At 36.8% G+C, this 107201-nt stretch overlaps 8 protein-coding genes across 12 annotated transcripts; 3 read left to right on the top strand and 5 right to left on the bottom strand.

The window, feature by feature from the left end:
* Window positions 1–7668: 7668 nt before the first annotated feature.
* LOC128213777 (hematopoietic prostaglandin D synthase-like) lies at window positions 7669–11323 on the bottom strand. Its single transcript, XM_052919826.1, has 8 exons — window positions 11252–11323; window positions 10897–10965; window positions 10244–10376; window positions 9358–9492; window positions 9018–9113; window positions 8675–8790; window positions 8112–8219; window positions 7669–7850 (listed from the first exon to the last, which is right to left on the bottom strand). Exons 1-8 carry the CDS (start codon window positions 11321–11323, stop codon window positions 7674–7676), a joined length of 906 nt encoding a protein of 301 aa, XP_052775786.1. The 3' UTR covers window positions 7669–7673.
* A 2556-nt stretch (window positions 11324–13879) lies between these two features.
* LOC128214115 (lipoamide acyltransferase component of branched-chain alpha-keto acid dehydrogenase complex, mitochondrial-like) lies at window positions 13880–29800 on the top strand. The gene is made up of 11 exons (XM_052920384.1): window positions 13880–13965; window positions 16670–16781; window positions 21398–21473; window positions 21909–22108; window positions 22445–22572; window positions 24428–24524; window positions 25135–25454; window positions 25682–25759; window positions 25890–26081; window positions 26448–26519; window positions 26830–29800. Exons 1-11 carry the CDS (start codon window positions 13912–13914, stop codon window positions 26995–26997), a joined length of 1497 nt encoding a protein of 498 aa, XP_052776344.1. The 5' UTR covers window positions 13880–13911; the 3' UTR covers window positions 26998–29800.
* A 140-nt stretch (window positions 29801–29940) lies between these two features.
* Window positions 29941–36539, bottom strand: LOC128214120 (uncharacterized). Of its 2 annotated transcripts, XM_052920391.1 has the most exons (6): window positions 35886–36539; window positions 35138–35511; window positions 34810–34989; window positions 34506–34598; window positions 33908–34117; window positions 29941–33776 (listed from the first exon to the last, which is right to left on the bottom strand). In XM_052920391.1, exons 2-6 carry the CDS (start codon window positions 35498–35500, stop codon window positions 33621–33623), a joined length of 1002 nt encoding a protein of 333 aa, XP_052776351.1. In that variant the 5' UTR covers window positions 35501–35511; window positions 35886–36539; the 3' UTR covers window positions 29941–33620. The 2 variants fall into 2 exon arrangements, with proteins under 2 accessions (XP_052776351.1, XP_052776349.1); XM_052920389.1 differs by having other exon boundaries at window positions 35138–36538.
* Window positions 36540–40611: 4072 nt separating this feature from the next.
* Window positions 40612–71884, bottom strand: LOC128214110 (valine--tRNA ligase-like). Its single transcript, XM_052920379.1, has 25 exons — window positions 71540–71884; window positions 67174–67252; window positions 66865–66965; window positions 66473–66597; window positions 66121–66285; window positions 65508–65589; window positions 64377–64605; window positions 62332–62511; window positions 61597–61721; window positions 60825–60928; window positions 57689–57770; window positions 56372–56448; window positions 53597–53793; window positions 53301–53371; window positions 52933–53058; window positions 50529–50633; window positions 50227–50295; window positions 49934–50012; window positions 49562–49689; window positions 46562–46717; window positions 45998–46204; window positions 45694–45808; window positions 43562–43734; window positions 43137–43286; window positions 40612–41265 (listed from the first exon to the last, which is right to left on the bottom strand). The coding sequence occupies exons 1-25, from the start codon at window positions 71750–71752 to the stop codon at window positions 41197–41199; spliced, it is 3207 nt and encodes a 1068-aa protein (XP_052776339.1). The 5' UTR covers window positions 71753–71884; the 3' UTR covers window positions 40612–41196.
* A 191-nt stretch (window positions 71885–72075) lies between these two features.
* LOC128213202 (prostaglandin E synthase 2-like) lies at window positions 72076–79335 on the top strand. The gene is made up of 6 exons (XM_052918760.1): window positions 72076–72360; window positions 73767–73988; window positions 74489–74688; window positions 75359–75571; window positions 78127–78241; window positions 78871–79335. Exons 1-6 carry the CDS (start codon window positions 72100–72102, stop codon window positions 79054–79056), a joined length of 1197 nt encoding a protein of 398 aa, XP_052774720.1. The 5' UTR covers window positions 72076–72099; the 3' UTR covers window positions 79057–79335.
* A 1048-nt stretch (window positions 79336–80383) lies between these two features.
* On the bottom strand, window positions 80384–83511 carry LOC128213854 (NADH dehydrogenase [ubiquinone] iron-sulfur protein 5-like). Its single transcript, XM_052919922.1, has 3 exons — window positions 83376–83511; window positions 81182–81474; window positions 80384–80578 (listed from the first exon to the last, which is right to left on the bottom strand). Exons 2-3 carry the CDS (start codon window positions 81449–81451, stop codon window positions 80486–80488), a joined length of 363 nt encoding a protein of 120 aa, XP_052775882.1. The 5' UTR covers window positions 81452–81474; window positions 83376–83511; the 3' UTR covers window positions 80384–80485.
* A 95-nt stretch (window positions 83512–83606) lies between these two features.
* LOC128213852 (cysteine-rich protein 2-binding protein-like) lies at window positions 83607–102933 on the top strand. 4 transcript variants are annotated; one of them, XM_052919919.1, is made up of 19 exons: window positions 83607–83692; window positions 89210–89316; window positions 89581–89692; window positions 91429–91560; window positions 94037–94182; window positions 94377–94519; window positions 94799–95174; window positions 95399–95557; window positions 95813–96028; window positions 96255–96417; window positions 96690–96810; window positions 97024–97116; window positions 97428–97493; window positions 98297–98412; window positions 98770–98856; window positions 99193–99311; window positions 101714–101762; window positions 102021–102153; window positions 102687–102933. In XM_052919919.1, exons 2-19 carry the CDS (start codon window positions 89217–89219, stop codon window positions 102858–102860), a joined length of 2505 nt encoding a protein of 834 aa, XP_052775879.1. In that variant the 5' UTR covers window positions 83607–83692; window positions 89210–89216; the 3' UTR covers window positions 102861–102933. The 4 variants fall into 4 exon arrangements, with proteins under 4 accessions (XP_052775879.1, XP_052775880.1, XP_052775876.1 ...); XM_052919920.1 differs by lacking the exon at window positions 83607–83692 and adding an exon at window positions 87932–88048; XM_052919916.1 differs by lacking the exon at window positions 83607–83692 and adding an exon at window positions 87942–88009.
* A 123-nt stretch (window positions 102934–103056) lies between these two features.
* Window positions 103057–106307, bottom strand: LOC128213853 (uncharacterized). The gene is made up of 2 exons (XM_052919921.1): window positions 105910–106307; window positions 103057–104784 (listed from the first exon to the last, which is right to left on the bottom strand). The coding sequence occupies exons 1-2, from the start codon at window positions 106002–106004 to the stop codon at window positions 103881–103883; spliced, it is 999 nt and encodes a 332-aa protein (XP_052775881.1). The 5' UTR covers window positions 106005–106307; the 3' UTR covers window positions 103057–103880.
* Between the last annotated feature and the right edge of the window lie 894 nt (window positions 106308–107201).

Below are 107201 nucleotides of genomic sequence, written 5' to 3'. Positions count from 1 at the left end.
CAAATTAATCCATAAAATAAATTGGTTGCGTAATGATCCGTTGTTGAAATTGTTCTGGTTACGATACCAGTTATACAATTGTTATGTTTCACACATATTGGTTTAGCGTTAGATGTCATTCTCGCCAAATATATGAGCACAAATGGGACAGGTTGTTTTAAAAACCGTACATTCACTGCTTTTTTAGAAATAAGCAACTTGGGACACCGACTTTTGATATTTTTGGGGTGTTCTTAACATGGGAAGGCGAGACACCTTTTTCTAATGTAGAGGCTCGCCACTGTGATAAAAACCTGGAATCAACATACATTGTAGTTTATCATTTTAATTGAGTTTTAGCTCAAGTATTTTGTAACCACACAAAATCAACTGAGTCCAAGTGGAGTTCAACATCATACTCGAAAGATCAGATTTCAATGAAAATCAGACTGTACAACATACCTGGAATAATGTTTGTTTTACAAAATGAGGTTATGTAAGAGTAGGAAAGATTTTGCGTATATTAGCAGTTAAACACACGTATAAAACGCGGATATGAAAGGGAGCTCTTCTTAAACCGGAAAGTTCCTTGCAGATCTGGGTTCGACCTCAATGGAGCAATATGGCATAATAGTTCTATAAATAATATAACACAGGGGAGGGAATTCAGATATACAATACATAATTGATTCAGTGCGGTGTTCCCCCTTATGCCTGCACTGCTCTAGCAGTGAAGTAACATTGTTATATATAAGAACATATATGTTTATTATCAATTAATATATACCTCAGATTTTGCAAACTCGTTTTGGCGTCGAAACTCCAACTTCTTGGGTAACTGGGTTATTTTCCTCCGTATTGCTATGTATTTGCACAAAAGTTAAAAATATCCACCCCTGCGTATGCAAGTCATAAGCTTATGAACATGGTAAAAATTCTTATTTCCATCAAGTACTGTTACGGATAATTGGTCTTTGTATGTACGTTTTTACATAATTTCTTATACTCTCTTTGTTTAATCAATGAACGGAATTGAATGAGTATTTTGAGTAATTGTGCTCACAATCTCTTAAAATTGTTCATTGGAACAATAGAATAACACACTAGTATACAAGGTTAGTTTCTTGCTTTGGTGTACGTTTTATTCTGCTGCTCATGGGATGCACCGAATCGAAATGCTGGTTGGGATATTTCTGTGAGTAGGTGGTGAATGAGTCAGTGAATCAGTCAATGAGCGGGCGGGCAGGTTATGTCGGTAGATTGGATTAGTAGACGGGCAGGCCTGAGAGCGAGTGAGCGAGTGCCATGCTATTATGATCTTCTTCTTCTTTTTTTTTTGGGGGGGGGGGGAATATCACAAAGATGGAATCATCGCTCAAGCCATTCAGCACTATTAGTGCTTTGCTTATAACGAAACGTATCACTTTCCATACGTTCTCCTACATGTATTAATCAGTTCACACAATAAAGACAATGATATAAATCAAAGATGACCCTTGATCAGTGATAAATTGAATATTCTGCATATATACATGGCGATCGGTTATAAATTGAATAAAAGCCTGAAAAAAAGAAACAAAAAAAAAAAGAAAAAGAGAAGATAAAGCATTTGAACATTTGATATTAAAATTTAATAAATATTGTTTAAGCTATATTCCTATGTTTTATGTAGATATGTCTACGTGATGGTGTTAGTACATATATCATTCACAAACAATAACAGATTATAATCAACGAAGTACATTTAAATATGCAATTCTTTGAAACAATACATTTTGAAAAAAGTGCAATTTACAATATGACAGGTAAGGAAACAACAATTAGTGTAACAGTTTTTCTTCTTCTCAATTCAAAAGCCTTGAAAAGATAGATACGTTGTGTACACTTCCACTTCTACATTTAATCTATATGCGCTGATTCTTAATTTACCAAGTGCATTTCTATATTTTGGAATATAAACGCAGTTCAAATAGGGTTGGAAATTAAAATTAGCGAAAGTACTGTGAAATCTTGCTCTTGAAGAGTCATGGAACCTACCATCAAGGTTTCGGATAAAAATATCTCAGATACGTTGTCTTAAAAGAGACACCAGTAGCGGGATATCATAACATTTAGGACAAAACCAGACAAATTGCAATTGTTTTGTTCGTTTCAAGCGCCAGTTAACATTTAATACAAGTTGTCACGAAAAAAGTTTCAGCGCAAAAAAGGCAATTTAACACGTTCCATGTTGCCCTACATTACAAATAGGGTTAGATCCGGTCTTTGCTATCCGAAATCGAGGAAATAAGCAAAACAGTACAATGTCGAATCACCAACAATAGTTCTTTTAAAGTTTAATGTTGGCTGATATGACCACCGTGATTTTACAAATGTTGATGCAGTTTTGATTTTTGCAATGCCGGTTAGGGAAAACAAAGTTTGGTATTTTTTAACCTTTTCCAAAGATATGACCTCATAAGTTGTTTTGTTAGTCTCGACATTTTTTAGCGTTTCATGTCATTCTTCGCTAATGTCACATTGGAACACTAATGACTAAAGACTTACCTAACAAGTGTTTGTTCTGGAATCAAGAAAATGTTTACCCTTTTCATTTTAGTATTTTAAAGCAATAAAAATAATTTTAAGCACTTCGCAAACGTTTTCTTACATTTTTGAGAGCTTAACATACAAAATCGACACCTTATCATAGCAAATCATTTTGCGTGTTTTTAACAATAATACAATGAAAAATACAGGGACAAGCCCAGTAGTCATAATTTCAAGACAATGAACTTTAGACAACAACATATAAACATCAAAAACACAAAATCAAAACACCAAACACAAAGTTAAACCACATACACAAATTCCAACAAGTTTCAAGTTTTATTCATACTCTTGGCCCACATGGGCATGAGAGGTAACAAAAAAACACCACAAGCAAACAATACCCGCATCAAAATTACTTTACCGTTAAATGCAATCAGTTATCAACAATAACACATTCCATCTATTTAGTTAAGTTTAATGTTGGCGAATATGATCACCGTGATTTTTCAGTCCGGAGATATCGTGATACGGGATTTTGTTTGAATGGCATTTAGAAGTTAGAAGATTTTTTTTCCAAAATAATGATTGTATACATCTTTGTTGCTTGTTCCTACACCATTTTAAGTACACCAAACAATGTGACATATGATTTTCAGGAAGCAGCACTGTTATCATTGTATTGTCCTACTGCCAATCAAATCCGATTTATTTTCAAAGCAAATAGTTCTGCATGTGGTTAAGGAAACATTTCAATGTCGAATGAACAACAAAAATATCCATAAATACCGTAAAGTTGAATGGTTGAAAACTCGGCCACCGGGCCAGTGTGGTGGCCCAGTGTGATGTTGCTGCGCGGCGATGCTGTGTTGAAATGTTTGACACAAACAACCAAACTACTGTTACACCGTTCCCAAATTCATGATCGAATACAATTGTTATGTTTCTAAACATTGTTTCAAACAAATAAAAGAGCATATAGACAATGAGATAATTAACAAACAAAAAAAACAAAAAACAAACTTACAACCTTTGCATTTTCAGATAAAGCGTCTTGGCAAACTGACCTTCGATAGAAAACACTATTGTTTTATCTTAGGCGAAATTAATTCCTTTGCACCTCCGCCGAAAAGCGCCCCGTTATGCGTGTTTTGCTTGTTTTTGCTCGAGACATATTTTCACCCTTTTTCTCATCTAGGTGAAACTTAAAACACTCGCCTGAAATCAACCAAATCCAAAATCGACAATTGTTCAAAGCAAATAAGTTGACATTAAAATATTATTAAGTCGAATTACCAACAACAAATGCCTGTGTATTGGTCGCGAATATGGCAACCGTTATTTTGCAGCCTGGTGGTGCAGTTTTACATTTTAAATCCTCCCCCCGTTTGAATTCCGCTTGGGGCAAAATAATAAAAACAAAACGTTCTCATTATTATATCTTGTCTTAGTTCATAAGCGCATACATGTTTTATTGTTTCAAACACCAGTTAACGCTTTCAAATTCTTTAGTTATTTTTTTCGAAAGCAATTAAACACATTTTAATCCGGGTTTTTTTCAAAGCAAATACTTTGACATGCGGATAAAAACAAAAACACTCTAATGTCGAATTACCAACAGTACTTATATTTGTTTCATGGTGGAAAATGAAATCACACATGATTTTGCAGAGCGGTGTTATCAGTTTCCCGTTCGAATATTAGTTTTAGCGAAACAAAATAAAATGGTGCAGTAAAAACCTTTTACAAATTTATGATACTTAGAACCATTTATGTAATTGTCCAAGGTCAAAGTTACGTTATGTACAGGGAAGTCGAACTAGTATGGATTGAAGGAAAACAAACACCGTTTGAATGAAAAACGGGCATTTATTAAAATGCCATAAATATTGCTAAGTTATTCAAAAGGCAATTTACAAAAGTTGTCCGAAAAACATATCTGGGTGGACCAAAACCGCCCACCCATAGATGCATATTTTAACAAAGTGGTCAGAAAATAAAAACATACAACTACAAAAAACAACATGAAATCTCAAAGTTAACAAAGTTTGGTCAGAAAATAAAAAGATACAATTACAAAAACAACATGAAAACTCAAAATTAACAAAGTTTGGTGAACATATTCGGAAGAACAGTAGGTATAAGGCAATGGAAAATACAAAACGTTGCCAAGAAAAACAAAACAATTACAACAACAATTGGTATATTTTAAGGAACGAGGCGGTAATTGAAAGAACCGGAGAAAAGAAAACAAGGTAGACCTTGTAAAAAGCATCCATAAAATTAGGAAGAAGAAATAAAATGGAAGAGGTGGGGAGGTGGTGGTAAAAATATATTCCAGAGAATGGCGAGCGCTTAGCATGTACGCCAGAGAGAACAAAGAAGAATGGCAGACGCATTCTGATTGGCCTGTAGCGTCACGTGGCACAAAAAGGGGGAAATTGATTGGCTCCTGGGATAAAGTGCCCGTATGGCTCATTCCCGAGATATTGCCTAAATCCAGTGCCACGGCCGTACAGAAATAAATTGAACAACGGCCATAAATAATTTTATGTTTGCATAAAATTGCATTTATGTAATTGTCCAAGGTCAAAGTAACGTTATGTACAGGGAAGTCGAACTAGTATGGATTGAAGGAAAACAAACACCGTTTGAATGAAAAACGGGCATTTATTAAAATGCCATAAATATTGCTAAGTTATTCAAAAGGTAATTTAGAAAAGTTGTCCGAAAAACATATCTGGGTGGACCAAAACCGCCAAAAGGGAACGCCGCCCAAATATGGCTTGCTTGTCTTCAACACTATTTCTAAAGATTTATGTAATTTTGGGAAATCTTACAACAAAATGATGTGACAAAGAATCTCTATTTCCGTAAACAAAACAGTTTTTACATACAATATCTTTGCTCTGAAGTTAATATTATATATTCTGTGCGGTTAAATTTGGCCTACTGCCATTTCCAGAGCATAATATTATAAATGAAATAAATAAATATTCAGTAAAGTTTACTTAGGCGGAATTGACCACCGCGACTGCGCAGGCAGATGAAAAAACTTAATATATATTATTAAATTGTATTGACCTGTATAGAAATTGAATGAACAAAAGTGTTTAGCTACATATCTATGTAGAGATGGATTGGGCACTTAAATTAATGATAGTTTTATGAATTAGTTCTTTGTCGTTATCGAGGGGGCAACAATTGTCAGGTTGCAGATTTATGTAAAGATTTCAAGAACCAAATGTGTCAAGCTTGCAGTGATATCCAGAGATGAAGAGGACAAGCGGCGTAAGACGTACTGCAATTTTATATAAAGAGCAGAATGATTGAATAGTAATTATCAAACATCAGTTCTGTATAGGATTATAATAACAAATATTATTTTCAAGCTGCAGTTCTATGTAGAGACTAAGTGGTCAAGTAATGTCCAGCTGCAGTTTTATGAAGAGATGTACAGGACAACAAAAGTCAATTTGCAGTTAAATGTAGAGATTTACATTTACATATGGACAACTAAATGGAGGGGACAGAAAATGTCAAGGACAGGTTTTTTATGGGAAACGTAACAACAAGTGTATAAGGCACGGTACAACACATATAAAGTTGCAGTTCGATGACGAGATAACTACTTCCAGGCTGCAGGTCAAAATATATATGAGATGGAGCGTAAACGGGCAACTAATGGCAGGCTCTAGTTGTAAACAGAAATGATGTGGACAACTCACGCCAATCAAGCAGCAGTTCTTTGTAGACATTGCGAGGATACTAGAGAGTATAGAAATTAAATTGATGACGTATGTCAGGCTGCATTTCTACATAAAGATGAACTTAAACGACAAGAATCACAATCATATTCTATGCTCACTTGGCTGAGGCAACAAAATGTTTACCAGCAGTTCTATGTAGAGATTGAGTGGACATCAATGATGCAGATCTATTTAGAATTTATTAAACACCAAGCGTCCAGCTGCAGTTATATAAAAACATTATAGAGATATGTGGAATATTACTGTCATGATGGAGTTATAGTGTACATGCACTAATGTCAGGCTGCAGTTCTGTGTAGAAAGTGATATCTAATGTGAAGTTTTTTTTCCGAGATGGAGTGAGCAACTTATATCATACTTAACTTCCGCAGTTCGAATTTAGAGATGTAGTAGACAACAAGTGTCATTCAGACAACTGGTGTCAGGCTGCACATCTATATAAAAGAAATGGATACCTAGTGCGAAGATACACACGTTTTACGCCTTTTATTCTTAACATTTTTTATAAAATTTCATTTCATTACAACAATTAATTCATATGAAATAACAATGATTAAGTTGGTCACTGATAAAATTAAAAGTTACGAAGAACAGTTCAGAAAAGTGTTAAATTGCATTTGCAGCAATTACTGCATGGCAGCTTGACCTCATCGAAACCACATATCTATGCTTGTAATTCTGTGCGATAATGTCCTCCACCCAACGAACATCATGACCGAGGTTAAATTGAATGTGCGGCATCAGTACAGGTTGTCGTTTTGGTACCTCACTGTATGTTTAAGTTGTTACTGCTTTGACTGCTTGCAACCCGCAGAAGAGTTTGGTTTGTTGCACGTGTTTTCTTTTCATAATTGAATTCAAAATTTATGAAATATCAAATGCAGCAAGTTTGTGTAGGAAAGAATCCCTTTGTACGCAAAATTGCGATACATAGACGCAGTTACGCAAAAACAATAAAGACAGTTTAAACGATTATATTTTGTTATCAAACTCTGACTAACAATGCTTATTGTTCATAAGTTGGGCCTGAAATATCATGAGTTAACACAAGGATGCTCCGAGCAGGAGTGACCCGAGGTGTTACGCCATACACTGGCTTGGCTTTGCAAAGATTAATGAAAGATGAGTAAGAGACGATTTTCCGGTCATTCAGATTCCTCCTCGAGGCCATTTTCAATGAGGTAGAGGGTGTCTGAGGCTGGTACTCGGACCACAGACAAAAACTGGTGTATCAAAGATGATATAATGCAATATGAAAACTAATTATAGTTCAACTATTTTATTGATAAATACATTTTAGAACTGGAAATGTTTGAAATGCAAATTGAATCAAATCTTAAAAGTTGACACACATAAATACACAGGCCCGCAGGTGGAAGACGAAGCCCCTGTCGCTCATATGGGTGTTACAGGGCGGCTGGCGAGGTAGGCGGCGATGTTTGGGATCTGCTCAACGTACTTCCGGTTGTTGGCGAGTCGCGTATAGTTGGCAAGTAGTGGAGATTCAATGGGCGTCTTCTGCGCTTGAGAGGCCTCAACATAGACGTACAACAATAGATCGGCCACCGTGAACTGTGGGGAATGGAAAATGACACAAGTAATAAATTATCCGTAAGCAAGAAGATCGGTTATAATTACAACGCCACACACTCGCTTCACTTTCAAAGTCATATACTATAGCAACAACCGCATTTTATTGCTTTAAGATAAACTTTTATCAGTTATAATGATATTTTAAGAAATGTTCATGCATTGCTGTGATACTCACTAACAAGAACCTTTTGCTAGTCATATAAACCATTTGTTATTTGTAGTCATGCATAGACAACTTACGGCGTTACCAACGGCGAAGTGCCCGTGCCCGCCGGCTTTTACCAGATCATCGAGAAAGCCTAGGTACTTGGGCGCATCCGTCTTCATAAATTCAGCTTTCTTCGCAGCCTTAAAACAAGTACATACTTTTATCCGCTTCTGTTTATTTTTTTCTACATACAAGTAAGAAAAAAGGGCAAATTTTGAGATTACTCCTGAATACCCGTACCATAAAGATGAAGTTTATATCGCCCATGGGTAGGACATCCAGTCGTGCATGACCGTTCGCAGGACATCGTCAGTAATAAATTAATAATACGTTGGCGATTGGTGTCTTGATATGATTGTTAACTGTGACGTTGTAGAAGATGAGGTTGTCCTCTCACCCGCCTGGACATTCAAGTACTACAATGTCATTTCTACTTAGCTTGTAAGACTCGAGCGTGAATCGTGCTCACATCAGATAAGAGCTGTCTTCTCCGAATCCAGCTTGCATGAAGTAATCAATATATTATGCAAACTAGTGTACGTTGTATACGTTAACATGTACATTAGTTAGTACATTCTAACTGGCGTATACGCACGTTTTCCTGCGGATCCTGGATTAGCGCGAACTTCTGGACGGCGGCGAAGAAGTCTACGGAAGTCTCTATGAGCTGGTCGACATACGCCATCTCCATCTCCGTCCGTCCGTACAGGTCTGAGACAATAAAAGTATGATGTCAGGTAGTCTGCGTTGCATATGGAGTATTCTACGTGTTTTGTCAGTTTTTTGATAGACGTAAGGTACATGTTTCTTATTTCACATTGACGGGACAACAGGATGTGTAGAAGATGTAGTGACAGATGGTGTTCATATATCAACTCGTGAAAAGAAGAAATGTGTACGTGCAGATTTTAAATTCTGAGATATGAGAGGGCACTTACCATATTTCCTGGCCAGGTAGCGGACGATGGCCATGCTCTGTGTTATGTTCACCCGGCCGTCCACCTCCAGGACAGGAATTACGTACTGGGGGAATGCTGTGTACGGGGAAAAGGACGTGTTGCGGTGTACGGAATTCATTGAATGTCACAACTTTATGAGATGTTTACAGGGTATCAGCATTTATAATAATGAAGAGAGGGACAATGAATGATGGACAGTTTATGGCCTAAAATGCATGTATCATCAAACACATGTGTAAACACAAACTAAAACCAGGTATAGGTTGACAAGTGTTTTTCAATGATAGACTGAAATAATGATTCTGTAAAACTTGAATACTGTATTTGATGGCGGGCCAGTCCTGGAAATTTATTCTGATGTCTGTGAAGGGTTGGTCCATGTACTTGAAGATCATACGAGTCAGTTCTCCGCGTCCCCGAAAGTCGAAATAAAACAGCCGGTACGTGTCGTTGCCTACATGACAGAAGAAGCAGAGGCATGTCCAGTTGATTACTCTTCATATGAAATTAGTTTATGTAAGAATAATTTTAGTGTCCAGGTTTTATAAAGCGCATATGTAAACGGATTAAAATTAAGGCAAATCAATTGTACCACATTTGAGTGATTTTCATTGTTTTCCTCTACCCATTGCCTCCGATATCCGAGCAATAACAATACGGATGAGCGTTACTGTTCTATAACTAACGTGGAGATAAATAACAACATTATTCACATATATCTCACACTATTTATTGAACGTTGTCCTTAACAACATGGTACACAACAGTTACGTCACCCGCTTCCCTCGTGTTTGAAATTATATACCTGTGCTCATAAATGACTCGGATTGGGGTTGCCGTATTATTGTATATACATGCTACTGTTCTGTTTAAGGCATATTCGAAAGGTGTACCCTTCTACAAAATATCACTCCAATATCGGAACAAGTATAATGTGCGTAACCATACTATAATTACCATGCGGATAATTTTCACAACGCTATTCACTTATATCGCACGTTATTTATTGAACGTTGTCACCTTGACAGCATGGTACAAAACGATTACGTCACCCGCAACTCTCGGAAGTGAAAGAATCCACCCGCGCTAACGTGTTCGTGTATAATCTCAATAATTAGATTGGAGGTATCGTAAGTATAATATTCATAACGAACCTTTTGTGACGCGTTGGGTCTTAATAAGAGGTCCACCAACCGAAAACATACCTGACTTGCAAATGTTGAGATTACAACCGGGGGCGGTGCAGCAGTTGTGGCAGTAAGGTGCTGCGGCCTGCCTGGCGTCCACGGACCGCCCGATCACTGGCCCCATTATCGAACCGACAGGAGGACCACATTGCTGGATAATATTACACGAGTCATATATCATTTCCTCAGTTGTGTCTTATTTTACATATCAATGCCGTATACATAATCTTCTTGTGAACATCCTGTCCGAAATGATGATTTCTCTTTTACTGTATTGCATTTCATTCTGATAGTGAAGTTACCTACAGAACGTGAAATAAACAGTTTGAATATAAACAACTTTCTTGTAAATGTTTATAAATTCTCCCATAATTACAAATTGACTTTGTATGTTTCATAACCCCTTCTGAGGTCATACTAAGTATCTGCCGCTGTGCTCTAGTGGTTACAGTACCAGACTTCAGGCCGAAAGGGTTCATCATCGATATCTGCTGCCAGGCCAACAATACCATACTTTTTTGTAACTTTCGTTTTTGTGGATATTATTATGAAATAAAATTGATTTAATGTTACAGAATGTCATACAAAATTAGATATATTTAATTACATCAAAATTGCATCTTATGTGCCTTAAATAAACAGGCCACTTGTAATAACCAATAAAAGACTACCTGCAAATCGGAGCAGCCCATTGAATACACTGATGTGTTGCCCATGTGGCTTACTTCCGTAAAACACACCTGGAAAACAACACTTCCACATTCTCATGTCTGGTGAAAATATATGCTCACATTTACAACAGTTTGCGGTTTAAACTTTTTTTAGAACTTATATTTGTCGGATGATATTTTTTGAGATCTGATTCATCATGTTAAAGACGTTGTTACCATAACTGTGGTATGTTCAGTTTCATTGAATTAAAAGGTTCAGGCAAAACGTTCGTCTACATAGGGTTTTCTAAAATCGTAATTTCAAGACATTGTGACAATCGCAGTTTGCTAAATTACTGGCATACAAACGACGTACCTGACCAGCAGTACACATGGTGGTTGCCTGACAACTACTCAGATCGGTGGCGCTCGTGCACACGTGACACATTAAGCACGCTTAAACGTATAAAAGATGCGGTAATTTAATAGAATAAAATAATACATTTCTGTTCGTTTCATTCTTTAATCTGGAGGTTAAGTGTTCCTCTCTTTGTATTCGTCGTCTTGGATAGAAATAATATATATATATATATATATATATATATATATATATATATATATATATATATATATATATATTAGAATGCATTTATTCTTGACTGAGAAGTAAATAATTAACGTGTTTCCTTAATTGCCATGGCTTCATGTACACATATGTTCAATGACAGTAGAAACGACGACACTTTGACAACTTTAATCACTATTTGATCACACGGCAACTCAATTTAATTTTATAAACACTCACAAGATGCTGGTATAGACACGAGCCACAAGATCAGCCAACATGCTGAAAACAAAGCGAAACGAATATCAATCAAATATGATAAAATAACTCTCGGCTAAACTTTGAATATTATGATATGTGATATCTGATATCAGTGACAAAAGTATACTCACTCTGCATTTTGGCGGCCTTTTTATGAATATATGATACAATAAACTCTAAATTTATTCGGTAGATATGTGTATAGTATACTGTTGTTGAAAATGGAATTTCAATTATGGTAGTCAACTCTTGACGATATTTTCAATCCGATTATCTTAAGGTTAAGCACGATTGTTCAAACTCTGATGTATTTCCCAGACAACGTCCTATATAAAAGACAAACTTCTGCAACTTAGTGTTGTAACTGCCACAAGTGATGGTTACATGAACTTTTGAAATTGATATGAAAGCGGGTCCCTTATCTTAATATTATTGACCGTTAAAGGTCAGAATTTGTCTCAGGTTAAAACAAAGGTTACAAAATAGTTCAGTATAACACCGTGAACTAGTACAGACCTAAGCATGATCTCTTAGAGAACCTAATAACAGTTCATGCATCTTTGCATAAGGAGATCTACAGAAATAATAATAATAATAATAATAATAAAATTCACAGTAGAAATTAATAGAAATCACAAAACACGCACGCACGCACGCACGCACGCACGCACACACACACACACACATCATAAATCAGTTCATAGATCCAACCTTTGAGGTACCTTGACCTGTCTTCCAGATCTAGTGACGTACATGATATAATTTTGATCAGTATTGCCAGCAACATCAGTTGGTGCTGATGGTTGTTGTTGTTGTTGTTGTTGCGACTGGGTGTTATCATGATAAATGTTTCGCTCTGATTGATTTTGTATGTTTCTGTCACTGTCATGGTCATGTTGTGATTGATCAGTTAGACGAATGTCGTTGCCATTGCATGGATGCGTATCTATGATTTAAAATGGTTTTTCATTTGTCTTCAACAAATGATTTCTGTTTCGTCTATAGACACCATCATTAGTTTCACCAATGTATGATCTGCCATGCACTTGTTTTCTAACAATTGCCTGTTTCCAGCGTTTACCTTGTTTGATTCTAATGGTTTCTCCTTGTGACAAATGTGTGAGTGGCTTGGCAGATTTATCAAACCATGTCTTTGATTTGATTTGTGATTTTGACATTTTGCTTTTGATTACTTGCCTATTTTGAACTTTCGGCTCAATGTGTTTGCGTGTGACTGGTAAACTAGACCTACATGTAGTCTCCATAATCATTAGTAATTGTACTAGTGATTTGCCACATGAAAGCGGTGCATTTCTGTATTCGAAAACTGCAAGATAATGTTGTCAAAAATTTGCTTAATCTTTGAAGAATATTCAATGGCTAAGCTGCTTTTTTGCACATTTTAGACGCTTGAACATAAAGTCGGAATGTGACTTGAACGACTTGAATGACTGTGACAAATCCCTGCTATCCCAGTCAATTTTGGGTGTTTGTCCTTGCATATTGTTAAAGCTTTCCATTTTATGAGAATGAGCTTCACAATTACAATTTGATTATTAATTTAATTCCAATTTAATCTATAAGAATCAGTTTACCAACTTCTGACACTATGCTGCGTTGTTGGTTTAGTTCTAACAACAACATGCAGAAGGGGTTAGATTCATTAGATCTCAAATGGAGTTACATGTCTATTCATTCAAACCCAAGCATCAAGTGAAATACAATATTACAGGCACAGCTATATATGAAACATAGTATTCAGTATGAAGTCAATCACTACAATACAGAAATATGCTGTAGAATTGTGTCCCTTAGATACATTAAGATTAAAAATGCACTAACTAGTTAACCTGTTAGTGTTGTATAGCTAAAAAGGGTAATAGGTGGCAATTCTGGGCACTTTCGAGCCTGTTTTAAGTCTCATGATATTTATTTTACCAACAATGTATCGCGAATATAAACTAGATAGTTAGATAATTATCGCGAAAATTAAGTGGTTAACACGAATCTATTCGCGAACGTTATCAGGTTATCTAACAGCAGTAATATGCCACCATACGGCTGTGATGGTCCCGGCAAATAGCATTTTATCAGTACCGACCCGAGATCAATATTGATAGTCCCGGCTTTTCCGAAAAAGTCCCGGGTCCCGGCAAATATAACTGCAGTACGGTTGGTTCCCGGTGCACATTGAAGCTAAATTAAAGAAAATGGCAGCAAGAATCATCACAAAACATTGGAAGGATATTTGTCAAATAAGACTGGTAATAATGATTGAAAGCGTTACAAACTGTATTTTTTGACGAGAATATGATCTAAATATATTACTTGCGTTGTGATTTTTGAATGACAGTTTTAGGGTTTTGGAAAAATGGTGGCCTTTTAAAAGGTCAATACACAATTACTGTTACCAGTGTTGGATTAAGGTGGGTGGAGAACGTACTGTGGTAAACCTTGAAGGAAAAGTGTGCCCGGTGTGGGGCTCGAACCCACGACCGCCGGAACACTAGCACGGGGCTCTAACCAACTGAGCTATCCTGGCAGCTAGTTCTAACCCACTCGTACTACAGTACGCAAAGTAATAGGCATTCTTGTTAGGTAGTCCACCTTAATGGCCGTCAACGAGTCTTTTGACGACTTTTTTTTTAATATGGCAGACTCGTGACGTCCACCAACCGAACAAAAAGTAGCAAACAGTCCTTGCGCAGACAATCCTCATGGCCACAATTTTGGAATTATCTCCGTTATAAATTTAAATTTCTACGAAAATGTTATTGCCTACTATTAAACACATACTTATTTATGTCATTATGCCAAAAAACATGTTCAGATATCATAAAGCACTTACATATGTATCGATTGTTAATCATGTATCCCGATATCTGTTTAGATCACTGTCAGGTTTATATTGAACAATTTTGTACTTATTATTCAACATCTATGCATAATAATACTATATATTCTTTTGCCCAGTGTTAAATGGTAGAGAGTTGTAGAGTTACAGGGATACATAAAAAATGTCAAAATAATAAACTTTGCATTATAGTCTATTGACCAATTTGCATGTGAAATAAGGTTCATAATCACAATACTGTATATGGGAATAAAGTTTCACTTGTGTAGTAGACATGCACATGACTGTATATGTAGGTCTGGTTCCACTTAATAAATTCATTGCTGGTTGATGGTTGGAACCTGAACAGTACACAAATCCCAAATACTTAAATCATGCATCTATTGACCATGATCATTAGTTTGATGATCTATATTAATAATGACACTTGCCTTTAGCAACACTCGCAAAATTTCATCTTATTTTGTATAGCATTTTTCTAAAATTGTCATTCATTGTTCTTACCCGTAATATGTCCAAATATAGCACATGGGAGAATGACGTCACGGGGCACGTGCACATCTTTGAGGTCTTTGAGTTATGTTGCCTACACTATATATACAATTTATTAATTAAAATCTTACTTTACATTCACGAATCTCGTGTTTTGAAAAACAGTGTTAACAAAATTTAACTTGGCAGCTACATGTAAGTTGTTATTTAAGATATTGTAATTATTAATCATAATTTCATGTACATGTACTTTCGTGAGGTTGACTTTTGGCAGGTTATTATCAATCCATTTTTCGATGTTAGTTGGTTCTCATTTCAGTTCAAATTAAAAACACTCATCTCTTTTTACATCCTTTTGTCAAAAGTTAGCAAAACTTTTTAGAATAGTGTATTATTTTAGAAAAAAAGCAAAACTGTTCGGGATCTGTGTTCTCCATAGCATAAATTAAAGGGTGATTTACCCTCCATGAAATGAATTGTTTTTAGGGCTCATCGGGTCAAAGGTCTAGGTCACAGTGACCTTTAATGGTAAAATCATTTTAAAGCTTGTCTGAGTGATAACTCAACAATGCCTAGACCTATGGTCATCAAACTTAATATGAAAGTTGGGCCTGACCAGTAGATGACCCCTATTGTTTTTTGGAGTCATCGGCCCAAAGGTCAAGGTCACAGTGACCTTGAATGGTAAAAGGTTGTCCAAGTGATAACAAGACAATGCCTGCACCAATGGCCCTCAAACTTGACTTTGAGGTTGGGCCTGACCAGTAGATGACCTGTATTGATTTTAGGGGTAATTGGGCCAAAGGTCAAGGTCACAGTGACCTTGAATGATAAAAGATTGTCCGAGTGATAAATCAACAATGCCTGCACCCATGGCCCTCAAACTTGACTTAGATTTTGGGCCTGACCAGTAGATGACCCTTGTTGATTTAAGGGGTCAAAGGTCAAGGTCACAGTGACCTTGAAAGCAAACTCGACAATTCATTGACCTATGGTCATCAAACTTGACATGAAGGTTGGGCCTGACCAGTCGATGACCCCTATTGACTTTGGGGGTCAGGGGGCCAAAGGTCAAGGTCACAATAACCTTTAATGCAAAAAAAGTTAACAAATCTTCTCCCAGTGATATCTCAACAATGCCTAAACCTATGATCATCAATCTTGACATGGAAGTTGGGTCTGACCTGTACATGACCCCTTATGATTTTAGGGGTCATCTGGTCAAAGGTAAAGGTCACAGTTACCTTGATAGAAAAAAACTTGTCTGTGTGATAACTTGACAATGCCTGCACCCATGGCCCTCAAACTTGACATTTAGGTTTTGGGTGACCAGCTGAGGACTCCTGTGAATGTTGAGGTCAAAGAGTCAAAGGTCATGGTCATAACACACTCTATCCTCACACTTTGAAGGGTATAATCTTGAAACTGCCTCAACGGCATCCAATGTCAGTGACAAATCAGCTGTCATTTCCCTCCATGCATATTTCATTTAATTGTCCAATGGGGGGGGGGGGGGTGATGTACCCACACCATGGTGGTGAATTTCCAATTTGAGTAAAGCATACATTCTTGCTTAGTTAATCTTTTACATAAATTCTTTCTTACACTACTTTTATTCACAGGTTCGGCATCATCGAAGACTAGTGACAGCTGTTGTAGGTGCTGCAACTAAGACAGAGAGTCAACATTTCAAATCACTGTCCCTGGCAAACAACAGGACCATACATACTTCAGGTACAGTACAAACAACAGCTCAATAAAGTCTTCAGGTGGAGCACAAGAGGTCCCTACAGACTTTAGGTACAGTACAACAGGTCCATACAGACTTTAGGTACAGTACAACAGGTCCACACAGACTTTAGGTACAGTACAACAGGTCCACACATACTTGAGGTACAGTACAACAGGTCCATACAGACTTAAGGTACAGTACAACAGGTCCATACAGACTTTAGGTACAGTACAACAGGGCCACACAGACTTTAGGTACAGTACAACAGGTCCACACAGACTTGAGGTACAGTACAACAGGTCCACACAGACTTGAGGTACAGTACAACAGGTCCCTACAGACTTTAGGTACAGTACAACAGGTCCATACAGACTTTAGGTACAGTACAACAGGTCCATACAGACTTTAGGTACAGTACAACAGGTCCACACAGACTTTAGGTACAGTACAACAGGTCCACACAGACTTGAGGTACAGTACAACAGGTCCACACAGACTTGAGGTAGAGTACAACAGGTCCATACAGACTTTAGGTACAGTACAACAGGTCCACACAGACTTGAGGTACAGTACAACAGGTCCACACAGACTTGAGGTACAGTACAACAGGTCCACACAGACTTGAGGTACAGTACAACAGGTCCACACAGACTTTAGGTACAGTACAACAGGTCCATACAGACTTTAGGTACAGTACAACAGGTCCACACAGACTTTAGGTACAGTACAACAGGTCCACACAGACTTTAGGTACAGTACAACAGGTCCACACAGACTTTAGGTACAGTACAACAGGTCCACACAGACTTTAGGTACAGTACAACAGGTCCATACAGACTTTAGGTAGAGTACAACAGGTCCACACAGACTTTAGGTACAGTACAACAGGTCCACACAGACTTAAGGTACAGTACAACAGGTCCATACAGACTTGGAGTACAACAGGTCCATACAGACTTCAGGTAGAGTACAACAGGTCCACACAGACTTTAGGTACAGTACAACAGGTCCATACAGACTTTAGGTACAGTACAACAGGTCCACACAGACTTTAGGTACAGTACAACAGGTCCATACAGACTTTAGGTACAGTACAACAGGTCCATACAGACTTTAGGTACAGTACAACAGGTCCACACAGACTTGAGGTACAGTACAACAGGTCCACACAGACTTGAGGTACAGTACAACAGGTCCACACAGACTTGAGGTAGAGTACAACAGGTCCACACAGACTTGAGGTACAGTACAACAGGTCCACACAGACTTTAGGTACAGTACAACAGGTCCATACAGACTTTAGGTACAGTACAACAGGTCCATACAGACTTTAGGTACAGTACAACAGGTCCACACAGACTTGAGGTACAGTACAACAGGTCCACACAGACTTGAGGTAGAGTACAACAGGTCCACACAGACTTGAGGTAGAGTACAACAGGTCCATACAGACTTGAGGTAGAGTACAACAGGTCCATACAGACTTGGAGTACAACAGGTCCATACAGACTTCAGGTAGAGTACAACAGGTCCACACAGACTTTAGGTAGAGTACAACAGGTCCATACTGACTTTAGGTACAGTACAACAGGTCCGACTTTAGGTACAGTACAACAGGTCCACACAGACTTGAGGTACAGTACAACAGGTCCACACAGACTTGAGGTACAGTACAACAGGTCCACACAGACTTTAGGTAGAGTACAACAGGTCCATACAGACTTTAGGTACAGTACAACAGGTCCACACAGACTTGAGGTACAGTACAACAGGTCCACACAGACTTTAGGTAGAGTACAACAGGTCCATACAGACTTTAGGTACAGTACAACAGGTCCACACAGACTTTAGGTAGAGTACAACAGGTCCACACAAACTTCAAGTAGAGTCCAACAGGTCCATACAGACTTGGAGTACAACAGGTCCATACAGACTTCAGGTAAAGTACAACAGGTCCATACAGACTTCAGGTAAAGTACAACAGGTCCATACAGACTTCAGGTAAAGTACAACAGGTCCATACAGACTTGGAGTACAACAGGTCCACATAGGCTTCAGGTAGAGTACAACAGGTCCATACAGACTTCAGGTAGAGTACAACAGGTCCACACAGGCTTCAGGTAGAGTACAACAGGTCCACACAGGCTTCAGGTAGAGTACAACAGGTCCACACAGGCTTCAGGTAGAGTACAACAGGTCCATACAGACTTGGAGTACAACAGGTCCATACAGACTTCAGGTAAAGTACAACAGGTCCATACAGACTTCAGGTAAAGTACAACAGGTCCATACAGACTTGGAGTACAACAGGTCCACACAGGCTTCAGGTAGAGTACAACAGGTCCATACAGACTTCAGGTAGAGTACAACAGGTCCATACAGACTTTAGGTAGAGTACAACAGGTCCATACAGACTTTAGGTAGAGTACAGCAGGTCCATACAGACTTTAGGTAGAGTACAACAGGTCCATACAGACTTCAGGTAGAGTACAACAGGTCCATACAGACTTTAGGTAGAGTACAACAGGTCCATACAGACTTTAGGTAGCGTACAACAGGTTCACACAGACTTCAGTTAGAGTACAACAGGTCCACACAGACTTGAGGTACAGTACAACAGGTCCACACAGACTTGAGGTACAGTACAACAGGTCCACACAGACTTCAGGTAGAGTACAACAGGTCCACACAGACTTCAGGTAGAGTACAACAGGTCCAGACAGACTTCAGTTAGAGTACAACAGGTCCACACAGACTTCAGTTAGAGTACAACAGGTCCACACATACTTCAGGTAGAGTACAACAGGTCCACACAGACTTCAGTTAGAGTACAACAGGTCCACACAGACTTCAGTTAGAGTACAACAGGTCCACACAGACTTCAGTTAGAGTACAACAGGTCCACACAGACTTCAGTTAGAGTACAACAGGTCCACACAGACTTCAGTTAGAGTACAACAGGTCCACACAGACTTCAGGTAGAGTACAACAGGTCCACACAGACTTCAGGTAGAGTACAACAGGTCCACACAGACTTCAGGTAGAGTACAACAGGTCCACACAGACTTCAGGTAGAGTACAACAGGTCCACACATACTTCAGGTAGAGTACAACAGGTCCACACAGACTTCAGTTAGAGTACAACAGGTCCACACAGACTTCAGGTAGAGTACAACAGGTCCACACATACTTCAGGTAGAGTACAACAGGTCCACACAGACTTCATGTAGAGTACAACAGGTCCATACAGACTTCAGTTAGAGTACAACAGGTCCACACAGACTTCAGTTAGAGTACAACAGGTCCATACAGACTTCAGTTAGAGTACAACAGGTCCACACAGACTTCATGTAGAGTACAACAGGTCCATACAGACTTCAGTTAGAGTACAACAGGTCCACACAGACTTCATGTAGAGTACAACAGGTCCACACAGACTTCAGTTAGAGTACAACAGGTCCACACAGACTTGAGGTACAGTACAACAGGTCCACACAGACTTCAGGTAGAGTACAACAGGTCCACACAGACTTCAGTTAGAGTACAACAGGTCCACACAGACTTCAGTTAGAGTACAACAGGTCCACACAGACTTCAGGTAGAGTACAACAGGTCCACACATACTTCAGGTAGAGTACAACAGGTCCACACAGACTTCAGGTAGAGTACAACAGGTCCATACAGACTTCAGGTAGAGTACAACAGGTCCACACAGACTTCAGTTAGAGTACAACAGGTCCACACAGACTTGAGGTAGAGTACAACAGGTCCACACAGACTTCAGGTAGAGTACAACAGGTCCACACAGACTTCAGTTAGAGTACAACAGGTCCACACAGACTTGAGGTACAGTACAACAGGTCCACACAGACTTGAGGTAGAGTTCAACAGGTCCACACAGACTTGAGGTAGAGTTCAACATGTCCACACAGGCTTCAGGTAGAGTACAACAGGTCCACACAGACTTCAGGTAGAGTACAACAGGTCCATACAGGCTTCAGGTAGAGTACAACAGGTCCACACAGACTTCAGGTAAAGTACAACAGGTCCACACAGACTTCAGGTAGAGTACAACAGGTCCACACAGACTTCAGGTAGAGTACAACAGGTCCATACAGACTTCAGGTAAAGTACAACAGGTCCACACAGACTTCAGTTAGAGTACAACAGGTCCACACAGACTTCAGGTAGAGTACAACAGGTCCACACAGACTTGAGGTAGAGTACAACAGGTCCACACAGACTTGAGGTAGAGTACAACAGGTCCACACAGACTTCAGGTAGAGTACAACAGGTCCACACAGACTTCAGGTATCTTTCAAGCTATCTATCTAGTTTGTATCACATATCTAAGTTATTGTGTTTGTGTATGGGCCAGAGGCCTTAAGTACAATAAACTTTGAACTTCAGGTTGAGCAATATTCCAGGAACATATAGAAAGGCATTCCCTGTGATTTCTTGTGTTGTTTGCTTTGTTGAATCCTTTTTATCGAATCTTAAGAAAATAGAAAATAATAATTGTTTTGCTGGTACATGTTGTTTCCTATTTATCACTGAAATTTTAATACTAATGAAATAAGTTATTTCAAATAACATAAGCTTTTTCCTATTTCTGCAGCTCCCTTGTTTGAGGTGGTGCCGTACTTTCTGTCTGATATTGGGGAGGGAATCAGAGAGGTGCAGATAAAGGAATGGTAGGTCTCTCACAGCAAATAATACTGGCACATATAGTTTACCCATTCCATAAATAATCTACACAGACAACAATATTTTGACTATTCAAAATAAGATGAATGCCATTGCTTGTTATAAACCATCACCATGTAGGTTAGGTCATAGCTTTTGTGATTCATGATTTAACATGACACTTGGTCAGCATATTCACCAGTACAATTGATATATGACTAGCACGTTAAAGAAAAAACATAAAACATGGTCACCATATTCACAACGACAAATGGTACATAACAAGCAACTCTGGCTGTACTGTGGTAATATGAGTATATTACAAGCAAGACGGATTACTCTGGCTCTACTTTGGTTTGAGCTATGCCCATTGCTGAAACTGTACAATGTTTGCACACACTTTATGCTCCTGTGTAGTTTCCTGTTATGGTGTACCCTACCAGGTATGTGAAAGTTGGGGACCATGTGAACCAGTTTGATGCTCTCTGTGAGGTGCAGAGTGACAAAGCATCTGTGACTATCACCAGCAGATTTGACGGCACAGTCAAGAAGCTTTGTTATGACGTGGATGACATTGCCCTGGTGGGGAAGGTCCTGGTTGAGATAGACACAGATAGCGCTGGAGCTGAGGCTGCTCAATCTGGTATGGCCCTATGTACATGTAGTCAAGTTGAAATGACTTAGTTTGTAAATCAGGTAAATCACTTAAGCAGTGATAATTTAGATAGATAGCATAATTGTTACCAAGTGTGATTTTTACCAGCTGGTTAAGAGTTGTTTCTTACTTCATTTTGTTAATATAGAACTAAGCTGGAATGCTCCATGTACTAGTAATCTTTCTGGCATTTAATCCTGGAATCCACTTATTGGCTTTTAATATTAGATATTCGCCGTAAATAATAGCTGTTTCATGAATGAAACAGGATTGAATTTATGAATTTTATTTTTTATTGTTCACATTTTTTATATGCCCATCCAGACAGTATTGAGCAGTCTGACAGCAGTTCATCATCAGAAAGTGACGTAGAGGCATCGTCTATGCAGCAGATCCGTGGACACAAGGTGCTTGCCACACCAGCTGTCCGCAGGATGGCCATGGAGAATAAGGTATGAATAGATGGTTGAAATACCCCTTTTATGTGGTTGTTTCTTTCAGTTGTAGGTATATTCTGTCTGTCAGTTATGCAATTTCACTAGGCCTTTCAGAAAAACATAAAAGTGTAATCATAATAATAATAATAAAGATTCATGCGACTTTGGCATTTGAAAGTATCGAAGGTTTCCTGTTAATCAACTATTTTAAACCAGGAGGTCTTCATGTTTAGAATGGGGCGTCAACAATTGTTTAGGGTGTAACTTTGCCATTCACAGAGGGATATTATACTTGACACAAATGCTCTCCATGACAAGATTAAAAATTCAAGGTCAAAAATGAAATGTACACATATTTAACACTATAATTTAATTCAGGTCAAGTTCTATTTTGGTAACTATTCTGTAATGTTATATGGAGTTTGGGCTTCTTTTCAAAGAAATAGTTTGCAATTCCTGTGTCATTCGAGGGTATTCGTCACTCCTGTGACAGCTTTAGTTTGGCTTGTCAAGGCTATCACTGTGGCATGCATTTGGGGATGTAGCAAAACTTTTTAAAAATGTTCACCATGACTAAACAATTTATCCTGTGCAAGAACCATGTCTTTAGGTTAGAGGTCAAGGTTTCACGTAAGAGTCAATTGTTAAACATTCATATAGTTTGGCTTGTTGGCTGTAACTTGGCTAGATATAAGAATATTTTGAAATAACTTGGCACAAATATCCACCATATCTCGACAATGTGTCTCATTATCTAATATGAGTCTAAATTTCTTATTCTGTATTTTGGCTTGTCAGAGCTGTAACTAACCATGCACAAGGGATTTTAAAATAACCAGGCACAAATGTTTGCCATGACTGCACTTATGTCTGTACACTTAAGCTCAAGGTCACTCATAAAAGGTCAGGGTTCATATTTTCTTGTCAAGACTGTTACCGGACATTGTCATGCATTTGGGGAATTTAAAAAAAACATGTACATCTTTACTATGACAAGACAATTGTTGACCAGCAACACTCATGTCTGAACACTAAAGGTCAAAGGCCACAGGTCAGAGTCTTTGATGAAAATTCCTTGGACTTTGGGTCTTTGGTGAAATAACAGACAAGTGCAAAAGTTTGCACAAAGGTGCTCTTAATTAGCATACAAACCTTGAAAGAGTTTCCCTTCTCCATCTGTATTTTATCTGTCACTAATTAATGTTTAATTGGTGCCTTATATATAAACCTGCCTCCTGCTCAAATGATGAATTGTTTGATTTGGAGAATACAGTATTCAGAGCTATTATAACTTTTTTACTAATGTGAACATGTAGTTTTGTAAATTATACTGTTCACCTAGGTTTCAATGAAGTGTAATGGAGAGTCTTTAAGTGTACTGGCACATTGAATTGAAAACATACATGTTTTTTTTCTTTATTTAATGAAGAGTAAAGTAAAAAACATGTAAATAATGAAAGATGTGCATGATCCTAAACTCAGAACTTATTTGATTAATAACACAACATAGCACCTAATACTCTTTGTATACGAAAAATCTATGCTTAACAAGGGAGATAAATGTAGCAGATTTATTTGATTAAAAACAGGTTTATCCAACTAGAACATTTGGTTATAACAGCTGTTCCCAAAACAGTCCAACAAAAAATGTAGTAATTGTATGCCATTGTAACAATTTTCATTCATATTGATACAGGTGTTTAACTTTATTTTGTAATTGATGCATTGTAAAGTGTATTTACACCCTTATCTGTAGCCTGGCTGTATTGCTTTAAAATAGAAAGATGTTTTACCTATTGATTGTAACTTAATAACCCCTGAACACAATGAATATATCTGAGTAGTGTACATTTTTCTTCCCTATTTGCAGATCAAGCTGAAGGAAGTCCAGGGTACCGGGAAGGAAGGCAGGATTCTCAAGGAAGACATCATCAGATTCCTCTCAGAAAAACAGATGCCTCGACTAGGTATCAGTACTGGATAGTGGAGGATTTTTTTGATTCATTTGTTTTTCTTCAAGTTTTCATCTACATGAATGTGATGTCCAAAAGAGATCCTCATGAATGATAAAAAACATCCTTTTGACTGAGCTGTAAAAGGCTGATAGATTAGTCATTGAAGAATCTTAGGGCATTGATAAATAACTTTCTTTTTGTTAAAATCCGTTTTGAGCTAGTCTGTTTCATAAAGAACAAGTATCGAGGTATTGTCAAAGCTTTAGTGATGTTTCATAAAGAACAAGTTTCGAGGTATTGTCAAAGCTTTAGTGATGTTTCAAACACTTTCCTTAGCCACAACTAAAAACCTGTTAGATATTCATATGAAACTTGGTAGACATGATACAGGAGACAATTCCCTCAACTCTGGTTTTACTAATGGTGGAGTAATACCTTTTGTTTGAGTGAAAAAAGCAGATTCACATGAAGGGCAAATCCCTCAACTCTGGTTTTACTAATGGTGGAGTAATACCTTTTGTTTGAGTGAAAAAACCAGATTCATGTTTGCACTCCATCGCTCATGTTAGTCTTTGTCACACTTAGTTTTATACTTAATATTCAAAACCTTATATGTATATAGAGATTGTGCCACCCAGCCCGATACCACAGACAAGGCCCCAAGTGACTACAGCGCCACCTATAGCCCAGAAGGCCACACCCACTCCAGTTGTAACCCCGCCCAGAGTTGTTACACCCCCTGTTATTGGTCAGGATCAAACAGAGCCAATAAAAGGCATCAGAAAGGCTATGGTGAAAACAATGACAGCTGCTCAGTCCATTCCACCATTTGGATATTATGATGACATTGATATGACAGCGCTTGTGGGGTTCAGAAGGGATATAAAACAGCTAGCCCTTGACAGAGGGGTCAAGTTCTCATATATGCCAGTATTTATAAAGGTTAGTTCTCCAGGGAAGTGTGTATATCTGTATATCAAGATTTTGAAGTATTTCAGTTTTTTTTTCATTAATTTTTAGTTCAGTGTCTGATTTCTACCTAAAAATGTTCATGATTTTTTAGCATTTTTGTGTAGAGATTTAAGTATTCAAAACCATGATCTGATAAACACGTCCGTTTTTGCATGTAAACATTATTACATAGCTAAATTGGCACTTTTCTGTTTCAGGCTGTTTCCATGGCCCTCAAGTATTACCCAATTTTGAATTCGAGCGTTGATGAAAAATGTGAAAATATAACATATAAGGTATGTATCAGTGTAAATGTGTAACTAAGTTAATGATTTACAGAACTTAAAGAAAAGTCACTGATATTGTTCCTGAACTTTAAAAATAAAAGGAAAAAACAAAACAAAAGTCATCAAAATTATGTTTTAGGCAGCTCACAATATTGGTCTGGCTATGGACACTAAGGATGGTCTCCTGGTACCTAACATCAAGAACGTCCAGGCTCTCAGCATCTTTGAGATCGCATCAGAACTGAACAGGCTACAGCAGCTAGGTGACGCTGGGAAACTGAGCACTAGTGACCTCTCCGGGGGAACTTTCTCACTCTCTAACATAGGATCTGTAAGTACCTACTTGGTCTTTCAAAAAAAAATAAAAGGCTGAAAGTACCCTTGGTAGAATAGTTGCATGTTTATTCAAAACATATATCTTTTAGGTCAATAAAGGTATACATTAATCTTGAATGAGCTGTTGTTTTGTCGATTTCAAGAAGGCAATAAAGATCTACTGCTGGGATGATATTGTTGTAAACAAAATTAATATTGTATCTACATTAAAGAGGTTAAATAAGAGAATAGTTTCGATACATCGACTGTTCATTGAAAGGTCATTTACCTTTTTGATCTTTGACGAGTGTTACTAGGTTTACCTGTTATACGCTCTTGAGGATTTGAAAAAACTTCAAAGTTTTATTGCCTATTGTTTCAGATTGGTGGAACATATGCAAGGCCAGTGATTTTGCCCCCAGAGGTCGCCATTGGAGCTCTGGGCAGAATTCAGGTAATCAGCAATGTTTCATGTTTGTTTTTCTGTTGTGCTTTGTCTATTCTTTTTTTTTTAAATGACTATTTGAATTTCATAAACAGTAAACTGCATTTAATGAATCTGGTATAAGGAGCATAATTAAATGACTCTGGTATACAGAGCAATGTTAATAGGCCCAAAAGAAAAAAAGAAAGAGGGAGATTTCTCTATAATGTAAATAAAAAACTTTAATATTTTCCAAAGAGAAGACAAGGAAAAAAACAGAATTGTAAGGTAGAAGTATATGTTAGAAAAAGAAAGTTATGAAGTATACTTTCAATTTCAGGCATTGCCTCGGTTTGATGAGAATGACAAAGTTGTGAAGCGGTATATCATGCAAGTGAGCTGGTCGGCAGATCATCGTGTTGTCGAGGGTGCTACAATGGCCCGGTTCTCCAACCTGTGGAAGTCATACTTGGAAAACCCAACATCCCTTATACTCGACCTCAAGTGATAGGCTGGCCCTGGTTCTGGGTTGTGGTGAAGAGCTTATCATCGTTAGTCAAATACACTTTTGCACACCGGCATTAAAGTCTACTGTATGCTAAACGGTGGTTGAATCTCTAGTTGTGATACATTATAGTGGGTTTGCAGTATATTCTTGTATCATGAGATAATATACCAATTTTTTTATCATTTTTTCACGTGTACATACTGTATGACCACCATTGGAGGGCAAGCACCGGTGCTTGTTTGGACATTTAATATAATCCACTACACAAAACAAATTTGAATATCTGAAATTGGCATTTTCTCTCTTTGTTTACAATGATATCAAATAGCAATGTCTTTTGAAGATTAATTTGGTGAAAGAAATGTTTTTGCTGCTGTTCATTCACTTAAAAGAAAGTCAGATACTAGTAATGTCTTTTACTGTAGCTTTTATTATATCATGCTTATGCATTTAGATTACAGGAGTTATAAAGAAAGTGATAAGTGGGTAGTGGATGCTAAAAGAACATTGTGTTTTATAACTGAAGTCATATGTGTTTGTTTCTTCTCATTGATTGTGTGGCATATAAAATCTTTCATGTCACAGAAAATGGGATTGGCACGTTAAGGTGCCCCTGTATTAAAATCACTTTGAATTGTGGTGTTCAACATCTAATAACACTCACAAACATATTTTTAGACTGTTAAGAAGTGTTTTACTTTATTTGTTTTTGAAACTTGATTAACTTTTGTTAGTTATTTACAACCGCCTTCATTTCTATATACATTATAAGCATACATGCCATATTTTCTGGAGACCATTCAGGGGGATTTGTTCAAAAGTCTAAAAATTCAGGGGGATTTTGGTAGTATTCAGGGGGATTTTTTAGCAGATCTAATTCGGCAAAATTTCAAAGTATTTTAAGATGCAAGTACGAAAAAAACAAATTGCCATAATTTTGAAAGACTCCCGAGGGGATTATGTCCAGAATTTAAGGGGATTTTGGTCACATACCAGGGGATTTTCATCATCGCCATGTAGCATTACGGGCATGACACACGTGCCAATTCACCTTGTTTACCCCTTTTTTCCAGCACTTCATCTATATTTTTATGAGACACAGCCATATTGTATAATAAAAGCACTCACTTGCGAAATAGAATACTTTACAGAAAAAAAAGTTTCAGAGACAATTTAATGGGCTTACCTTCCTCTAAAATTGGATAAAAAATCAGCTGCCTATGATCATAAACGATCACTTTCAGACTAATAGAGAGAATGGAATGAATTATCAATATTTTTCATTTCAATTCCCAAATAGGCAGATTTGTTTGCTTCTGATAAAAAGCAAACGCATAATTTATTGTTTAAGTTCATAAACATATCTTCTTTTGCCATTCATCAAAAAATAAAAACATCACCACCATAATAAATAAATAAAAGTCATTTCATCCGATTGTCTACTTTCAGTTTCTCTTCTGGAAGTTCTGTTATTTTCCGATAATTGCGATGAAGGTCAATGTCATGTAAACATATTAGTGAGGCATAACAAAGAACAGTTATTTTAATCCTTTTCTTTACTGAATAATTTACTGTCACCTTTAAATTATTAATCCTTTTGATGACAATGACACATGTTTTGAAGAACGCTTTAATTTGTTACATCCTCTCTGATTGGATAAAATTATAGTTTTAACCAATGAAAATCGACCTTTTATCTGACCAGTCGAATTGACATTTCTTACGCAAATTCTGTCAGTTTCAATCAAAACAATGCATGAAATGTTCCCTGCTGATTTATTAAGTGTAACCCAATAGGTGTTGTTAAAACACACCATCAGTTGATAATCCAATTAAACTTCAGGACAGGAAGGGCATTATAACTGTAAACAGGCATATATAATTAAACCCTGTGATAAATTTGCGTAATTTTAAACACTTTTTTTTAATTCTGGGGGATTTCCATCCCCCTCCGGGAGACCGGGGGATGGGTCGAAATTCCGGGGATTTTTCCCCCCTCCGGGGGGTATGGCATGTATGTATAAGATCAAGCAGCATGTGTATATGTAGTTCTACAATGGCCTCCTGTTATTATCCAACTTATATCAGTAAGATGGCCGTATATTCTGTTTTGATTTGATTTTTGAAAATCATGCCAAAAATATAAACTCAATTATTAATCCTGTGGAGAAGAGCTGACAGGTGGGATGATGTGTGTTAACCAGTAGTTTTGAAATCACAAGTTTTGTTATCAATGTCAACAGATGAACTCATCATTCAAATTACTTGTGAAGCTTGTTCAAATACTGGTATCAGTGTTTAACATTCAATCAGATAATATTATTTATAAGTACTAGTCACGAAATGATCAGCCTAGATACAGACTATTTATACATTCTACTGTTATTTCAATGTTAAAAAGGTTCACCTCAGACATTGGAAACATATTGTTTATTTAAATGTATGGTGTGTTCTATTTAAAAATGTTCTGAAGATTTTTTTCATTTGAAGATGAGTTGGTTAAAAGCCATTTTTTGTGAATATGCTATGTGCGTTGTGTATATGCATTTTAGTTAGCATAACTTACCAATCATGCGCATGTTAGTAATGAACTGTAAAAATCTGCATGAATCTCATTAAATAAATTTAAAACAAATAGTATGTTAGAGTAATGTTATTGAATTTAAGTTGAATGTGTTTTGTTTTTATTTTGGTGTATGTATTTCAACGTCCACATTTCTACTATTACTTAAACAAGTGAGCGTCCCAGTCACCATGACAATGTTCGATGATCAATGAGATAATGAGGCATAGAGTCTAGAATGTTAAATTGTACATAGTTATGCTTCAGCTCTCTTCATGTATCTGCTTTAACAGGGTGGGGAGGTTTTTTTTTTGTTAAACATTTAAACATGCATGTAGTTAGTAAGCTCGATGGTATTTTACATGTATGTGACTTCAGCATTCAGTTCAGTTTTATTGTTCATCAAAAATCAGTATTTACAGGTGGAAAGTTCACATCTATAAATATATTTACAGCAAAAATATTACCAATATGGCAAATAAGAGTCACATAGCAATGTCACTGATGATGATTAATTAACCATCATGCTAGTACAGTGGAAACTCACTAAACCGGATCTCCACAAAACCGGAATCCTCGGGATACCGGAATTTTCTCAGAGTCCCGATTTCCCCCTTCTATTTTCAATGTAAAATAATCCCTACAAAACCGGAACCTCGGAATTCCGGATACCGGACAAAAAATCGAGAAAATTTGTTCGTTATCAACGTAATTTTACTTCACAAAACCGGACGTATATTTGTCCAAACATGTCAAAATGTTTTTGTGTATTAGGAATTCGCGAATCGCGTGTCACTTTGTTTTGACAGCCGGTGCGTCGTTAAATATTGCACCTGTGATGTTGTGTTAACTCGATAATCGATAATGATGATTGCGCTGTGGATTGACTGCCGCGCGATAATCAAACGATAATCAAACTTGTGAAAAGAAAATTGATTGCAACATTAATTTGTTTGTTGCTGAAAATAAAGAACTAGAAACGCTTATCAAGTGATCATTTTGGAGGGTTGTTTTATCTAAAGACTTCTAAGATTGAATCAAATTAGAGCGGTGCGTTAATTAAACTATCAAACATACTTAACAAGCATTAAATCAACTTCCCTTAAAAGGATAACTCAGTTAATATTTTGAGTAAACTTACTCCGTACATCATATCCTCACTAAACCGGAATCCTCACTAAACCGGAAATTTTGCCCAGTCCGGACCTTGTCCGGTTTAGTGAGTTTCCACTGTATATTCTTAATGAATAATAAACATAATTGTTTATCTTCTTTTAACCTAGTTGCATATGAAATAAAGGGCGAATTTCGTTTATTAAGCGCTTATACACGACCAGCAGGAATTTTAAACATCTTCATAAATCATAAGTTTTCAATATTAATAAAACATTGGCTCTCTTCAAACTGCTCACAGTTTAAAATACAAATAGTCTATAAAATAATGATACTGTATTCTATAATATGCGTTATATTTACTTAATGAAAAGTTTTTAGACTTTAAATAGGAATTATCTTTATGATAATTACAATAAATAAACCACTTTTTCAAAAACTTATGTACAGTACTGTTAAGACCAAACTTTACACTCTTGTTCACTAGGAGTGCACTAGTAGTGAACGAGATGTGCACTATGAATAAACTAATGTAGTCTGTAGTTTATTCGATAAGCCAGTATTGATTTTCCTGGTCCACTCAGATTGGCCTTACTATATTGATTTAATTTTACTGATAAGATCATTTCCTCTAGCAGATCATTGTTTAACTTGTGATAAAACATTTTAGTATACTGCATTTATTGATGACTTTATGATGATCATCATTTAATGGGCCAGTAACTAAAGACGAGGGGTTTCTACCCATCATTTACTGGTCATATTTGTCAATTTTTTAATTCTAATGTTGGTGAAATAAGAATAAAACATTTCTTAAATAAATACAATAAATTTCTTTGTAAGCCAATATTTGAAAATAGGGTTGTTATACATGTAATTGAGCTACTATTGTAACATCCAAACATTTTTTGGGGGAATTCAGACATTTAATTAAAGTCAATTAGTGATTACAAAATAATAATTCTGAATCCTAAGTATATAAGTGAACAGCACTACTATATATTCAAACAGTGAATGCAAAACCAATGTTTATGATAAAAAAGATAATTGTAATTTAAAAGAAGAAAAAAATGCATGCAGTGTTGAAAAAAATACCTCGCCTTAATTAGATTTAAAAATAGGAGCTATTTCTTCAGAAACAGAATTTTCATATATGCATTTCATTATAACTTCATCAAAAGGTTTATAAATACTAATCTAGATGATATTGCAATTGTCTGTAACTTTCCTGTATAGATGTTACGTAATTATATTCACGATTAATTTCAATACTTTTCATAAATAAACATCTTAAATGCCTAGTTTGAGCATTTGATACTGAATGTATCTATTTATCTTTATCTATAAAAAGAGCACAAACGGGAATTATCCTACCAAATGGCCCACTAACCAGGCATTAAATTTTAATTTTAGAAAATGATAAAATGCTTATTCATACTTTTGTAATGAGATTACCCATTGTAACAATGTTAGCCCCAATAGGTCGAGGCAATAAACAATACACAGGAAGTATCAGGAACCCTGCTGTGATAACTTAAAAATGGCAAAAAAGTGAATTATCCTATGCATCCAACCATTAACCAGGCATTACAATGAATATGAGTTCTAATAAACTTGCTATTTGATGTTAAAATTCATGATATGCATGGTTAATATTAAATATCTGTACTCTTAACAATTTGATTAACAAATGATGAAAAGTGTCCTAAAGAAATAGTATTTTTATTTTATAATGCAGTTGCAAAATATAATTAATATAAACTATTTTCCATCTTTTATAAAAACATATTTGTTAACATCTCTTCTCTAAAACCAAATTTGTAAAAAATATATTGAGTTCTGCTGTTTATTGCACTAGTGTCATTGCAGGGGCCAATTTCCTGTGTATTTGTTTATTGGCCCGGGGCCGTTTGGAGGTGACACCATTTAGAGTAGAAAATAGCATTGTCTTATTAATACACAACCAATTCTTGCATAAACAATATATGCATGGCCAATGTATTAATTTGACTGATGAGAAGTAAATAATAAACAAATAAAGTAACATTACATTTATGTTGTATGATATAAATCATGTAAATGGGATATTATTAATATTATCTAACATTACTCTTATTCTTACTCTAAAGCATTGTTATAATGCTTTTAATATGATTTAAAAAGTTATCAAAATGAAACGGCAAGTCAAACACTGACAGATCTAAGATTTAAAAGACAGCCGGAGGCAATAAAGATAAAGATCAATACACAGAAATGTATACTACGGGGGGGGGGGGGGGGGGATTTCGAGAAATTTGGGCCTGAAACGGTAAACATGCAAACTAAAAATAATGGCAAACCAAAAATATGTTTCTCTTGAACGTGTGCGCATTGAGGTGCAGCATTGAACACATGATACAATGAAGTCCATTTGTATGCTGCCTCTTCAAATGCATTTGGCAACACATTCAACCGAGATATTAAAAAAACATGGGGTGAAAGGTTTGAACGTTTTTTAAGATGGAAGACTGACTCAGTCCGTGCATAAAGGGAAATCCTTTAATAGAATCATATAAACTAGCTGCTGGTTATCACACCATGAGAGGCAAGTGTGTCACGTGATGGGTAGATTTAGGATTATTGCAGCACATGTTATAAGTAACGGAAAAGCAAAATAATAATGATAATTGTTATCATGCACAAAACATTGTTTAGTTGTTGTGTGTTTCCTGATGGCAATTGCTATATATTTTAGTTCTGGTTAAAAGATTTCCAGGATCTCCAAGCCGAGAACTTAGGGATGACCATAGAAATTTTAGTCCGTGCCACACCGCTCCTTAAAACGGAGCCACATGCACGTGAAGGGATATGTACACTGCTGTTAAGAAGCAAGTAGCGCAAAATTTGCACGATGTTTTCCAAACATACATGATCGGGTAGTTCGGTCCTCGCGTTCTTTATTTTATCACTACTTTGAGAGGTCGTCGTCCTCCGGGCTATGGTTGCGGAAGGAGCGGCAACCCGGTGGTTCGTGGACGGCCCATTTCCGGCAGCACGGCCAGTAGAAGTGCCGCTCCTTGTTTGCGAGAGGAAGAGCCTCCTTGTCTGATAACATGACAGCTTCCTGGAACAACAATTGAAAATGTTAGGGACTTACAATCATTGAATAGTGTATCATCATGCGTCAACAACTCGAATATAAACTATAAAACAGAGCATTTTTCGGAGATTGTGTATGATATTACGTAAACATACATTGTAAGGGCGAGGCGGGCTTGCGTGAAATGTACATGGGAGAGAAGTGGTAGTATCGAGGACGGCGCGACAGTTTCGGCACTCCAGGGCCGCGGATCGCCGACACTCAATCCTTCGCCTTTTCTGTGAGAGCGTCGGCACCTCGTCGCCGAGCTTGCTGCCCACCTTCACCGCTGGAAGACTTTCATAGCCTAGGCGTTGTTTTGAGTGCTGAAGTGAAATAATATTTAAAGGTATTATCTTCGAATATTGTAACGTTTTAATAATTAAAAATGGGCGGAGTGAGCGTGGCGAACAAGCCTTTCTTATTCATTAACATATTACTTCAGGTCATGAAACTGACAACCTCATTGGCTGATAAATTGTCAACACAAAATCTGCCGCAGGGAATGAGTAACGGATGAGTGGCAGTAGGCGGACCTATAAACACCCGTCGAAGTTGAAATTCTTAATGATAAAACCTAGTACTTATTGATAGCATATCTGCAACTTAATTGGCTCAAAATTTTGGTTGTATTTTAAATAATGGATGTCACAACTTATGGAACCTTAAATTGAAACGGGTGACTAAGGGACTTGATAGGCTAAACATACGAACCCGAAATAATTGAAACCGGCCAATTCTGGCAACTCCCCCGTCTGCTGCTGTCTGTTCGCTCATATAAGTTAACTTTGCAGCGAGTTCATCGTTCTGGAAGTAAATATTGAACCAATACATGCTAAACATACGAAGCCCCACAAAAAACTTAATTTCAAGTCAGTCTAACTTAAGGAAGAATTGCTGTAAACATTTGATTGTGGTGGTGCTTATTTTCGTCAGATGAAATTGCAGTAGCTAGGAATTGAAACAAGGCCGCGTTGATTATCATGACCATCATTATTGCTATTGTCTTTTAACGTACTTTTCTCTTAGATTGGTCGAGCTCCTTGTTCAACCGGTCGATAAGGTCAGTTTTCTCGTGCAGAGCTCGTTTTAGAGGCAACATCTCTTCCGCAAGTAGACTGGCCTCAGTCTGAGCATGATCCGCATCTTTAATGTACCCGTCTCGTGCATTTTCCAACGCCTCCTTTTCAAGTTTCACCTATGTAGATATCGTTTGAAAAACACTATATTGCGCGTTTAATATGAATCAATGATTTCTGGTGAATGAACTAGTAAACACACGGAATATGAACGCGCTTAGCCATTGATATAAGGTATTATTTATGATAAGTAGATTATGTACAAACCTCTTGCAGTAACGCTAGGACATCTCTGTGGGTATGTCTAAGTGCTGTAAACTCCCTCATTTCCCTATTCCTCGCTTCCAGCTGTTCGTAAAGCTCCGAGATTGTCCTCCTCGTATTCTCCTCGCGACTCTCAGCCAAATTACGCTCTTCTTCCATTTCCGCCAGACGCCGCTCAAGTTCCTGTATTCTTTCATGTTGGACAACTCTAATCGTGCGACTGGCCGGCAAAAGGCTAGCGTTGAGCGGGTCTTCCCGCAGACTGATGACGCCCGCGCCATTCTCTATAAAATATAATTCCTCCTCTGGTTCACTGCCTCTCCCGAAAATCAACTTCCTGTCTGTATTATCTCGGCTTTCTGACATTCAGTCGGTCTCTGGTCGGAATGAAACAAATTTTGTATTAACTTGACAATGGTAACTAAACAGTATGAAATTTAATAACGTGTAGCACATGTAGCAACGAAGTCTAATCTGTGTCCGTCATGTATCTAGATACATAGCTGAGTACAACTTAACAGATTTAATATACTGTTGGGATATCCGAAATTGTTTGGGAAACCAGTCATATGATGATGATGTCATTTTCACTAGTTTCATCTTTCTTTTTTTAATGAATAACTTCTATCAGAAATGAATGTATTTCTAACAAATTATTTTAGTCTTCAACTTTCTTTCGAAAATATTTCTCCAAGTCTTCGTCCTATTGACCAGATGTCAAATTGTTAACAATCCGTGTTAAAATACATACTCCTAAAAAGGAATAAGGACAACCCGACGACAGCGGCATCAAAATTAAAGTGATACAAGTCGCATAAACAATGATAAGAAGTCTTTCGTGGAAAAATATCTTCCGCCCTTTGATCGTTTGGCTGTATAGAGAATTAGAACTGGCTGATTTCCAAATAGGACACTTCATTTAAATAATTCAATGATCGTTATTTGAATGACTTATTACTTTCCACCGACTTTCTGCTTACAACTGCATATCGAGGGTAAATTAGCTTTTGTCAGCAGGTAAAACACCGTGTTATAGCACGATGTAAACAAATCGTAAAAACATGACCTCGAAATAACGCAAGTTGATGAAATCACTCCGTTTCCATAGCACCGACGTCGTTGTGTCTTTACTTGTCAGGCACCAATTTCTGGATACTTCTCAAGCTTAACAGGCTTAAGTAGCTTATTTCAATAGTCAAAACGCATACTAAAATGTGATTTTGGTAAATGAAATATGGTTATTTGTGATATTCATAAAAGAAATTCCTATTTAAGGTTGAATAACTCTAAATGATGTTAATGTTACGCGAATTATAGACAAATAGAAATGGGATTAGCTTAATCCTGTTATAAGGGACTTAAAAAAGTTTCGAAAAATTGGGGCCAGAAGAAATGCTTTCAGACGTTATATTTTCATTTCAAAATATTGCCTTAGAGAGATGAAGTATTGGAATTACATATGGACCTCTGGGCATTCGGAAGGCGACCGAGCGGCGAGGGAAGCGGAAGTTGGAGGGAAGTGTAGATAAATGGTAGCAAATCGGCGCGGGTGAGATGGGGTCCGGCATCGACACGATTGGCAGATAAAGCAAGCAAAGGATTAAGGACACTGAACAGCATTTTCAAACTTAATCTTTGGTAATCTAGTAGCATCTATAGAATCGTGTTTTTAAATATCCGTGGTGGTTTCATCTAACGTAAGTTTCGTATAGAAACATAGTAAGTGTTGCTTGTTAATTTATATGATGTTTGTTGCAATGTTTGTTGAATAAATTAAACCCCATTATGTCATACAAGAAAAAATTATCTTGAGATCACATTTTTTTATAATTTAGGAGCATTAAATTCCCTGGCGTCATCTCTCTGGCACCTATTCGGGAGAAATGGACTGGGTGGGAACAGAGAGACCAATTAAAACAGCCGTCGAGTGGAAAAAAGAAATCAACAAATTTGAAATGTAATCGTTAAAATTAAGTTTATTGGGAATTCCCTGAAAACACCCCGTAACCTACATGTGCAGACTGAATAAACCAATAACAAAATCGTGGAAAACGTTTTATTTAATTTCCATTTATTCTTAATTATCGGGTAACATGACACTTCCTTAATGGCGCGTCGATAAAGAGAACATCGCATAATTTAATAAACAGCTTTGTACGTTTAAGTGAGTCGGTTATTAATACACCATTTCGAGAAGCAAATCGCATATATCAGTATTTCGGTTCAACTCGGGTTACATGTACGGGAAAAAGCTGGACGCAGATTCGATGGCGTATCATCGCGCGCACGACACGCTGGGCGCTCTAATCACGGACGTCATGGTGGGCCGCATCTCGCTCAAACATGACTAGGAGCGCGCAGACGCCGACCTCCTTGCAACCGTTAACGTGGCCACAACAGCTACGTCCGGTCCCACTCGGATTCCCCGGCCGGTGGCGCTGTGGCACATCGGAAGGGTACCGCCGATACGGCCGTCATCGGTGAGCCTGAAGGGCGAGGCACCATCCAAGTACACAATCAGGTTTAGTCATCACAGGGACGTGCTGATAAAGGAGTGCCATCACCACCGGACCTTCTCCGGGCTTACAGCAGTCACAAACACAAAAACCGCCATGAGCACCATCACCACCAGACCTTCTCCGGGCTTACAGCAGCCACAAACACAAAAACCGGCCATAAGCAGCATCACCACCGGACCTTCTCCGGGCTTACAGCAGCCACAAACACAAAATCCGGCCATGAGCAGCATCACCAACGAACCCTCTCCGGGCTTACAGCATCCACAAACACAAAATCCGGCTATGAGCATCTTCACCACCTGACCTTCTCCGGGCTTACAGCATCCACAAACACAAAAACCGGCCATGAGCACCATCACCACCTCTTCTTCTCTGGGCTTGCACCAGCCACAAACACAGACACCTCCTAGGAGCACCAGCACAACCTCACCTTCTCTGGGCTTGCACCAGCCACAAACACAGACAACTCCTAGGAGCACCAGCACAACCTCACCCTCTCTGGGCTTGCACCAGCCACAAACACAGGCACCTCCTAGGAGCACCAGCACAACCTCACCTTCTCTGGGCTTGCACCAGCCACAAACACAGGCACCTCCTAGGAGCACCAGCACAACCTCACCTTCTCTGGGCTTGCACCAGCCACAAACACAGACACCTCCTAGGAGCACCAGCACAACCTCACCTTCTCTGGGCTTGCACCAGCCACAAACACAGACACCTCCTAGGAGCACCAGCACAACCTCACCTTCTCTGGGCTTGCACCAGCCACAAACACAGACACCTCCTAGGAGCACCAGCACAACCTCACCTTCTCTGGGCTTGCACCAGCCACAGACACAGACACCTCCTAGGAGCACCAGCACAACCTCACCTTCTCTGGGCTTGCACCAGCCACAAACACAGACACCTCCTAGGAGCACCAGCACAACCTCACCTTCTCTGGGCTTGCACCAGCCACAAACACAGACACCTCCTAGGAGCACCAGCACAACCTCACCTTCTCTGGGCTTGCACCAGCCACAAACACAGACACCTCCTAGGAGCACCAGCACAACCTCACCTTCTCTGGGCTTGCACCAGCCACAAACACAGACACCTCCTAGGAGCACCAGCACAACCTCACCTTCTCTGGGCTTGCACCAGCCACAAACACAAGCACCTGGCAGGAGAACGGGTCTGATCATGTCAATTTTCATGAAGATACATACAACTAGATACATGGACATTGTATTTAGAACTTGTTTTTACTTGTGATGTTTTTAATCATGATTTAAAATATAGACAAGCAATAACAATATTGCGCCATCTTGATATGCGTTCATTGCATCAATGAACTGATATCATATTTCATACCCCATAGAGAGAGAACAGTGTCAATAGCGGTTTTTGAAAGTGTATAGATTCACTTATAATGACACCTAATCTAATGTCCTTTTTATGGTTCAAGGGTAAATTTTGTTTTAAAATTTACAATGGAAAAGTTTTGCACGAAATGATAACATGGTTTGACTGGCATTTGGTTACTGAGCTGTTAACATACCACATTAAAATAAAAATAAAAACAAATAATATCATGAACACTTAAATGAAAAACACAGATGGTGAATCAAGTATTTTAATTTGAGTCTCAAATAAAATACATGTATATCTGTGAAATACATGTATATCTGTGAAATACATGTATATCTGTGATTTATCTTTGAATAGAGAGCTTGCACCACTAGCCTTAGAAACTAAGCCAAAACAGATGAAAGCAAGCCTGTGAGAGAGTATAAAGGGTTATGAAAGAGGCAATTAACATCATCTTTGCTAAATGACAATACTACAACACATTGCTATTTTTCAGTAAATAGGATTGTGTTTTGGATGCGTTATTTGACACAAGTCAAAAGTAGTTTTCACATTTTTACAGAAATATAACACACCACTGAGGATCATATGACATTATAAGGACCGGCCAGTCAGCCTCCAAAGGTGTATAATGAACCGAGGCGTTAGCCAAGGTCCATTCAACTTTGGGGGCTGTCTGGCCGGTCCTTATAATGCCATATAGCCCGAAGTGTTGTGTTATTTTTCTTATACTGTACCGAACACTTTATATATCCCTTTAATATTTTTAAAGGGCTTTTGATGTGTTTCATTGAACAAAGCTATGTGTTTATTTCCTAATTGTTATCGCCAGTGTGAAAATCCCAACTAGCAATCACACGTTTTATTACGTCAGCAGTCCATATAATATGACATCAGCGGTCCATATTATATTTTTAGAAGAATATGATATGGACTGCTGCGTATAAAAACTTGATTTTTATTATAATACAGTGATATAAGGAATGATCAACTTTATATACACAAAGAAGGGACCAATTTATGTAAGGTATAATATTATGAAATACAGGCTCGAGATAAACACCCAATAGTGTCTATTATAACAAAAAACACATAAAGAGATAACCCATTAGAAATGGTCAACACAAATAAAATCATAATTATCAATTTTAATACCTATCTACCTGATTAGAATAAAAATACCATACCTAAGTCATCTAAATAGGTTATTATAGATGGGATGAGAACATTGAATGTAATCAATATAGCACATTACATCATAAACATAACATTAACATTTCACCCAGTAGTGATAACATGCACCATGCTTGTACACTTCAGTCTATTCACTCTTGGACACTCATAATTAATTGGTAAAACAAGCACTGGTAGTCTGACTATAACAAGAAAATAAGCAACCATTCTGACTATTCATTTCACTAAGAAAGAAGAAAGCATGAACCATTTAGAACTGAAGTAGTTAATAATGGGCAATATCCACTATTCATGTAACTTTTCAAGTGTTTGTACCTTTCAATACATTCTTTCCATAGTAACATGTATCTACTTACATCAAGTTTGCCACTCCTGAGAAGAGAAGTAAGCAAGTAGAAAATAAATAATCACATCTAGATCAGAGGCAATTTATTGTATATTCTGTCCAAAGAATCACATCATAAAAGAAATGAAAGTTCTGTTAGCACTATATATACATGTAGTTCTTCTAAAGAATTACTAGTTTGTTGAGAAAAGTTATTTATCACTAGGTTGTTGAGAAGCGTTATTTCATCACTAGGCTGTTGAGAAGCGTTATTTCATCACTAGGCTGTTGAGAAGTATTATTTCATCACTAGGCTGTTGAGAAGTGTTATTTCATCACTAGGCTGTTGAGAAGTATTATTTCATCACTAGGTTGTTAAGAAGCATTATTTCATCACTAGGTTGTTGAGAAGCGTTATTTCATCAATAGGTTGCTAAAGAGCGTTATTTCATCACTAGGTTGTTGACAACGTTTTTTCATCACTAGGTTGTTGAGAAGCGTTATTTCATCAATAGGTTGTTGAGAAGCGTTATTTCATCACTAGGCTGTTAAGAAGCATTATTTCATCACTAGGCTGTTAAGAAGCATTATTTCATCACTAGGTTTCTGAGAAGTGTAATTTTATCATTAGATTGTTGAAAAGCATTATTTCATCACAAGGTTGTTGAGAAGCGTTATTTCATGGTGGACAACATCTCCATGGCAACAGCCAGTGTCTCTATCTCCTGTGATAACTCTGATTGCTGCAAATGAAACAAAAACAATACATGTATCTGTACCAGGCTATATTTTGGGGATTTATGACAACAGAAACAAACCTATTTTTTTAATGTTGTGCTTCTGGAGCCTGTTTTAATAACGATTTTAGTACCGTAAATGACTGGGTATTAGACGCCCTTTTTTTCCTCAGATTTCGATGCAAAAAAATGCCTGCGTATAATAACCCGTAACAATTTTTCAAAGTTTTTTTCTGAGGTCGATTTTTAAGCTGAGAGTTTGTTTACATTTATGTAGAAAGGGAAGTTACTCGCGTCATATTGATCGATTATATACGGGTTAAAACGGCAAGTTAAAGATCGGTATACGGTATATCGTAAGACGTTTATAATTTTAACAAAAATATTTTTGGATTAAATGTTTTTCGATTAAAGTTATTCAATTTAATTTTGAATAATAAATTGAATTGAACAATAATTAAACTTGCATATAAGAAAGCAAAGTTGGGCACTGTCAAAATATTTTTTGTCAGTTGTACGATAAGGTGTGAAAAACTCGACTGCCTTTAACCTGTTAACATACCAATACTACAAACTGTTGCGATAATGGTCTTGTTTATTCGCACTTTGTCACGTTCTTTATTCTTTTCTGTAGGTGTTGACATTTTGAGAACAAACTCGTACAATATAAGGTCTTTGCAAAACTTAACTTATCATTCTTGACGTATTTTGTTTACGATATACTGTCAGAAAGAATCTTACAAATTGTCATAAAAGGTACTTTTTAGTGCCATCCAACAACAAATTGTCACACTAGGTACTTTTTAGTGCCATCATGGGGAAAGTGCGTACATCGTACACAGCACGAGAAAAGCTAGCTGTTATCAGCTATGCTGAAGAGCACGGCAATCGTGCAGCGGGTCGCCAGTACACGATGAATGAGGTCAACGTACGCAAGTGGCGAAAACAGAAGCACGAATTAATGGCCATGACGAAAACGAGAAAAGCCAACCGGGGCATGGGGGCGCTCTATCCCGCTATTGAGACGGCTATTCTACAATACGTCAAAGAGCGAAGAGAGGGGGGTGTTGCCGTATCAACGATTGATATCCATCTCGAGGCTATGAAGTTGGCGAAGACACATCAAGTGAGAGTGACGACGATGACGAGGAATTTGAGGGCTTTGAGGAAAGCGATTTAAGGATTAGTGAATGACAATTTGTGTGTTTCTTTGTGCAATATGTGCTGATTGAATGTATTTATTTTAAATAATCTGTTATGTTTTATATCACATGAAACGAATAAAAATGAAACCAATTTTGCTTTGTGTTATCATTGTATGGTTTTAAAGATAACCATCGCCATTTTCACGAAAAAAAATTTTTTTGTCACTGTCAACAAACATGGTGGCCGAAAATGCCAGACAATTTGACATTTTTTCTATGCGTCTTTTAACCCAAAACATAAATTAAAAGTTTTTTTCCCCGATTTAGCACATATTTTTTTCCCTGCGTCTAATACCCCCTATCGTCTTATAACCAGTCATTTACGGTAATCAAGCGAAATTATTGTAGTGTCATATTTTTGTTATTTTTGAATATATTTTAAGTAGCTTTTGTGTTGAAAAATCCCCATACAAAGCAATATCAATAAATATGTTTCCTTCTATGACGTTCTATAGATTTAAGATTTTTGAAGTTATAACTAAAATCATTCACTGAAACAGCTCCAAGGCAGTTGAGAAATAGCAGAAGGTAACATGTAAGCACAAATTCTGATACTGCTGATTATTATTGATATGTAAAGGATGATCCTAATTCCAATATGAAGCAGATAAACCAGATTATTTCATAATTATATAACAATGCTTTCCAAGGTAGAAAAGAAACAAGTTAAACCTTGCTAGTGTTCTGTTCCTGGACATCCGCAGGCACTTTAGTGGTGTAGTCGTCCTTCTTCATGGCATCCTCAATCTTCTTCAGTTGCCCCTGGAGACGTTCCTTCTTCCCAGTCAACTTGACAACTTCCTTGTCTATGTCAATGAAGTCCTGCAGAAAGCAACATTTGTAATTTAAACATGACTTGACTTTCTGTCCAATAATGCATCGCAATACACAAGGATAACTCTACATCTTTCGAAGTCATTTAGATCATATTTTTGTCAATATATTTAAATCATAATAAAGTATTTGGGGAAATATGTCTTCTCCTAAGTTTTACTATAGGTTCATTCATCTACACTCTTAAATTTGAATGCATAGAGTGTAACAAAGTAAATGAAACAATGTACATGTAATTTGTCATTGACACACAAACGAAGTACCTTTATCATAAAGTGTGTTTCACACTTGGCAGAGACTGTCTGTACGGCACATCCTTTAGGTGGGGCTTCATCCACCATGACCTTGACTTCGCCCGCCAAGGTCGTCACCTGGATGAGGTCGGTGTGGGTCCGTAGGAGGGTGGCGGTCTCCTCGTCTGAACATCGCACATATACTGCAGGAAAATATCAGGAAAAGTTACCCCAGACACTATATAGACTTATTTCACTATTCACAGTGGAGGCATTTATTGGTAATCTAAGGGAAGTAAATCTTGTAGAATAAATTTATATTATTGAGGGAGGCAAATATTGTCTTCTCCAAGATGTTTTAGTGAAAAGTCAAATGATCAATTCTTGTATGCTTGACTTGGCAATCACAATGTAACATAGTCACAATGTAATATTTGGGGGAACATACATCTCTTCCAATAATAGATTCCTGTATGCTTGACTTGTTGGCAACCACAATATGACAGAGTAACAGTGTAATATTTGGGGGAACATACATCTCTTCCAATAATAAGATTCCTGTATGATTGACTTGTTGGCAACCACAATATGACAGAGTAACAGTTTATTATTTGGGGGAACATACATCTCTTCCAATAATAAGATTCCTGTATGATTGACTTGTTGGCAACCACAATATGACAGAGTAACAGTTTAATATTTGGGGGAACATACATCTCTTCCAATAATAGAATCCTGTATGCTTGACTTGTTGGCAACCAAATGTGACAGAGTCACAGTTTAATATTTGGGGAAATATACATTTCTTCCTTCCCACAGCTTTCTGTATGATTGACTTGTTGGCAACCAAATGTGACAGAGTCACAGTTTAATATTTGGGGAAATATACATTTCTTCCTTCCCACAGCGTTCTGTATGCTTGACTTGTTGGCAACCAAATGTGAGAGAGTCAAAGTTTAATATTTGGGGGACATACATTTCTTCCTTCCCACAATGTTCTGTATGCTTGACTTGTTGGCAACCAAATGTGAGAGAGTCAAAGTTTAATATTTGGGGGACATACATTTCTTCCTTCCCACAATGTTCTGTATGCTTGACTTGTTGGCAACCAAATGTGAGAGAGTCAAAGTTTAATATTTGGGGGACATACATTTCTTCCTTCCCACAATGTTCTGTATGCTTGACTTGTTGGCAACTAAATGTGAGAGAGTCAAAGTTTAATATGTGGGGGAATATACATTTCTTCCTTCCCACAATATTCTGTATGATTGACTTGTTGGCAACCAAATTTGAGAGAGTCAAAGTTTAATATTTGGGGGACATACATTTCTTCCTTCCCACAATGTTCTGTATGCTTGACTTCTTGGCAACCAAATGTGAGAGAGTCAAAGTTTAATATTTGGGGGACATACATTTCTTCCTTCCCACAATGTTCTGTATGATTGACTTGTTGGCAACCAAATGTGAGAGAGTCAAAGTTTAATATTTGGGGGACATACATTTCTTCCTTCCCACAATGTTCTGTATGATTGACTTGTTGGAAACTTCCTGGTGTTTTGTTGTGATAAAAGTGAGTTGTTCATTAAAAGATAGAACTACAAAAGTGTGCTTAACATGAATGTTAATACCCCTGAGACAACTTCAGTGCATACAGTACAATTTGCCTCAATGCACTTATTTGCTCTATGGCATTCTATATCATTTTATGTACACAAAGATCAGGCACGTAGCTGTCTGTACGCAAAAATGCAGTTGCGTAATGATATTTTGACAGGTCGAGGTTTTTGTCATACCAAAAACCTTGAATTTGAAATAAAAACTAAAGGGATGAAGGGGTTAATAAACCCCAAGGCATCGATCAGCGTAATCCCAAATTGGCCCTAGCTACGCGCCTAGAGACCTACCTATAACAACAAAATGTTTGATAAAATATGGACAACTTATAAATTTTCGAAAGCCCACACTAAAAAAACAAACTCAAATGTACAGATACTTTTGAACAGCGCCTGTAGGAATTCTTTTTTTTTCTCAGTCAAAAAAGGGGAGTAACAACAATTTTTAAAGCCAGAAGTATGGCCTTGCTATACATGTGTATTTTGTCTCCGATAATGTGTGTACCAAGTCTCATTTGAAAATCTTATTCTGAACATCTGTGAACTCACATTCAGGTTTCTGTTTGTTGGTGATGTTATAGTCACCGCGTACAGAGCGTACAGACTTGACGATCTTCACAATGAAGTCCACCTCCTCCTCCAGCTTGATGTTTCTCCACGGGAACTGGAAACACGGAGTAAAAATTAGGTTGTAGAAAGATTGATTGTAGGTTCCATTCAATTCAGCAATGTTATTTTTTGGTGACGGAAAATGCAGACAATGGTTTTCACAGAAATTCCATAAAATTATGAAATTTTCAATAATCAAAAGAAGAAAAAAGAATTTCAACCCCAAATTATAACAAATTCTTACATCTTGGGGAACTGGGTATGGTGTGACACATATGCTGGGTGGGACCGAGTCTGATCTCCTTGGTAACCGCTGGTAGAGTTCTTCCGTGACGAAGGGCATGAACGGGTGGAGAAGACGCAGTCCCACATCCAGACACGTGTACAACACATCCTGGCACACAACCTTCGCTTCCGCGTCTGAACCATAGATGATTGGCTTGATGTTTTCCTGTACAAGGGAAACAATTGTAAAGTCTTAATTCAATTTCATCAGGAGGAATCTTTATGAAAAAGAAATCGTAAGCAAACATTTTGGTCAACTGTGTGCAATGGAAGGCCACAAATTTGCAATGGCTTGCATAAAATATTATAAAAGGAAATGTTTATGAGTGTAGGGAAGATAAGTGTACACTTTAAATGCCCAAAGAATCTTGATCATCTCATTGTTTTTTTGTATTCCCACAAACTCAAGATTGCTGTAACTCATTTCATACCTGTTGTAATCTCATTAAGAATGAAACTGCCCAAACTGTTTAAAAGCACATAAAAAACTGCAACAAATACTAGGTACGATTAGAAAACTCACCAGATACCAGTCACAAAGCTCGTACAGCCAGAAGTTGTAGATTGCGGAGGTTGCCAGCTGGAAGTCATATTTCTCAAACCCTGTCTTACATGTATCCACGGCATATGAAAGTCGACTAAGAATCCACAACTCCATCTCATTTTCAGAATCTGACAGCTGTGAACAATAGAAACACAATGCAATGACATGAAACTGATAATGCCACAATGGGTACAACTTCGAAATATTTCCACTAGAATTGTTAACCAACCAACTTACAATATAACAGCACATGGTACGAGATACAATCAGAGAATTAGAAGAGTAAATATAATTTTATATAAACATAGATAGATATTTCAAACTAATAGAAATACAAAAAAAAGTGTTGTTTTATCCTCTGATGTAAGGGCTATTCCAGTAAAACATATGTCCCACCCCAGGAAGGCACTTTCAAAATGGACCATCCCCCTTCAGAAGTTTATTTGATGAGAAAAGAACCCCCTTTAGAATATTTTTTGAGCAAATTCGGACCCCCTTGAGAAGTTTATTTTTTTATACGTCTATATGCAAAGATTATTTGCAATTACTCTTTTGTAACTCTTTGATCAGGTGAGCTATATAGGACCTTATAGCTCACCCTAGTTTCTAAGCCAATCATCACCCAGAGATTTTCAAATCTTTGCTCGAATAGGTTTCATATAAGATCACATTTGCATCCAATAAGTTAATTATTATAACTAGGTCAACAGACATGGCGCGCGCCAAATGAACTTCGAGCAGCCAATGGGCACGCTGTATACGGCCTTGTTCGATGATTGGCTTAGAAACTAGGGTGAACTATAAGTCGGTTACAGCTCATGTAATGGAAAATAACAAAACTTATTACTGGGCTTCGCTTGTAATAAATTTTGTTATTTTCCATTAATAAATTTGGTTATTTTCCATTATATGGACTATAACCTACACACCACGGTTCTCTTGTTTCTTCATATGTTGCTATAAGTGCATATTAAGCCACATGAGGCTGAAACTTTCACCCATGTAATTATATACAACCTTAAAATAACTTGTGGTCGAAATGTTAAGGGGACGAAACATTCGGATTTATAACATTTACGCAATACGTACAAATTATGATTTCTAATAAAATTCTAGACAACTGTTGTCAATTTCAGGGGTCGACACTAACCATTTTTCCAAGGGATCCCGAAGGGACACCAACATTTGAAATCAGGTGTCCCTTCCTGAAATTAGGAGTCCCTTCCACTTTTTACATTTTTTCATTGTTGAGCCTGTTTTAATATTAAATTCAACATCCTTTTACTTTTCAATTTGTAATGCAAGTATTTATAAACCACCATAATTCTTATACATGTTTTCAGCAGAATGTAATGACAGGTTAGTAGCACTGAATGGCAGTGAGGTATATTTTGGTCTCTAAGTTGGTAGATTGGGTTCAAAAGCGGGAGAATGTCTAAGTCCCTTTTGTTTTCAGTCAAAAACAGAGATGGATACAATGTAAACAAAAACTTGATGTTGTTACTATTTTTAGATTTTTGGAAAATACGCATAAAATACATCATGGTTCAGGGTCTTGTCAAATGTCGGTGCTTTTCATTAAGAAACTGTAGGAATATTACATCTGGCTTGTGAAAACTCCAATCAATATTTAGTAGAGCTGTTGATAAATCAATCCGACTGCCCAACAGTCGTAGTGCATACTGGAAGAGCAGACGACCAAAAATTGTGTATACATGTTAATTTTCGCGCCAAAAAGTCATAAATTTATTGAATTAATGAATAAAACCCTGCAAATTTTATTTCTATTATTTTTTATCAAGGCATAAAATATATGTCTTTAAAATTAACAAAGAATATTGATAAGTTGAATGCCAATTAACAAAGAATGCTGAATGTAGGATGCAGTTCTTTTGTGTCGTAAATGTTACTGTAAATACTCAAAGGTCGCATCATATTATATAAAAAGTATCATCAGAGTTGGCATCTTTTTGGGCGGTTCTGACACATAAGCAAAACAATTCCACATAAGTATTTTACCGATAATAAATCTCTGTCAGCTCTGACCTTGTTTAAAATGTAAACAACAAAACGGAAGCGTTAACCTGCATGCGCCTGTGAAATGACCTGTTTATTTATAGATTCATGACGTAACTATAGTCAAATAGTTAGCTATACTTTCGCTTTGATGAGTCCGATAATGATAATTAATAATATTGTTTTGACATGTGCTGTCAAGAAATTTAGGGAGCCCGAATTTAGGTAATAAATTAATTAAATGCTACTTATTTATTGATATTTAGCGTTTATCAGTCAGAAATTAAAAGTGTCCCGACGGAATACCGGACTTCGAAGTTCAGGTGTCCCTCCTGAAAAAACTGGTGTCCTCGGGATCCCGGGACCCCGTTAGTGTCGAACACTGCAATTTGGTATACTTACCACGAAACGTATCCACACATGCGGCGCAACTATTGGTTTCTAGCCAATTTTGTAGGTTGGTCTTCGACCACGACTTTACAAATTCTGGCGCCTCCGCCATCTTGTTGTCAAGGGACGCAACTTCTTCTGATTTCCGGTACCGCGGAACCGACTCGTAATATCGCGAAAAATTGTATCCAAACCAATTCTGTACACGACGTTCGGTAAAATATGTTATATGGATAAAAAAAACCCGGTATTTCACCATCGGGCAGTGAATATAAATGAGCAGATACGGTCAGAAGCAAAAAAGAAAATGACGCCCACCTATAGAAGCGAAATTGGACTTATCACCACCCCCTACAGTAGCAAATTAAGAAAAAGACCTACCCCCTACAGAATTTCTTTATTTTGCCGTCCTGGGGTGGGACATATGTTTAACTGGAATAGCCCTAAGCGTATCAACAAAATGTAAAGATATAAAAGTTAGGAAACATACAAAATTGTTTGTATGTTTTTTTAACATATTTTTCAAACTAGCGGAAGAAGTACGTGAATAACTGTTGGAAGACTTCTGTATACCTGAGATGTAGGTTTGGGTTTGAAGTTTTCTCCCAGAGCTATGAGGGCAAATCTGGTGGCATTCCAGAGTTTATTGCAGAAAAACCTATATCCTTGTACACGTAGCACGTCCAGGTTGATGTCCCGACCTGTAAATCACATTAACACTTTTATACTACTACGTTGTAAGGGGTTTGTGTGCCAACAAATACTTGGAAGATACCCGATGTTTTTATGTGTAAATCCTACCGTAAAATTTCTCGTAGCCATATATTCTGGTGAATGGAAATTTCAATGTCTATTGTATTACATAAGTGTTCACTTCGAAATGACAATGTACAACAAAACAGTAAAATATAAGGTAAAGAATTTTAAACAAATCAACCTCATTACCTTGTGAAGTGTAGGCAATGAGAGCAAATCTGAGGGCATCTGTCCCACATTCTGGTATGCCATTTGGGTAGTCTTGTTTCTAAACAGATGATAAGTGTATTTTGTCAATCAAACTTAAAGATTCTTTTAAAATTGTAAAAATATGGTATCAGAGAGTACATAAGCTACAGAGATATTTTATTCATGGTTTAATGATAAATATTACTCTTGCAAAAAGCATGACCTAACAGAAGTGAACTGTTGACAATGTTCCACTACAGAACAGACTGATAGAGTCAGAAACATGCTGTTACCTGTCCCTCTTTTGCCTTCTTTAATTCTTTATCTTCCAAGTTGCCATCCTTAAGACGATTGTGTAGCTCCTGAAAGTAAATGAGATGAAATTACTGAATTTATTTCTTTTTAAAAAATCTTGTCAGATGTTATTTAATGAAGACTTAATCTGTCAGATAATACGAATCAACATCATCTCCATGCTAATGGTAATAACATTCTATTTTTATTTCTTACATATTTCAATGGTTTTCAAAACTGTGGGGTTTTATCAGCAGTCAATTGTATCATTGTAATTGTGTGAATGGTGATAACCACTAACCTCCAGTGAGATTCCGTTGATGACATCTAGAGGGTCTATGACGTTACCTAGTGACTTGCTCATCTTCCGACCATGGGCATCACGAATCATGGCATGCAGGAACACCTGTCAGAAGGGTGCAATGATAAAATGATTATAAGGTGTATTTCATGAAGTGTTATGAACATAAGAATTACCTAATATCTGAATGCAATAAAGTATATCTTTATCATTCAAGAGCAACCCTTTTTTAATAAATCACAGACTTGTGATCAAAACTTTAATTTCTGAAATTTGATACATCTTAGAGCCCTTTTGGGAGAGACATTTCATAATGCCTTAACTGTTTCTGATGGAAGATTAGGCATTTCTATAACGTTGTAATGACCCACAAACAAGCTAATTCTCTGAGAGCCCCATTAACCATAATGTTAAATATTGATGCCTTGTGACCCTTTATTAAGTGGTTTATCATTTGCAAGAATTTCCTAACTGATTACTAACTTGTAAAATAAATGACCAAAAGCGCAGTTGGCAGCCACTTTATATTCAGCAAAAGCATCCATATAAAGCTTAGCTCCCCCCAGCCACTTTATGTATGGCTGCCACTTTATAGTCGGCTGCCACTTTACAGTTGGCAGCCACTTTAAAGATGACTACCACTTATTAGTTGGCAGCCAGTTTACAGTTGGCAGCCACTATATATTCAGCAAAAGCATCCAGATAAAGCTTAACTCCCCCCTTCCGCAGCCACTTTATGTATGGCTGCCACTTGACAGTTGGCAGCCACTTGACAGTTGGCAGCCACTTAACAGTTGGCAGCCAGTTTATAGTTGGCAGCCAGTTTATATTCAGAAAAAGCATCCATATAAAGCTTAGCCCCTGTCCGCAGCCACTTTATAATTGGCTGCCACTTTATAGTTGGCAGCCACTTTACAGTTGGCAGCCACTTTACAGTTGGCGGCCACTTAACAGTTGGCAGCCAGTTTATAGTTGGCAGCCACTTTATATTCAGCAAAAGCATCCATATAAAGCTTAGCACCTGTCCGCAGCCACTTAATTGGCTGCCACTTTATAGTTGGCTGCCACTTTATAGTTGGCAGCCACTGAACAGTTGGCAGCCACTTTACAGTTGGCGGCCACTTAACAGTTGGCAGCCAGTTTACAGTTGGCAGCCACTTTATATTCAGCAAAAGCATCCATATAAAGCTTAGCCCCTGTCCGCAGCCACTTTATAGTTGGCTGCCACTTTATAGATGGCAGCCACTAAACAGTTGGCAGCCACTTTACAGTTGAGCCAGTTTACAGTTGGCAGCCACTTTATATTCAGCAAAAGCATCCATATAAAGCTTAGCCCCTGTCCGCAGCCACTTTATAGTTGGCTGCCACTTTATAGTTGGCTGCCACTTTATAGTTGGCAGCCACTGAACAGTTGGCAGCCACTTTACAGTTGGCGGCCACTTTATAGTTGGCAGCCACTAAACAGTTGGCAGCCACTTTACAGTTGAGCCAGTTTACAGTTGGCAGCCACTTTATATTCAGCAAAAGCATCCATATAAAGCTTAGCCCCTGTCCGCAGCCACTTTATAGTTGGCTGCCACTTTATAGTTGGCAGCCACTAAACAGTTGGCAGCCACTTTACAGTTGGCGGCCACTTAACAGTTGGCAGCCAGTTTACAGTTGGCAGCCACTTTATATTCAGCAAAAGCATCCATATAAAGCTTAGCCCCTGTCCGCAGCCACTTTATAGTTGGCTGCCACTTTATAGTTGGCTGCCACTTTATAGTTGGCAGCCACTGAACAGTTGGCAGCCACTTTACAGTTGGCGGCCACTTAACAGTTGGCAGCCAGTTTACAGTTGGCAGCCACTTTATATTCAGCAAAAGCATCCATATAAAGCTTAGCTCCTGTCCGCTGCCACTTTATAGTTGGCTGCCACTTTATAGTTGGCTGCCACTTTATAGTTGGCAGCCACTTTACAGTTGGCAGCCACTTTACAGTTGGCGGCCACTTAACAGTTGGCAGCCAGTTTACAGTTGGCAGCCACTTTATATTCAGCAAAAGCATCCATATAAAGCTTAGCCCCTGTCCGCAGCCACTTTATATTTGGATGCCACTTTATAGTTGGCTGCCACTTTATAGTTGGAAGCCCCTGAACAGTTGGCAGCCACTATACAGTTGGAGGCCACTTAACAGTTGGCAGCATATTTTTTTTTATTTGAACTGATGTACGATTCTTAATGACTTATTCTATAAATCTTTGAAGGAAAAAAGCAAATTATTGGTTTTAAAACACTTTACATTTTGGTTTTCAGTACTTATCATGAGAGAAAAAAATGGGGTCACAAGGCATCCGAAATTCACAGATTTGTGGGTCAGATTCCTTAAACATATCCTGACAAGAATGTTAACAAAGCTAGTGTACCTCTGTGAAGGGCAGTTCCCCCATGAGGGCTGTTCCAAACATGACCATGCGGGCTACCCAGAAGAACAGGATGTCATGGCCGGTCTCCAGCAGCGTGCCGGGGTAAAACTTCTTTAGATCAGGTGTCTTGAGTTATACAAGGGGTGTTGTAAAAGAGAGAGAACAAGAACATCTATTTACTTACAAATTTGTTTCAACAAATACCTATTTCATGTTAATTTTGTATTTACATGATAGCTAACAAATATATGTATGATACTTAAAACATGTAACATTTTCTGGTTATGCACTGCAAAAGCATACTACACTGAAAGGAATGTTTGTTTTTCACTTAATACGTCAGGAAGATTTCTCATCTGTATAATCACCTTTTCTGGCCAGCCAAATATTGAGAAGGGGAAGAGGGCTGAGGAGAACCAGGTATCCAATACATCAGGATCTGAAAGAACAACATTACAAACGTACTATACATGTATTGTGTGTCAAATTAAATAGATACATGTGAAAATGTAATGGTATGTCTATGAGTTTGTACTGAAATAGCTGGATTAATGCTAAGAATTAGTCTATTTTACATTCTGATACAAAAACCTGAATGCTAAAGCATCCTGCTTAGCTAGCGTTTACTCACTAATGAAAACTGCCAACAAGAAAGCTTACTAACCTTGTTCCAGCTTGACTTTCTCCGGAGCAACCTTGAACTTCTCTGCAGCCTTCTTACGTGCCTCCTCAATGTCACGCCCCGTGATCCAGTATTCCCCGTCCGTATCCCGGCCTGGTGGGACTGATGGGTCATCGATGACAGCAAAGAATGCAGGGATACGGTGACCCCACCACAGCTGACGTGATATACACCAGTCCCTGCAGGGAAAAGCGTAATAATCATATCATGCAGTCATCCCAAAGGTCTTGTATCAACTAAAGCATTATTAAAGCAAAACTAGAGCTGTCACAGGAGTGACGAATACCCCCAAATGCCGCCTGGACACAGGAATGGCAAACCATTCCTTTGAAAAGAGGCCATAACTCCAAGGTTACTGCACACTGCATCTTCTTTTATCATGCATGTATTGTTTTATTTAAATCTGTTGAGTAATTTAGAAGTTACACTGCTGACAAGAAAAACTAGCCTTTCATGAGTTATCGTCCGGAAACCATTTTTCTATTTTTAGTAACAGTGACCTTGACCTTGGCCACACCAGCCCCAATATCGAACTTGACCTGTATCTTCTGATGTTACACCTGTGTACCAAAAATTGTTCAAATCTGTCTAGCCTTTCATGAGTTATCGTCCGGAAACCGTTTTTCTATTTTTAGTAACAGTGACCTTGACCCCACCAGCCCCAATATCGAACTTGACCTGTATCTTCGGATGTTACACCTGTGTACCAAAAATTGTTCAAATCTGTCAAGCCTTTCATGAGTTATCGTCCGGAAACCATTTTTCTATTTTTAGTAACAATGACCTTGACCATAGCCCCACCAGCCCCAATATCGAACTTGACCTGTATCTTCTGATGTTACACCTGTGTACCAAAAATTGTTCAAATCTGTCAAGCCTTTCATGATTTATCGTCCGGAAACCGTTTTTCTATTTTTAGTAACAGTGATCTTGACCTTGGCCCCACCAGCCCCAATATCGAACTTGACCTGTATCTTCTGATGTTACACCTGTGTACCAAAAATTGTTCAAATCTGTCAAGCCTTTCATGAATTATCGTCCGGACACCGTTTTTCTATTTTTAGTAACAGTGACCTTGACCTTGGCCCCACCAGCCCCAATATCGAACTTGACCTGTATCTTCTGATGTTACACCTGTGTACCAAAAATTGTTCAAATCTGTCTAGCCTTTCATGAGTTATCGTCCGGAAACCATGAAAACCGACAGACCGACCGACAGACAGAACGACCGACTGACAAGCTTACCGTAAATGACTGGTTATAAGACGATAGGGGGTATTAGACGCAGGGAAAAAAATATGTGCTAAATCGGGGAAAAAAACTTTTAATTTATGTTTTGGGTTAAAAGACGCATAGAAAAAATGTCAAATTGTCTGGCATTTTCGGCCACCATGTTTGTTGACAGTGACAAAATTTTTTTTTTTCGTGAAAATGGCGATGGTTATCTTTAAAACCATACAATGATAACACAAAGCAAAATTGGTTTCATTTTTATTCGTTTCATGTGATATAAAACATAACAGATTATTTAAAATAAACACATTCAATCAGCACATATTGCACAAAGAAACACACAAATTGTCATTCACTAATCCTTAAATCGCTTTCCTCAAAGCCCTCAAATTCCTCGTCATCGTCGTCACTCTCGAAGAAACGCTCCATTTCATCTTCCGTCATGTCTTTGGTCGTCTTGTCCGTGTAGTAACCGCCATTAATTCGTGCTTCTGTTTTCGCCACTTGCGTACGTTGACCTCATTCATCGTGTACTGGCGACCCGCTGCACGATTGCCGTGCTCTTCAGCATAGCTGATAACAGCTAGCTTTTCTCGTGCTGTGTACGATGTACGCACTTTCCCCATGATGGCACTAAAAAGTACCTAGTGTGACAATTTGTTGTTGGATGGCACTATAAAGTACCTTTTATGACAATTTGTAAGATTCTTTCTGACAGTATATCGTAAACAAAATACGTCAAGAATGATAAGTTAAGTTTTGCAAAGACCTTATATTGTACGAGTTTGTTCTCAAAATGTCAACACCTACAGAAAAGAATAAAGAACGTGACAAAGTGCGAATAAACAAGACCATTATCGCAACAGTTTGTAGTATTGGTATGTTAACAGGTTAAAGGCAGTCGAGTTTTTCACACCTTATCGTACAACTGACAAAAAATATTTTGACAGTGCCCAACTTTGCTTTCTTATATGCAAGTTTAATTATTGTTCAATTCAATTTATTATTCAAAATTAAATTGAATAACTTTAATCGAAAAACATTTAATCCAAAAATATTTTTGTTAAAATTATAAACGTCTTACGATATACCGTATACCGATCTTTAACTTGCCGTTTTAACCCGTATATAATCGATCAATATGACGCGAGTAACTTCCCTTTCTACATAAATGTAAACAAACTCTCAGCTTAAAAATCGACCTCAGAAAAAAACTTTGAAAAATTGTTACGGGTTATTATACGCAGGCATTTTTTTGCATCGAAATCTGAGGAAAAAAAGGGCGTCTAATACCCAGTCATTTACGGTACTCCTATATACCCCCTCAAACTTCGTTTGTGGGGGTATAATTATTTAATTTTAATATCAAAATGTTAATGGTACTATTTTTTATTGCAGCATGCCTTAGATCAAGAACTTTGGAGCTGTTTTAGTGTTCAAGAACTGAACTGATTAAATTCAGGTTTAACGATCAATCTCTGACATTGTAAGTTGCCGTTCCTGGATTATATATTAGATTCTCACCTTGAGTTTTCCAGCCAGTTAAACCAGGTCTTCTTATGAGAGTCAGGGACAATCTTCAGCTTCTCTTCCCTTACAACCTGTGGATAACAGTGTTTACATGACCTTTTTAAATGCAAATACAAAAGACATTGGGCAGATTCTTCAAAACATTAAGTTAACAGGGTACTTAACAGCATCATTGTTAAGTTTTAAACCTGAACTATTTAATCATGTGCTCATATATTTAAACATAAACAAGTACAGCTGAAATAGTTATTTTGAATTTTGTTAAAAATACAGCATTTCAAGCGTATCCATTAAACTTCTAGAGCAGTAACAATTTGACAGTTGACAAAGTTATGAGCAATCGGCCAAATGTTTGCCTAAAGGCCGGGGTGCATGACCCCAAATATCCTACCGAACAGTCATTAAGCCTATATGGCAGAGGAGGCGTGGTTAATCGGGTTTATGTGGCCTGCCCAGGTCAGCAGTTTTTAATTGTAAACATTCACATGGCTTGTGGTGTTATGTGGTTCTGATAGTCGTACAGAAGAATTTGTCCATTGGTTTCTCATTTGAGAATAGATAAATAAATTTCATATACCACGAAAAATACTTCCACGAATAATTGTGTTATAATAAGCCATTTGATAGTATGTATGAGCCGAGGTAACGGATGCTTCCCGGCATATGTCCATTAAAACCTTATACTACCATATTAAACCTGTTGTAAACAGGAATCGGTAGTGAAATTTAGTTAGCTGTTAGAGGGGTCATGAACTTTCAAGATCTGTCAATGAATATTGCTGGGGTATTTGAATTTGTTTGACAGTTGTAAAAAAGATGTTTGAAAGTTGTATTAACTATTTATAACTGTTTCAAACACTTGAAAATCACAAGATATGTTTATAATACATTAAATAAACCATGTGATAAGTTTAAGCCATCTATTTTTGTTAATTATTTGTATATTTGAAAAATATTCTGACAGTCTGTACTAGCAGACAGCTCTATGAGGTCAAGTGATATGGCCATTTTTCTGACTGTTACGGTAGACTTTTATACCATTACCCCGGCCGGTAATCCAAAGAAACATACTATGTGATCTTGGTTCTACAGCAACAATTGTGATGGGTATTGAAGCAGACGGAATAAAGACTTTCCTCATTAAATTCTTGACTATAGAATAACATAGATTAATGTAATGATCAAGGCTTCTAAAAGTTTGGAACCTCTATCAGTCTAGATGCCCATCAAAAAAAATAATTTGGCGTGGCAAACATCAATCAAGACTGGCAAATTGTTGAATTTTAGAATTCCTGGTCTGTTCTATCTTACCTTGCAAGCGTTGTCAGCCATTTCCTTCATGTCGACATACCACTGGGGCTTCAACAACGGCTCTATCACATCCTTACTGCGACTGGAAATTACAAACAACAGGAATCAAGACTTGCATTTGTTAAATGAGAAGGTCTTAAGCATCTAGTGTTTTCTGAATACAAATGTACATGTATGACAGAGAACAGAATACCAGGAATATAAAATAATTATTGTAATACTTCTGTATATAATATTTTCCAGATTTATTTACACTTGTTGGAAAATATTTTAAAGAGCTAAAGAACACAACAAGTCAATATAACTATATATTCAACAAATTAGCAACTAGCAGGATTTACTGAAAATCTATTTAATAAAACTGATTATAATAAAGAAATAATAACTAGAGCTGTCACAGGAGTGACAAATACCCCCAAATGCCGCCTGGACACAGGAATGGCAAACCATTCCTTTGAAAAGAGGCCATAACTCCAAGGTTACTGCACACTGCATCTTCTTTTATCATGCATGTATTGTTTTATTTAAATCTGTTGAGTAATTTAGAAGTTACACTGCTGACAAGAAAAACTAGCCTTTCATGAGTTATCGTCCGGAAACCGTTTTTCTACTTTTAGTAACAGTGACCTTGACCTTGGTCCCACCAGCCCCAATATCGAACTTGACCTGTATCTTCTGATGTTACACCTGTGTACCAAAAATTGTTCAAATCTGTCTAGCCTTTCATGAGTTATCGTCCGGAAACCGTTTTTCTATTTTTAGTAACAGTGACCTTGACCTTGGCCCCACCAGCCCCAATATCGAACTTGACCAGTATCTTCTGATGTTACACCTGTGTACCAAAAATTGTTCAAAGCTGTCTAGCCTTTCATGAGTTATCGTCCGGAAAACGTTTTTCTATTTTTAGTAACAGTGACCTTGACCATGGCCCCACCAGCCATAATATCGAACTTGACCTGTATCTTCTGATGTTACACCTGTGTACAAAAAATTGTTCAAATCTGTCTAGCCTTTCATGAGTTATTGTCTGGAAACCGTTTTTCTATTTTTAGTAACAGTGACCTTGACCTTGGCCCCACCAGCCCCAATATCGAACTTGACCTGTATCTTCGGATGTTACACCTGTGTACCAAAAATTGTTCAAATCTGTCGAGCCTTTCATGAGTTATCGTCCGGAAACCGTTCTTCTATTTTTAGTAACAATGACCTTGACCTTGGCCCCACCAGCCCCAATATCGAACTTGACCTGTATCTTCTGATGTTACATCTGTGTACTAAAAATTGTTCAAATCTGTCTAGCCTTTCATGAGTTATCGTCCGGAAACCGTTTTTCTATTTTTAGTAACAGTGACCTTGACCTTGGCCCCACCAGCCCCAATATCGAACTTGACCTGTATCTTCTGATGTTACACCTGTGTACCAAAAATTGTTCAAACCTGTAAAGCCTTTCATGAGTTATCGTCCGGAAACCGTTTTTCTATTTTTAGTAACAGTGACCTTGACCTTGGCCCCACCAGCCCCAATATCGAACTTGACCTGTATCTTCTGATGTTACACCTGTGTACCAAAAATTGTTCAAATCTGTCTAGCCTTTCATGAGTTATCGTCCGGAAACCATGAAAACCGACAGACCGACAGACAGACGGACCGACAGACAAGCTCAATCCTATATACCCCCTCAAACTTCGTTTGTTGGGGTATAATAATATCGAAAAAACATATTGGAGAAGGAGAAAGAAGGGAAATATTAGCAAAACCCAAATCTTTTGGCCGTCTGTATAAAGGGATGGACAGCATCAAACAACACCATATGTATAAAGGGATGGACAGCATCAAACAACACCATATGTATAAAGGGATGGACAGCATCAAACAACACCTTATGTATAAAGGGATGGACAGCATCAAACAACACCATATGTATAAAGGGATGGACAGCATCAAACAACACCATATGTATAAAGGGATGGACAGCATCAAACAACACCATATGTATAAAGGGATGGACAGCATCAAACAACACCTTATGTATAAAGGGATGGACAGAATCAAACAACACCATATGTATAAAGGGATGGACAGCATCAAACAACACCATATGTATAAAGGGATGGACAGCATCAAACAACACCATATGTATAAAGGGATGGACAGCATCAAACAACATCATATGTATAAAGGGATGGACAGCATCAAACAACACCATATGTATAAAGGGATGGACAGAATCAAACAACATCATATGGATAAAGGGATGGACAGCATCAAACAACACCATATGTATAAAGGGATGGACAGAATCAAACAAAACCATATGTATAAAGGGATGGACAGCATCAAACAACACCATATGTATAAAGGGATGGACAGCATCAAACAACACCATATGTATAAAGGGATGGACAGCATCAAACAACACCATCTGTATAAAGGGATGGACAGCATCAAACAACACCATCTGTATAAAGGGATGGACAGCATCAAACAACATCATATGTATAAAGGGATGGACAGCATCAAACAACATCATCTGTATAAAGGGATGGACAGCATCAAACAACACCATATGTATAAAGGGATGGACAGCATCAAACAACACCATATGTATAAAGGCATGGACAGCATCAAACAACATCATATGTATAAAGGGATGGACAGCATCAAACAACACCATATGTATAAAGGGATGGACAGAATCAAACAACACCTTATGTATAAAGGGATGGACAGAATCAAACAACAGCATATGTATAAAGGGATGGACAGCATCAAACAACACCATATGTATAACGGGATGGACAGCATCAAACAACACCATATGTATAAAGGGATGGACAGAACCAAACAACACCATATTTATAAAGGGATGGACAGAACCAAACAACACCATATGTATAAAGGGATGGACAGCATCAAACAACACCATATGTATAAAGGGATGGACAGCATCAAACAACACCATATGTATAAAGGGATGGACAGCATCAAACAACACCTTATGTATAAAGGGATGGACAGAATCAAACAACACCATATGTATAAAGGGATGGACAGCATCAAACAACACCTTGTTTGCTGTTCAGTCAGGTTGCCTATATTTACACTAAGAAGTTGATACCACAACAGTATTTCCAACCTGCAGATAGGGACAACCATAGGGTTATTCTCCTTCCCCCGATCCAGCCCCTTGTCCTTCAAAGCCTTCAGGACCGCCTTCCGGGCATCAAAACGCTTCATACCCTGGTGAAAAATGAGGAATTGATCTAAGCTTTGTTATGGACTAGTATACATGTAAGGTGAACATTTTTTTTGTAATATATTTAATGAACTGTTTCTTCGACTAATGCAATTAATCAATTCTTGTTGATGACTGCAGATTACACTAGATTGCTGTTTTGAAAAACGCTTGCCTCCACCATTGTGTGGGTGTTGCTGCAAAATAATCAATGATGGAAATGATTTTTGTATTTTTGTGCTGAAGACAAACCAACAATGACTATAGTTTGACCTATTCACATATTCAATAGTGAACATGACCTTGACCATTGACCTCCTGGTATCAAAATCAATAGGGGTCATTTAATAGTCATGACCAACTTGCATACCAGGTATAATTTTTTTAGGTGTATTAAAGTGTTCTTTAGTTATTGAGCAAAAACCATTTGTCAACAAATTGTTTTTCACCTGAGTATCACCCATCAATGGGGGAGATATAATATCTTTCTTAAATGTACTTATCAGAAAGTTAAAAGTATTTGTGTCAGACTTCAAACCCACATTTTACAAGTAACCTTTTGTTAAAAATAATGAGAACCAGAAGTGGCTAGGTTTCCAACTCACACACTTAAAAATGTACGAATATTTTTGCCTACTAGGGTAATCCTAGCTTATCTAAACAATGTTCTTACAGCAAACTCGCCGCAGTCGCTGGTGATAAATCCCTTATCATCGATGATGGTGAGGAAGGGCAGACTGTGGCGAACCCCAACCTCGTAGTCATTGTGGTCGTGCGCAGGTGTGATCTTTACCGCACCTAGAACCGTCATGTTTGATTTGTGTAAAGGGTAGCATGAAATACTTGTCTAAAGAGTTGGATTATCAGAACTATTATAACATTTAGGGATGTGATTGACCTGATAGCTGAAGAACTGAAACTGTTTTGGTGTTGAGTTTTGGCAGCGCTTTATGGGGGGTCAAAGGGATTGCGACACCCTGCCGCAGGAGTAAAGTGGCTTTTTAAAATCTTTTGACTCAACTTTGAAGCAAACTGGAGTGTCGAAGCAAACTGGAGTGTCAATGACAAAAACAAATAAAGGAACAAACAAAAGTAACCAGTTTACTTATTTTAATTAGTTAAAAAAGACAAAAACAATTATTTGTTTGGTCCCTGGAGCCATTTGATTCGTAGAAATCTGCATAGAAATCACATCCCTAAATTTTGATAAAAACAGTGTACTCAATATCAAACAGCAGGATTAACTAGGATGACATGGACCATGTTTGGCCTTGGTCCTCTTGTCCTAAAAGAGAATCTTGCTTAAACATCAGGCTACTGACTTGTCCCTGTAATTTCATTGTTTTATTGTAAACATTTCTTGTTTATATCAAAAGTGTAAATTATCAAAACCTTTAGATGTACATACCCGTTCCAAAGGTCATGTCCACAAACTCATCACAGACAATGGGCATTCTCCGGTCAATAAGGGGATGTTTCACAAACTTCCCATGGAATTGTTTGTATCTTTCATCATTAGGGTGGACAGCTACAGCTGTGTCTCCGAGCATGGTCTCAATACGTGTAGTGGCTACAATGATCTCATCTTCTACAATTAAAGAGAAATTATTGTTAGACGTTATAGCTACAAATCATCCATTATAAGAGACTACAGCAATATGTATCATAGTATGCATCAGTCATTGTTAGAGACTATAGCTTTATGTATTATATTCCACATCAGCAATTGTTAGAGACTACAGCTTTATGTGTCATGGAATGCATCAGTCATTGTTAGAGACTATAGCTTTATGTATCATTGTACGCATCAGCCATTGTTAGAGACTATAGCTTTATGTATCATAGTACGTATCAGTCGTTGTTAGAGACTATAGCTTTATGTATCACTGTACGCATCAGCCATTATTAGAGACTATAGCTTTATGTATCATTATACGCATCAGCCATTATTAGAGACTATAGCTTTATGTATCATTATACGCATCAGCCATTGTTAGAGACTGTAGCTTTATGTATCATTATACGCATCAGCCATTGTTAGAGACTATAGCTTTATGTATCACTGTACGCATCAGCCATTGTTAGAGACTATAGCTTTATGTATCATTATACGCATCAGTCATTGTTAGAGACTATAGCTCTATGTATCACTGTACGCATCAGCCATTGTTAGAGACTATAGCTTTATGTATCGTTATACGCATCAGCCATTGTTAGAGACTATAGCTTTATGTATCATTATACGCATCAGTCATTGTTAGAGACTGTAGCTTTATGTATCATTGTATGCATCAGCCATTGTTAGAGACTATAGCTTTATGTATCATTGTACGCATCAGCCATTGTTAGAGACTATAGCTTTATGTATCATTGAATGCATCAGCCATTGTTAGAGACTATAGCTTTATGTATCATTGAATGCATCAGACATTGTTAGAGACTATAGCTTTATGTATCATTGTAAGCATCAGCCATTGTTGGAGACTATAGCTTTATGTATCATTATACGCATCAGTCATTGTTAGAGACTATAGCTTTATGTATCATTGTACGCTTCAGCCATTGTTAGAGACTATAGCTTTATGTATCATTGTACGCATAAGCCATTGTTAGAGACTATAGCTTTATGTATCGTTGTACACATCAGCCATTGTTAGAGACTATAGCTTTAAGTACCATTGTACGCATCAGCCATTGTTAGAGACTATATCAATATGTTTCTTCTTACACATCAGCCATTGTAAGAAACTATATCAATACATATCATAGTACACATTGAGCAATTGTAAGAGACTATACCTTTATGTTTCATGATACACATCAGCCATTGTTAGATACTATATCAATATTTTTTACAATACACATCAGCCATTGTTAGAGACTATATCAATTAGTGTTTGAAAATCGGAGTCCATTTGCTATTGATAATCAAATCGAATGAGACCAGACAGTTTGATCTACTATCCAACAATAATCGAAAGTTCATAATATCAGTAAGGCATACATTCTTTATACATAGTATCATCATGATCATTTAAATGGTTAAACCAGTGACCTCCCTTGTTAAAATGAACTCAACAAGAATCTACGAAAGGAACAATTGACATTTACTAGACTTTTACCATAAAACAAATAAAATATATAATTGCTGGAAGTAACATTAGCAACATCGACTTTGGACAACCAGTATTGATTGCCGCCAACATAGAATTGTCAGCGACGATTAATCGACTGTACTCAATAATCGATTCATCCATTGAGAACATTCTTGAAAAACTTTCATGCCTCTAGCTCAAATACTTTTGGAGATACAGGCAATAAAAAATTGTGATGTACAGACAGTCTGACAGACAGATAACTATGCCAAAAACAATATGTCTCCCTACTGTAGATACACAATGTAATATTATGATTGCCATATTCACTTTTCCCAACATCTAATAAACATCATACTTGAGTCCTCCACGGGGTAGGCGAAGGAGATGAGGGAGCCAAACTCAACCTTGTCCTTGTATCCAGGGACAGGGAGGTAGGTTGGGCCGTCCAGCTCCTTCTTGTCCACCTCAATGTCTGAGATGGCTGAGTTGAGTGTGCATGACCAGTTCACGAGTCGCACACTCCGGTAGATCAGGCCCTTCTCATGGAGACGAATAAATGCTTCCTTTACTGCCTCGCACAGTTTCTGTGTGAAATCAAATACTAAAAACTGTAATACATGTTTTCAACACAACTTTAAAAAAAATTCACAATATAATGCATACACTACAGTTATACAATGATGTAACATGAATCACCATTTTTTGTATTTGTAATTGTAATATAAGTCTAAATTCAGTCTTAAATTCCTTATCAAGCCAATACGAATGTTGCAATAAAAACAAGAGCAGTCACAGACTGCCATATCAACTGGTCAAATGGAGAACAGTATCTCCTTTGCATTTTGAACGAAGATAGGACTTGAACAAAGGGCATTAACTTTAAGAATACAGAAAATTTAAGTATGAAAATGAATAAAGGGCAATTGTATTGCAGCTAGAGATATGGTTTCTGTATACTGCACTTCTCCTCAATATGATCCATCTGTTATGGAGTATGAAGTCAATACACTCAAACTTTTTGGAGTTGTTCTCATAACACAAATAAAGTAAGCAAATTAACAATAACTAAGAAATTACCGCATCCAGAGTTATGGTTCCTGTGCATTGCACTTCTCCATAATCAGATATATCTGTATGTGATGTTTGCAGTCATTAAGATTTTTGGAGATAAACCCCGGTCAGAAAATGAAGTAGAAAATGAGCAAAGGGCGATAACTCAAACAATATTGAAGCCAGAGCTATGATTCCTGTGCACTGCACTTTTCCTCAAAATGATGTGTCTGAATGTGAAGTTTACAATAAATACCTAGACTTTTGAAGTTATCCTCCATTCAAAAATGCTTCAGGCATGCATGCACGCACGCACACTGACACACACCTACCATTTTTATACCCACTTTCTCTTTAAGTAGGGAACAAAATGGAAATGTAAACCATTAAGGTTAAAGCTGGTCAAAGTAATCTACAAATACTATCTAGAACATACGTCGTCCATGGTGAAGCAGGCTCGGTCCCAATCATATGATCCTCCTAGGGTCTTCAACTGGTGATAGATACGGTCCCCTTTCCTGTAAACAATATCTGAACTCTGACACTATCTAGTGCTATATTTTATAGAAGTAAGGTAGTTAGTGTAGTTCAACATGAAGTTTTGAAAAAAGTTCAAACTGAGTTTTGCATTAAAGCTCATAAAGAAGAATGTCGGTTATAAGGTTGTGGTCAAAGTCATTCAAGGTAAATACTGAAATTTATTTTATAAAAATAAGGAAATGAATGTTTGGAGAGTCATTGTGGCTAAGTTGGTCCCTATGGGATTCATTTAATTGCCAGCGATAAGTTTTTGCTAAGAAAGTAAAATATTTCAGTTTTTCCTAATATAAGCCTTGTCAAACTGGTGACTCCTGATTTTTGACCAATGGGGCATAACAAGAAAAGAGGGCAACAAGGAAATGTTAATTTTCATATATTCTATTAAAACGAGTAATTCCTAGGGATGGGACAATTTTGAATTAACAACTATATATAAAATAATGATGTTATATGGGATTAAATCACTTCTTTAAGTTATTTCAAACAAACAAACTGCAGCTAGTACATACTCATTTTTCCAGTTCCATATTTCCTTTACGAACTGTTCTCGACCAAGGTCGTGGCGGGTCTTCTTCTGTTCACGCCAGAGTTTCTTTTCCACGACAACCTGGGTGGCAATACCAGCGTGGTCACAGCCCGGGTTCCACAATGTCACCTTCCCATTCATTCGATGCCTGCAGTAGTCAGAGGCGTGTTATCATCAAGAAAACAGGCATACCAATTACTTCACTGTTGGGACTCTTATTTGATTCTCTTTTTTAAACTTAAATTTAAAAAACAACAACATTGGGGCAAAGGAAAATCGTTCTCAATAAATCTGCTGGAAACTTTGGTTCAAATTAAATGTACAACACTACACACCATCTAGTGATGCAGTCTTCTACAGCATTTGTGAGGGCGTGGCCAAGATGGAGGGATCCAGTCACATTCGGGGGCGGAATTACCATCATAAACAACCCACGCTTCTCTGTATCCATGCCAGGGTCCTATGTTTAAAAGAAGTCCTCATTGATAATTATAGTTCACAATGAAAACAAATCCAAACAGGAGTAGACCATTACTGATAATGTTTAAGACTGTTGATATTAGGAAGTTTCTTGTGTATAGCTTATATATAAATTGACTATATTTCACTTTAATATTTCACATCAGCTGCAGATATTGCTACGTTGTATTTGGATAAGAAACTATATAAATCATACTTTGTAAATAAACTGGTGCTGAAGTTGACTATGTGGTCCTGGTAGACTTACATTATATTCCGGCTTGAAGAATCCCTGTTCAACCCACCAGTCGTACCAGGCAGCCTCCACATAGCCTGGACTGTATGCCTCTGGCATGGCACACTTCGTATCTATATTAAAAAAACAAATGAACATTCCAAAACTTGTAAATGCAAAGACTGCTGCCCAAACACTTAAAACTTTACCTTAAAGAAATGGTAGGCATGATACAGTACTTGCAATTGCAGTTGCAGCAACATTCATTCGATGCTTTTCATTTTATCAATCGTAAAAAGACTGTTTTACATTATTGAATGCCGTTAATTCTGTTGTTATTACCTTTCTTTTCTCCTGCCTTCGTAGGCACTTCATATTTAATCACCTTTTTCTCTTTCTTCTCTACCTTCTTCTTCTCACCCTGAAACATTCATCATGTACAAATGAAAACCAAAATATATTTTAGTTTTAAGTGAGGTATCCCAATAAGAAATGTTGTAACTGACTTTTGTGACCTATATCACTGGTCAACAGTAGCACAAGCCAAGCCACGTGAGACCGGTATAAGGCTTAAAGCTTCTACTGCTTGCAGGGCTTCAATGGTAAACATTAGCACAAGCCCAAAAGCAGGGGCAGGAATGAGGCTTGAAGCTTTTACTGCCTGTTGGCTTCAATGGTCAACATTAGCACAAGCCCAAAAGCAGGGGCAGGAATGAGGCTTGAAGCTTCTACTGCCTGTTGGCTTCAATGGTCAACATTAGCACAAGCCCAAAAGCAGGGGCAGGAATGAGGCTTGAAGCTTCTACTGCTTGCAGGGCTTCAATGGTCAACATAAGCACAAGCCCAAAAGCAGGGGCAGGAATGAGGCTTGAAGCTTTTACTGCCTGTTGGCTTCAATGGTCAACATTAGCACAAGCCAAAATGCAGGGGCAGGAATAAAGTTTTTTTTTGCTTGCAGAGCTTGTTTACAATCTGATTTGTTAGTCATGCAGCTAGTAAAATTCGGGTCTGTTGTCTTAATTCTAACTTTTAATGACTGTTATATATGAATTATCAGTAAGAGTGAAAGAAACTAATTGGAAATAACTGGCTTCAGTGACTGTAAGTATGTGCTATTTTTAGTTGAAAGAATGTGTTCATTTTAATGTGTTTCTCTAATACTACTTTTTAAAGGACAAAAATCAGCTAAATATTTGTATTGAGTGAACAAACAAGATGCATAAAATCATACACGTGAATGGCATTGTCTTTGTATTTCAAATAATGATTCTTTAATTGCTTTTTATCCATTATAATTATAATCCTGTACATTAAATTAATTATAATTATATGCTTTATCAAGGTAGATTCTTAATTTCCTTTTCCAAGATTTTTTTTTCAGCACTTAAAGGAAACCCTTTGACAGTATTGATCATTTCTGAATACTTCCAAAATAATATTTTTCTATTGGACCTACTACGACACTCCTCTTTAAGACAGGAAGGCACTAATAATGTTCCTATTCCATGATTGATTTTCAACCAAGCTCTCAATACAGCAATCAATAATTTCAAAATGAGAATAAATATTTCAAATGATATGAGTTGCCTGTTCACATCATGCATTCAAAAAACACATAAATTGGACAAAAAATCTATCCTCTTATCTCTATGTGACAGAAAAAAAACCTTTCATTTTTTTCCATTTCTTTCTACAAGGATATTTGTTTTGTGTTTATTACCATTCATGAGCTATATTTGCTTATCAGCTTAAGTTCAATCAAGATTCTGTTTTGTTCCGTATGTTCTTCCTTTTGCAATTTTTAGTTTTAAAAATGGAAAAAAAACACTGCATTGGATAAAAGCCCAATGACGACTTTACAAAAAAAACAGTCATCGAAATTAGACTTTTGGATGAACAAGCCCGAATTCTTATACTATTGCTTGGCATCAAGGTTTTGACTAAGGCCTAAAAAAAAATATTGTTTGGTTAGGGTTACATCCTTAAAAAAAATAGGTAGGGTAGGTAGGCTTTTTATTTTTTTTATTTATTTTTTTTATTAGGTTTTATATAAGAATATAATTTTCATCATTGGAGAATGGTGTTAAAGCTATCTTCTGTACAAGCATTTAAGGTTTAAACTTAATATTAAAAAGCATTTAAAAAAAAAACGATTTTTTTTTTTTTTTTTTAGTTTTTCATTTTTTTTTCAAACTGACTATAAAAACGGTAGGGTCGGCGCCTATTCCGTAGGTAGGGTCGGGTAACCCGAACCAAATGATTTTTTTTTTAGGCCTAAGCCCTGCTATATAAAATTCAGAATTTGAGCAAGCCCAGAAGACATTTTACCAGTGCAGGGCCTGCAGGCTTGTGTTAATTCCGACCACTGGATTAAGGTTTAACATTTTCGAACAACAAAACAAATGACTGCTTTGAAAAAAAACAGCAAAAATTAATTCTCAGCAAAAATATAAAAAGATTGATAACTCTCTTAGCAATGATACTTTTTTGTCTTTGTAGTGCCAGTAGCGTAACATTTTGCTGTAACATTAACCTTTAAGCCAATTTGAAAACACTCTCCAAATTCCAGTCAGCCTAGTAGTCACAAATTCCAGTTTCGAATTCCAACCATGCAAATCTAGGTTCACATACATGCCATATTCCTGAGAGGCTTCCCTGGGGATTTTGGTCTGAATTCCAAGGGGATTTTGATATTACACCAGGGAATTTTTACGCTGCGAAATTTTGCGCAATATCAACATTTATAATATAAGAATAAATACACTCTAATTACAATAATTTTTGGACTAAGTCATCATGGTCCTTCATGGAATTTCACACTCATAATATTATGGATGCTTTCCACTGTCAACCTTAAAAGCAAGTTTAAAAAAAATAAAAAAAAAATAAAAATAATTCCAGGGGATTTGGATCCCCCGGCGGGGGACCAGGGTATGGGTTGGAATTCCGGGGGATTTTTCCCCCGCCAAGGGATATGACATGTTTGGGTTCATTTAAGTTGAATTGAATTTTAATCAAACAAGAATCATTTATTTAATAGCATAATTTTATGGCTGAATTATTTTCTATATCTTAAGATATTTTTGCGCTGGTCATTACAATAAAACATACATGTGATAAAATAAAAAAGGTCACTGATGCATAATTAATATTTGTTGATTGAATCAATACCTCAGTTGATTGTAGGCTTCCATGTTTCTATTTTAGTTTAAACAATGATTTTATAGATCTGGCTGACAGGAACATTGCACATTTATGAACTATTAAAAAACATGTGATTTTTTACAAATTTACTGTCTGTGTGTTCAGTATATTTGGTTTGCTGTCAATAACAAAAATAGAAAAGGGCCACTTTGACTGGGATTTGAACATATATATTTCTGGACAAAAAAATAAGACAGGCAGATTCACCACTCAGTTACCTGAAGGCGAGTTAAAAAAGATATACTTGCTTAATATGGTATAATTATCAAATAGTGAATACTTGGAAAAAGCAACTTTCACCAAACTTGTCTGGAAAGTGACCAAGAATGCATGCATCACTCATGGCACATGTAAACTGATATTCTCGCTGTAATCTGCTTAAAGGTTAGGACTGGCATCTGAAACTTTAGTCCAAATAATTGTACGTTGACGGATTTTTTTTAGATTTTTGATATGGCAAATCCTTCACGTACAAATTGTTTAGTATCAAAAGTGGGTAGTTGTTCCGATCAGGATTCCGGGTTAAAGCATATAGCGTCTATAAAATATCATAAAAACAAGAAATATTACCAGATAATGTTATTTTATATTAGTTCCGTACACAATTTTTTTTTATCCAACTTATAATTATGAATTTGACGGCTTTTCTTCATTTCATTCTGTCAAAACATAACGATATATACATGAAGGGCACCTGCAAGGCTTCAGGGCACAGTTTTAAATCGCTCGGAACATTTGGGCCATGGCCGAGTTGTTACGATTGTATAACGAGGTCTATCTCGAAGCTCATTCGGAACTCCTCGGCCATTTTTTCAAAAACAACCTCGGATGTATATGGACGGTTTACATACTTAAAAAGTGGTACGTTTAAGTCCGCTGCAAATAGATCGCGTAGTAATCTTATTTAGTAGTTAAAATTTATGACTTAACTCTTGGGAATCATAATTATGTTTGCAATAATACACTTCACTGGCAATCAATTTAAACTGAGAGCAATGAATACACAATGAATACAACTCTTAAACACTACATGTAATTAATGCTTTTATTCAAAAAAATACAGGACTACTTCAACAGATGTACCGGCATACATCCGAGGTTGTTTTTGAAAAAATGGCCGAGGAGCTCCGAATGTCTCGAAGCTTTGTCGGAGGAGGCCGAGTTATTACGATTGTATCGAGTTGTTCCACTTCGCATAATTGTTTTCTGTGTCAGTCAACTTTCGTTTTATTGGAAAGGTAAACAACTTGTTTTAATGCATTAAATGCTTGTTTAGTGCAAAATAACATTTCACTTACATAGCAAAATATGAAAATAACTCTTTATGATCAATTTCAACCATAAAATACTTCACTTAAAACAATTTCAATATTTTTAAAACACCCCCGTTTTTTGCACATTCCCGTTTAGACGTTAGGGATAGGAAGAATCCCGTATAACACGTCTATTATTTTAGACTACTGAAACTTATATTATAATCATTAAAATAATGTATCCGTCAAACCTCAGTCTCAACTTTCGCCTTCTTCTGAGCATCAGTTTCTGCCTTCTTCCTCTTTTTCTCCTCAAACTTTGCTAACTTTTCGAGCCTTTTCTGTTCCTTCTGCAGCTCCTTCTCGCTCTTAACTTTCGGGAGCTCCCCTTCTCCGTCGCCAGATGCCCCTTCTTTGGGGCCCGATCCCTGGGGGTTCTTCTCAGAAGCTGAAGAGTCAGCCATAGTATATGTAACAAATAATGGTGCAATGAATTAATTTAACAATTCCCTTCTGATTGCGTTCTTATCTAACGTTACTCGTACTATATTGACATAAACCGGTGTTTCGATGACATGTGTGTTGCATCAGTGTTCTTTGACCCGGAAGTAATTAATTTAGGAAACAAATAATGCACATAAAAACATAAATTCATTTAATTAAAAAAATCAAGATAAAAAAACTACATTTCATATAACTTCAGCAATTAATATTACGATTGTAAAGCTTAAACATACTTAAACTGTATTATCAGTTCCAAAAAAGTGACTAAAGTGATTTATTTTTGTGCATTATTATTTACATAACAAATATGGCGGCGCCCTTGGCACGGACACAGCTGTCAAAATTGAAATCTATATCACAAATTCCTTGTCAAATCAACAGGATACGGAACCAAACTTTGTCACTAAACAGATTATGCCAAAGATCAATATTCACTTCATTTGTTAGACCGAAGACAGCAACAAAATGGAAGATCGGCGCTGGAGTTGCATTTGTGTCGTCTGTTTTCGCGACAAAATTTATTACAAAATCTGACGCAGCATCAGAGGAGAGACCAGTTTCAAGACATGTAAATATTATAATAAGAAAAAATCAAAAATAATTTATTGTTCATCGATTTGGCTTTTTTACATGCTAAATTCTATGACACTTTTGTATGCAGGCATTCGATTGAAATCAACATATATGTATATGTCGCATTTTTTGGCAATATTTCTTTTTTTAAATTATAAACTTGTCCATATATTTTGCCAATAGAACAACAATTTGCTAATATCTTGTGCTTCATGTACAACAATATTATATTATGTTCTGCACGGCAATGTGCTAATTAAATGCAATTTAAGGCTCTTAAAATGGTTAAAACCCATGAGCTTCCCTTAAGGCCCCCTTAACCCCCCCCCCCCCCGCGAAAAAGTGGCGACAACTTTTTAGAACCCAGGGGGAACCCTGAAAGCTGTGTCTGTAAATTTAGGTGAGAAAGAGGTGACATACATAGTAGTTTTTATCAGTTTTTATCTAGTTTTTATCAGTTTTTATCTCGTTAAGATGATTTAGTGGAGACGACTTAGTAATGTGTTAAAACAATTCTTTCACTTGTTAAAACAACTTTAATATCTCTTCAAAACAACATAATATTGGTAAATTGGAAATTTGTAATAATATCCCTCAAAATAAGGAGAATGTTAACATAGCTGAGGCAAGAGATGATGTTAATACAAAATTCTGATTGGAAGACATTTTAACGAGAAGTCGTTTATATGACTGAGATACTAAGTTGTTATAAAGAGGTACATGGGTTGCTAAAACAAATAACTAAGTTTTTTAAATGAGTTATTAAGTCGTTTTAACATGATAATGAAGTCGTTTTAACACGATAAATGAAAATAACATGTATTGTGTCACAGAGTTATGAAACAGTTCATTATTTTAAATATCAAAATTTATTATTTATATTTTTCTCAAATTGATTGAATGAGGATTTCTCTACAAGTCTACATGAGAAAATCATAGTTACTAATTACTATATTTTGTTATGGTCTAGTACTAATTCATAGTCTTTGAAATATTAGTTACAGACATCTGCTAGTCTTGTTCTTAATTACTGGACATACTGTATCTTCCATAATTAATTGAAGGAAACTTGGTAAGCAGTTGTCATTACTTAGATCAAAGCATATAACATGAAGTTGTGAATTAGATTCTTATGAGTTCTGGTCTGAAGGTAAAGACAATAGTAGGTTACATTAGGGGCTGGTAGTGTCAGCACAATAACTCAAGAATGGTTTTGAACATTGACCATGATAGTTCAGTGGTAGGTTGCCTTTGACCAGCTGTACCCCTATAATATTAAATTTTGAAGTCATAGCTCAATATTCGATGCATTTTTTTTTAAACACATTCATTGAAAATCTCAGACATTTTTTATCATGTTTGACTAACATCTCATGTAATAATTTACTATTTGTTTTGCAGGTGAAGGGAATTCTAGATATAGGAGATCAAAAGTTCACCCTCTACCAGTTTCAGTCATGTCCATACTGCTGTAAAGTTAGGGCAACTTTGGACTTCTTCGGATTTCCATACGATGTTGTTGAAGTAAACTCTATTACAAAGTCCCAGATTAAGTTCTCAGATTACAAAAAGGTTCCCATACTAGTCGTGGATGGAAATGATGGTGAAAATGACTTTACTTTGGTAAGACCAATATTACAATTAAAACAAATCATGCAAAATAATTAAACATTTACTTTGAATTACCCAATCATGATAATTATAGGAAATAAGTAGTACCCTCAAGTACAAGTCTGGGAGCTTTAAGAAAATTATGTATGCAGTGATTTTTTTGTAAATTATTTTTTCTGCCCCTGCCTTGCAAATTGGAAAAAAAGTTTACTATGGGAAAAATACAAAATCAGGCCAAAATAGCTTATATAATGGCAAATATACATGTTTACTTTTTTATGCATACATTATGCTGTGAAAAAGGAAGTATGGTCAAGATTTTGTTTATATTTCAAGAAATTCATTGCTTTTTTATTCATTAACAAAATCTGCATCTATCAAATTGGGAAAAAAATATAAAATTTTTGGGAAAATGGACATTATTTTACAAGGGGAAACAGCCTTTAGAAGGCAGTAAATTGCACCAAACAAATCACTGGTATGTAAAACATTTGTATATTTTTCCATTTCAGCAATTTAGTGACTCATCAGTCATAATGAGTGTCCTAGCTAGTTATGTGTATGATCAGACTACGACCCTACAAACAATCCAGACATACTATCCAGGAATGAAGGAAAAACGTGGCAGAAAGACAGTATGGGATTTTCCTAACAAATATTTCCTCATGTATGGTGACAATATTGCTGATTCAAGATCAGAGAAGGAACGAAGGCAAGTTGTGTTCTATTAAAGAATAGAACAACTTCAATCTGTAAATCAATTTGCTTTTCTACAAAGTCTTAGGCCAGGCATATTCATTTTATAAAAAAAAAACTACTCGCATATATTATAAATTACAATAAACAAATGAATAGCTTTCATTTATGACATCTTCAATGGGTTTGGAAACATGTGATAGTTTTACATTTATGATGAATTTTGAATTGTTCTTTCAGTTGGAAAAATCTTTGGGGATTTAATTTCAATGATAATAGTTCCGCCACTCTTGAAAGAAGACTAAAACATGACAGGTCTTTTTTGCCAGTCGTTACTTTTGAGTTGGATTCAATGGTTGCTAAATTGTTTATACTTTGGTTTATATGTGTTTGTTAATGTTTTCTCAAAGTTACATGCCGTTCCTCAAATTGCTTTTTGGTTCAATAAACCATGTCTAAGTTATACAGAATTTATATTTACACCAGAATCTTGTTTATAGTAATAATAAGAAAAATAATGTTGTGCATGACTATGTTAAATTTGTTTTTTAAAAAAAACAACCTTTTTTTAAAATTGATAAGTATTGGACCTTATATAAGCATGTCTTAAAAGAAACTTACTACCGGTATTCTAAATGTTGATACTTGTGTTCTTAGTAAAGATGATACCTTTAATTATGTGACAGTTCTGAACGCCAATGGAGGAAGTGGGTAGATGACATTCTTATGCACACGATCTCCCCGAATGTCTACCGAACCCTGGGCGAATCCCTGGAGGCATTTAGGCACTTCTCTGACTGGGGAGAGTGGGACAAACACTTCTCAACCCCCACACGACTCTTTGTGGTCTATGTCGGGACTCTAGCAATGTACATCATTGGACGAGTGGTGAAGAAAAGGTTTGAAAACCATGGCTATCAATCATGAATAAAATTTATAAGGGCTGCTTGCCCCATTAATATTTTTAGGTACCTTCAAATAATCAACCTGTCCGTCCACATTTTGTTATGATTTTTCTTTAATAATAAACCATTGGAAATATAATCTTGAACCCTGATAAACTTGCTCACAGTAACAATGCACTATTTTATGACAAGATATGTAACTCAACCTTCATCATTTTTATATTAATGCCCTTTTTCCTTTTTGAAATTCAACAAATCAGTTTACTTATCAACATTGCTTGAAAGTTTGGAGAAGAATTGAAATAAACCTACGCATCAAAATAATTATGGCTTTGAATGTTTACTTGTGTGTTATACAACAAACTCTGTGACCCATTGAAACGAGTGAATGGAAAATGAAATAATAATAAATAGTAATACATGTTTGATCCATGCACATTTCAATAACCATTACTCTGTCACCCACTGTTCCCAAATTTCTTCCCTTTAAAATTATAATTTAGTGTTAAGATTTTCTTTTCGTCAGAACTTCAACAAATTGAGATGGAAGTGGATGAAACTTGCAGCATCAGTAGATGTCGATGTGATATTAATACTGTGTTGTACAAGAATTATAACTTTCACTTTTTTTACCAAATTGCTATCATTGAAAGCTGCAACACAAAAGCCAGGTTTTCACCATTTGTGCATACAGAGAATTTTGGCAAATTAAGTAAATGATGGATAAGAATACAAATGGAGAAGCTTCAAGGGAAACTCTAAATGCTTAATATGCACCCCTTAGTTAAAACATAAGTACCCGATTGCAAACTTAATCAGTTGTCTGTTGCTTGAAAGATCCAAAATGGAAGATTTTCAAGTGTGACCTTGACTTTTAACATACAGACATGAGTGCTGCTGGTGACACACAGTATTGTTATGTTGAAAATATTACTTTTAAGTTTGAAGTCTAAATGCATGACCATGTTACATTCTTGACAAGGAATTTTGAGTCCTGACCTTAATATGTGACCAAACAGACATGAGCGTAGTCATGGTGATTACCATTAACATTTTTGCCAAGTTTAAAATCCCCCAATGCTTGGTTACAGCCCTGACAAGTCAAAACACAATGCAATTTGACCAATGATCCTAAAGTGACTTTGACCTTTGATCTCTCGATAATGACTCTAGCAGATGACACATTGTCTAGTCATGATGAAAATGTTTGTCAAATTATTTTGCAATCTTGGGCGTGTACATGCCATGCCTGGGCATGCCAAACTAAAAGAATTTTTTAAAAAATGACGCTTAAGTGCATCTGTGACCTACAGTCATGGGTCTTGCAAAATGACGCATTGTCTAGTCATGGTGAACATTTGTGCCAAATTATGTTAAAATCCCTTTATTCATGATGAAATAAAAGCCTGTACAAGCCAAAATATTTTGACAAATGACCTTGAAGTGTGACCTTGACCTTTGATATACAGACCTGGGTCTCGTATGCAACTAACTATTTTGTCATGAAGAATATTTGTGCAATGTTATTTTAAAATTCCCATTATGCATGGCTAAGTTACAGACAAACATGTCGATGCCACCTGCTTGCCAACATCTAATAACCTAGGTTTTCTTAGTAAAACCTGGTTAAAATTAGTAATAAAGATTGCATACTGGTAATAGGAACTTGATCAAATGCCCTTGGTGAATTTTCACAATTGGATAGATTATAAAATATAACAATTTTGGCATAAAATTCATTACAAATTGAAATATCTCAGAGAAAACATTTGTGATCTAAGAGCAACATTTTTACTGAATGCCAAATGTTTGCATCACTTTATTTTTATCATGCTTTGAAATGGCCCTTCCTGTCATTTTGGGGCCCTAACCACATTCTGTTGTGGCTCTGGTTTATACTGCTGCGTTGTTGAAATTTTAACTTTTTAATATACGGTGGAAATCAACATTATTATATTTCTTATTAAACCTTCGGTTGCTTTCCATACTGTTTTATCACATGGCGTTGCTTGTTTATAATGTAATACAACCATTGAGTATTTTTATGTATTTTAACTAGTAATTCAACCTGACATTGACTTCAATTACCCCTCTAATTTACTAAATTTAGAGTTTAATGAATAACATGTATCAATAAAATCTTCATTTTTGGCAATTGAAGGTTTGTGATAAAAAGAATCTTGCCTGATTTGATAGTTTATACAAAATATTATGAAACTTCCTAAACTTGTTTGTAAATATCTTTATTAAATGGCAACTTATGTCAGATCCTATATATAAATAGGAGCAACTTTTGTTAAAAATGTTCTAATGATTCTCACTCTGTACAGTTCAATTTCGGTTAAAATTGAACAAAATTTAAATGTGAAATTATGCAGAATATCCATGCATTTTATCATGTTCAAAATTTAATCCAAATGGACACTACATTGGTTATGCTTTCTTACGAATTTTAAGACCATTCAATACATTGCCAAGTACATAAATTGCTTGTTAGATAAAAATGCTCTTTAAACGGTCACTGATTTAATTGTTAATGATGATTACAGATATAACATCAAGGATAACCCACGGGAGTCTCTGTATGAGGCATGTGATGCATGGATGGCCGAACTTGGGGATCAGTCGTTCCTTGGGGGAACCAAACCCAACATGGCCGACCTGGTACGGAACACATGATCTTAGATATAGTCAGGAGCTGTTAGAATCAAATATCATGTTGATATTGAGTGGTTCTAAAAAGCATTCAATTTCATTGACACTTGATATTATGTTACCTACTAGGCTTAAAGCTTGTCTGTTTTTCAGAAAAAAAGACTCCTGTCTTGTGTCAATATCATAGAACAACTTTAATGTAAGGGAGTTGTTAACAATTCTAAGCAATGAATGCATATTATACTCCTTGATTTACTTAGAAAAAAATGAAAAGCCTTTAGTGTTTTTGTTTAATACCTGTATCAAATTCAATCTAAAAATTTGTTTTCATTATAATGCAGGGTCATTGCAATGTTGACTTCCAATGTTTGGCCATAAAATAACTTTGACCTTTCCGGATACCCATATGCCACTTGATACAGATCTTTTCATTGATACCACGTTTAACATCTTGTTCTTAAACTTGTGTCCCTTAATCTCATTTGAAATTGCAACTAAGCCAGAATGGCTGGTGAGTGAGATTGCAGATTTGTATAATTTGTTTAATTCTTCTGAAACCATTGTACTGTATGGAATAGTTTGTTATATTGATCATCGAATAAAGCAGCATTATTATTGCCTATGTTAATGTGTTTCAGTCAGTGTATGGAGCTCTTCACTCCTTCAATGGCTGTGAGGCCTTCAACGACCTGATGTCGTTCCACGCGATACGGGGCTGGTACGATAACATAGAGGCAATTATCAACACACACGAGGGAGCCAGCCAGCTGGGTCAGAAACCTGCACATCATCCAAACTATATAGGATATCCTCATTGTAACTGAATCTCCTAGAACGATGAGAGAAACTGTCTGTATCAGTTGGACAAACTGGCATGAAGTGTTTCTGCTGTGCAGTATATAAATGAACAATGCTCAGTCTTGTGTAGTAAAATCATGCTTTAATATATAGAAGTGTAATGGAAATATACAAGTTTATGGTCTCTGATCCTATTAATGAGGTATATTTCAATTGATGTAAATATTGTTCATTAACTTGTGCTTAATTTTCTGTTATGAATCTTGACTTAATAGATTGTTGTCATGTAAATTTCTTATTCCTCTTGCTTATACCATCATATCAGGGTACTGCAATTAGTTTTCTTAAGAGCATATATTGAATTTCAGATCATGTAGTTTTGCCATGGTTTCACTTTAATTCACTGCTTATGGGTACATCAAACAGAAAGCAGACAGAACGGCAGCTATAATACCCTACCATATATAAAAAAAAACATAGGGACATGGCCTGCATTCTTACTTTATTATTTCTACCTGAAGTATCTCACTGGTCATTTTATATAATTTCTTGATCTTGTCAAAAAGACTTAAAATTCATACCAAAATTAAAATATTTTAGTTTGATTATGAAAGCTATACAAAATCTACCTAAGTTAGGAAATCACTAAAAACCTTTGATGAATATTGGTCAAGGAAATGAAAGGAGTTGCACATTTTCTTAACAGGTACCGGTAAAACATTTTACAAAATTTGTCACCTAAAGAGGGAAGCAAGATTTTTTCAAAGGGACATAAAATTTGTGTATGGAGACTCAATAACAGTCCTCAAACCGTTAATGAAGCTGGTTGACCATGACATTCAACCAGAGAAGTAAAGGCATTGGTACATGAATTGAACATACAGTATGACCAAAGTATCATCAATATATTGCAGTTGGTGTAGGCAATACACAGGGGACATACAATCAAGGCTAAAACATCGAGGGTACCTACATAAACAGTATGTGACCTCAGCCTCAAACCGGCAATGATAAGTTCTCGAATTTGACCAGTGTCATCATGTTACGGCAATTGTTTAAAACATATTTTGTGACTTATAACATATTTTTTGCATTTCCCACTTGATGACACTGAAGTAGTAAAGTCCTTACCCTTGAATAATGCCAATATTCCAAAATTGGTTCTGTGTGTGACCTTCAATGAACAGCATGTTGCCAAATGTTCATAAAAATCCAAATTTTGTAGGAGATATGAAGTGGACAAAAAATGTCTAAACTCTTGGACAGACTAAGTCAATTCCTATCTATGCCTCCAACTTTGTGGTGGGGTGGGGGTGGGGGGAAAGAGGCAATATATGTATAACAAATCAAAGGGAAGGCATAAAGACATAAGTTTATTGTTAACGCTGGCATTCATATGACAGTAAAATTCACTAGTTCACACAGTCACTGTAAGAATCTACCACAGTGGTCATGTTATTTGAATAAGTCCTTATCTGGGTAGACTACATTCTCCGTTAAAGACTTATCTTCATTCCGCTTCTTCACAATTTCCAAAAATCGATGACGCTGAAAAACAATCAACGAGAAATACAGACTAAAAATTTAAATCTAAGATAATAATTTACTATCATCCAGGTGAAGAAAAGGCATATAATTAATACTGAACTAAAGCTGAGGATATAAAAACAATAAATAGAAAATACGTCATCGTGACTTGCAAAGGCCAACCTGGTCTGTTTTGAGAATTCATATCCCTTGGAATATGAAAACTAGAGCTATCATTAGTGCACTTCATGGTTATCCTGTGCATTAAGGTTCAAAACAATCAGTGTAGAAGCAGTTTGCTCCATAAACTCCCATTATTTCAAAAAGTTAAAAATATTAAAATTAGGTACTTCAAGGGCACATAACTCATGAACCAGGAAGCGGAAACATACAGAAGTATAATAAGCAATAAAGCACTTATTGGAATCATATGGAGATAGTAACAAAAACAATCCCACTTATACTATGGAAATCGTTAGCTCAATAACAGCTCACCCCTTGTATTTTTAACAATTTTGTCACAATTGATAACAAATATTTTGGGCACTAGTTTACATCATGGTGAACATGTAAACAAGATAAAGATCAATCTGTTTAAATAAGAAGTCAAAACTACAAACATACCGATTTATACTGAAATTTGCATTCCAAGTAGTCATCAAACTGTTCTTTACACTTTTCTGTGGAAAGAGAAAGCCCGGTTTTATCAGCACATCTGAGCCAATCTAGTTCCATGTCGCTACAGCGGGGATTTCCTAAGGAGAAGTAATCGAGGAAGAGTACCCGGGATGGGAGGTAAAACAAGCCAAACTCCTTCTTCTTCTTGCCTGTGACGGGATCATACCCATCCTTTTGTACAGGAATTTTCTTCCCTGCCTGTTCTGGTTCTCCCATTGCAAAAACAATGGCAAGTATACCTGTAATGGTAATAACTATACAAAATGTGATTTTAATTACAAGACATGTCAAAAAGCATCCACAATGATTCAAATCTGGAAAAACCATTGCATTATACATCGTCTTTAGATACAGGTAGTGTTAAATCATTTAATGATTAAAAGCAATACTGAAAAGACAGATAAGGAATACCATTTCTAACATTTGTAACCTGGTATGCTTTGAATATAGCTCAACATAATTCAGCATGAAGCAAGGCTTAGAAATTTACATTTGTCAAATAAGGCATCAGGTTGAATTAGAGAGCAAAAAACGGTTTTAATTTTATTCCAATTAAGTGCCATACCTCGAGAGTTATTGAAGCCATCAGCTTTTATTTAAAGAATCAAGTATAAAAAATCATCTAAGTACTTTGAATATACAAAGGTAAACTTAAATCCGACACATGCCCATGCTATGTGATATGCAATAATACTTTTTTAAACTAATTGGAAGGCACTGACTAGCACCTGCCAATGACTTTTCATTCTATATATGTACATACAACCTTCATTTCAAAGTTTTTCCTAAAGAAACAACTAGCTAAATGGTCAATAAGGGCCTCTGATATTAAAGCTTGATAAATATTGGGACTAAAAACTGCCTATTAAGTCACTGTCCTACTTTCACCATTGAATTGATAATGAGGCATGGACGCCAAGAATCAATAACAAAATTGTAAAGACATAAAGGCAATTATTTGTATGGAGTACCTTTGACTCACAAAATTAATAGGGGTCAGATTCTGACCATACCAATGGGGATTGCATCCCATTTAACACATCCACAACTAATAATGAATTATGAAAAAATAAATGTGTAACTGATACTGTTAGCTATAAATATGTATTTATTAAGTAGCTAAAGAACCCATTTTATTTCCAAAATTCAAGCCAATGTTTATTTCAAGGGCCAGCAGCGATGCAAAAGTGGGGTAGGAAGGTCAAAAACTAAAACATTGAAAAAATACATGTTTTATTAAGTATGAGGTATGATTTTTTTTGGGAGTGAAACATATTGTTGGCGACATGTTTCGGGTTAGTTAGGGGTTAAACAAATTTACGTAACAAGATTTTATCAGATTTTGGATAAAAAACATTCATATAATTACGGAAAAGTCTGTCGACATTAATACTTCGTTTTAATGTTAAAATGCCCCAGACTTCCCATCCAACAATGTCTTGAGCGATCTTGATGATATCTTGTCAAATAAGGAGTTGAATTAAAAAATAAAGAAATTTCATGGATGAAATTCATTTCCGGTTACATAAATGCATCTTTTTTTAAAATAGCTGCAGTCAAAACAAAGCCACAAGACATTGTTGATTGGGCTTTTAAAACATTTCTGGGAAAGTGTAAATGCTTTTTGATTGGAAATCAGATAAAATATTATTTCGTAAAAACTCCCAATTACAGCTTTTCATGTTGCAACATGCTTATTAAATATTGAACTGCAAAACTAAGTAGAAACTAGAAAAACTGATTCTTTAAAACATTTAAAATTTTGGTCCTTCAATCGACTTTTGCCTCGCTGCCGTCCCTTAAGCAAGTCTTGGTTGTTACTCTTTTGCTTACTTTAACTAAATCGCTTATTAAATTAAAATTTAAACAAGCAACTCAAATAAAACTAAAAATTGGATTATGTGTAAGTTCTTAGGTCAGGAGAAAGAGACCTCATTTATTAGTTTAATAGTTCAAATAAACATCATTTTTTTGTTTGTCCGAAATGGTGCAAGTTTGTGTTGGAATTGTAACGGTGAAATTATTTGGATGAAAGTAGCACGCAATTGAAAACGTGACTTGTTACAAAATCTATATACCAGGACATTATACTCTATCATGCGCAGAACATTTTTAAATTAAAATAAAACAAAATTAATACCAAGGTCAGTTGTTTTGGTCGACCTGATTGGCCTGTTTGGTACACTACTGTAATTCTTAAACACCTAAAATTTATTTCCACTTTAAGGAATTAGTATTTGAAACTCTTTGAGTGAAAATTATATCTTTTTTATGTGGTATAGTATTATAATAAAGATGAAATGTAAATAATGAAACCTTAAAATCGATTAGATTTTGTTATAAATGGAAACCAGAACCAAGATTTTTTTTATTATAAAAATTGCAAACAAATATTAGCAAGGGAGAAGATAGATTTATGTTTTGATAACTTTTTAAAAGAAACTGCAACATTCTGTGGTAAGTAATAAGATGATAAGATTTTATACGATTTTTCATACATATTGCAAATCCTTTACATACAATTTTATTTCTTTGGATGCCATTTTGGGTGAGTTCAGGAACCATATAACCTGGGACCAATAATACATCATATATGATAAGATAAGATAAATTTTATTTCAAGTCGGCAAGTCGGAATTAACAATATAACATAAGCGACAAGCACTTTTGAACCGACTATAACAATAGTATACATGTTTAAACATATGCTAAGAAAGCTGTAAAATAATTTCGAGCAATGTTAAATAGAGCACATATCACATTACAAAAGCAAATAAAAGAGGTTAAACCTGTGAAAGATAAGCTGCTCTAGACCAGAGGCCTAATAGACACTTAAGACAAATAAAAATAAAAAACTGATAGTCAAAGTCGTTGCAAAAAGTAGATTAAAAGTAGTCTAAACGAGAATATCACCTCAGATCAGATCTGAGCTGACCTGAGCAGCAACTCCTTCACAGCAGCACATACAAGAGCACAAACAATAATAAAGCATGATATGACAATGACAATAGCATATACAAAGAAAGTTTTTATCAGCAAATTACTACATAGTAAGTACTAGTAAGCAAAATTGAGCAGTTAATCAAATCAAGTAGCTTGCAACTATACAAAAGAGCAGAGCATACAACTAGAGCACTTAAACAAGCAAAGGCAAGCAGAAAAACATAACACAAAATAAAATCAGAAGACACAACACAAGCAAGATATAAATTAAGGTAGATATTGAAAATAAGATAAAGATGATGTCCGGCCCTGTAGAACAAGCAGCTAATTTGATTTACACATTGAACACCTGCAGTCCCGGCCATTCCAGTGTGCAATCAAGCTTTTGAATTGATTGTACCGTAATTCACCTAAGAGTTCGGACACCTTAAATTAATTATTTTTTTCGCTGTCCGAATACATAGAAAATTACCATTTTTACATTTTATTTACATGTTTGTTTAACCTGCCTTTTTTCTTCATGTTTGCATTTTACCACTTATTAATTTATCTGTAGTAATCAATGGTCATAAACTTATTTATTACGCCTATAAGTATAAATCCTTCATCAAGTTAATTAAAACACCATTTTATACATGCATTGAACTGAATAAACACATTCTATCGGCTTCAGATCAAAGAGTCACACTGTGTGACGTCACATAACTTACAGTTATACCCACGAGGATCTCGTGGAGAGCATGGACATTGCTATGCAGGATTAATGTATAACTGTACGATTATTGATTCTTACAGTCTATAAGTGAGGTACAAGTTTGAACGTTTATTGGCAGATCGTTTTACAAACATGTCATGTCTATGTTTTCTTAATCCCTTGTTGTTTCTTTAATCCTCCAATAAATATATCACACTTCCTTTTCAACAGGCAATAAATCGTTTAGGATGGGTAGTAACTAATTAACTTCTCACCCTGTTGTATACGGATATAATCTAGCCAGGCATTGTAAAGATAAAAATCAATAATCTTCGTCTGTGAAACTTGATAACTGTGAAAGATATGATTGATGTCCTTTGGGTGTCCGAAAATTAGGTACGCAAAATAAATTATTTTGGAAAATAATTATGGGTGTCCGAATATTTAGAGTGTCCGAACTCTTAGGTGAATTACGGTAATTTGTTGTGTTTCTAAAAGCTTCTGGGAGCGAGTTCCACAGGACCGGAGCAGCATACTTAAAGCTATTTTTTCCAAACCTAGTTGTTGAGACTGTAGAAACTTCAAGTAAGTTTGTATACCTAAAATTATAACCGGCATCATGCACTTTAATTAAATCATTAAAAACAGGTGGACCAATATTATTCAAAATTTTAAAATTCTATAGCCATTGCTCTAGTTCTTTTGATATATAAGCTAGGAAGGTTTGCTCTATTTAGAAGTTGTTCATAATATGTACTGGAGTAGTCATCATATACAAAACGAAAGGCTCTTTCTTGTATTTTTTCAATCTTGTTTGTGCTTTTATTTGAACAGAAATGCCATGTTAACGGACAGAAGTTGAAATTGGATAAGATAAAAGAGTGAAAAATGGTTAGGCGGCTTAATCTACACAAATTTCTGCCTAATCTTTTCAATATATTAAATTGTTGTGCAGCTTTACTACATATGATCATACATGCCATATCCCCCGGGGGGGGGGGGAAAATCCCCCGGAATTCGGACCCATCCCCTGGTCCCCTGCCGGGGGATCCATATCCCCTGGAATTTAAAAAAAATATTTTTTTTTTAAAAATTGCTTCAGGTTGACAGTGGAAATCATCCATAATATTATGAGTGCGAAATTCCATGAAAGACCATGATGACTAAGCCCAAAAATTATTGTAATTAGAGTGTATTTCTGTATTTATTATACCCCGCCTATGAAATAGGGGGATATTGAAATGGCGTTGTCCGTCCGTCCTTCCTTCGGTCCATCCGTCGGTCTTTCCTTCCGTCCGTCCTTCCTTCCGTCCGTCCGTCCGTCCGTCACCTGTGTTTTCTCAGTAACTAGCCGGTATAATTTCATGAAACTTAAAATAAATATGAACCACTATACTGGAATGATGCCCGTCCAAAAAAAAATTTGATTGGTCAATTGTCCTTGGAGTTATTGCCCTTGATTTTTAGAAAAATGCACATTCACAGCCATTTCTCAGTCACTAGCTGGCAGAATTTCATGAAACTTAAAATAAATATGAATTACTATACTGGGATGATGCCTGTTCATTTTTTTTTGGATTGGTCAATTGTACTTGGAGTTATTGCCCTTGATTTTTTGAAATACTCTCATTTACAGCCATTTCTCAGTAACTAGTTGGTAGAAATTCTTGAAACTTGAAATAAATATGAACCAACATACTACAATGATGCCTGTTTATTTATATTTTGGATTGTGTAATTTCTATATGAGTTATTTGCCCTTGATTTATTAAAAGGTCCATGTTTGCAGCCTTTTCTATGCAACTAGATGGTAGAATTTCATGACACTTGGAATAAATAAGAACCAACATACTGTGATGATCCCTGTCTATTTTTCTTTTGGATTGGTCAATTTTTCTTAGAGTTATTGCCCTTGAGTTATTAAAAAATCATTGTTTGCAGCCGTTTCTCAGTAAAACCAATGTGCTTATCTTATTCTTTCTGAGATTTTTTTTAACCTTCAAGCACAAACAAGCAATCAAGCACAAACAAGCCATCGTTGGCGGGGGATATCTTTTCACTGAAAATGCTTGTTATTATATCATAAATGTTGATATTGCGCAAAATTTCGCCGCGTAAAAATCCCCTGGTGTAATATCAAAATTGCCTGGAATTCAGACCAAAATCCCCTGGGATGCCTCTCAGAAATATGGCATGTATGTATGATGCTAATATGATTTTCAAAGGTAAGGGCAAAATCTATGTTGACTCCAAGAAGTTTTACCACTTCATCACATTCAATATTGGCATTTTTAATACTAAGCTTAGGCTTTTTAGAGTGCGTTTTTGTGCCTATGGCGATAGCCTGAAACTTGTCAGGGTTTGCCTGCATGCAGTTAACAGAGAACCAGTTGATAAGAACATTACTTTTGTTTTGAAGGACTGATATCAAAGTATCGAAGTTAAATGAGCTGAAAGAAAGGGTGTTGTCATCAGCACAGTTGTAAAGGGATCCTTGTTTGATGAAATAGAAATATGTTAAAAAGTGAAGGACCAAGGAATCATACTCCCAGATATAACCCATAGAAAAAAGATTATAAAAACAAGCTAAGTTACCCTTAAATTTTATTTCATATCAGTTCCTTGCTCAAAAAGTAAATATCCAACAAACAATTATGAGTTTAAGGTGTTTTTCTTCTTTATTAACTTTATACAATAAAACAGACAACAGTTTTGCCTATGTGAACTGCAAAAATGCCTTCAACCTAGTCCAAATAATAGAGCAGTGACAGATTTTTTTACGATTTTTGATATGGCAAATCCTTCACATGCAAATTGTTTTGTACTAAAAGTAGGTGGTTATTCCGATCAGGATTTCGGGTTAAAACATATTGCATCTTTAAGATATCATAAAAACATGAAATATTACCAGATCATGTTATTTTATATTAATTCCATACACACAAAAATAAATATCAAACAAATTATTATGAGTTTGATGTGTTTTTCTTCATTTCATACTGTCAAAACATAACAATGTATATACATGAAGGGCACCTGCAAGGCTACGCTTCACAGTTTTGCAACAATCAGAACACTTCGGTCATGGCCGAGTTGTTACGATTGTATTTACGAGGTCTATCTGGAAGCTTGCTGGAGTTGGTCAAGTTGTTACGATTGGCTTAATTGTTGCCTGTGTCAGTCAAGTTTCATTTTATTTGAATGTCAAATCCTGTGTTTTTATGCATGTTATGTTTGTTTTCTGAAAAATATTTTTGCACTTACATGGTAAAATATGAATATAAACCTTTATTGTCTATTTCAAACATAAAATACTTCTCTAAATACAATTTCAATATTTTTCAAAACCACCTTTTTTGCACAAACCTCTTCAGAAGTTAGGGATTGGAAGAATCCCATATAACACATCTTTTATTTTAACTAGCCTTCAATCATGCGCTGTTAACTTTAACTGCATATTTGACCCAAGTCACTTTTAATGGTAATTTTATGAAAATCTTTAAAAAGGTAACATAGCCTGTTTCAGTTGGATATATTTATCAATGTTTATACTATATCTAAATAAAATGCTAGCTACAATAATGAGTGATCAGGGATACTCTTTTTATTATTTTGACATTTCTTATGTATCCTTGTAATGAGTCTGCCATTGTAAAAAAAAAATCATCAAAAGACTCGTTGACAGCCATTTAGGTGGACTAAATAAAATGTCATTATTCAGTCATGATATAATCAAACATTGTCAACAAGAGCAAAATTCAAGTTCTGATATGCATGGGCAAATTTGTACGACTGCATAACATTTCGTGTGGAAAGCTAACATCATGCCAAAGGTAATGTTTTAAAGTTTATCAAATATTTTCTTGGAAGTGAATCTGAAAAACAATAACAGCAGTTTACTGTAGCCATTATTATTGATTAACAGCTACCTCTACTACCATTGATTAACACTTCGCAATACTTTGCATATAACATTGACTTGACAGAGACCAAATTATAGTAACAAATGCTGCTTGCAATATGCTTATATCACAGTAAGGAAATAGTGAGGAAAATTGTAGCCCATAGCAAAATCTGCCAAAAAGCCATGTGGTAGTGTACCTCTAAGTGCTGTATTGCAAATTCCTACGCAATGGTTTATAACAAGAAATACCTTAGAAGTCCCCTTTCAGGCGAATACTGTTTGCCTCCCAGAGTTGGCAAAAGTGTTTTGTATAATTGATGTTTTGGCCCTACTGATAATAGTCAAATAAAAAGAACATACATGTAGATAAAATTATTTAACTACTGTTACACTATGTGCATGACTGCATCTTTATAACTTCACAACTTTGTAGCTGCGTGATGGCAAGTCAGCCTGGTGGTCACTGCTATTGTGGGGCTCCAGAAATACCTACACCATACTACTTTCTGTGTGATATGTGTAAACGCAAGTTTCATGAAGGTAAGTTTCATATTTACTCTATTTTCCCTTTCATGTTTTTCACAGAAATAAAGTCAAGGTATTGTTTAGGCTTATTTTTCATTGATTAATTTGTCCAAACCCTCTCTGCACAAATGTTGAAAACATGATTTTCGTCACATTGTTGTTTTGAAGTTTGTTCATATTTTTTCTATAAATTGTTGTGTTTATCTAAAGCAAATGATAAGAATCTGATTGGTATTGCATGTTTTATATTCATGTTAAATATGTTCTATTTGTGTGAAGAGTGTTTGAAGACGAGCGCAGTGTCCGTACTGAAGGGAGACTTCATGTTCCAATTCCGATGTACAGTGTGTGCAGGTGGGGAGGAAGAGTTTACCAGGACACGCCTCCAGTGGTGCGTGCATTTCAATTTTTTAATGCCCCAAAAGGTGGGTATATTAAAATCATACCCTAAGTCCAGTTCAACCCCCATTACCATACTTCACAGGTGAAGGTCAAACTTCAACTTTAATCATTATGGAATGCAGCAAACATTCTAATGGAGTATCCTTATCCAGGCTGTAACTTTGTCAGCCATGTGGATTTTAAGTTAAATTGGCACACATGTTCGATACATAGAGGCCATGTGCTGTATATGTATGTATCTCAAAGTTCAAAGTCACACTTATAGTATAATATTTATGGAATGGTGCATATATGCACATTGATAGAGCTCATTATAGTGTCTGTCTTCCTCAATAAGACAATATCATATCCGTCTTCCTCAATATAATACCCATCTTCCTTATTATAATGCCGTATTCCTCATTTTAATACCTGTCTTTCTATCTTACTCAATATAATTCTTGTCTACATCATTATAATACCTGTCTCTCTTATAATTATACCCCCACAAACGAAGTTTGAGGGGGTATATAGGAGTGAGCTTGTTGGTCGGTCGGTCTGTCTGTCGGTCGGTCTGTCGGTTTCCATGGTTTCCGAACGATAACTCATGAAAGGCTAGACAGATTTGAAAAATTTTTGGTACACAGGTGTAACATCAGAAGATACAGGTCAAGTTCAATATTGTGGCTGGTGGGGCAAAGGTCAAGGTCACTGTAACTAAAAATAGAAAAAACGGTTTCCGGACGATAACTCATGAAAGGCTTGACAGATTTGAACAATATTTTGTACACAGGTGTAACATCAGAAGATACAGGTCAAGTTCGATATTGGGGCTGGTGGGGCCAAGGTCAAGGTCACTGTTACTAAAAATAGAAAAACGGTTTCCAGACGATAACTCATGAAAGGCTAGACAGATTTGAACAATTTTTGGTACACAGATGTAACATCAGAAGATACAGGTCAAGTTCGATATTGGGGCTGGTGGGACCAAGGTCAAGGTCACTGTTACTAAAAATAGAAAAACGGTTTCCGGACGATTACTCATGAAAGGCTAGACAGATTTGAACAACTTTTGGTACACAGGTGTAACATCAGAAGATACAGTTTGGTACACTGGTGTAACATCAGAAGATATAGGTCAAGTTCGATATTGGGGCTGGTGGGGCCAAGGTCAAGGTCACTGTTACTAAAAGTAGAAAAACGGTTTCCGGACGATAACTCATGAAAGACTTGACAGATTTGAACAATTTTTGGTACACAGGTGTAACATCAGAAGATACAGGTCAAGTTCGATATTGGGGCTGGTGGGGTCAAGGTCACTGTAACTAAAAATAGAAAAACGGTTTCCAGACAATAACTCATGAAAGGCTAGACAGATTTGAACAATTTTTGGTACACAGGTGTAACATCAGAAGATACAGGTCAAGTTCGATATTGGGGCTGGTGGGGCCAAGGTCAAGGTCACTGTTACTAAAAATAGAAAAACGGTTTCCGGACGATAACTCATGAAAGGCTAGTTTTTCTTGTCAGCAGTGTAACTTCTAAATTCTTCAACAGATTTAAATAAAACAATACATGCATGATAAAAGAAGATGCAGTGTGCAGTAACCTTGGAGATATGGCCTCTTTTCAAAGGAATGGTTTGCCATTCCTGTGTCCAGGCGGCATTTGGGGGTATTCGTCACTCCTATGACAGCTCTAGTTATATCTGTACAGATGTTGTTGTATGTGACAATTGTGTTGCAGGATCCACGTGGTTCACCTAGCTCTGTACAACCTGCAGCTGGCCGGTTCTGGCATGTGTGGCTATTTTCGCTGGAAGGAACACATCTGTACATTTATAGACAAACACTGGGCCACATTCTTTGGATCTCACAGGTAACTGCATAGCTCATGTGTTATTGTTACCTTTCCAGCAATTTATAAAATATAATAAGTAGCTTAAGGGAGATTTTGACTGCCTATGTTTTTATGCCCCCGAAGGTGGGCATATTAAAATCGCACCGTCTGTCCGTCCGTCCGTCCGGCTCTGTAACTTTCCCTTGTATGGACAGATTTTAAAATAACTTGCCACATGTGTTCCACATACCAAGACGACGTGTGGTGTGCAAGACCCGTGTCCCTACCTCAAAGGTCAAGGTCACACTTAGTGTTTATTTACAATGGAGTGCTGCATATAAGGACATAGAGTATAGGTTGTCGTGTCCGGGCTGTAACTTTCCCTTGTATGGACAGATTTTAAAATAACTTGCCACATGTGTACCACATACCAAGACGATGTGTCGCGTGCAAGACCCGTGTCACTACCTCAAAGGTCAAGGTCACACTTAGTGTTTATTCACAATGGAGTGCTGCATATAAGGACATAGAGTATAGGTTGTCGTGTCCGGGCTGTAACTTTCCCTTGTATGGACAGATTTTAAAATAACTTGCCACATGTGTTCCACATACCAAGATGACGTGTCGCGTGCAAGACCCGTGTCCCTACCTCAAAGGTCAAGGTCACACTTAGTGTTTATTCACAATGGAGTGCTGCATATAAGGACATAGAGTATAGGTTGTCGTGTCGGGGCTGTAACTTTCTCTTGTATGGACAGATTTTAAAATAACTTGCCACATGTGTTCCACATACCAAGACGACGTGTCGCGTGCAAGACCCGCGTCCCTACCTCAAAGGTCAAGGTCACACTTAGTGTTTATTTACAATGGAGTGCTGCATATAAGGACATAGAGTATAGGTTGTCGTGTCCGGGCTGTAACTTTCCCTTGTATGGACAGATTTTAAAATAACTTGCCACATGTGTTCCACAAACCAAGACGACGTGTCGCGTACAAAACCCATGTCCCTACCTCAAAGGTCAAGGTCACACTTAGTGTTTATTTACAATGGAGTGCTGCATATAAGGACATAGAGTATAGGTTGTTGTGTCCGGGCTGTAACTTTCCCTTGTATGGACAGATTTTAAAATAACTTGCCACATGTGTTCCACATACCAAGACGATGTGTCGCGTGCAAGACCCGTGTCCCTACCTCAAAGGTCAAGGTCACACTTAGTGTTTATTTACAATGGAATGCTGCATATAAGGACATAGAGTATAGGTTGTCGTGTCCGGGCTGTAACTTTCCCTTGTATGGACAGATTTTAAAATAACTTGCCACATGTGTTCCACATACCAAGATGACATGTCGCGTGCAAGACCCGTATCACTACCTCAAAGGTCAAGGTCACACTTAGTGTTTATTCACAATGGAGTGCTGCATATAAGGACATAGAGTATAGGTTGTCGTGTCCGGGCTGTAACTTTCCCTTGTATGGACAGATTTTAAAATAACTTGCCACATGTGTTGCACATACCAAGATGACGTGTCACTTGCAAGACCCGTGTCCCTACCTCAAAGGTCAAGGTCACACTTAGTGTTTATTCACAATGGAGTGCTGCATATAAGGACATAGAGTATAGGTTGTCGTGTCCGGGCTGTAACTTTCTCTTGTATGGACAGATTTTAAAATAACTTGCCACATGTGTTGCACATACCAAGACGACGTGTCACTTGCAAGACCCGTGTCCCTACCTCAAAGGTCAAGGTCACACTTAGTGTTTATTCACAATGGAGTGCTGCATATAAGAACATAGAGTATAGGTTGTCGTGTCCGGGCTGTAACTTTCCCTTGTATGGACAGATTTTAAAATAACTTGCCACATGTGTTGCACATACCAAGACGACGTGTCACTTGCAAGACCCGTGTCCCTACCTCAAAGGTCAAGGTCACACTTAGTGTTTATTCACAATGGAGTGCTGCATACAAGGACATAGGGTATAGGTTGTCGTGTCCGGGCTGTAACTTTCTCTTGTATGGACAGATTTTAAAATAACTTTCTACATGTGTTCCACATACGAAGACGACGTGTCGTGTGCAAGACCCATGTCCCTACCTCTAAGGTGAAAGATACACTAAGTGTTTATTCACAAGGGAATTCTGAATATAAGGACATAACAGTGTAGGTTGTCAAGTATGGGTGGTATTTTTTTATGTTCAGAGGCAATTTAAAATAACTTGCCATATGTATTTGACACGTAAAGGCAAGATCAACTTTTCATGTACTGACCTTGTTCGTAGGTCAATGTCACATTCGGGGGCATTCGTCACATACTGTGACAGTTCTTGTTTTATACTACTGTAATCGTAGAAGTATTGTGGTATTTACTATAAAATTATGAATATATGTGAACTTGTATTCTTCTTTAAATATTTATTTAAAAGGAACACCTGCATATTTGTCATTGCTTTAGTATGTTCACATTTCAAAGTGAGATTCATGTAATAACTGGAAGATGCTCAATTAATTCCAGGAAAAAGACGTCTCTATGGCATGGCACAGTGGCGGGAGTATTATCATCAGGGTGTCCAGGGATCTTCATTTCTGGTGCCCAGGAGTTGAAGGAAACAGGCTGGTGGAGATTGGCGGAAACCAAACCACCTAACCCCCACAAGATAGGTAGCTAATTCAGGGGGTGTTACTGTGTTCAGGTTTTAAAGTAACATTAGAATCATATTTGTTTTCAATGAAAACAGTGTAAGTGAACAGACCAGGTAACTGAGTTTTCACCTAGCATTTTTAAATTAGAATGCTCTTATTAAATAAGAAAATTAGTAAACTTGATGTTTTACTTCATTATTCTGTATTTTTAGCCACTCCTGTAAGTAAGCCAGCATCAAGGAAGAAAGAGACCCCCAGTCCCACTGAGCCACCAAAAGAAGGCCTGCGAAGTCGACGGGGAAAAACATCCATACAGGCAGCAATGGAACTCAAGGCTAAACGGGCAACATTGATGGTAGAGTGGTTTGGGAAAGCATATAATGATAGATTATAAAGTATAGTTGAGAAACTGTTCAAACCTTAAATATTTAATTATTGAGTGTATGCATACTATTAAGTAAAAAAAGTTTTATCACAGTCAAATTGCAAATAGATGACCAAAATTTAGGTAAGAAATGACAGCCATATTTTCAAGATCACCTGACTGATTGCAAATTAGTGAACTCAAAAACAATGTGTATTCTTAAGCTATTAAAAATACTATACATAGAGTCAATGATATCTACATTTGCAGGAGGCAAAAGAGATTCGAAAGACAAAGCTAGCACGAAGGGAGGGTGACCGGTCAGCCACCACACCATCTCCGTCCCCGAGTAGTGGGAGCAGCAGCAGCCAAGTGCCCCAAAGCCTACTGACAGAACACCTCCCCCTCTCCACACCTGTCCTCCACTCTCCAATCAAGCAAGAGTCCGCACCCTCCCTCACGTTTACCGGGATGTTCCCCTCTGGTGATGCCCCTGTATTCTCAGGTGTGCCTGCCACCCCCACTGGGTCTGTCGGTACAGGGACCCTAGTGTCTCCTTGCTCCAGCTCCCTGCATGATTTCAGTGATGAGAACAGCAATGTGTCACAGAGCAGCTACCTCACTGAAAAAGACCTCAAGCTTCAGTGTATGTATTTGTAGTTGGACAAACGTTTGGATTCATGTGAATAGACATCAAATGCCTAGTGGATATCAGATTTGTTATAAAATCCTGGTCCTTACCGACCAACATAGGAAACGATTTGAAATAAATTGTCTTTTCTGAATTTCTTTATCCATATATCTGTGATATATATTGATGCAAAACACTACTGGATTTGAAACAGCAACACCTTGTTTCTCTGCCTGCAGCCACTGTGCCAAACCTACTGTTGTCTGAGGATGTGGGTGGCCATGAGGGAGATGACAGTGACTTTGAGATTGACCCTGGGACCCTCTCACCAGCACCCCCAGGCTCACCCATACGCATGCAAGATTCACCCACTGTACAGGAGATGCTGTCTGCTATTGGTGAGGGGAGGGTTTAACACTACACTAAAGTTAAATAAGTCCAGTGGTAATAAGTCTATCTACTTCAAAATGGAATTCAAGAAAATATATCATCGGGATGGTAACTACATTGTTTACCTATCTTATTGATGATCAAGAATCAGTGAGGTAAAATTATTTTGGAAAGTAAGCACATGTGAGAGCACTCATCATGATGAGTTGTTTTGAGTTTCATTATTATATCAGACTTAAGCTGAAACTTATCTGAATTTGTAGATTCACACTCATCTGTAAGCCAAATGTTGTTGGAGGACAGCAGTAACCTGGGCAGTAGTCTCCATGACAGTAGTTATCAAGAGAGCATCTCTATGGATACCAGTCTCCATGACAATGCCAGTTGCTACAGCAACAGTAACCATGGAGATAACTCACACTTCTTCCGAAACTTTAGCATGGACGGCAGCCAGATGGACCGAAGTGAACAAAGCAAAGGTACAGGTAGTTTGTGGTTTCTTCATGTCTTGTGCAAAGTGAATACAAATTTTATTTCTTTGTTGTTTTTTCTATTCAATCTTGTCCTGTTCTGCACATTTTTCCAGGCAAAATGATGTTTTTTGCTTTGTAAGAAAAGTTACTGGTACTGTATATCATTGTATTTTTAAGTATTTGCCTTCTTTGTTGATCACCACAATATACCATGATTTTTTGTTCTCTTTAGATGATGGGGAGGAGGCATCAGTTGTGGACTCTGAGAGCGACAGTGACAGTGACTCAGACGTGGACAGACAGGTGGATGGACATGCTGGGACAGCATCTACAGGCAGGAAGAGGAAGCTTAACACAGAAGACAAGGAACCAGAGACAGCAGCACCTGAACCGAAGTGGGTTCATAGATTTACACTCGTATCATGTTGTTACTTTTTCAATCCATGAACTACATGTATGAAGTTCTACTATGTATTGTTTAGAGGTGGATTGTCAGTTGTAATTGGTTGAAATGTGCAACTGCATTATAGGACATGAAAAAAGTGGACATAATAACTAAAACACTGCACATATGTTTAAACAAAACAATATTTAATACCATTTTGCAGCTAATGAGCCTAGGTTGACCTTTATAAACTCTAACACAACTGAATGACCCTTCTTTCAGATGCCTGTTGATGAGTATGTATGAGGAAAGGCTGTTGTTGAAGAAGCTGGAGGCCGCAGCAGAGAGAGCCCCCCTACCACCACATGTGAACAGATTCAAGAGGAAACTTCTTGTCAGACAGGTTGGTAGAGGCATTTGGGGATTACATAATGAAAGCACCTTTTTTGCGTCCGTCTTTTGAGTCCCAACTTAGCCTATTATAATCTAAAAATACAGTCGGTGGAATTACACGATATCCCAAGTGTTTGTGTGTTAACTATTGCAATGTTTAAAGAATGAAATGTTAAGACAAACTATGATTGGCTCTCATCGCCATTAATGTGTATGTTTCCAGTTGAAACGAGAGCATGGCCTGCCCGTGTTTGACCTAGATGCTGAGATGAACAGGCTCGCCCAGGTGGCCTGGGGCGTACATGCAAACACCAGGGTATGGACGAAATTGGTGGTCAGGAGATATTATCCTCAGATAAAACAAATGCATAGGCAAACAATGAAATGTATTTATGGATGTAGCTTTGCGTTGATATTTAACTTGAGAACAATCATTTTGAATTGTGTCACCTGAAAGTTATTCGTATTGGAAAAGTATTTCTGTTTTGGTAGGAAGGCTGTTTTGCAAGAATGTCACAGGGATACACATAGAATACATGTAATGAAGATAGTCATGGTTTGTTTTATTAACTTTGCCTTATTGTAAAGCAGTTGGGATTCAGTTCAATAAATGAATTTCTATGTCAGGATCAACATCAGCTGATACCCGGAGACTGTTACCATGGTGACATGAGAGTGCTGGACAAATTCCAGGTAAACATGCAGGTTGTTGGTTTCATTGATAAAAGACAACATTGTTATAGCATCACAAATGAAATCTGCCTTTTTAACTCATCCTTATTGTTCTAGCCTGTCCACATCTTCATAATGCAAAATCTTTTAATTTGACTAAAAAATGTTAAAGACACACATGTAACCAGAACCAAAATGCACATTTAGCAAGACACCTAATTCTTGCTTAATGAGTGTTTAGTTATGCCCCTTGATTGTCGGAAGAAGTTTAAAGTTAAACATAACTCAAAATCTGTTCAGATGAAACCCTGTGCATATGTTGCCAAAGACAGTATTGACATTTTTAGCAAGACCTAAAACTCTTGACATCAAAAAATGTCCAGTTATGCCCCCTTTTCCTCAGTGATGCCAATTCATCTTTTCTTCCTTTTTTTGTCCACAAAACTTTAAAGTTTCAATTGTTGTCCTTTATCTGATATGTTCAAAAAAAATTTTTGTATATAGTGTGATGGAGATACTCTCTTTTTCATATTGGTTTCCTCTTTTTCACAAATTTGCGTTGGCATCCCTGTAATTTCTTCTGATGTGGCAGCTTTTCTGATTCAGTTGTGTAATCTTGAAGCATTTATACCAGAATAAGTTATCACCTTTTTGAAGCAAAAGTGTGATTTTCTGTTATGATGTAGTTAATAGGATCATCTTTAAAAGGAATGAAGAAAAGAAAAAAGTTGTATCCATGATCTTACTTCTTAGATTTGTGTACTTATATTATTTATATGTTATAATAACCCACATGGCGTGAATTGCGGAGAATTATATTCCAGACCCAGACGTACAACAAGACGAGACTCCAGCAGCAGCAGCAGCCCTCCTTCCTCAACCGTCTTGTTGGCTACGAGGACGACCAGCTACACTGCATACGCAGTCCATACACCGCCAGGTAATAAGTAAATAAATAGTTTCTTCTAAAAGTTAAACCACCATTAAACAATCTTAACAGCCTTCACACCTTTTCCACACATCCAGTTGTTGATGTTGATAATGAGTTTCATTAATCCATTTCTGTTTCAAAAAGAAAGTGTAATGTCAGAATGCAAATGTTAATGTACAATGGTTCCTATGTCAAATTGTCCATTGATCTTGTCATACTTGAGATATTCTTTTGAGTCATCAGCCGTTTTTTGGGTGCTAAATTGCTTGACTGATGTTTGTTTTGGTAGGAAATATGATGGTTTAGGTCTGCAATTATTGCTAATGGAATCTCATATACATCGTTGATTACTTTAAATGTATGCAGGATCCTGAAGCCATTCATTAGAAGGGATTATGAATCACGACCCTTGAAACTGCAGCTGTTGGAGGAAATCAAGGCCTACCCCCACAGGTTTGCTAGTAATTCAGGGCTTGCATTATCAGGCATGGAAATATCATAAAAAAATAAAATCAAATGTGGAAGGTTTAGTTGATATAAGTATAAACCTGAATGTAACTGATAAGCTACTTAAATTTACATTAAGTGAATTTTAATGTGCCCTTTACATATTAATTAACATTCAGTTGACTTGACCATGTAAAATAGGCAGGCAACCCTGTATATTGTTATATTTGTGAAAGTTTGAGTATAAAAAAATATAAAATACACAATACAAAACAATATTTCATCTGTATTATACACTGAACATTATGTACATTGTTCCTTAATGTGCTGTCATTGTTTCAGACATGACAGTTCATGGACACCAGATCCCAGCCCCTCTATCGACTACTGTTACGTGCGCCCCCAACACATACCTTCCGTCAACACCCTGTGTCGAGAGTTCTTTTGGCCGGGCTTAGACTGTACGTACAGTTCATGTTAGATAATTATTATTTTAACAACAGAAACATTAACTCTAAAATAATAATTGAATATTGGTTTCCAAAAGATATAATCATGATTTAAAAAAAGATGGTAATGTATAGATACGAGGGGGAGTCAATAAGTTCGTGAACGAGCGTTTTAAAAAAACAAATGCGCGTTTGCGTGTAATGAAATTTAATATACACAATAACAAATATGTTTTCAAAACATGTACAAAAAATAAATGTGAATACAATAACAATTACTAATATAAATAAAAAATACGAAATACCAATCTGCAATACCGCGGCGCACTTCGGAACAATGTCATGATGTTGACGTTATGGGCGTTACTGTTTCTCAAAATACTCTCCACTCTCTTGGACACATTTCTGATGGCGGACAACCCATTTCCGGTACACCTCTGTAAACCATGTCTCGGACAGGGACGCGAACGATGACTGGACTGCACTGCGGAGCTCTGCCAGACATTCGAAACGTCTCCCGCGAAGATCGGCCTTCAGTCTTGGAAAAATCGCGAAGTCCATAGGGGCGAGGTCAGGTGAGTACGGCGAATGATTGAGACGCTCAAATCCTAAAAAGTCAATCGTCATCAGTGTTTCCTGTGCACGGTGGGCCGGGGCGTTATCATGGTGAAAGATGAGATTCTCGATCTCAACATCCGGGCACTTCTTCTGGATGGCGTGAACGAGATCACGGCGCAGAACCTGTGAACAAATTAAAATAAAATAAGGGAATTAATCATAAAAGAAACAAACATGAAACACTTTATTATTTTTGTAAATAAGCATTTAGTTAAAATATAATATTTAAATCCAACTAATAAAACAATATTTTTAGACTTTTAGTACATTTTACTGTCTGATAATAACCCGCATTGACGGTCTTGTCAGTGGGAATGGCATGTGACAGGAGTATGCCCCGGTGATCCATGCAGACGAGGAACATCACTTTTTTCGCTGACTTGATGACCTTTGCTTTCTTTGGTGGCGGTGAAGAGGGTCGTTTCCATACCATTGACTCAGCTTTTGTTTCAGGGTCATAGAAGTGTAGCCATGTTTCATCGCACGTGACGATTTTATTTAAGAAATGGTCGCCTTCTCTGGCGTGACGTGCCAGAAAGCACTGTGACGTTTCCACGCGCACGTTTTTTTTCATTTTCCGACAAAAGTCGCGGCACCCATCGTGCTGAGACTTTCCTCATTCCCAGATCGTTTGTAATTATTTTTGCATTGTGCCGTGCGATAAATCAAACATATCTGCAAGTTCGTCGATGCTTCTTCGTCTGTCGGTAGAAAGCTCGGATGCAACAGCTAGCTTCAATGAGTCACTGGTTACCGGTCTTCCTGCTCATTTGTCATCGTTGATGTCCTCTCTCCCATTTGAAAATCTCCTGTGCCACTTGTAAACTAAACTTCGCTTACATGATTGTCCGGTGTTTCCCTGGTTCATGAACTTGAGCGTGTCGGTGGGCGTCATTCCGACTCTAACGCAATGCTTAATGACAGCCCGCTTCTCAACGTTATCCATTGACGTCATTTACTTGAAGATAATCCTAGTGTGGGTATTTTAAAAGGTCAGCGCACCGTTGTTGTTTATGGTATGACGTCAAAACTTCGTATATACATGATCGACACGTCAAAGTGACGTCAGTAAAAGTCTCGCCTGAATCACACGCTCTTTTCCCGCAAAAATGACATACTTTATATAACATTGTTATGTTAGATAGAGCGCCATTTCAAAGTGCGCCGCGTTGTTGACAGTGTATAATAATAAATCGTCATAAAATATTTAAAATATGAAATAAGTTAGTAATTAATTTCCATATTTATTAAATCACATGTGAAATATGATGTTAAAAACAATTCAAGAAAAATAAAGATGTACAATAAGCGACAAAAAGGGGTCGTTCACCAACTTATTGACTCCCCCTCGTAGAACTATAAATGCAAGATTGTGTGATCATTGGAAATCAGATGGAAATTTATGTTCCCAAAACAACCATTAATTCCAATAAAGGCCTCTGGCTGCTGACTCAAAAATATCATCAGTATCATAACAGTATCCATTATAATGTGTTTACGACAATGATAGATATATAAATTAGTAATAATTCCCTTCTTCTGTCTATAACAGTTAATAAACCTTTCATTTAGGACTCATTTCAGCTTGACTTTAAACTATAAGTGTTTGTGATTTTTATGTAGACATATATATATAAGTATAAAATGATATCCTGTGTCAAATTTATTTAAATTATGAACACAGCTATATCTGTTATTTCGACGAATAGTCTTATACCTTCTATGTAATAGCCTGCAATTTGACACGTTTTAACGTCCATTGTTTCTTTATGTGATAAGTATTGTATTGATTTCAGTGTCTGAATGTTTGCAATATCCAGACTTCAGTTGCGTGGTTCTCTTCAGGTAAACTCACATGTAACTTTTGGAATTGTTTCAATCTTAACGAATTGAAAATGAATTGCATAAACAAACTGTTAATGATGAATATGATATTTTCAAGAAATATTAAAACTGCTTTCATTTTTTGAGAATAGCTTAAAAGTTATTTTAGACTTTAATGCCACAGTATAAGCCCTATTTTTATTCTTAATCAAGTAGGAAGAACTAAGAACATTGAGTTTTTATTCCAAAACTTGGCTATAACCGTATTTTATTTCGCAGGAAGATAGTGATAGGGTTTGCGTTCATGGTTCCTGACGTGAAGCAGAATGAGGCGTACATTTCCTTCATCTTTACGCACCCAGAGTGGCGGCGGGCAAACATCGCAACATTCATGCTTTACCATCTCATACAGGTATCGTTGTCAGAGATGTTTTGCATGCTGGATTTTAATTTTGATAAGACCAAACTGTGAAAAATGGAAATACAAAAAACAATTGTATGATTCTTAACTTTATTTGTGAAATGTTGTGCATAGTGATTAACTATTTTATATTATATTTTGTATGATTTTTAAAATGTTATTTAAAGTAAATGCAAAAGAATTAAATTATTTTGAGTTTTATGAAGAAATTAAGCCCAAATCATGAATGCATTCAGAACTATATAAGTGAACTCCATGTACTAGTACATTTGAACAACATGAAATCATATAACCTCAATCTTTTTCATTCTTCTTCAATTTAATGTAACCATTATTGAAAGGATGAGAGGGGGCTAGTGGTTTGGTGTCTTCCCCTAACCTAAGAGGTTGTAGGTTTGAGCCATACCACAGACAAGTTTCCTTGGCCTCTTACCATGGAAATGGGTGTTACTTATATCATCTTGGGCATTATAGCTGTCTTTACTAGCTGAAATAAATCTGTTAACTGTTCCTTTTTTTACAAGACGTGTATGGGGAAGGATGTGACCCTGCACTGTTCTGCCACCAACACCGCCATGCTTCTCTACCAGAAGTTTGGCTTCAAACCCGAGGAGTTTATACTCGACTTTTACGACAAATACTTCCCCGCGGACACACGAGAGTGCAAACATGCCTTCCTGCTACGCTTACGGAGATGACCACTGTCGATGTATGTGAAATTACCTCTGTTATTGTTATGTTTCATGGAAATAAATGTTCTAGATGACATCAGTCTGTTTTATATGTTTTAAATCTGGAATTCTATGAAAAGTCATCATCACTTATAAATTTCTTAAATAATTTAAATCATCAAAAGAAAGAACACACTAATTCATATAACATGCCAATTCATTGGTTGCGACCTTTTATTTTTTTCATATAACTGAATCAAGATTGGGCAAAAAAGAATTGTGCATACATTGTAACAGAATATTACACCAATCATTGATTCCATCCTCCTTAAAAATAATAGCACATAGGAATAGATATATATGCATACATACTTCCTCACTGGTACATACATCCTCTAAACTAAGAAATAAATAACATGTCATGAAAGTCATACACCACAAACCAAATAATCAGGTTATTTTTGTACAAATAATGTATTTGTCATTGGTACTGATACAATCTGTTTTAGATATCAAGGGCTTATTTTCACCTCTCACTATTTGGCGACAGAGAAATTGCATGGTAAAGTCTTTGATTATCTTGTATACGTTTATATCATAAATGAATATATATGTATATTATTATATACATGTATTTTAGTGCATTATCATGGGTTTATAATTACCCTGGATGAATTGACAGCACATGTGACATGGTTCTTGTACTGTTAAGACTGACCTACTGTTTGAATAGGTAAACACCGTGTCATTGACTCTTATGTCAGTGATCTGATATAAAGTACACTGTTTATGTCTGAAACACCTGCATCTGCATTCACACTAAGAAAGTATTTTATCCACACTGATCTGTGAAGATTAGGTTGCAAATCATGGACTATTTAAATACATGTAAACATATGTATTTGTTTGAAAACTTCCACACACAAGATTTATGGCAAAATCCAACAATGTACATTTCCTATGGCACCCTGATTTTACACAACCTGTTATATATGCGCTGATATTCACGGTATAATGGAAACCATATCAGCATGTTGGGCTTCCCTCCTAGGAGTCTGTTGTGTTTGTCGACCGTGTGTTGTTCTGCGATCCGTTATCCAAAACCACCGTATGTCCACGGTAAGTTACCTGTTTCTTTTGACCAAGGAGACGTTTATTTTGTGAGAATGCTTTGGTTTGTTCATCAAGCTTGATTTTCAACATTTTAATATTTTCACTGACAGCTTTTAAATTAGTCTCATTGGCTAGTGTTATGTTCTGTTTAATGATGTGAAATTTCGTCTCGAGTTGCTTGAGCTGGTTCGCCAGGAGCTCTATGGAGATATTTCTGGCCTTTACTTCAAGAGCTTGCTTACGAAGATTGGTGCCTACCTCCGCAATGTCTTCAGGAGTAAGTGTTTTGTTCTTAAAGTTCAAAGTCAATAGTGTGTTGTTTGGACTGGAAACATTTCCGAATTTAGCCTTTACAACAGATGTCAAGTTTGATGCCATTTGTTTTATGTTCTGCAAGGTCGTATTCAAGTTCTTTTTCACATCCCGTATCAATTCTTGAGTGTTCTTTCCATCTTGCACGGTAACCACGGAGATATTCTTTTTATCATTTTTCTCATTCATTGTCTTAGATGTCTCCTCGCCTTTACCATTCGCCCCAGCTTTTTCGCCACCATTGTCCCGTTCATTGTCTATGACAACATTGGTGTTTCTAATCGCTATATCTGCGTCACGGGCCGCCGCGAGTTTCCGGTCCAAGGCGGCCGCCTTTTCCCGTTCCTGACTGACTTCATCCTCCGCGAGCGTCTGGAACGTCTCACCGGAGCTTGGCCACATGAAGTACACGACACAGAACACCACACAGACCACGACGATCAGCTGCCACTTTGGCCGGCCGCCGGTCCGCCGATTTAAATAGCTTTCCGAGCGCTTTTTCGTCGGCATCCTGGTCTTGTCCGTCCTGCAAAGGAGGGTATATCAGAATATGAGGGTATATCAGAATATGAGGGAATATGCCGTGTTTAATACATAGATGGTTAGACATTCTCTAATTAAAATACGGTGACGTTCGCTTTTAACGCTGTGCGGCATATTGAGCGGGGATATCATTCAGGCGTACGTCATACAATAAAGAAACATTATGAAGTTCTTGAGAACAAAGATCTCACTTGATGTTCAATTTCAGTATTGTTTCAATTTAATGGGTTTGATACATTGATGTTACGTATATAATGTTTGCAGTGCCAAAATTCTCATGATCATATTATATACATGTGGCTACTAAAACGCGGACCGTACCAACGGCCCGTACGTTTTTTAACTGATGTTTTTATTTTATAATTTTAATGCTATTGTGTATGAATTTGTTTGTTTTTAAACACAGTTTTTCACTCTTCAAAAGTGATATTCTATATTGTCTGTCAATCACTTGCCGTACACATGCCTACATGAAATGTGTACAATGAAGTTAACTTAAATAGAATTATACATAAAATTTGACATTTATTTAGTTATACATATGTTTATATGTTTGTTACCATACTGCGACCCTTCAATTCACTTAAACTACGAGGAGCTGCTTACACATTCTTAGAAAGCGCTATGAGATATCATTATGATTGAAATAAAATAATTGATTTCGACAATACTTTATAAATCAGAAAGGAAGTTCATTCTTATGCAGTTCCATACATTTGCGTATTTATAGGAAAACATCAGAATCGTCGATGACAGGTCGTCATATCAGGTCGTTCATAGAAAAGGGGTCTCGATAAAGCTAACATTGAAGTATGATAAGCTTTACGTTGAGATTTCACATCTAGGTCAAACTAAGATTACGTGTTATATTTTTGATTTGAAACCACACATAGTCATACAGTTCAGCTATGTGACTCTGCCTTATACGACCTTTATCTGTTAACTTCCTGCTGGTCCCCCTACCTGCTTGTTGACAATTGAGGAGATACGCACGTTTATACATGACTCGAAAGTCGTTGAATAATTTACCTTGACTTCGTCAACAAAGAAACTGTTACATTTTCAAACAAAATAACAATAATTTCCGCAATAATCTAAGTGAACTCACCTCAGATATGAGTCTTGTTTTCTTTCGAACCTGGGAGGTTTAATACCCGGTTGAAGTACACGTGTGATGTAAGTCAAGCCTGGGCTTGATGGCATTCAATACCCATGACGGTAAACATTGATTCAGTCGCAGTGTCTTGATCCGGTATTGTGATTTTCATTATCAATTATAAGCCTTAAACTGTGTTCACAATGAACATATCGACATGCAAAAAAACTCATTAAGTGATATACCCTTTATTTAATTGTTTGGCTTATCTACGACGCCATTTGGTGCCTTTGATTAAAATTTACCTTTTTATTTCACTTGTTCGGATTATAAATGCGAATTGAAGAATACAATAAACATTTTGAACTTGTCTCAGAAAATCCGTAAGTTTAACGGAAACACTAGGAAAAGAGTGTGTACTATATGTGTACCATACGTGATGGCCTTCCCCGCCAACAACAACGGCTCATTTTAGCACATATTTGAGTCCCGTTTTCATATTTATTGCACATGGCGAATATAAACAAGTAAAGTAAATGTATTCACATCAAATGGATGTTATGCACATTATATTAATTATAACAACAGTGTGTAAAAACGTTTTGTAACATGTTTATATTGCAATGCAAATTCGTTAGTTAAATAAAACAACAGAAGACGTCATGTTTGTAAGTGACTGTACTCGGACTTTAAAAAGAACATTTACCAAAATAGTAATTGAATGTTCCCACACGCCGATCTAATACCCGCCTACAGTTAAGCATTACACTGGATATATGCATTGTACACGGACTAGCTAAATGACACTGGGGTCCACATTCTATTGAATTTTCACAAATCTTATTCAGATCATTTGAAAGAGTCCATTGAAATTTTATTTAACGAGCTCATGTAAAATATTGAGCGGTTTAAATTTTCGTTGAAATCACTGAGTGAAACACACAAACAGTATTTACATAAATGTTGCACTTCTACTTCTTGATGAATTTGACAATTTTAAGAAGTATTAAGTTTATGTCACATGCTAGATTCTTCTATATCTCGTTCTAAAGCTATTTGATGGTGAGTAATATTGTCTTCCTGTTTCGAGTTGTTGCTGTTTATATCGGCAAGAATGACCATTGTTTCATCCGGTTGCGTCAATGTTGTGTTATCCATTTGAGGAGAATTTGCTTCATCTTCTGAGATCACGAAACTTTCGTCTGAAAGTAATTCACTGTCTTCTTCGTCTATTTGGTGAACTTCTGGTTGTTTCTCACCGATGTAGAACAGAGACACGCCCATTTTACCTATGGTGCCCCCAA

The sequence above is a fragment of the Mya arenaria genome, chromosome 13, assembly GCF_026914265.1.
Source record: "Mya arenaria isolate MELC-2E11 chromosome 13, ASM2691426v1".
NCBI lineage: Eukaryota > Metazoa > Mollusca > Bivalvia > Myida > Myidae > Mya > Mya arenaria.
This window is presented reverse-complemented; position numbering and strand designations above follow the sequence as displayed.

What these genes read in the sequence shown, in the direction of transcription:
- LOC128213777 (XM_052919826.1), bottom strand. Translation starts at nt 11,323, where the DNA reads ATGTGTCACGTGTGCACGAGCGCCACCGATCTGAGTAGTTGTCAGGCA. An exon ending in TGGGCTGCTCCGATTTGCAG is followed by an intron (nt 10,377 to 10,896) that starts GTAGTCTTTTAT and finishes AATATTATCCAG; the next exon opens with CAATGTGGTCCTCCTGTCGG. An exon ending in TCTCAACATTTGCAAGTCAG is followed by an intron (nt 9,493 to 10,243) that starts GTATGTTTTCGG and finishes TCTGTCATGTAG; the next exon opens with GCAACGACACGTACCGGCTG.
- LOC128214115 (XM_052920384.1), top strand. Translation starts at nt 13,912, where the DNA reads ATGGCAGCAAGAATCATCACAAAACATTGGAAGGATATTTGTCAAATA. An exon ending in GAGGTGCAGATAAAGGAATG is followed by an intron (nt 21,474 to 21,908) that starts GTAGGTCTCTCA and finishes GTACCCTACCAG; the next exon opens with GTATGTGAAAGTTGGGGACC. An exon ending in AAAACAGATGCCTCGACTAG is followed by an intron (nt 24,525 to 25,134) that starts GTATCAGTACTG and finishes ATATGTATATAG; the next exon opens with AGATTGTGCCACCCAGCCCG.
- LOC128214120 (XM_052920391.1), bottom strand. Translation starts at nt 35,500, where the DNA reads ATGTCAGAAAGCCGAGATAATACAGACAGGAAGTTGATTTTCGGGAGA. An exon ending in GCCGGTTTCAATTATTTCGG is followed by an intron (nt 34,118 to 34,505) that starts GTTCGTATGTTT and finishes ATTTCACTTCAG; the next exon opens with CACTCAAAACAACGCCTAGG. An exon ending in GCCCGCCTCGCCCTTACAAT is followed by an intron (nt 33,777 to 33,907) that starts GTATGTTTACGT and finishes TTGTTGTTCCAG; the next exon opens with GAAGCTGTCATGTTATCAGA.
- LOC128214110 (XM_052920379.1), bottom strand. Translation starts at nt 71,752, where the DNA reads ATGGCTGACTCTTCAGCTTCTGAGAAGAACCCCCAGGGATCGGGCCCC. An exon ending in CTACCCCGTGGAGGACTCAA is followed by an intron (nt 62,512 to 64,376) that starts GTATGATGTTTA and finishes CTTTAATTGTAG; the next exon opens with AAGATGAGATCATTGTAGCC. An exon ending in TGGCTGACAACGCTTGCAAG is followed by an intron (nt 56,449 to 57,688) that starts GTAAGATAGAAC and finishes TGTTATCCACAG; the next exon opens with GTTGTAAGGGAAGAGAAGCT.
- LOC128213202 (XM_052918760.1), top strand. Translation starts at nt 72,100, where the DNA reads ATGGCGGCGCCCTTGGCACGGACACAGCTGTCAAAATTGAAATCTATA. An exon ending in GGACGAGTGGTGAAGAAAAG is followed by an intron (nt 75,572 to 78,126) that starts GTTTGAAAACCA and finishes TGATGATTACAG; the next exon opens with ATATAACATCAAGGATAACC. An exon ending in AACCCAACATGGCCGACCTG is followed by an intron (nt 78,242 to 78,870) that starts GTACGGAACACA and finishes AATGTGTTTCAG; the next exon opens with TCAGTGTATGGAGCTCTTCA.
- LOC128213854 (XM_052919922.1), bottom strand. Translation starts at nt 81,451, where the DNA reads ATGGGAGAACCAGAACAGGCAGGGAAGAAAATTCCTGTACAAAAGGAT. An exon ending in GCAAATTTCAGTATAAATCG is followed by an intron (nt 80,579 to 81,181) that starts GTATGTTTGTAG and finishes ATTGTTTTTCAG; the next exon opens with CGTCATCGATTTTTGGAAAT.
- LOC128213852 (XM_052919918.1), top strand. Translation starts at nt 88,647, where the DNA reads ATGGGCAAATTTGTACGACTGCATAACATTTCGTGTGGAAAGCTAACA. An exon ending in ACCAGGACACGCCTCCAGTG is followed by an intron (nt 89,693 to 91,428) that starts GTGCGTGCATTT and finishes ATTGTGTTGCAG; the next exon opens with GATCCACGTGGTTCACCTAG. An exon ending in CTTTTGGCCGGGCTTAGACT is followed by an intron (nt 99,312 to 101,713) that starts GTACGTACAGTT and finishes TATTGATTTCAG; the next exon opens with TGTCTGAATGTTTGCAATAT.
- LOC128213853 (XM_052919921.1), bottom strand. Translation starts at nt 106,004, where the DNA reads ATGCCATCAAGCCCAGGCTTGACTTACATCACACGTGTACTTCAACCG. An exon ending in AAACAAGACTCATATCTGAG is followed by an intron (nt 104,785 to 105,909) that starts GTGAGTTCACTT and finishes CCTCCTTTGCAG; the next exon opens with GACGGACAAGACCAGGATGC.